Source organism: Aquarana catesbeiana, linkage group LG13, assembly GCF_042186555.1.
Source record: "Aquarana catesbeiana isolate 2022-GZ linkage group LG13, ASM4218655v1, whole genome shotgun sequence".
In the NCBI taxonomy this organism is placed as follows: Eukaryota; Metazoa; Chordata; class Amphibia; order Anura; family Ranidae; genus Aquarana; species Aquarana catesbeiana.
The window spans coordinates 55,543,613-55,687,791 of record NC_133336.1 but is presented as its reverse complement, the minus strand read 5'-3'; the positions used below and the strand labels follow the sequence as shown (position 1 = coordinate 55,687,791).

The 144,179-nt window shown below is 44.7% G+C and overlaps 2 protein-coding genes across 2 annotated transcripts; one reads left to right on the top strand and one right to left on the bottom strand.

The window, feature by feature from the left end:
* The first annotated feature begins 46,223 nt into the window (after positions 1–46,223).
* On the top strand, positions 46,224–69,879 carry LOC141116489 (SERTA domain-containing protein 2-like). The gene is made up of 2 exons (XM_073608848.1): positions 46,224–46,580; positions 58,433–69,879. The coding sequence occupies exon 2, from the start codon at positions 58,437–58,439 to the stop codon at positions 59,265–59,267; it is 831 nt and encodes a 276-aa protein (XP_073464949.1). The 5' UTR covers positions 46,224–46,580; positions 58,433–58,436; the 3' UTR covers positions 59,268–69,879.
* A 4,301-nt stretch (positions 69,880–74,180) lies between these two features.
* CLBA1 (clathrin binding box of aftiphilin containing 1) lies at positions 74,181–120,223 on the bottom strand. Its single transcript, XM_073608847.1, has 6 exons — positions 120,022–120,223; positions 93,755–94,209; positions 81,738–81,886; positions 81,532–81,652; positions 80,034–80,138; positions 74,181–79,003 (listed from the first exon to the last, which is right to left on the bottom strand). Exons 2-6 carry the CDS (start codon positions 94,097–94,099, stop codon positions 78,854–78,856), a joined length of 870 nt encoding a protein of 289 aa, XP_073464948.1. The 5' UTR covers positions 94,100–94,209; positions 120,022–120,223; the 3' UTR covers positions 74,181–78,853.
* Positions 120,224–144,179: the final 23,956 nt, after the last annotated feature.

Below are 144,179 nucleotides of genomic sequence, written 5' to 3'. Positions count from 1 at the left end.
ATAGCAGCGTTTACAAGGATAAAATCCTTTACCTGTAAAAAACGAGAATAGTCTTTTGGGGGGGTCAATCACGCTTTTAACCAAACGATCTTTCACAGTAGAGGCTCTTTTATAGATAAATCTAGGTTTCTCTGGTAATAGTTCTCCCAAGCCTTTGTCTGATTTGAGGATATGCCAGTGACGGGATATGATGTTCTCGATTTTTTTGTGTTGAAAATTGTAGTCTAGGACTAGAGGCACGTGGTCTGGTAGACAGGTAGGGTTTTTATCCTCAAGCAATTCCTGTCTAGGCAACTGTCCTACTTCCATTATTTTTTTATCTATAAAATCCTGGTCATATCCTTTATCTATGAACCTCATTCCCATAAATTTGGCCTGCGTTTGGAAGTCTTCCTCTAAGGTACAATTACGCCGTAAACGCATCATCTGGCCTTTAGGAATGTTAAATAGCCAGTTCCTATGGTGACAACTGCTTACAGGCAGATAACTGTTACGATCAACATTCTTAAAGAAGGTTTTGGTGATGTATTGATGGTTAATGCGTGAGATCTCTAGATCTAAGAATGCGATGGACCGTTCTTCAATTTGCCAGGATAAAACAATGTTGCTGGTATTATTGTTAAGTTTAAGAAAAAAAGTGGTTAAAAGGTCCTTATCGCCCTCCCATAAGATAAAGATATCGTCAATGTATCTTTTATACATAAGAAGCTCTTTTGGGGGTTCTAAAAACACTGTTTCTTCTTCCCATTGGGACATAAACAGTCCTGCTACACTTGGGGCGAATTTCGCTCCCATTGCAACTCCTGTTTTTTGATGATAGAATTGTTTAGAATACCAGAAATGGCTATGTTTCAAACAAAAATCTAAGCATTTAACCAAAAATTTTTCTTTGGTACCTAGGAAGTATAGTGAATTTTCTCAAAAAAGAAAGGATCTTGTCATCAGGCCTTCAGATAAAGGTGGTGGGATTGTAATTTTAACTACCGAACAATATCATAATGGCATGCTCAAGCTTTTAAAGGATCAGAATACATATGCCACACTTCCCAACAATCCTACATTCAAATGGAAGAAAGAACTAGAACAACTTGTTCAACTAGGCCTTGAGAAAAATATTCTGAATAAAAAGGAAGCTAAATATCTGGTCCCTGAAGCATGTAGAACACCAGTTATTTATGCCTTGCCGAAAATCCATAAGGACAAATTTGATCCTCCCTTTAGACCAATTGTTAACGGTATAGAATCAATTACTGCAAGAGTGGGAGAGTATATTGACAGATACCTCCAGCCTGCAGTACAGAGTACAAAAGCCTACCTGAGAGATACGAAACAAATGCTTCAGATATTAAATGGGAGAAATGATACAGGCACCATCTGGATGTGTCATCATTATATACCATCATACCCCACTTCGCGGCTTGTGAAGCCGCGAAGTGGGGTTTGAGAAAATTCACTATACTTCCTAGGTACCAAAGAAAATTTTTGGTTAAATGCTTAGATTTTTGTTTGAAACATAGCCATTTCTGGTATTCTAAACAATTCTATCATCAAAAAACAGGAGTTGCAATGGGAGCGAAATTCGCCCCAAGTGTAGCAGGACTGTTTATGTCCCAATGGGAAGAAGAAACAGTGTTTTTAGAACCCCCAAAAGAGCTTCTTATGTATAAAAGATACATTGACGATATCTTTATCTTATGGGAGGGCGATAAGGACCTTTTAACCACTTTTTTTCTTAAACTTAACAATAATACCAGCAACATTGTTTTATCCTGGCAAATTGAAGAACGGTCCATCGCATTCTTAGATCTAGAGATCTCACGCATTAACCATCAATACATCACCAAAACCTTCTTTAAGAATGTTGATCGTAACAGTTATCTGCCTGTAAGCAGTTGTCACCATAGGAACTGGCTATTTAACATTCCTAAAGGCCAGATGATGCGTTTACGGCGTAATTGTACCTTAGAGGAAGACTTCCAAACGCAGGCCAAATTTATGGGAATGAGGTTCATAGATAAAGGATATGACCAGGATTTTATAGATAAACAAATAATGGAAGTAGGACAGTTGCCTAGACAGGAATTGCTTGAGGATAAAACCCCTACCTGTCTACCAGACCAAGTGCCTCTAGTCCTAGACTACAATTTTCAACACAAAAAAATCGAGAACATCATATCCCGTCACTGGCATATCCTCAAATCAGACAAAGGCTTGGGAGAACTATTACCAGAGAAACCTAGATTTATCTATAAAAGAGCCTCTACTCTGAAAGATCGTTTGGTTAAAAGCGTGATTGACCCCCCCAAAAGACTATTCTCGTTTTTTACAGGTAAAGGATTTTATCCTTGTAAACGCTGCTATGCTTGTACTCGAACTAAACATCCGAATGAAAAGGTTTTTTCATTCCAGTCCAATAGTAATGGTGCCACGTTCGACATTGGTGAATTTATTGGATGTAACACTGAGGGGGCTGTATACGTTTTGGAGTGCAGTTGCGGCCTCCAATACGTAGGCCGCACCAAAAGATTACTAAGAATCCGTATTAAAGAGCACGTTCAAAACATTATAAAGGGCTTCGACAAACATAATGTTTCTAGGCACTTCGATAAACATCATAACAGAGATCCTAGACATCTGAAATTTTGGGATATTGAACCCTATACTAAACCTTGGCGAGGAGGGCACAAAGTGAGGATCCTCAGCAAACTGGAGTCCAAATGGATATTCTCTTTGGACACCATGGCCCCAAAGGGACTCAATATAGAGTTCGACATTAACTGCTTTATAAGCGATTTTTAGCCATCTTCTCCCCCCCCCCCTTTTTCTGCTCAAAATATATTTTTTTTTCCCATACTTATTCTGTTTTCGTTCTCTATACCTACTAGATAGTATTATTGAAAAGTAATACCATATAATGTATACCACAGACTTATATATTTGCTGATTTTTTGTAAAAATGATGTGGCCTTCTGGTGCGTTTCTATATATTTTTATATATATTTTTTATATTTTAGTGCATATTTTTTTATATGATTTTTTTATATGATTATTGCTTTAGATGGTGTGTGACACCTCCCGAGCTCCTGTTTTTATTTTAATAATTTTTTTTATTATATCATTTTTTGTATTTTTTATGGGTTTTTCTATGGGTTAAAATTCCTTACACTTCATGCGTTTTTTGGGACACTCCAGAGGCCTCTGTTGGTATGGGAATAATGTGGCTTTCCCATGCCAACAGTAGGTTCTTATGGCTTATGCAGCATTTAGTTTGTCCCCAAAAAAGGAATTAACATGTCTGAATTACCTCTTAATTACATTTTTAATATGAACAGTCCTTTTAGCTTCCCCATCCTCCTTTTTCATATTGCATTATTTGAGGCCCTTACAGCGGTGTGGCTGCTGGCATTTGGGTTCCACTGTCCTCTGCCAGTGATGTTGACCCGTTGCAATATGTTGTCTTTATGGCTGCATTCACGACCAATATGTCATTCTGCCCGTTTTTATATATTTTTTTTATATAGTTTCTACATTCTGTTTTGATATATATGACCCTGGGAAAATGGCCGTCAGGCATTGTACCACCTTTTACTATCAGCGTCCTCCGGGAAAATGGCCGCCGTGTATTCATTACGCAGGGACCATTTAAAAGCATTTGCTTTCTATCCCGTGTTATCCTCTGAAGAAGTCACGTGACGTGACGACACGCGTTAGGAGCACGGGACGCTGCCACACAACAGCTGATGTTACGAGCACGGCGCTCGCGGAGTTTTACCCCCCAGCTGTCTGTTTTTTGTAAGTGTACCACTGTTTTTTACATAAATAAAGTGTGTTTACTGTACTGGATTACGCTATATGCGGTCTTCTTGTCTTGCTACCACATTATCTTTATGACGGATGACGGGTGGAGAGCCACAGGAGATATGAGATGCTAGAGGGGTCTACGGCCAGCAGTGTGGACTATACGAGTTCGGCACTCGTGGAATGAGGCTTGCGCTCATCTGCCACAAAGTGATACCACTGCATTCACAAGCCTACCGGCAGCCGCAACCATTCTGGATTCCATATTCCACTGAGTGTCTTTTATGCTGTATACCTTACAGCTGTAAGGTAAGGGGCCTGTGTTCACTGAGGTGCCCCCATCAAAGACCACCCCCCTCCCTTCACCTGTCAATTTGTTTGGATGTCTACTTGAATTGTGACCCAGCATTATTACACTTGGTGGTGGGACTGTCGTCTATATTCAACACCATCATTATATTTTTATATATACATTTTGAGATCCACGGTTTCTATATTTTTCTGGAATTATATTTCCTTTTGCCATCACTATTTATCATTATTTATTGATGTATTTTATTGGTCAAGCGTTTCTGATTTATGTTTAAGATCATTCGCTATTCTTTACTCACTAGCTCTTTTGTGCACCTAGTGAGATATGCATTATATGTCATCAGTGTGATTGCCCTTATTATCATGTGCATTGCTCATTTTTATGTGATTCATTACCACTTTGCTTTTATACCTACACTATTTAGTGCTTTCTATCCATTCGTTTATTATATGCACTAGTCACTTTTTTAGTCATTTATTATACACTAGTGTGCTGTGTTTTGTTTTATATATTTTACCTTCAGGTCACTTGGCATATTTGCCAGATACACTCTAGTGTAGATTCCCCCCCCCTTTTTCCCATCCCCTTCCCCATCACAGCGCAACCACCACCCCCCTCTATTTTTTATGCGTTTTTGTCTGTGTGGAGCAGTTTTTAGGTGTTGCAGCAGTGCCCCCCTGTTAGTTTAGGAGTCCGCGAGCAGCGCAGGAGTCTCTTGCTCTATCTTTTTTGGGAATATTACATTCACAGCTAAGAGGAAGGAACTCAAAGACCGGCTTGAAACAAAAGATATCATTGTGAAAAAACAGTAAATTCAATAAGGACAAATTTGCCTTTACTAAAGGTTACACGTATAGATGGTCTACAAGGAATAACGGTAGAAGGGATTTCTCTAGAGGTAATCGTACCCAAAACCCCACTTCCAAAGTCGAATCGGACTCATCTTTGTCATCAGCGTTTTCCTAACAAAGTAACATTCGCACTTTGACTACCCCCGCAACTAATTCCTCACGTAAAAGATTTCGATACGCCGGAGTTACTCCTGCCAACCCAAAAAAAGATAAAAAAGGCCCCAAATTTTTTAAAACTGCACGTACACCTTCTACTCACTCCACAATGGATACTACAGCCGCTACTGAAAGAGCTGCAGGTAATTCTACTTTACACGGCACTATACCTAAAATTTTGAATTCAGCACTTTTGAATCGACCATCAAGTACACTAAAGTTAGTGAAGATCACATTTTTTTAGATCTCAAGAAACAACAAGGGAGTCTGGACGCATATGTCCTCAAACCAAACCACCACCCAACACGATACCCACTTGAACATTATAAACCTGACATTCTATCAGCTGACCGAGGATGAATTCTCGATACTGCAGTTAGGTTTAGGGTTTTGTCCTTCGGATGCACTTAAAGTCACTGAAACCAGTTATATTTGTTTGCTCGTAACCTCACTTTTAAATTTATTTTTGATAAAGTTCAAACAAAACTGAACCTGGAGCGTGAGCTTGCGGAGCTAACAAAGCACTTTAGCATGGAGGAGTTTCGGGCGCTCCGCAACCTCATGCTCTTGTATGATGAGGGAGCCATGAATGAGTCCGTGCCCCCTTCTGCCCCCATCCCCCCCACGCTATCCCAGGCCTCCAACTCAGTCCCTCTACAAGCACGTCCATCTAAACCCTTCCAAATACGTTTTTGGGAGGTTCCCAGACCTTATGACCTGCCCAGCTATATGGGCCTTTTTACAGGCCACCATCAGAGATCTCAAACCACAACACTGGCAGGATATTCCACCAAATTTAAATAATGGCCAAATCAGAGCACAAATCCCTACAAAAATGCTCGGATATCATTATTAAACAATCAGATAAATATTGTTTTGATGAATCATATGCAGTATCAATCCATGTGTCTAAAGATTCTTGATAACCGTAACTGGTATAGGCCTATTTCTCAATTCCAATTGTCCACCTTTGCCTCTGAACTCCAGGTCCTTTGCACTGAGGCCTTTTTTTCATGCCTCATTGACAAGGACACCCTGGAGTTCTTGGTCCCCAAATTTCCTCGTACTCCCACCCACTATTGCCTTCCCAAAACCCATAAAAGTGTTCAGCTGCCTCCGGGAAGACCTATTGTCTCCGGGAAGACCTATTGGCTCTGTCACGGATAACACTAGTAAATTTGTGGACGCATTTTTAATGCCCCACGTACGTAGTCTTCCTTCTTATATCCAGGATACCACAGACCTTTTGAAGCATCTTGAGGGGATCCAGGTCCCTCCGGATGCCTTGCTTGTGGCTATCGATATTGAAGCCTTGTACTCGAGTATCCCCCATGAGAAGGGCGTCCGGATAGCTGGATCCTTTCTAAGAGAACAGGATAGAATCACCTGGCCCTTAATTGGCTTTGTCCTTCAATTACTTCAATTTATTTTGACCAAAAATGTATTTACGTTCAATAACCAGTTGTTTCTCCAGACCCAAGGAGTCGCTATGGGGACATCTTGTGCCCTGGCATATGTAAACTTATATTTAGGTGGCTGGGAGAGATTTATACAGACAGATGAACGTTACACGGAGTTTCTTGATTATGTGTTACTTTGGTTTAGGTTTTTGGATGATCTTTTTCTGGTATGCACAGGGACCAAAAAAAATCTATTGAAATTTATACAAAGCTGGGGCGTGGCCTGCTACAGCATGGAGTAGGACGTGGAAGACCCGAGCTCCGTCCAATACTCCTGAATCCGCATTAATCATGCCCATCAGTAGTCTCCTGCAGCAACCTGGCATACCTCCTGAGGTCCCTACCCATATACAGACCTGTTTCAGTGGTCCTCTGGTCGTACGGGAGTTCCGAGCGACACGGTGCTCCTCCGCGGCCGCAGCCGCAACTACAGGCCGCGGCTTCGGCCTAGTCGGTGCCGGCGGCCATCTTGCTCCACTCGGCCGTCTCATCTATACTCCTCCCCGGCCTCCCTGGCACCTGGAACTCCTGCCGTTCGTGGTCCCTGCCCAGCGGGCTTCCGATTAGGGGTCCAGGCAGAACGGTACCCTTTTGTGCGGCGGCGCTCTTAAATCTAGGCCGCGGCTTCGGCCTGGTCCGGAGCTCCGGCGGCCATCTTGCTCCTCCCTGCCTCTCTGGAAGCGCTGTGTTCTGGCCCATCTGATGCCTGGTTCCTCCACCAAAAACCCATCCTACTGTGCCTGATCCTGACTGGGAGCCTGAACTGAACAGGACCCCCCCACACAGTGACAACCCCGGATCCGGCCGTGGTCTCGGCGGCCATCTTGGTACTCCCTGCCTCTTTGCCAGCACCACATCCTCCCTTCCTGGAATCTGCACCCAATACAGTGGATCTTTTAACCCACCTACCTCCCCCTGCAACTCCTCCAGGGACATCACAGTACTCAGATCTACAGAGGACCTCTGCATGCTCCAGGTGAGTGGCATCCACTTTGCTACTCTATATTGGACACTCCTGACCCCCCCATCTATCCTCTGCCTGATCTGAACCCCGACTGATAATTCTAGTGCCCTTGCCCGCCAAAGCATTGTTCCTACCCAAACCTGCTGGGGGTACTCGGGCCCATTGGAGGTGAACGGGGACTCAAGACCTATCCTAGACAAATTGTGTGGTGACTATCCTGCTGATCTTGACCTCCAAACTGCCACAGCTCACCCTTTATACCAACCCCGCAACCGCTCAGCGAGCTGCATCTGCAGCCTCCTACTAACAGTCATGGCCCCGATGAAACCCAAGACTGACGCAGCTGCCAAACTTGATAAGTACCGCCGACAGAATAAAGACAGCCTGGGGGAAGATGGCGACACCGCGTCAGGGGGGAGGGAGGTGGCGGGCGCAGACACGGATAGAGTGCTGGAAGCCATCTCTGCACTCCAGGCCGCCCTCACGACCAAGATTGAGGAGGTGAAGGTAGATGTCTCCCTGGTCCGACAAGACCTGCATAAGCTTAAGGAGCGAGTTAAGACATCTGAGACCAGACTAGGAGAGGTGGAGGATGCGATCCCGCCATTACAGACTACCTCTGAACGCATGCAATACCAGATTAATCAACTCCTGGCAAAGCAGGACGACATGGAGAACAGGCTTCGTAGGTGCAACCTCCGCTTCATTGGCCTACCGGAGGGGACAGAGGGGAAAGACCCCACCACATTCCTGGAACAATTACTAATTACAACGTATGGCAGGGAGGCCTTTTCGCCCACGTTTGCTGTCGAAAGAGCACATCGTATGCCCGCTAGGCCACCACCACAGGGTGCTCCACCTCGAACATTTATCGCCAAATTGCTAAATTACAAAGACCGCGACGCAACGCTGCGCATGGCAAGGTTGAAGGGTAATATACCCATTGACAATGTCAAGGTAGCCATCTTCCCTGATTTCTCCACTGAAGTACAGAAGCGCAGACAAAACTTCACCGAAGCCAAGAGGCGCTTACGCATCAAAAATCTTAAATACTCAATGTTATTTCCCGCACGCCTTCGTGTGGAGGATGATGGCCGAGCCGTTTTCTTTGACACCCCTGAAGATACCATCGCCTGGCTGGAGCGCCGAGATAACAGGAAAGAGAATGAATAACCCAATACATACAGCACATACCCATGGATTGCGGCAGGGGACCGCATGCCTCTTTTCTTACAACATGGGAGACTTTGCTTTAAATACCTCAGGAGAAACTACATACTATCATTTATTATTTTGATGACCGGAGCCTCGGGTCAGTAATAGTCCTACAGAACATATGTATGGTGCAGCGTGACTTTGCCCCACGCACCTTTAGGGAAATCAGTCACCGAACCTGGAATGAAGCCGTTCAACTACAATTACATTCATTTATCCATCCCAGAGAATACACGCCACTATTTTCTTTACGTATGATTTTGTGGGATATGTTTACCCCGGGTTCTAAAACCAAACGGCTACTCTGGTTTTTTCTTTTTTTTCAGATGAAGCTGACTGTTTTTTCCCGGATTTCAATTTCAGTTTTGTTTGGGAAGTATGCCCGCACAGGTTGGGGTCAGTGCAGGGCTGGGAGGGAGAGGGGAGGGAAAATGTTTAAGTTACTTTTTAAAATGCAAGAAGTACTATGTTTACACTTTTCAATTCAATATAGTTTTTTGAATAATATTGAAAATTTGCCTCGGCTGCTATATTTTGTAGTACTGTACATACACGTGCATAATTCTTGTATAAAGTTACTGGTGAGACTCAGGATACACACCTTAATACTGAAAATGATCTGTGAGAACTCCATGTGGCGTCTATAAAATTCCTTACTTGGAATGTGAGGGGCTTGCGTGAACCGCTTAAGAGGTCGGCAACCTTCACATTCCTTAAAAAACAGAGGGCTGATGTAATAGCATTGGTGAAGACCCATATGGACGGCAAGCTACAGATGGCCCTACGCCGCCCCTGGGTAGGATGGGCATTCCATTCGACGTTTACATCCCATTCAAGAGGTGTATCTATTTTAATTGCAAAATCCATACACTTTGAGCTAGGAGAGATATGCATAGACCCTCAGGGCAGATATGTTTTTATATCTGCTAAACTATACGGAGAACCCTTCCTAATTTTAGCTTTCTATGTCCCCCCTCCATTCTCTATTACTATAATACTAGAGGGTGTTTCCTTCATGGCAAGATACCCTACAGTGCAAGCAGTGTGGATGGGGGATTTTAATTCCACAATGAATGATGCCCTAGACAGACTTCGCCCACTGACACTAGCTGCAATGAGGACAAATGACACTAAACTACATAAAATAACCTCATCCATCCATCTAATTGATACATGGAGACATAAATTTCCGCATACCAAGGCTTATTCATGTTTCTCCTCCACGCATAACTCGATGTCCCGAATAGATTTCATTCTGATATCTAAACAACTTTTACCTAGATTATTGACAGTGTCCTTCGGACCCAGGCTGTTGTCTGATCATAGCTTTTACTCAATTACTCTCAGCGTGTCCCTAGCCAAGCAGAAGCGGACCTGGCGCTTGAACCCATTTTGGTTGTCCCTGCTGCCAGAAGATGATATGCTTGAGGTGGAATGGACTCGGTTCTTTACAGACAATGAACATTCTGCTCCCGCGCCAGTAGTGTGGGATACGTTTAAGCTGCATGTCCGAGCTGTCCTGACCTCACGCATCAATCAGATTAAAACAAACTCCGCGGAAGCCTTAGATAAAGCAATCATAGAACTATCCTCTTCAGAACAAGCATATATAGCTGACCCATCCATAACAAATGCCAATACTCTTAAACTACAGACAAGAGTGGTGTCTCAGATACAATATGTAAAAGCCAAGCAGAAATTATTCTTCAATAGACAGCGGTGGTTCGAACATGGAGAAAAAGCAGGTAAATTGCTTTCATATCTTGTTCATAGTGAAGACAAACCCCCAATTGTAATTACGCTTCATGATAAGGATAGACAGCCGATCACGGATCCTTTTGTCGTGTCCTCCAAGTTTAGAGATTTTTTTACAGAACTTTACACATCGACGGTCTCGGAGGACACGACGATAATGGATCACTTCTTGAGTAACATCATACTTCCGCAACTCTCAGAGAGTCAAGTCGAACTTCTTGAGGCACCTCTCACGGTGGAGGAAATAAAGTTTGCTATTGCAGACTTTACTAGGTCCAAATCTCCGGGGTCTGATGGTTTGCCCATTGAATTTTATGCACACTTTTCTGAGATACTTATACCCAAACTGCTGTCTCTGTATAACACTATGTTCGAAACCTCAACACTACCTGCATCCATGAGAGAGGCCACGATAGTACTTATACCCAAACCAGGGAAAGATTTAGGATACCCCGAGTCGTACCGCCCCATATCTTTACTCCAAGTAGATGTCAAAATATTAGCCAAAGTACTTTCCAAACGTCTAAACCAAGTAATACTATCCCTTATACATATAGATCAGTCAGGGTTTATGCCTGGCCGTAATACTTCCTTTAATTTAAGGAAGTTATTTATCAATCTCCAGGCCAAGCATGACAATGTGGGCACAAGAGTGATAGTAACATTAGATACAGCCAAGGCATTTGATTCGGTTGAATGGAGCTATCTCTGGAGATGCATGGAGGGATACGGATTTGGGCCCAAATTTATTAGATGGGTGCAACTGTTATATCAGCAACCAACTGCCCGAGTGGTGGCTAATGGCTGCCCCTCTCGGGAATTTGGCCTAAGCAGAGGTACGAGACAGGGATGTCCGCTCTCGCCTTTGCTGTATGCTCTGGCATCGGAACCCCTCGCCGTGTCCATCCGTACTAACCAGGAGATAATAGGGTTGACATTCGGATCCCTTACCGAGAAAATTAGCCTATATGCAGATGACACTCTCCTTTACCTGGCAGACCCTGGCCTCTCTCTACACACAGCGCTTAACGTAATTGAGCAATTTGGGACATTCTCGGGCTTGAGGATTAATTGGGGTAAATCACAGATATTACCAATTGACAGTTTTCCACCTACAGAATCACAGGCTAATTTACCCCTTCAACGGGTGGATATAATAAAATACCTTGGCGTTAAAATATCCAAGAATCCAGTAGACTATATTTCCTTGAATGTTGAACCATTATTCTCCCTAATCAAATCTAAGATCCAGGTCTGGTCCCGCCTCCCTTTAGGAGTATGGGGCAGAGTCAATTTAATAAAGATGGTACTACTGCCTAAGGTACTGTACGTTCTATGGCACACTCCAGTATATCTACCCCTTAAGTATTTTAAACTATTGGAAACACTACTTAAACCATTTATATGGGGGAAATCTAGACACAAACTCTCATGGCAAACACTTAAAAACTCAACGGACATGGGTGGAACAGCACTACCTGATTTTAACCATTACTATATAGCGTCACAGCTATCCCAACTATTTCACATTGACAAAACTGACAAGGAACGTTTTCTCATTCTGCTGAGCCCCCGTTGGGTTCAGTATACTAGGGACCCAATAAACGGGATAGCGGTGGGTGTAGGGAACACACAGTCAAAAGATTATAGACATTCCTTGCTATATCATTATAGACGCATATGGGAATTAGCCTCTTCTAAACTAGAGACACCATCATTTAATGACTATACACCACTTTGGCACAATAACAAGCTGCAGGAACTTAATGGAATCCAGAACTCAGACTTATGGGCTGCCAAGGGCATATACTATTTACACCATCTGTTCACAAATGGAACTTTTAAAACGTTTGAGGCACTTAAGATGGAGTTCCAGATTCCGAATCAAATGTTTTATTGTTATCTCCAGATCCGCCATGCGATCCAAACGCAATTTTCAGGGGGTCTTCCTCAGCCCACTCCTAACCCTATTATAGCCATAGTCAAGGATACAGACTCAAAAAAACTAATTTCCTGTTTTTACAACATGCTATCCGCCCCTACCTCCGCAAAATTAGCTTACGCGTTGAAACCAAGATGGGAAAGGGAGGTTGGGAGGATGGAGGATGAGGAGTGGGAGGAGGCCCTGGAGACATGCAAGTTGGTTTCACCCAAACTTTCAGACAGACTGTCCCAAATTTATATACTTCATCGTGCATACCTCACTCCTCTTAGGGTAGCTAGATATAAAAGAAGTCAATCCATCACATGTCCAATGTGTGGAACTGAAACAGGCACATTCTTTCACCTTATATGGTCTTGTCAAAAGATACAAGATTACTGGAAACAAATAGTTGCCTTCTTGCATGACGACATGGGGTCCCCATTAACTCTTGACCCAAAGCAATGCCTACTGGGGATTTTTCCAGATGTACTAGATAAATTTACAATGATATTCCTACATGAAACTTTATTTTCGGCTAGGAAAATTATCGCCAGACAATGGATGAGATCAGAACCCCCTCAATTGGTGGACTGGAAAAGAGACATCAACACAACCCTTCCATATAAAAAATTCCTCTATATTAACAGAGGTTGTCCAAACAAGTATAACAGAATATGGGATAGATGGTTACAAGAGTCTACGACATGCACATAAATGGTGCTTATCCTGATACTTACTAAATATGAGTGTGGAAGTGTACGGATTATATATGAACCTAAAGTACTAACTACAGGATAGAAGTGTATGTGTATGTATCATGTTCCTTGAGTACGGAATATCTTCTGTAAGATGTTAAACATGTGTACCAATGCTTTTCATGTATTATGTACAATCTTGCAAATAAAAAGTTTGTTATAACGTAAAAAAAAAAAAAAAAAAGAAATTTATACAAAGCTTGAATGACAATAATTCTAACCTTAAGTTTACCTTCAACTTCGACAATGACTGGATCCCTTTTTTGGATCTGTGCATTGCCAAACAGCTGGATGGTACATTGGGAACTGATTTATATCGTAAGCCAATGGCTGGCAACACATTGCTTCATGCATCAAGCTCCCCCCATACCCTTTGGTGCGGAGTATCCCATTTGCGCAATATTTGCGCTTACGGAGGAATTGTACACTGGAATCCGACTTCAGGATCCAGGCCAATGCCCTGCATGATCGCTTGTTGCTCAGGGGGTACTCGAGCATCAATTTAAGAAAAGCTTTCAATAGGTCCTTGTCCCTCCCTAGAAATTCCCTATTGTATAAACGACCTAAACCCCCAACCAGTGACTGTCAGATTCATTACCACATTCTCTTCCCATCACAAGCAACTGAGAACAATACTTGGACACCATTGGCATCTACTCGCTGAGCACCATATTCTGGGTCGGCATGTACGTCCCACCCCGGAGATGGTGTTCTGTCGAGCCTGTTCATTACAAGACCGTTTGACCCGTAGCCACTATGTACCTTTCAATACACCCAAATTAGGACCCAATGGTCCCTTTAAATGCGGTGACTGTCCCCACTGTCCCTGGATCTTGGAATGTAGAAGATTCACTTTACCCAATGGGGAGAATTTTCTCCCACGAACTTTCTCCAACTGCGGTACTATGGGGGTAGTGTATTTAATGCTCTGTAGATGTAAAGTGATAAAAATGAGAAGTTGCACTGACCCCAATGATATTATTCTACACAATAAACACTGGTGGGGTGTATATAAATGTCCAAACAAAATGGGTTAAATATAGAAATGTCCAATAGCAATATGTTAAGCTCCACAGACTACAGTCAAAAACTGGAGTCAATGCATAAAAGGAGTCTTCTCAGACAGAGGGGGTGCTTGGACACATGATGTTGACTGGAGACTGGAAAGCACATCAATCATGGGCAGCACGACATAAACATCTAGAGCAAGGTACTCTTACCAGATCGAGTGGGACGTATCAGCCATATAGCAGTACGTCTATCGGAGCTTGTGGAGGTAGCCTCCCGTGAACTCTCCCCAAAGATTCTCCCTTCGATCACGATCTCCGATCTGCAAGGTTATCACTTGGGTCATGGTCACCGATAGCCAGGACAGTCAACGGTGGAGGTGGACAGCTCTCTCGCACGCTCTCAGGTTCCAGGCAGGTTCAAAGGGACCAATCATGGATGAAGTCATGGAGAGAAAAAAGAAAGAAGGGGCTCCACATGGCGTAGGTCAAAAATAAAGGGATTTATTGAATAAAAAACCTTACAGAGTAAAAAGTGATCACTAGATAAAAATTGGTGGCAATGTGGAAAGCTGAACGCCCTACGCGTTTCGACTAAAGAGCCTTCAACTGGGGCATGTCCCAGATCTGGTAAGAGTACCTTGCTCTAGATGTTTATGTCGTGCTACCCATGATTAATGTGCTTTACAATCTCCAGTCAACATCATGTGTCCAAGCACCCCCTCTGTCTGAGAAGACTCCTTTTATGCATTGACTCCAGTTTTTGACTGTAGTCTGTGGAGCTTAACATATTGCTATTGGACATTTCTATATTTAACCCATTTTGTTTGGACATTTATATACACCCCACCAGTGTTTATTGTGTAGAATAATATCATTTTATATTTGGTTTTAAGTTGCCAATCTTTTTTATTTAGGTTTGATGCACTCACTTTTTAGCGCTGCACGTATTCTTTATATATCTGTAGATGTATAAAGGCAAAACCATCAGAGAATTTTCGCCAGAGAATAGGTGATCATCTATACTGTTCCGGTAGTGGCAAGCTCACTATGGTGGGCAGACACATCGGTTTACATCACCGTTACGATGTGTCAGTGGTCCAATTTTTCATCCTTGAAGTGGTTCAAAAAAATCCCAGGGGAGGTGACTGGGACAAGGCAATCCTACAGGAAGAGACTCTGTGGATTGAATGTTTGAACGCCACTGTCCCCCCAGGACTTAATAAGATGGTATCCTACAAACCATTTCTGTAGGGGTTTTTTTCCTTCAATTCTTCCGCCCTCCCCTTCTCTATCTCCCCCCTCCCCCTCCCCTCTTTACCCTTGATTCCCCTTTCTTCCTCCCTCGCCCCCTCTCCCCCTCCCTCCTTCCTTTCCTTCCCTCCCCCCCATCTCTTTACCTTATATTTGGGTACCTGTTTGTTTGTTACCTCTATGGCCACATTGAATTTTAACCAATATGATTAGCCTGAGTGACTGCTATATCCTGTAGCCTAACATATTGCAAAACACTTGGGTGCTTAAACTTAGTGATGTTATGGGACAGTAATGTTCCACAGTTACCATTACCCCTATATAATTATCATATCATGTTTTTTATTTAGCATTTTTTTTGATCGGCATGATCCCAGGCTGCTTTGTTCTCCCCCACAGCGGCGGACGTGTGTTTCCCCTGGTGGATATGCCTCTTTTGGCCTCCTTCGCTTGCCTCGATCTTGTCTGGGCATTCCGCCCTTAGACAGATCGTAGCGCGCTTGCGCAGTAACGCGGGATTGTGTACCTGCACAGTGCGGGGCAACTGACCCAGTGACGTCAGAAGCCGCCCACCGGCGGCGTGCCTTGACATGCACAGGTCGGGGAGCATATTTAATGGGTCCTTCAGACCCGCTGGGTGTGCGGTACGGTCCTGATCCAGGGGTGGTGTGCTTGTTTGTGTGGAGTCCCAGGTAAGGTCCAACCTCCTCTATTTGCACTCTATTTACAGCCTTTTATTGTCTTCAATTACACTGTCTTACCTGACAGTCTGGTTACTTTCCTCACAGGTTCCATTACTTTATAGTGCCTCCTGGCTGGATAGCCATTGGCACTGCCTGTTATAGGAATTACATCTCCCTTGCTACTGTTTGGCTGTGTCCTTTCCTGAGTGCCTCCTCCGTTCAGCCTTGCTCATTACCACCCCTGGCAATGTGTTACCTTTGTAATATTTGCTGGTGCATTTTACATCCATTCAATCTTTCTGTACAATCTGGTGGACATTGGTTTCCTTACCCCCCCACACTTTTTCCCACCCCCCTCCTCTCCCTGCCCCTCCTTCCTCCCCCTTTTCCCCCCTCTCCCTCCCCTTCCTTCCCTCCCTCTCTGTCCAACCCTTCCTACCCTCACGCAGTTCTATCCCAATTGTTTCACCATTTTGTGCAGCACTTGGTGTTCCCCCACCCCCTACAGGCCCTATAAATCAATTGTATTTTTTTTTTTATATATACTACCATTATATTTATCTTTAGTTAGAAGTGGCCTTGTATAATCCCCCTCGTCCGCCGCGGGGGGAATTCTCTTAGCAGCCTGGTTACGTATCGGTGTGTGATTTTCCGGGTGAGCAGATCTCTTGACTAAAATGTTGTATAATTATGTTCAATGTTTTTGATGTTGTAATTATTGTATATTTTATTGTATTTTCTGTTTTATAGACAGTTCCTCCTGAAGAAGCGGTTTCAATCCACGAAACTAGTAGAAGATCAATTTGTCTATATCCCACATCAACAGTCATCTTTCGGGTGACCCCGTTAGTAGTTGTCTGTGGTTGAATTTTATCTCTTGTTCCCTGTATATTTTTTTATGTATTAAAATTATATTTTTATATTAAAGAATTTGTGTATCAGTACCGAGATAGTCCAGTACAACCTACTTGATGGGTATATATCCATGGTCAGCCACAGTAACTGTCCTTATAGACCTTTCTTGTCCAGTTTCTCTATATTAATATATTAGTCCTAACTTTCCCTGGTGATTGAGGGCAATTTTGGAGTAGCCCTTGTTCAATCTCCCTTCCTTCTTTTTTCTATATTAATTTGGATGATGGTACTTTATTCATTATTGTTATTTAGTTGTTGTGAGGCAATACTCATAAATGTTTTATACAAGCTGTACACTCACCACTTTACACTGTAGCAAAGTGTAATTTCTTCAGTGTTGTCACATGAAAAGATATAATAAAATATTTACAAAAATGTGAGGGGTGTACTCACTTTTGTGAGATACTGTATATTGGAATTTTTATTTATTTATTTTAAAACTACTGATTAGCAATTTATAATGGGACTGCAATAGTGTGGCAGGCAGTCTGACACTAACTGATGCTGGGGGGGAAATGACTAACTGCCACTGACATCACCAGTGTCACGGTCTAGCCTACAGATTTCTGTTCCTGAAATTCTTACCTCCTTGCTGCAGAACACTGAAGTGTTCTGTGACTCCATTTCACATGTGTTGTTTGGCTTCTCTGTTCACCTATGGATGTCACCTGCTCTACTGTGGGTTTATATGCTTTCCCTATTATTACTTCCTTGGTCGACCTCCCTGTTTGTTTCCCTTATTATGCACATGCTCAGTGCAGTGCTCCTTGCCTGAGCAACTTCACAGTTTTCTGTGCTTCCGTTTGTTTACTATTCGTGTATCCTGTCAGACTACCCATGTACCGATCCGGCTTCCTCTACTGTCTATGCTTGCCTGCTCTGACCTAAGCTTGTTTCCTGGTTTTACCTTCAGTCTCCTGTTGTACTCTGCACTTGCTAAGTGGTCTCCTCATTCTCAGCTGAGCATACCTGGGGGCCGCAACCTGGTTCCAGCTTGCTGCAACGCCATCCCCACCATCAGTGGGTGAAGAAGCAGGCTGGGGCTTATAATCCACACTGTGGGGAACCTGAGTTGGTAAACTACAAGGTATCACTATTCTGACCGTTTTCTCAGGCCATGAGCTCCTTGGAGACACCACAGCCTCTTCTGGAACAACTTTGATGTTTGGCGCAGAGTTGATGTCCAGCAGGCCTAACAAGTGTAGACCATGCAGTGTCTACAAAAACTTTCCTTTTGTTTGGACCAGCTGCAGGTTGTGTCCACTTTCTCACCCTCTGATCTGGATCCTGCTGCTCTGGCTTCCGTGGTTCCTCCTGCATCAGATAGTCCTTTGGAACTCCAGCTGCCTCTGCCACCTCACTTTTCTGGTGATCCAAAAGCTTGTAGGGGCTTCATCATTCCAAGGTGGCGTATATGATATTACTCCTTTCTAAAGAGGCTCTGGCTTGGGCCTCGCTACTGTGGGAGCCTCAAGATCCTATGATTTCCAGTCTTCCAGCCTTCCAGCAAGCTTTCTGTAAGACTTTCGTTGTGCTTGGCAGGGCCTCATCCACTGCTGAAGCACTTTTTTGGCTTTGTCAAGAAAGCATGACTGTTGGTCCGTACGCAGTTCAGTTTCGCACCTTAACCTCAGAACTAGTATGGAATAATGAGGCCCTTACCACAACCTTTTGGCATGGTTTAGCAGATCCTATTAAGGACAAACTAGCTGGCAGAACCATACCCTCCACTCACAAGAGCAATTGTGTTGCCTCAAACTAAGCCTATGCCTTTTCTGTGGAGCTGATGGTCATATATTTAAGTCCTGTCTGCCCAGGAATACTCTCTGGTCTAGGTCCCTCAGAGGGAGGTGATGTAGACCAGAACCTGAATTCCCTCATTTTCCCTTGATTTGCTTTACCTGTCTCCATTCATTGGTCCCCGAACTCATATCAAGTATCTGCATATTGTTTCAATATTACAGCGCTTACAGTACTACCAATTCCTAACATTCAATACACTGTTATTCATATATACGTGATGCATAATTTATAGTGACAAAAACATGGTTTGAAAATAAAAAGTCCAGATATGGTGAAAAAATATATATAACTAAGTCCCGGTATTATTGTGATCCGAAAATATATTTGCTGTAAAGTGCTTGGTGCTCCAAATTTATAAAAAGTGCTTCAAATAGATATGCCATGCAGTGTGCCACACTCCCCTTTTCCACTCCTACTTAGCAGAAATATTGGACCCTAAGCTTTTCAGTCTGGGGTCAGACAGGCTTGTATCTGGTGGTGCTACAGAACTTAAGGTATAATAATGTTATGAATTAGACCCCTTTTACACTGGGGCAGTTTTCAGGTGTTTTAGCGCTAGAAATAGCGCCTGTAAAGCATCTGAAAACTGCCTCCCCTGCCACCTTAGTGTGACAGCCTGAGTGCTTTTACACTGGGGAGGTGCGCTTGCAGGCCATTAGAAAAAGTCCTGCAAGCAGCATCTTTGGGGCGGTTTAGGAGCGGTGTATACACCGCTCCCGGACCGCCCCTGCCCATTGGAATGAATGTACAGCGCTTCCAAAGAGGCTGAAAACCTGGGCGCTTTTAACCCCTTTTGGAGGGTTAAAAACACCCCGCTACCGCCCGAATAGCACCGCCAAAGCGCCGCTATAACAGTGGTAAAGCGCCGCTAAAACGGCTTTACCGCTAACGCTCAGGCGGCTGCAGTGTGAAAGCAGCCTTAGTAGTGCTGTAAGCACTGTAATATTGAAACAGTAATTGGTGAGTGATATAGCACTTGGTGTACAGCAGCTGCAGAGGATTATTAATAATAATAAGAATTTTAGTCCATAGCGTATTTTATGTTTTTTGTATCTGCATATGTCCCTGGCTGCTGAATTGGACTCTTGTTCCCTTGGCGACGACCTTCTCGGTACCTGTAGGTTACTGGTGTCTGCTCCAGCCCAAGTACCTGACTTATCTTCTCCCATTCTTCATCCTCCGGTGGCAGATGTTTCTAAGAACTTACATCTGACTGCCTTAAAGTACAAAGTAGCTGCAGACCATCATTGCCATGTGAGTCCCAAATCTATACCTGGCAACAAGCTCTGGCTCTCTACTAAGAATACTCGTCTCCGAGTACCCTCTATGAAATTTGTTCCTCATATAATTGGTCCCTTTACAGTCCCCTACCAGGTTAATCCTGTCACTGTCGAGCTCCGTCTCCCTTCATATTTAAAGCGGTGTTCCAGTCCCCCAATCCATTTTTTTTTCTAAAAGCTCCCCTGTAATTGTTACTTCCACTGCAACATTAGGATAATGACAGCAATGTGGTCCTTTTTGTTTTTATTAAATTATTATAAACTAACCTGATCTCGGAAGCAGGCAGGGTCCATGGCTGTTGTGGGCATCTGAAGCCCGCTTGTCTTCATTTCCGGGATTTGGTGCAGCTGGTTACCAAGCATGCACCTCTCAATCTCGCGCATGCGCAGTATTACCACTGTGTGGCGATGTTAATTCCGAACAGGTTGCCAAAGGAATGGCACCTAACTCCTCCCGATCACGTGAGATTTTGGTATTAAGCCATTCCCATGAACTTCTGGGACAGATGACGCCGATATCCCAGGAATCCGTGGGAATCGCCTTGTGACGTAATCGCCTAGGCGGCCGAAGGCGGAAGTGCGGCATGAAGACATATAAAAAAGGTATTTAGAGAAAAAAATTATTGCAATTTAGAATAGCAGTGAGGATGTCCATGAGAATGACTGCAAATGAAAAAAATGGGTGGATCTCCGCTTTAAGGATCCCTGCTGTCTTTCATGTTTCTCTCTTGAAACTGTACTTCATCAATAGGTTTTCCCATTCTCTTCGTCATCCTTCTCCAGCGGTCAATCCCACAGATCAGCATGAAATTAAGCAAATCTTGTATCCAGGGGCGTAACTAATTCGGGGGCGTTGTTCCTAATTTTTACAGACAGTCTATTGACTGGAATGGTACCAGCTGATTGGAGAAAAGCCAATGTAGCACCAATATTTAAAAAGGGCCCAAAATACATCCCTGGGAATTACAGACCAGTTAGCCTAACATCAATAGTATGTAAAATCTTGGAGGGGATGACAAGGGACTATATACAAGATTTTAGTAATAAGAACGATATCATTAGCAGTAATCAGCATGGATTCATGAAGAATCGTTCTTGCCAAACCAATCTATTAACCTTCTATGAGGAGGTGAGTTGCCATCTAGATAAAGGAAGGCCCGTAGACGTGGTGTATCTGGATTTTGCAAAAGCATTTGACACAGTTCCCCATAAACGTTTACTGTACAAAATAAGGTCCATTGGCATGGACCATAGGGTGAGTACATGGATTGAAAACTGGCTACAAGGGCGTGTTCAGAGGGTGGTGATAAATGGGGAGTACTCAGAATGGTCAGGGGTGGGTAGTGGGGTTCCCCAGGGTTCTGTGCTGGGACCAATCCTATTTAATTTGTTTATAAACGATCTGGAGGATGGGATAAACAGTTCAATCTCTGTATTTGCAGACGATACTAAGCTAAGCAGGGCAATAATTTCTCCGCAGGATGTGGAAACCTTGCAAAAAGACCTGAACAAATTAATGGGGTGGGCGACTACATGGCAAATGAGGTTCAATGTAGAAAAATGTAAAATAATGCATTTGGGTGGCAAAAATATGAATGCAATCTATACACTGGGGGGAGAACCTCTGGGGGAATCTAGGATGGAAAAGGACCTGGGGGTCCTAGTAGATGATAGGCTCAGCAATGGCATGCAATGCCAAGCTGCTGCTAATAAGGCAAACAGAATATTGGCATGTATTAAAAGGGGGATCAACTCCAGAGATAAAACGATAATTCTCCCGCTCTACAAGACTCTGGTCCGGCCGCACCTGGAGTATGCTGTCCAGTTCTGGGCACCAGTCCTCAGGAAGGATGTACTGGAAATGGAGCGAGTACAAAGAAGGGCAACAAAGCTAATAAAGGGTCTGGAGGATCTTAGTTATGAGGAAAGGTTGCGAGCGTTGAACTTATTCTCTCTGGAGAAGAGACGCTTGAGAGGGGATATGATTTCAATTTACAAATACTGTACTGGTGACCCCACAATAGGGATAAAACTTTTTCGCAGAAGAGAGTTTAATAAGATTCGGGGCCACTCATTACAATTAGAAGAAAAGAGGTTTAACCTTAAACTACGTAGAGGGTTCTTTACTGTAAGAGCGGTAAGGATGTGGAATTCCCTTCCACAGGCGGTGGTCTCAGCGGGGAGCATTGATAGCTTCAAGAAACTATTAGATAATCACCTGAATGACCGCAACATACAGGGATATGTAAGGTAATACTGACACATAATCACACACATAGGTTGGACTTGATGGACGTGTGTCTTTTTTCAACCTCACCTACTATGTAACTATGTAACTAGAAATAGCAGGACCCCATAGCAAAATGTTGTATGGGGCCCCCCTGCAAACAGCCCCCCCCCCACAGCTGCCCTAGTGTCAATGCAGCGTGACCTGTGTCACATATAGCGTGACCTGTGCCCAATCCAGCATGACCTGTGCACAATGCAGCGTGACCTGTGCCCCATACAGCATGACCTGTGCCCCATATAGCGTGACCTGTGCCCCATACAGCATGACCTGTGCCCAATGCAGCGTGACCTGTGCCCAATGCAGCGTGACCTGTGCCCCATATAGCGTGACCTGTGCCCCATATAGCGTAACCTGTGCCTCATACAGCGTGACCTGTGCCCAATGCATCATGACCTGTGCCCAATGCATCATGACCTGTGCCCAATGCAGCATGACCTGTGCCCCATACAGCGTGACCTGTGCCCAATGCAGCGTGACCTGTGCCCCATGCAGCGTGACCTGTGCCCCATGCAGCGTGACCTGTGCCCCATACAGCGTGACCTGTGCCCAATGCAGCGTGACCTGTGCCCAATGCAGCGTGACCTGTGCCCCATACAGCGTGACCTGTGCCCCATACAGCGTGACCTGTGCCCCATGCAGCGTGACCTGTGCCCAATGCAGCGTGACCTGTGCCCAATGCAGCGTGACCTGTGCCCCATACAGCGTGACCTGTGCCCAATGCAGCGTAACCTGTGCCAAATACAGCATTGCCTGTGCCCAATACAGCCTGGTCTGCCTGTGCCCCATACAGCCTCACCTGTGCAGAGGAAGAGGCAAGCTACCCGGATCAGCAGAGAACGGGATTGCCCGCTGTAATAGCTTTCATTTGAATTTCCCGTCTTCCCGGGGCTCATCGTCACATAGCCCCACCTCTTGGCCTGACGCCTTTGATAACGTCACACGTCCCACATTGAATTGGCGTTCTGTCTATCAAAGGCGCCGGGCCAAGAGGTGGAGCTATGTGACGTGAGCCCCGGGAACACTGGAAGTTCTAATGAAAGCTATTACATCGGGCAATTCAGCTCTCTGCTGATCCGGGTGGCTTGCTTCTTCCTCTGCACAGGTGAGGCTGTATGGGGCACAGGCAGACCAGGCTGTATTGGGCACAGGCAACACTGTATTGGGCACAGGTCACGCTGCATTGGGCACGGGTCACAGCTTGCCTCTTCCTCGCCTCTCTCTTCCCCTGGCTGGGACACTGTGCCGGCGGTGCTCTCATCCTCACTGGGCCCCACTTGGCTGTGGGCCCCATAGCGCCCGCATGGGTCGCTATGGTGGTAGTTACGCCCCTGCTTGTATCCTAAATACTCCAGGGGGAGGCTTTTATATCTAATTGACTGGAAGGGATTTGGTCCTGAGGGAAGATATTGGATTCCTTCTACAGATGTTTCTTCCCCCTATTTGGTGAAACTCTTTCATCAGAAGTTTCCGCTCAAGCCTGGCCCTAAACGGGTGGGGAGGCCTCATAAGAGGGGGAGTACTGTCATGGTCTAGCTTGCAGATTTCTGTTTCTGAAATTCTTACCTCCTTGCAGCAGTGTTCTGCTAGATCTGTGACTCCATTTCATATGTGTTGTTTGGCTTCTCTGTTCAGCTATGGGTGTCGCCTGATCTACTGTGGGTTTATATCCTTTTCCCTCCTATCTCTTCCTGGGTCACCTCTTTGTTTGCTTCCCTCTATATACACATTCTCAGTGCAGCGCTCCTTCCCTGAGGAACTTCACAGTACTCTGAGCTCCCGTCTGCTTACTACTCGTGTATCCTTTCTGACTACCTGGGTACTACCAGCTTCCTCCACTGTCTATGCTTGTCTGCCGCCCACCCTGACCTTGGATTGTTTCCTGGTTTTCCCTTCAGTCTCCTGTCTCCCTTTTGCAGCCTCCCTTCTGCACTCCCTAAGTGGTCTCCGCATTCTCAGCTAGGTGTACCTGGGGGCCGTGACCTGGTTCCAGCTTGCTGCAAGGCCATCCCCACCATCAGGGGCCCTGGTGAAGAAACAGGCTGGGGCTTAGACTCCGCACCCTGGAAAACCCAGAGTTGGCAAACTACAAGGGCTCATTATCACAGACTCCTGACAACCAGTGACACTAATACAGTGATCAGTGCTAATAAATACACTGAATAAAAATTATTGAAAAAAAAATTGATATTTGTTGATGTATTGTCAAAAATGGAAAAACCCTTTGAATGAAGAATTTGAAAGAAAATTTGAAAGAAAAAAAAAAAAGAAAAAAAATTCCTGCCCAATAAATACACTGTCACTGTACTAATAACATATAAAACTAAAAATCTGCGCTTATGTATAAATATAGCTGCAGCCTCCCCAATAAAGACTCCACAGAGTGGTGTCCCAAGAAATGTGTAATAAGAAACGGGGATGTTGGCGCTGCTAATAATGATTGCAATTGAATATCCCCCAAACACGGTGAGGGTATAAGGCAAGGAAGTAAATAAATCTTGCACCACTATGAAACGATGAAACTCTAATGAGTTGGTAATAGTAATGTATCTAATTTATAAAATATATAAGGTGCATATTTGGAACAGTATGATGAAACCTAATGGTAAGTGAAAAACCACTCTCTCACCACATCAGATATGATGCATATACATATGGTATACAATGACCAATATTGATAATATAAAGTGGATCCTAAGTTGCAAGATAAAGTGACAAGTGTGAATAATTAATAATAAAAATCTGTGAGCAATTCAGACTAAAAAATAAGTATATATGTATCACTGTGTATAAATGACAAAAGTCCATAAACCAATATATAATAAGAAATTGTTTAGTGTCCCATATTCATATTTTCATGAAAGTGACTTGTGCTGATTTCCAGGTGTTGCGACTTAATGTCCTCTTCTGTGCATCAAATAAAGTGACTTCTTGTGCATAAAATAAAGTGATCAAGTGCATCAAAATAAGGTGACTTCTTGTACTCCCCCTCGGGTATGTGCACTCACCAGAGGCCCCCACCCCTGCAGGGGTAAAGAGCGTGTAGTAAACTGTATCTCCAATCAGGATATTCCCAGGAAATGGTAAGTACTCCTACTCCGGAACAGAATGTGTGTAAAAACGGCATCCATTTCCTGGTCGGAGCTCCAGTTATGGCCAAACTTGTAAGTACAGCATTATTTTAAGCTTTTCACATATCTGTGCAAGGCATATTTGTAAAGATGCTTGTCCCTGTGGTGGGAACAGCTGTACAGGATCAGCTAATGGGCCCTTATTTAGTTTTCTCCCAAACACAAATACATAAATTGTTTTCTAATGTGTGATTTGAAGTCAAACTGGATTTTGTGCTCTGTGGTATCAAAAAATAGCGCATCTCATGCGCTTGACATAATGTAAGTAAAGTAAGTAAGAAAAAAACAAGGTCCATCTAACCACATGTTATACTTGAGTATGTCAGGCCCATTGGCTCTATGTGTGTTTATGATCATAAGATATTTTAGGTTGCTTCAGCATTTACAGTAACCGAGCCTTACATTTTCTCTGCCACACATTCCACATACCATTACACAAGACCTCACGCACATACAGTACAGTAGTTAAAATTATTTAGCTTTTTTTATTATTTGATTTCCAGATATACACCGATCAGCCATATCCTTATGATCTCCCACCGAATAATTGAATAAAAATCACCCTTTTGCCACTAAACCAGCCTTGATCCATTGAGGCATGGACACCACTAGACCTCTGAAGGTATGCTGTGGTATCTGGCACCAAGCCGTCAGTAGCAGATCCTTTAAGTCCTGTAAGTTATGAAGTGGGGCCTCCATGAATTGGACATGTTTTTCCAGCACATCTTACAGATGCTCAATTGGATTGCGATCTGGAGAATTTGGAGACCAAGTTAACACCTGAGCTTGTGTTCTTCAAACCATTCTTGAACCATTTTCCCAGCACAACATTTCCAAAAGCATCACACTGTCTATATACAGTATAAGAGAGAAGAGCCAGCAACTCCAAAGTTCTTGATGCAAAAATGTATTGCCTACATTTGCGCATTAATAAGCAAACAGCTGTCTGTGTTGGCTTGCTTTCTACCCATAGTGCATCCTTGGGCCATCTCTTCCCAAAGTAAGTGATGCATACGCACCATCCACATGGTGTAAAAAAATATGATTCATCAGACCAGGCCACCTTTTTCCATTGGGAAAAAATAAGTGCGCTTGCAATAAAGTGACATAAATAAGTGATCATAAATAATACCATAAAAATTACATATGACAAATGATGATCAAAAAATATGTGATTAAACTTCATAACCTCCTTAGAAAATATATAGTGAAGTCCATTCATAAACAAAGCAGGGAAAACTTGATGAAAGCAAGCAGATCCAGTGGAAGAGGGTCACACATCCAGAGTTCATCCACCTTTACCCACATGAGAAGAGAGGGAAAGAGGGAGGTGTGAAGAAAACATCCAGGCTGGAGGTGAATCCAAGTGGTAATAAGACTGTGCCCTTACCGGAACCGATGCACCTCCTTTAGAGCAAGGTCTTACACACAGGCAGATACAGCCCTCTGCAGGGACAGATGGACTTCCTACGTCTGGATCCTCGGACGTCTGTGGTGTTCCAGTGGCAAGCAGACCTGGAGTGTCAATCTAGAAAGAAGCACTCATTGGTTCATAGGGCCGTGAGTACAAAAATCGGAAAGGACTCCAATAGTGTAGTATGGATAAGATAAGCCTTTATTGCTCAAGGGGGCAGGGAACACTTCTTTACCATAAAAAACATATATAAAAGCCGGCAAGTTGAAAATAGTAATGCACACTCGTGTACTAAGAAAACATGGGGCGTAAAAACGTGATGACGTGTAGTCACGCCCTACATGTTTCGTCATAAATTACATCTTCAAAGGGGCACGGGTGACGCACTGAACCATCACCTTTATAGTATTAGACGGCAACCAGACCTCGTTTTCGTCTGGGCACTGTTACGTAATTAACAATAATACTGCGCAGGAGAACACCAAGCCTCGATCTGATGTACATCACGCTAAAGGGATTCTGCACAAGAAAGAAGCAAGGAAAAAGAGGGAATCTGAGTTGTTAAAACCAAAAAAAGGACACTAAGGATGTGTATAAAGTGACACTACTGGGTAAACATCCGATGTGTGTAAATCCAAGGGAGGATAGCAAAAAATGCCCAAATACATACTACGACCAAGAGGTGTAGAGCATAGATGCATTCCAGATAAAAAAATAATAATATTGTTAGAAACAGGTCTACAACTGCAAACCACAAGAGCAACAAAAAACAAAAATATGAATACATGGAAAAAAAAAATATATAAAAAGATGAATAAAAAAAATATATATATATATCTATCTATCTATATATCTATAGATAGATAGATATATACATATATGTATATATCTATATCTATAGATATATAGATATATATCTATATATATATATAGATATATATATGTAGCACTAACTCTGGAGCTGCTGGTTTAAGCGGGTCTGTTACCTTCACTTTGCTTCCCTCTGTTTCACCGGCACCGGGTCTAGGGGTTCCGTTGAGTTTACTGCTGGACGACACACGCACCAACACTGGAGTACGTTTTCAATGCTTTATTAAACAGTCAAACTTTAGGAAGTAGCAGGAAAGAGACGGAAAAGGAAACCTTCAGGAGAAACTCAAATATCTTCTTACAAGATCTTAGCAACAAATGTCCCGGTAGAATTCAGATAATTATGTGGAATGCATTCCCCTCATGAGATACACTCTTTGCTCGTCTGGATAGGCCTCTCTCACCGATCTAGCAGCCAGTACGCAGCACGGATCTAAAGTCTCTGCCACAGACTTGTTTGGGGAGGGGTAAATCTGCACGATCCTCTGCCACAGGATGTATCAGATCTTCTGCGGTGAACAGTCAGTCACGGTGCCTGAACCTTTAAGCCGAACCGACGACACCATGCTGTATAATTACTTCTTTTGGATACGTCCTGCAACCGAGTCACGAGGCCCCTCTATAGACCAGCACGCTGCGTGATCTCTCCAAGATGGGTCCTCCCCTGGGATCTCCTCGGCTGTCCAGCTTCCTCACACAGGACCGAAAGCTCAGGACCATTCCTCGGCTGCGGTGGTAGGCCCCAGAGAAGCCTCTGGACCCACCCCTGCGCCTCAGCATCATGGGCCTCCCGATCGGAAGACCACGAGGTAGCTCCTTAATGCATACCTTTCGGCTAGGAGGGCCAGCAGGTGGCTGCAAAACTACATTAGAACATGGCGTCTGTCCCATAAATACCCTCGCCCAGAATGCAACTCGGAGGACCACCTCCACCGAGCTTGTCTCAGAGACAGAGGAGCATCTATACACTTCGACACGTTGCCCTTCCAACACTGACTAATGGTAACAGCGACACCCACCGGTCAGCACGGAAGCACACACAACATCAGCCAAGCTGGAACAGAGGCGAACTTTTAACCTTCCTAACACACAATTTACTAAATTTACCTAATCTGCGGTAGATTGTAAATCTACCAGCGCTACATATATATAGCACATAATGCACCATATTGACCATGGTAAAAAGTAGAACGTTTGTTTGATGGATGATATCATATCACCCTGGTGTTCTCCTCGCATCATTAGAAACAGTACAGGGAACAAAAATTAAAAATATATTATAAGCATATTAAACATAATATAGAAAAAAAAAGGAGGAAAAATTCAAAAATTAATCATGTCTTAGGCACTATCAATAAACGCATTTATTTCAATATCTACGTTTAACCCAAGAGGTCTAAGGCATCTAACCTTATAGATCCACTCCATTTCTAACTTGGAGATGGCACGTCGTTTAGGTTCCCCTCTCCGTGGTAGTTTTAATTTGTCGATACCAACAAACGAGGTTCCCTTGGGGTCCTGCCTATGTACCTCTAAATAATGTTTAGAGACTAGATGGCCTTTGAAGCCTCTCCTATTGTTCCCAATATGCTCATTGAGTCTGACTTGCAGGGGTCGCAGAGCATGTCCCACGTACTGCAGCCCACAAGGGCAAGTCAGAAGATACACAACGTTAGCAGTAGAGCAAGTAATAAAAGATTTTATTGGAAAATCATGGGAAGTGCTAGTGGAATGAAAATGACTGACCTTCCTTTCTTTAATGGCATTAATAGAGCAAACCGCACATTTTTTGCATCTATAGTAACCCACTAGATTTTGGAAAAGCATGGGTTTAATAGTGGGAGGGTCACAGACACTAGGGGCCACAAATGATTTAATTGAGGGAACCCCTCTAAAAACAACCTGTGGTTTATCAGGGAGGACAGGTCCCAATAGGCCATCATTTTTAACAATATACCAGTGCTTACATAGTAATTTCTTAATTGAAAAATGTTGGTGGGAGTATCCTGTTATGAAAGGGCAGGAAAAATCGTTATCCCTTTCCCTCCCATCCATCTTAATTTTATCCGTAAGCAAATGTTCCCGATCAAGCTGTTCCACCTCATCCAGTTTTTCTTTGAAAAAGGGAACCTTATACCCTTCCTCTATGAATCTGTCCGTAAGTACCTTCGACTGGGCCTTGAAATCAGCTGTTGTGGAACAGTTCTGTCTCATTCTTATGTATTGACTCTTGGGAACTGAGTCAAGCCAGGCCTTATGAAGGCAACTATCATGGGGTATGAACGAATTACGGTCTGTGGCCTTGAAATAGGTGGAAGTACATAGAGAGTCACCCTCACCCCAAATCTTAAGGTCCAGAAAGTTGACAGTGTGTTGACTGGCCTCATATTTAAATTCAATACCCCTGTCATTATTATTCAAACTCTCCATGAAAGAACAGAGAGATTTGTGGGTACCATTCCATAGGAGGAGGACATCATCTATATATCTGTCCCACAAGACCAATTCTGGTCTTGGCTGGGCATAGATGATGTCCTCCTCCCACTTACCCATAAATAAATTGGCCAAACTGGGGGCAAACTTTGCCCCCATGGCCACACCCTTTGTTTGAAGGAAGAACTGGTTGTCATGCCAGAAAAAGTTATGCGTAGTGGCATACTCTAGGAGATCCATTATAAAGCGCTTTTGTCTCCTTGGTAGTGAAAGATCTTTATTCAGAAGTAGAGTAGAGTATCACTCTACTACTGCATACATACCAATTGGACTGTACCAATCAGTACAAAATCAGCCCAATCAGCCCAAAAAAACCTGGTCAGAGTCTATTCCAATATACAAGTACATATATGGAATAGACCCTGACCAGGTTTTTTTGGGCTGGAGCACCCCTCCCCCTCCTCATTACCTCTTATTTAGTGGCCACCAGTGTATAGGATGTAAGTGGGCTTAGCACTATATGACCATATAGTATGACCAAACCCCCGTATTTTTTGAACATGTTCAGGTGTTTTTAACTAGCCTTGCAGGAAATGTCATTCTTGTATGTGTGCGCTGTAAAATATTTTGTACTGGTTGTAGGTCTTATAGCAGCACCATCTTGAATTTAAACGCATTGTAGGGTGTGCCCACCAAATATGTACTTGTATATTGGAATAGACCCTGACCAGGTTTTTTTGGGCTGGAGCACCCCTCCCCCTCCTCATTACCTCTTATTTAGTGGCCACCAGTGTATAGGATGTATCCCCTTCAGTTCTCCCACGTAGAGGAGTTTAGCTCCCATGGTTGAGACAAAGGATCTTCCATTCTATTACTGGAGTAGGACCCACTAATTCGGGGTACTTTGTCGCAGTAAGTGGGCTTAGCACTATATGACCATATAGTGTGACCAAACCCCCGTATTTTTTGAATATGTTCAGGTGTTTTTAACTAGCCTTGCACGAAATGTAATTCTTGTATGTGTGCGCTGTAAAATATTTTGTACTGGTTGTAGGTCTTATAGCAGCACCATCTTGAATTTAAACGCATTGTAGGGTGTGCCCTCCAAATATGTACTTGTATATTGGAATAGACCCTGACCAGGTTTTTTTGGGCTGGAGCACCCCTCCCCCTCCTCATTACCTCTTATTTAGTGGCCACCAGTGTATAGGATGTATCCCCTTCAGTTCTCCCACATAGAGGAGTTTAGCTCCCGTGGTTGAGACAAAGGATCTTCCATTCTATTACTAGAGTAGGACCCACTAATTCGGGGTACTTTGTCGCAGTAAGTGGGCTTAGCACTATATGACCATATAGTGTGACCAAACCCCCGTATTTTTTGAATATGTTCAGGTGTTTTTAACTAGCCTTGCAGGAAATGTCATTCTTGTATGTGTGCGCTGTAAAATATTTTGTACAAATCGCCGGGGCTTCCCCCAACAGCTTGTAGAATCCCGACTTAGATGGGGGAGAGAGCCTGCTTGAAGTGTAATAATTTGTAAGCAGTGAAGTGGAGGGATAAGAATGTTTTCGTTCTGTCCTCCCTTCATGCAGATACGACTGTCCAAATTCCTACGGCGACGGGTATTGTGGAGAAACCCCCTCTGTGTCCACGAATACAACCTTAATATGGGAGGGGTGGACCTCAACGACCAGTTGTTGGCGCCATACCTAATTGCCCGTAAGGCCAGACACTGGTACAAAAAAGTGTCTGTATATTTATTCCAATTGGCTCTGCTGAATGCTTATGTGCTATACAAAGCTTCAGGACAGACTGGATCCTTCCTTAAATTCCAGGGAGAAATCATCACAGCCCTTCTGTTTCTAGTCGGTGCTATACCCCACCTTCCCAACACAAATGCAGTGAGCCGGCGTTTTCTGTATGTCCTCCCTGGTACCCCTGCCCACAGAACACCCCAAAGAAGATGTTGTGTCTGCAAAAATGCGAATTTAGGCGTGACACCCGCTTTTATTGTCCCTCCTGTCCTGACCAACCTGGTTTCTGCATTGGTGACTGTTCCAAACTCTACCACACACTAGTGGAGTAGCGTAGGGTACAGCATTGCACAGTTCTAGGGCACACTTACACAGGGTCTCGAAAGATGAGATGGCCATCACATTTTGAGAGACCCTAATCTGGAACATTTACAGTTTATATAAAAGCGCAAAAAAAAAAACATAAAAAAATTAAAAAGCCAAAAATAGTCGTTTTATTTTTCTTCTCTCTCTATTGTTCGCTCTCTTATGTTCGCTCTCTATTGTCCACTCTATTGTTCGCTCTCTATTGTTCTATATCTACTGTTCTCTCTCTGTTACTGTATTTTAGAACTGTGATGTTTTATTTTTAATAAGTTTTATTGTATTTGCTTTGCAGGTATGGTGTGTTTTACTGTTATACTGTAATGTTACTTTGTTTTATTGTTAACCATTATTTGCTTAGCAGGTACGCCATTCAGCTGCAGCACGGGTTTATTTATTCTGGCAACAACAGTGTTTGCTCCCACAATATGTAAAGCCATAATTCCAGTGCTGTAGGAGGTGATTTCCCCACCACAGTTAAAAGAAAGAGCATATATGCCAAAGCATGGGGGCAGGGGTGGGGGGCAATTTGCTCCTAACATTAGGGGCAGATTGCCCCCCATGCTTCGACATATATTTTTTAGGCACAGACTTCGTTAAAAAATCAAGTTGTTTTATTGAGTTAATGTTTTATCGTTACCATTGTTTGCTTTTCAGGTACACCATTCAGCTGCAGCACTGATCTATTTATCTTGACAGCAACAGCATTTGCTCTCACGATACGTAAATCAGCGACTCCAACACCGTAGGAGGTGATTTCACCACTACAGTTAAAAAAAATGGTGCATGTATGCCCATCATTAGAAGTGGGTGGATAAAGGGCGGTATTCTAATGGTGGGCATACCCACCGATCAATCTCTTTTTTCATGCAGCCCACAGTGTCAGGTCACCTTGAGGCTAGGTGACATATGCACACCATTGGGATCAGGAGTGCACCGCAAGGTAATGGACCCTATGGCTGACTGCTGCGGATGGGAGTCCGGGTGTAAGGAAGGCAGGGCCGCTGGAACACCAACACGGATCCCACCAGGGTTAGAGTGTAGGATTCCCTGGGGCGCGGAGTCTAAGAGCCAGCAGGTGTTCACCAGAGCCTCTAGTAGTGAGGATGGACTGGGCTGCAACTGGCTCCAGGTTGCGACCCCCAGGGTCCCCCAGCTCACACCCACAGTAGGCAACTGGAGGATAGGGATAGTAAAGGAATAAGCCAAGGTCAGGGCCACAAGCAGACAAGGACAATAGAGTACACGCCAAGGTTCAGGGTCACAGGCAAACAGGGATAGTCGGGGACACGCCAAAGGTCAGGGTCACGAGCAGACAGGAATAGTAGAGAACACGCCAATGTCGGTAACAGAAACAAACGTAGAGCACACAGCAGGCAGGAACAGGAAGCCAAGCACACAAAGGTTGTGGCTGGCCTGCAGTGCAGAGGTTAATATAGAGTTCTCTGATAGGAGCTGGGGTGGAGCCATGCTAGAGGAGAGTTAATAAAAGCAGTCAGGTGAGAGACAGCTGGTCTTTAGAGATGAACACATGGAGACAGGTAAGCTGACAGACAACCTCTATTGCATAACCATGACAGTACCCCCCTCTTACGAGGCCTCCCCCTTCCCCGCCCGGGACCAGGTTTAGAGGGGAACTTCAAATTAAACTTCCTCAACAGATGAGGTGCAAAGACCTCTGAAGCCTTGTTCCACGACCTCTCCTCAGGACCAAACCCCTTCCAATGCATGAGGTACTGGAGAATGCCTCTGCAGAGTCGGGAATCCAAAATTTGGCTAACCTCGTACTCCTGATTATCCTCATAGACCAGCGCTGCGGTAGAGAGAGGACGAGAGAACTTATTGAGGACTAAAGGCTTCAGAAGGGCAACATGGAAGGAGTTAGAGATTTTGAGGCTTTTGGGAATCTGGAGCTTGAAACCAACCAGATTCAGTTTAGAAGTTATGGTGTATGGACCTATGAATCTTGGGGCAAATTTGAGAGCAGGAACCCGGAGTTTGATGTTCCTGGTGGAGAGCCAGACTTTGTCTCCTGGCTGAAGAGAAGGCGGCTTACGCCTGCGACGGTCAGCAAAACTCTTGAACTCGTTGGCAGCTTTCAGGAGGGAATCATGAACGTCAGCCCACATGGAATTGAATGATTCCTGATCAGTAGCCAAGGCTGGAATGTCGGAAGAACAGGTCATAGGAAGAGGGAGTTGAGGATGTCTTCCATAAACAGTGATAAAGGGTGTTTTCTGAGAACTGACGTTGACATGATTATTGTGGGAGAACTCTGCCCACGGGAGTAGTGATGCCCAATCATCGTGATGAGCCGAGACCAAGGTACGGAGAAAGACCTCCAACTCCTGATTAACCCTCTCAGTCTGGCCATTGGATTGGGGATGGTAAGAAGAGGTAAAATCCAAGGTAATGTTGAGGGATTTGCAAAAGGCTCTCCAAAAACGGGACGTAAACTGAACACCCCTGTCCGAAACGACATGGGAAGGAACACCATGAAGGCGGAAAATCTCTCGTACAAAAGTGGGAACCAAGGCAGAGGCAGAAGGGAGACCAGGAAGAGGAACAAAATAAGCCATCTTGGAGAACCGATCGATTACCACCCAAATGGCTGTATTATTCTCCGACAGTGGAAGATCGGTGATAAAATCCATGGTGATGTGAGACCAGGGCTCCTTAGGAATGGGCAAGGGCATGAGAAAACCAGCAGGGGCTTGTGTGGAAGATTTAGACTGAGCACAGACATGACAAGCCTTAACGTAATCTTTAACATCCGAGCGGAGGTTAGGCCACCAGTAGGGACGATTGATGAGCAGGAAGGATTGGAGGAACCCAGCATGACTTGCCACCTTGGAATCATGTCCCCAACGAAGGATCTTAGCTCTTAGCTCCGTGGGAACAAAGGTCTTGCCAGGAGGAATTTTTGATTCCAGGGTGGTAGAATGGGCAACAATGCATGAGGTCGGAATGATCGGCTCAGGATCAGGGGTGGACTCCTCGAATAAAGTGTCAAATGACCTAGAGAGCGCATCAGCCCAACCATTGGAGGAACCAGGTTTGTACGTAATCGAGAAAAGAAGAGACTCCACCTGGCCTGTCTAGGGTTCAGACATTTAGCATTCTGTAGATATTGTAGATTCTTGTGATCAGTAAAGATCGTAATGGAGTGAGGGGAACCTTCCAAGAGATGACGCCACTCTTCCAAAGCCAATTTAATTGCGAGAAGTTCCCGATCACCAATGGCATAATTTCTCTCTGCCTGAGAAATTTTTTTGGAGAAGAACGCACATGGTTGACGTCTCTTCTCAAAGAACTGAAGAAGCACAGCTCCCACCCCCATCGAAGAAGCGTCTACTTCAATAAAAAATGGGTCCCCAGGATTTGGTCTCCTCAAGAGAGGTCCAGAAACAAAGGCCTGTTTCAGATTGTGAAATGCAGAGACAGCCTCGGAAGGCCAATCTTTGGCATTCGCACCCTTCTTGGAAAGCGCTGTGTGGCCTTCAGGCTAGCAGGAAGGGGTCAGTTGGTAATGGCCGAGACCTTTCTGGGATCCATGCAAAGACCCAAACTAGAAACAAAACATCCCAGAAACAGGACCTCAGGACATTCAAAGGAACATTTCTCCAGCTTGGCATAGAGATTATTCTCTCTAAGGCGCTGAAGCAGTTTTGCAGTGTGCCCCCCACCGTAAGTCCATGTCCCCTTGGTCACCCCCTTGTCTCGGTTTCCGGGAGCTGCGACGCAGGTTGGGGTCCCTCCCCCTTCCCCTCCTCTCTCCGTCATCCTTGCGGATGACGGGGGATCGGGGCGGGTTCCCCTCCCTGCGTTGGCGTCATTCCTCCACGCCGTGCACGTGACCTCGGGCGCACTGTCGGCGTTGTGTTTACATTCTGTGCGGACACGTGGACAGCGGCGTCCCCAGCAGCTGTGGGCGGCGAGTGCCGCTGCGCTGGGAGAGGCCTCGGTTCGCCTGGTGCCCGCACTGTCTGACGCTGGGGGGAGTTTCCCTGCTGGGGGGGAGGGGTGGCTGGGTGTACATAAGGGGCCCCCATTTTTCTGATAGCTTACCACCAGGCAGTATATCCATTACTGGGCAGATTATATACGGCCATTATCTACTACCTAGGTAAGAGGGTAGTATATGCCAATACTTTTTTCACAATTATTTTGGGATTGGGGGCCGTGCTAGCCCTAGAGCATACTTTATATATGTATCACTCTCTATCACCACCACAGATTTACTCCTCTCATCTCAACACCAGTGTGGATACATTACTCTATGAGGATTCCTCTTGTGTGTGCCTGGCTTAGTCTCTCTCTCCCCTTGTCTTGGGTGCTCCCACCTCAGCTCCCGGATCTGACTCAGTCGGTGGCCTGTGACTATGGAACCCATGGTGGTCACACTCTTTGGTCAAGTGAGTATACATCTGGGATTTGTGGCTTTTTAGCCTCTCCTATATGCATACCCCATTTTTTCCTCATGCACTATATTTTTTACTATTTGGATTTTTTGTTTTTTCTTGCCTTTAGATGTTGGTGCTTTATTGCCCCTGAAGAGTGTTTGATACACGAAACGCGTCGGGATTACTGCATGCACCATATCTTTCATTGAGTGTTATATAGCAATATTGTGACCCTGTGCATTTTATGGATGTTGTCAACTTTTTAACCATTTCTTGTCCTGCATCATTGGGGTTTTGTTATTTATTATTTTTACCATGTATATATGCAAGCACCTATGATGGTTTTATGTACATTTTGGAACTACACTGTGCCACCTGACTATTGTCAATCAATAAATGGTTTGTTATACAGTGACTGATCCTTTGGCCTTTTTTGCACACCTCACTCAAAGTCCCACTTCTCCCGTTTCTAATATACATAGGGATGGAGACTCATGTCTCATTTAAAGTCCCAACCTGTTCCAGTAAACCTGATATAGGGATGGAGGTGTGCGTTGAGACCTTGGACCAGTTCACTTACATGGACATTCATCCACAGGACACTTGCCCTGAACCGTTGGCCTCCCATTGGGGGTTGTTTAGTATGACACGTGTTCCTGTCATTTTTCCCTCTCTTTGAGGTGCATGCATTGTTCTATTGGTGGTTTCATTTCCATCTTCACAGCAATATTTTTGCATTCTGTTCCAGCTCTACCCCTTTAATGCACTTTTGCAGTGTTCCCCCCACCATAAGTCCATGTCCCCTTGGTCACCCCCTTGTCTCGGTTTCCGGGAGCTGCGACGCAGGTTGGGGTCCCTCCCCCTTCCCCTCCTCTCTCCGTCATCCTTGCGGATGATGGGGGATCGGGGCGGGTTCCCCTCCCTGCATTGGCGTCATTCCTCCACGCCGTGCACGTGACCTCGGTCGCACTGTCGGCGTTGTGTTTACATTCTGTGTGGACACGTGGACGGCAGCGTCCCCAGCAGCTGTGGGCGGCGAGTGTCGCTGCGCTGGGAGAGGCCTCGGTTCGCCTGGTGCCCGCACTGTCTGACGCTGGGGGGAGTTTCCCTGCTGGGGGGAGGGGCGGCTGGGTGTACATAAGGGGCCCCCATTTCTCTGCTAGCTTACCACCAGGCAGCATATCCATTACTGGGCAGATTATATACGGCCATTATCTACTACCTAGGTAAGAGGGTAGTATATGCCAATATTTTTTTCACAATTATTTTGGGATTGGGGGCCCGTGCTAGCCCTAGAGCATACTTTATATATGTATCACTCTCTATCACCACCACAGATTTACTCCTCTCATCTCAACACCAGTGTGGATACATTACTCTATGGGGATTCCTCTTGTGTGCGCCTGGCTTAGTCTCTCTCTCCCCTTGTCTTGGGTGCTCCCCCCTCAGCTCCCGGATCTGACTCAGTCGGTGGCCTGTGACTATGGAACCCATGGTGGTCACACTCTTTGGTCAAGTGAGTATACATCTGGGATTTGTGGCTTTTTAGCCTCTCCTATATACATACCCCATTTTTTCCTCATGCACTATATTTTTTACTATTTGGATTTTTTGTTTTTTCTTGCCTTTAGATGTTGGTGCTTTATTGCCCCTGAAGAGTGTTTGATACACGAAACGGGTCGGGATTACTACATGCACCATATCTTTCATTGAGTGTTATATAGCAATATTGTGACCCTGTGCATTTTATGGATGTTGTCAACTTTTTAACCATTTCTTGTCCTGCATCATTGGGGTTTTGTTATTTATTATTTTTACCATGTATATATCCAAGCACCTATGATGGTTTTATGTACATTTTGGAACTACACTGTGCCACCTGACTATTGTCAATCAATAAATGGTTTGTTATACAGTGACTGATCCTTTGGCCTTTTTTGCACACATCACTCAAAGTCCCACTTCTCCCGTTTCTAGTATACATAGGGATGGAGACTCATGTCTCATTTAAAGTCCCAACCTGTTCCAGTAAACCTGAAGAACGGTGTGAACATGGTTTCTGTGAGCAAGCAGATTTTCGGCAAAAGATGTGAATGTCATCCAGATAGATGACAACAAACTGATACAGTAGATCCCTGAAGATTTCATTGACAAAGTTCTGGAACACAGCTGGAGCATTACACAAACCAAAAGGCATAACCAGGTATTCGTAATGCCTGTCCCTAGTGTTAAACACAGTCTTCCATTCGTCACCTTCCTGTATTCTTTTTTTTTTAACAGCAAAAACCTTCCTGTATTCTAATGAGATTGTATGCACCTCTGAGATCCAACTTGGTGAAAATGGAAGCCCCCTTCAACCTGTCGAATAGCTGAGATATTATAGGTAAGGGGTATCGGTTTTTGATGGTCACTGCGTTTAACCCTCGATAGTCGATGCAGGGTCTGAGGGTACCATCCTTTTTAGGAGGCGACGAGGATTTCCAGATGAAACCTCTCTCCAGATTCTCGGCGACATACTCAGACATGGCCTAGGTCTCTGGAATGGACAGAGGGTAGGTACGACCCCTGGGCAGAATTGCTCCACGGATAAGGTCAATGGCGCAGTCAAAAGATCTGTGGGGAGGAAGCACCTCAGCAGACTTCTTACAGAACACATCCCGGTAATCGCTCTATGCCGCAGGAAAATCAGAAGATACGGATGTGGTAGCAATGGGAAGTCTCTCCTTGGGGACCACCTTGAGAAGACAGGACGAGAAACACGAAGAACCCCAAGCCAGGATCTGCCCAGAGACCCAGTCCACATGTGGAGGGTGGAGCTGTAGCCAAGGAAAGCCCAATACAATGGGGGTAGAGGCCTTGGGTAGAATGAGGAAGGAAATCCACTCCTGGTGAAGTATCCCTACTGACATCCTAATAGGTAGCGTCTGGAAACGTATAGGGCCCTGGGAGCACAGTGCCATCAATTGCCAAGACTACCAGTGGTGTAGCGAGAGGAGAAAGGGTAAGCTTCATAGAAGAAGCAGTTCTCCAGTCCAAAAAATTGCCGGCAGCCCCGGAGTCCAGATATGCTAGGATCAATTGGGGAGAAGGGCCTACATGGAGGAACACCGGAAGAAGAAGCCGAGAAGGTGATGTTTCTGGGTCCAATGCTCCACCTTCCAAATGTATTAGACCCGAGTGTTTCGAAAATGACCCTTGCCCCCACAATAAAGACACAAGCCCAGAGTTCTGCTTCTAGCACATTCTTCGGGGGTTAGTCTGGATTGGCCCAGCTGTATAGGTTCCTCAGCAGGCAGAGGATGCTCCACAGAGCGACGGGGGAAGAGTTCTGGCTGACTAGGACCTAGGGGGACCTCTCCTGGAAACGAATGTCAATCTGATTGCACAAGGAAATTACATCGTCCAGACCGGCGGGGATGGCTCTTCCTGCTAATTCATCCTTCACTCGGTCAGAGAGACCATGTAAAAAGGTTGAGATCAGGGCCTCATTGTTCCAGCTCAATTCAGCTGTGAGGATACGGAACTGAAGCGCATATTGTCCCTAGTCACTAGACGCTGAAGAAACCCGAGCTGGCTCCTCGAAGATATTACGAAAAAACATCAAGAAGTCGGACAGGCTGGAAACCACCAGGTCATTCTTCTCCCACAGGAGGGCAGCCCAAGCTAAAGCTTCACCAGAGAGGAGGGAAATAATATAGGCTACCTTAGCCCGATCAGACAGAAAGTTTTGAGGCTGGAGCTCAAAATGAATGGTGCATTGGCTGAGGAAGCCCCTGCAGGCCTTGGAGTCCCCAGAGAAACGGGACGGAGCTGGCAGTAAATATGAATGTGTGGCTGCGACTGGTGCAATAGGTGCAGCTGCTGATTGTACTTGAGGCTACAGGTTCGGGTCTCCCAAGGAGGCCTGGAGCTGCTCAAAGCGGGAAGCCAGATCCTTAAGGAATAGCATCACCTGAGTCTGGATAGATTCCTGAGTCTCAAGTCTGCGAACTATGCCCTTCAATGGATTGGCTGCAGGAAGTGGCACGTCAGCCGGGTCCATGGCTGATCAAACTGTCAGGTCACCTTGAGGCTAGGTGACAGATGCACACCGTTGGGATCAGGAGTGCACCGCAAGGTAGTGGACCCTACGGCTGACTGCTGCGGATGGGAGTCCGGGTGTAAGAAAGGCAGGGCCGCTGCAACACCAACACGGATCCCACCGGGGTTAGAGCGTAGGATTCCCTGGGGCGCGGAGTCTAAGAGCCAGCAGGTGTTCACCAGAGCCTCTATTGGTGAGGATGGACTGGGCTGCAACTGGCTCCAGGTCGCGACCCCCAGGGTCCCCCAGCTCGCCCCCACAGTAGTCAACAGGAGGATAGAGATAGTAAAGGAATAAGCCAAGGTCAGGGCCACAAGCAGACAAGGACAACAGAGTACACGCCAAGGTTCAGGGTCACAGGCAAACAGGGATAGTCGGGGACACGCCAAAGGTCAGGGTCACGAGCAGACAGGAATAGTAGAGAACACGCCAAGGTCGGTAACAGAAACAAACGTAGAGCACACGGCAGGCAGGAACAGGAAGCCAAACACACAAAGGTTGATCAGCAGGGCTGGCGGCAGTGCAGAGGTTAATATAGAGTTCTCTGATAGGAGCTGGGGTGGAGCCATGCTAGAGGAGAGTTTATAAAAGCAGTCAGGTGAGAGACAGCTGGTCTTTAGAGACTTCAAGATATTTGCTGAGAGGCATGTTGAGTCCATGGAATTACAATTTTATTTTTTTTTTAAACAAAGTTGTCACTAAATGATATATTGTTCAAACATGGCATGGTTATATATGGAATTACACCCCAAAATACATTCTGCTGCTTCACCTGAGTACGGGGATACCACATGTGTGAGACTTTTTGGGAGCCTAGCCGCGTACAGGACCCCAAAAAGCAAGCACCACCTTCAGGCTCTCTAAGGGTGTAAAATTGTGATTTTACTCCTCACTGCCTATCAGAGTTATGGAGGCCCTGAAATGTCCAGATAGCACCCCCCCCCCCAAATGAACCGATTTTGGAAAGTAGACACCCCAAGTTATTTGCTAAGAGGTGGGGTGAGTATTTTGCAGCTCTCATTTGTTTTGGAAAATGAAGAAAGAAAAGAAAAAAACATTTTTTTTATTTCAATTTTCAAAACTTTGTGACAAAAAGAGATCTGCAAAATACTCAACATGCCTCTCAGCAAATACCTTGGGGTGTCTACTTTCCAGATGGGGTCATTTGGGGGGGGGAGGGGGGGTTGTGCTATCTTGGCATTTCATGGCCTCCAAAACTGTGATAGGCAGTGAGGAGTGAAATCAAACATTTACGCCCTTAGAAAGCCTGAAGGCGGTGATTGGTTTTCGGGGTCCTGTACGCGGTTAGACTATAAAAAAACTCCCACACATGTGGTATCCCTGTACTCAGGAGAAGCAACAGAATGTATTTTGGGGTGTAATTCCACATATAACCATGTCATGTGTGAGCAATATATCATTTAGTGACAACTTTGTGCAAAAAAAATAAATAAAAAAAAAAAGTTTGTAATTTTCCCGCAACTTGTGGCAAAATATAAAATATTCCATGAACTCGACATGCCTATCAGCAAATAGCTTGGGGTGTCTACTTTCCAAAATGGGGTCATTTAGGGGGGTTTGTGCTATCTTGGCATTTCATGGCCTCCGAAACTGTGATAGGTAGTGAGGAAGTGAAATCAAAAATTTATACCCTTAGAATTCCTGAAGGTTTTCGGGCCCCGTATGCGGCTAGGCTCCCAAAAAGTCCCACACATGTGGTATCCCCGTAGCATAGCAGCAGAATGTATTCTTGGGTGTAATTCCATATATAACCATGGCATGTGAGAACAATATATCATTTAGTGACAACTTTGTGTTAATTTTTTTTTTTTTGTCATTTTTCAATCACTTGTGACAAACAAATAAAATATTCAATGGGCTCATTGAAGGCTTCAACCTGGCTCCTCTGTTTGGCTGTGCTGGTGTCCAAGGATTTTAATTGTCCTAATGGAGAAGTTGGAGTTTTATTTTCCTCTAATGCACCTCCATTTCTTACACCAAGAGCAGACATCTCAAGTCTCCCGGAAGGTGCAGGAGACTCCCGCATTTCTGCGGCGGCTCCCGCACACCCGCAAGCGCTTCCTGATCTCCCGGGAATGATTGGTGCGGCGGGGATCAGCTGTGATCACCGATCTCCTTTGTATAGATTTTTAGCTGTCAGCCGCTTCTCCTTCTCTCCCTCCCGAGGCTGTCAGCTAAAAAGCTATACAGAGAGATCAGTGATCACAGCTGTCCCTCCAGCCGCCCCGATCATCCCCAGCTGCTCTGTGTGCTCCTCCCGGGCCCCCTCCATGTCCTTCTCTGCCCCGTTCTCCTCCGGCCCCCTCCATGTCTTTCTCCACCCCCGTTCTCCTCCGGTCCCCTCCATGTCCTTCTCCGTCCCCATTCTCCTCCGGCCCCCTCCATGTCCTTCTCCGCCCCCCTCCATGTCCTTCTCTGCCCTCGTTCTCCTCCGGTCCCCTCCATGTCCTTCTCCGTCCCTATTCTCCTCCCGGGCCCCCTTCATGTCCTTCTCCGTCCCCGTTCTCCTCCAGCCCCCTCCATGTTCTTCTCCGCCCCCGTTCTCCTCCAGCCCCCTCCATGTCCTTCTCCGCCCCCGTTCTCCTCCCGGGCCCCCTTCATGTCCTTCTCCGTCCCTGTTCTCCTCCCGGGCCCCCTTCATGTCCTTCTCTGTCCCCGTTCTCCTCCAGCCCCCTCCATGTCCTTCTCCGTCCCCGTTCTCCTCCGGCCCCCTCCATGTTCTTCTCCGCCCCCGTTCTCCTCCAGCCCCCTCCATGTCCTTCTCTGCCCCCGTTCTCCTCCCGGGCCCCCTTCATGTCCTTCTCCGTCCCCGTTCTCCTCCCGGGCCCCCTTCATGTCCTTCTCTGTCCCCGTTCTCCTCCAGCCCCCTCCATGTCCTTCTCCGCCCCCGTTCTCCTCCGGCCCCTTCCATGGCCTTCTCTGCCCCCGTTCTCCTCCGGTCCCCTCCATGGCCTTCTCCGCCCCCATTCTCCTCCGGCCCCCTCCATGGCCTTCTTTGCCCCGTTCTCCTACGGCCCCCTCCATGTCCTGCTCCGCCCCCGTTCTCCTCCCGGGCCCCCTTCATGTCCTTCTCCGCCCCCGTTCTCCTCCCGGGCCCCCTTCAGTCCTTCTCCGCCCCCGTTCTCCTCCCGGGCCGCCTTCATGTCCTTCTCCATCCCCGTTCTCCTCCAGCCCCCTCCATGTCCTTCTCCGCCCCCGTTCTCCTCCCGGGCCCCCTTCATGTCCTTCTCCGCCCCCGTTCTCCTCCCGGGCTCCCTTCATGTCCTTCTACGTCCCCGTTCTCCTCCCGGGCCCCCTTCATGTCCTTCTCCGTCCCCGTTCTCCTCCAGCCCCCTCCATGTCCTTCTCCGCCCCGTTCTCCTCCGGCCCCCTCCATGGCCTTCTCTGCCCCCGTTCTCCTCCGGTCCCCTCCATGGCCTTCTCCGCCCCCATTCTCCTCCGGCCCCCTCCATGGCCTTCTCTGCCCCCGTTCTCCTCCGGCCCCCTCCATGTCCTTCTCCGCCCCCGTTCTCCTCCCGGGCCCCCTTCATGTCCTTCTCCGCCCCCGTTCTCCTCCCGGGCCCCCTTCATGTCCTTCTCCGCCCCTGTTCTCCTCCCGGGCCCCCTTCATGTCCTTCTCCGCCCCCGTTCTCCTCCATGTCCTTTTCCGTTCCCGTTCTCCTCCGGCCCCCTCCATGTCCTTTTCCGTTCCCGTTCTCCTCCGGCCCCCTCCATGTCCTTCTCCGTCCCTGTCCTCTGGCCCCCTCTGTGTCCTTCTCCACCCCCATTCTCCTCCGGCCCCCTCCATGTCCTTTCTCCGCACCCCCCTGCTCAGTTTATGAATGGACAGGAGGCTCTGTCTCCTGTTCATTCATCTTTAGTGCCGAGAAAGGGACTGGAGAATGTGTGTCCTCAGTCCCTTTGTCTGTTTCAAAGGGGAGATGTCAGGGGTCTGTTAAGACCTCTGAAATCTCACCAAAGCCCCCAAAAAATATAAAAAAAAATTGTAAAAAAGTCGTAAAAAAATTAAAAAGTGTAAAAAAAAAAATGAAAAAACTACTGACACCACTCTTCCCTGCCCTACCAACACTGTCCACTGCCCCACTGCCCCAAAAAGCATTGTGAAAAAAAATTAAAAACAAATTAGATTGTAAAAAAAAATCAATTATTAAACATAAAAAAAACTACTAACACCGTCCACATACCACCCACCCCCACCCCCAGAAGAACTGTGAAAAAATATTAAAAAAGTGATTTAAATAATATTTTGCCGCGGGGGGTGGGTGGGGGTCGTTTGCGGGTGCGAAGCACCAACTCCCTGAAATGAGTTTCTGCAGGTTGGGATGTCTGCAAGAGGGTGAGGGGAGATCCCAGATTTTAGAGTTCTCCCCAGAACACGAGGTGAGAGGAAATCCTCCAGTAAGGACACCTGATAATGGGGACAACTAGGAGGGGAATTGCCCTCATTTTGGGAACTTTCCTTTCTAACTTATTGTTGTGTCTCCAGGACCGGAAGTCAGGGGAAATTTCCTAATGGTGCACAGAGAACACAAACAAAATAACCGGTGTTCTGCCGAGAAAGTTCCGCTCGGCGTATAAGTTCCCCCCTCTACTGCGCGTGCGCAGTAGGTATCGGCGGAAATAGCCGAAGCAGAACAGCTGAAAATCAGCTGTACACGGTGCCTGTAAGAGGGCCCCTCGCGGGCTCGCCTCGCTTCGGGCACGGCCTCGCTGCGCTCGGCACTTTTAGATTCCCCCTCTAGGTCCACTTGGATGGTGGGGAAGGAACCTGGACCCAGAGCGCAGGCGCCGTTTACAGCTGATTGAAGCGTTTGAGCTTCGGCTATCTCCGGCGGCTGAGAGTAGTATGTACTGCGCAGGCGCTGCGCCTGCGCAGTACAGGGGGGAACTTATCCGCCAAGGGAACATTCTCGGCAAGACACCGGCCCGCTGTTATCACCCTTCCAAACTCTAAACAAGTTTTGGTTATTGATACACTTCATCATTTCAGAAAGAGAAGTCGGCAGTGGCTGCCTCCAAACCTCCTCAGCACAGCTTTCTTACAAAAATCAAAGCATATATATATTTTTTATTACACCACTATCAGGGCAGGCGTGCTTCATGCCAAGCACGGTGACAGTTCTATTTCACACATGTCCTCATCCTCCACCAGAAGCGCTCATTGTACACTTGTCAGGAGGAGCTCTCTGAGGTACACGGCGCCCTGCGTCACCCTGACGCTAGCGAACCCGCCCTGCTCTCCCATTGGCCGCCCGACATGCGCAAAGTGCCTGTCATCCCATGCCCACCCCTCCAGCCAATCAGAAAATAGTTGCTGTGCTGCTCTGTTCACCATTGGCCAATCAGCGGCGGCGCACTTGATAAGGGCCGTCAATCAGCTGGGGATCCTTCACGCACTTTCTATGCCTGGTGCAGCTGGCGACGGCCGCCTCGGATGCGCAGTGTAGCGGAGAGGCAGCGTGCCTTGAGCCCGGCGGCCTGGGGGGGTTCCGGGGCCCGGAGGTGATGTGAGGCGGGGGGCCGCTGTGTGCAAGTTGTGCTCACCTAAGGCGAGGAGAGCGGAGCCCGGGGAGAGAGGAGAGCGGAGCCCGGGGAGAGAGGAGAGGAGAGCGGAGCCCGGGGAGAGAGAGGAGAGCGGAGCCCGGGGAGAGAGACCGACAGAAAGAGGGTCATCAGTGCTGACGGAGAGGTGAGTGACCGCACATCATGTCCCATACAGGGAGCTTCCAATACACCCCAAGTACACCTACCTGACTACACACCCTCCACAGCTACACCTACCTGACTGTACACCCTCCACAGCTACACCTACCTGACTGCACACCCTCCACAGCTACACCTACCTGACTGTACACCCTCCACAGCTACACCTACCTGACTGCACACCCTCCACAGCTACACCTACCTGACTGCACACCCTCCACAGCTACACCTACCTGACTGCACACCCTCCACAGCTACACCTACCTGACTGCACACCCTCCACAGCTACACCTACCTGACTGCACACCCTCCACAGCTACACCTACCTGACTGCACACCCTCCACAGCTACACCTACCTGACTGCACACCCTCCACAGCTACACCTACCTGACTGCACACCCTCCACAGCTACACCTACCTGACTGCACACCCTCCACAGCTACACCTACCTGACTGCACACCCTCCACAGCTACGCCTACCTGACTGCACACCCTCCACAGCTACGCCTACCTGACTGTACACCCTCCACGGCTACACCTACCTGACTGTACACCCTCCACAGCTACGCCTACCTGACTGCACACCCTCCACGGCTACACCTACCTGACTGTACACCCTCCACAGCTACGCCTACCTGACTGTACACCCTCCACGGCTACGCCTACCTGACTGTACACCCTCCACGGCTACGCCTACCTGACTGTACACCCTCCACAGCTACGCCTACCTGACTGTACACCCTCCACGGCTACACCTACCTGACTACACCACCATGACTGTACACCCTCCACGGCTACACCTACCTGACTACACCACCATGACTGTACACCCTCCACGGCTACGCCTACCTGACTGTACACCCTCCACGGCTACGCCTACCTGACTGTACACCCTCCACGGCTACGCCTACCTGACTGTACACCCTCCACGGCTACGCCTACCTGACTGTACACCCTCCACGGCTACGCCTACCTGACTGTACACCCTCCACGGCTACGCCTACCTGACTGTACACCCTCCACGGCTACGCCTACCTGACTGTACACCCTCCACGGCTACCCCTACCTGACTGTACACCCTCCCCGGCTGCGCCTGCCTGACTACACCACCATGACTGTACACCCTCCACGGCTGCGCCTGCCTGACTACACCACCATGACTGTACACCCTCCACGGCTGCGCCTGATCTGATCACCAGCCCTCTGGAGGGAGGTGCAGGGACTGGAGGGTCCAGGGAAGGGCAGTAGTTTATAAAGGGCCTGGAGGACCTCACTTACGAGGAACGACTACTAAACTTATTCTCTCTAGAGAAGAGACGCTTTAGAGGAGATATGATGGTGATATATAAATCTCTCAATGGTGATACTTGCGTAAGGAATAAACTATTCAGTCACGGAGCGTAAGACACAGCGCCACTTGAGGAAACTGGAGGAGTGCTTTAACCTTAAAGCAGTTGTATACCTGCACTTTTTTTTTTTTTTTAATACAAAAGACCTGCAAGGCAAAGGCATAATGAGCTAGTATTAGTAGCTCATTATGAAATACTCACCTTAGAACGAGGCCTCGACATCTGATCGTGGTTCACGCCAAGGGAGCTGACAGGTTCCCTTGGCGTTTCTACTGGGTATCGCGGCTCCGGCGCTGAGTGGCCGAAGCCACGATTACGCATGCGCGGGAGTCTTTTTCCCGGCAAGGTCCGGCAGCATCTGACGGGCCACCACAGCGCATGCGCCGCTGACTTTAGCGGCTGCATGGAAAGTAAATATCTCCTAAACATACAGTTTTAGGAGATATTAATTTTACCTACAGGTAAGCCTTATAGGCTTACCTGTAGGTAAAAGTTAAAAAAGGGTATAAAACTGCTTTAAGCTGCGTAGGTTTTCCACTGTCAGGGGTGGTAAGGATGTGGAATTCACTTCCACAATGGGTGTCAACAGGAAGTATTGATAGATTTTATTTTTTATTTTTTTAATCTCTTCGTCATGTATCTTAGCTAGCACAGTATACAGGGATGCAGGAAATTATTATGAACACGCACATCTACACAGGTTGAACTGGTTGGACTGGTGTCTTTATTCAACCTTAACAACTATTTAACTGTACCACCAGGACTACACCTCTCCACCACCCTGACTACACCACCTTACCCCACTGCCAAAACCAAACCACCCTGACTAGACCACCCCATTATCCAACGTTATTGCTCCAGTACAGCACTTTACCCTGATTACATCTCTCCACCACCATGACTAACACCGTCTAACCTCACCACCTTACCCTGACTACACCTATCCACTACCGCAACTACATCGCCTTACCTCAACTACACAACTCCACCACCTTGCCCTGACCGCCACAGCTACCCCACTCCATCTCTGTAGTGACCTACAGTGATGATGCTGTCACCAGAACTGCGGGTTCCCACACCCAAATGATTTTCCGGGCATTGGAGCAAGTTCCGGGCCTTCTGTTACCGTCTGCCAGCTATATTTTGCACTCCAACCCCAAACCTATTTCTCTGGAGGCCACAAAGGATGGGTTCATCATCGCTCTCCTGCAAGGGGGAGCCTCAGTCATGGGCCCACCAGTTACTGGAGAAGGATGATCCACAGGTGCGGGAGATGTCCTCCTTTTTCAACGCAATGGCATGGCTATACGACGACCCCCCACGTACCGTTACTGCTGAAACAGCCCTCCATGCACTGCAGCAGGGTTGGTGACCAGCCGAGTATTATGTCTCAGATTTCAGACTTGGAGTGGGCACACCCAATGGAATGACGCAGCCCTGTGACACCAATTCCAGCTGGGCCTTTCTGAGAACCCCAAGGACTAGCTCGCCTGGGTCGGTGTACCCAGTACCCTGGAGGCCTTGATTACCTTGGCAATTCAAATCGATGGTGGCTCCGTGAGCGCCGAGCAAAGAGGTTCACTCCATCCAACCGGCCTGTCTGGATGACACCAAGAGCCCCAATTCTGACTTATCATGCCCAGCCCAACCCAGCCATGACGCATACAAGTTCTGCCAGCTCAGCTCTCAATGAGTCTGAACCCATGCAAATTGGATTACTACGCCCTGCTTTAGCTCCTGCTTTAGCTTCCCATCATTCTGGGCCTTCCCTGGCTCAATTCCCATAACCCTCAGATCGATTGGATCACTGGAGAAGTTTCAGTCCCATTACTGCTAGAAACACTGCCTCTCTAGGGCCTCCAAGGCCACAACCAGCTTACTGTGTATGGATTCAAAACCAGAAACATTTCAGCCTGTACCCAAGGCCTATGAGGAATACCAAGATATTTTCAGTAAACAGGGTGCAGACACACTGCCTCCCCATAGACCATATGATTGCCCCATAGAGTTACTCCCTGGGGCTGAGATTCCCTCTGTCCGAGAAGGAACAAGGAGCACTAAGGGAGTACTTGGACAAGAATCTCAAGAAGGGATTCATCCACCCGTCCACATCCCCCCGCAGGGGCTGGAATCTTTTTTGTGACCAAGAAGGACCAATCCTTACGGCCATGTGTTGATTAGAGAACTGAATAAGATCACGATTAAGAACTGCTACCCTCTCCCCTTGATGTCTGCGCTAATCCAAAAACTGAGAGCAGCAACCATCTTCACCAAACTGGACCTCAGAGGAGCGTACAACTTGGTCCACATCAGAGAAGGGGATGAGTGGAAGACAGCTTTTCGCACCAGGTTTGGCTATTATGAATATTTGGTGATGGCCTATGCAGTTCGCCAGCCACCTTCCAACACTTTTCCGGGACTTTCTAGACATCTTTTTCATCGTCTATCTGGATGATATCCTAATCTCTTCCTTATCCCTGAATGCCCACCAAGGGCATGTCAAGAGTGCCCTGCTCCAAATTCGTTAACACAAACTCTACGCCAAACTGGAGAAATGTGAGTTTGAGTGCCAGAACATTCAGTTTTTGGAGTTGATCTCTCCAGCAGGAATCAAGATGTACCCCCAAAAAGTTTCTGCCATCTTGGATTGACCGGCACCCACAGACAAGAAGGGGGTGTAGCGATTCATAGGATTTGCCAACTTCTACAGGAGATTCATCAAGGGGTTTTTCAGCTATTATAACCTCCGTTAACCAAGTCACACCTGCAATTCAACTGGAGCACAGAAGCCCAAGAAGCGTTCCAAACCTTAAAGAAATTGTTCACTTCCTCCCCGTTCCTAAGTTACCTTACATCTTGGAGGTAGATGCCTCAGTCGGCAATAGGAGCAGTGTTGTCGCAACGCCAAGGACTGAAAGACCTGATACACCCCGTAGCATTCTTCTCCCGCCAACTCTCCCCAGCGGAGAGAAATTATGTGGGTGACTGAGAATTACTTGCCATTAAGGTGGCAATAGAAGAATGGAGATGCCTACTCAAGGGCGCAACACCCCATACTGATCTACACGGATCACAAAAACCTCGAATATCTACGATCTGCCTGATGGCTGAGGCCACGCCAAGCTCGGTGGGTGCTGTTCTTCACAAGATTTACCTTCCATATCACAGTCCCGGATCCAAGAACATTAAACCAGACGCATTGTCAAGGATGTACGACGACCCAAGGGAACAGGCCATACCAGATACGATCTTACCTGCAGGTAACTTTCTGCTATTACAACCTGATCTATTGTCACAGATTAAACAGGCTTCCACTAATATCGGTAGTCCCCCTGGGGTAACCTTGGTAGCAAGTGATAGGTTACAATAGCGGGAGAGTCATATATTTTTAGTACCAGGCCCAATTACAGGTGCTAAAGCTTCTTCACGTTCACCCACGGGCAGGCCATTTCAGCGTCACAAAGAAAATAGACTTGGTACGTCGTATCTTCTGGTGGCCAGATCTAGAGGGGTTCTTCAAGAGTTATGTGAACTCTTGTCCCATCTGTACCCGAAGCAAGACTGCAAGGAGCCGACCTTGGGGTTTACTGAAACCACTACTTGTCCCCGATAGACCATGGAAAATGATCGCAATGGACTTTATCATAGAGCTCCCACCATCAGAGGAATGCACGACAATCTTTGTGGTAGTAGACAAGCAATCAAAGATGGCCCACTTCCTACCATTGAAGAATACCCCATCTGCCATGGAGACGGCCAGAGTCTTAAGGAGATTGTGCGATTGCATGGGGTTCCGGTGAACATTGTATCTGACAGGGAGGTGCAGTTCACCTCACGGTTTTGGAGAGCATTATGTGAGGTCCTGAAGATTGAGCTATCCTTATCCTCTGCATACCACCCCCAAGCTAATGGACAAACGTAGAACAAATCAGACCCTGGAGCAGTACATCCAGTGTTTTACATCGTTTGTGCAAAATGATTGGGTGTCATTGTTGCCCTGGCCGAGTTTGCATACAATAATGCTAGCCATTCCGCCACAGGGGAGTCCCCGTTTTTTGCAAACTATGGTTTCCATGTATCTCTTCTACCTGATTTTGTTTGAGTCCTAAGTTCCAGCAGTACAGAATACAATGGAGTTCCTCAGTCAACAAGATCCTACAGGAAGCAGTGACAAATGCACAGATGGATAACAAGCGGGCATTCGACAGAAGAGGGGAGCTGAATCTTCAAACAGGAGATCAAGTATGGCTATCCACAGCAAACCTCAGACTGGCATGCCTATCGAAGCTGGCGCCCAAGTTCGTAGGTACTTTTCTGGTAAAACTGAGATTGAACAAGGTATCTTATGAACTGTCTTTGCTGGAATCATTATTTAGAATCCACTCAGTATTCCACATATCACCTTCCCTGACCGTTGGGTCCACCCGAACCAGTGTTGGTCAATGCGGATGAGGAATATGAGGTGAAGGCCATTCTGAACTGCAGGAAAAGGAGAAACCAGCTGTAATATCTCATAAAATGGAGGGGTTATGGACAACTCCTGGGAACCTGAGGGGAATATCCATGCAAAAGAGTTGATACAAGCTTTTTTCCATAAGCAACCACAGAGAGGGCCAAATGGGCATTCGGGGGCTGCCTGTAAAGGGGGGGGGGGGGGTGCAGGGCAATGTCAGGGACTCGCTGGCCAGAGCAGATGTGCAGAGACAGAGGCCATTGCGCATGCGTGGACACAATTCCAATGATGTCCCTTTTGACAGGCATGTCTGCCGGCTCCGGCGAAGGACTGTGCGTGCACGCCCATTAGCATTGGCACCCATTGTAGTATATAAGAATGGCAGATGTACTAGGACCTTTGCTGTCTGATCTGCAGTTTCCCCCTGTATCCTGTTTCCAGTGCCTATCCTTGATCTGATCATTACCTGGCTTCCTCGACTGCTCTGATTCTCTCCATTCCTGACCTCGGCTTGCTTGACTTTTCTTCAGTCTTACCTCTGCCTGAACTTGACCATTAAGTGTTACCTCTGATGTACCTTGATTCCTCTGTATCTGACCTGGCTTGTCTCACTCTGCACCTTGCTTCAGCCTCCACGTACCTGTATCCGCAGTACTTGGCACCAGCAACCTACCTGCATCCACAAATGCCTGCATCCACAGCCACCAACTGCAGCTCTACTACTGCTGCTACAAGTGTCCCCCTGCTATGGAGAACACCACAGGCACTCCTACCCCACCGTGCTCTCGCGGCCGCTGTTGCAAACTCAGTGGCTCTTGAACCGGAGCTGTATGAGAGGCCTTCCTTGCTCGTCCAGCTCTACCTTAAGGTATGTGACACAAATACTAAAGTGTGGTGTGTTTTTTTTTTTTTTTTTTTTTGGCCTATTTTTAGTTTTGTTTAGCAAAAAATAAAACCCAGCATTGAATACTACCAAAAGAAAGCTCTGTCTCCAAAAAATTATAAAAATTTCATATGGGTACAGTGCTGCATGGCCACTCAATTGTCATTTAAAGTGACAGCGCTGAAAGCTAAAAATTGGCCTGGGCAGGAAGGGGGAAGAAAGGCACATTTATAGAGCACAGTGAATTGTATGATTTTACAAAAAGTGGGGTTCAGCTAGATGAGATGGCTGCGCATGCGTGCAATGTCAGGGAGTGGCCTAAGCTCAGCTGGAGCCAGGAGAGGATGCACTGAGTTTGAACAGCCTGGAGTGACTGCTCATTGAAGCATCATTACAATATTCAGCTTGTCCTTCAAATGACAGGACAGAGGTGAATGAGAGGCCAGCATTTTTCTGCAGAGGCCCCCCACTCACACATCTACCTTTTGTAGTGGGAGGATGTTCACTATGTGCAGTGCATTCTCATCCTGTTCCACTTGAACTTAGCCATACTCCGCTAGAAAAGGAGAATTCATACTCAGTAATGGCTGTTTCTGGACAGTTCAAATCAAGCTTGGCTGGAGCTGAGCAAGGTGCATTGTGCATTTGCACAGTTTATACAGCCCAGAGTGGCTACTAGGGGGTGCATTATTGTGATAATTGGCCTGTCCTGTAAACAGCTGCACTTTTTTTTTTTTTTTTCTTCTTCTTCTCTAGAGGCCCCTCAAACACCCGTATCTGTAATGGCAGGGTGTTCATCTACATGAGGGGCTCTGGTATGTACTGTTTATTGGAAATTGAATCGCAATTTTTTTTTTTTGTTTAGAATAAAGATCACGATTCTCGCACCGTAACATCTTTCACATTTGTACAAAAAAATTGGGCTGACTTTACTGTTTTTAGTTTGTTTTTTGTTTGTTTTTTTTTTTTTTTTCTTTGTATTATTAACCACTTGCTTACTGGGCACTTAAACCCCCCTCCTGCCCTGACCAATTTTCAGCTTTCACTTTGGCAATTGCGCGGTCATACAACACTGTACCCAAATTAAATTTTTATCTTTTTTTTTCACACAAATGGAGCTTTCTTTTGGTGGTATTTAATCACCGTTGGGGGTTTCATTTTTTGCTAAACAAACAAAAAAAGATGAGAAATTTTGAGAAAAAAAAAAATCAGGTTTCATAGTTTGTTATAAAATTTTGCAAATAGGTAATTTTTCTCCTTTGTTGGTGGGCACTGATGGGTGGCACTGGTAGGTGACACTGATGGGCAGCACTGTTGATGAGGCACTGATTGGTGACACTGATGGGTGGCGCTGGTGGACACTGGTAGGCGGCACAGTTGTGTACTGCTAGGTGGCACTGACAGGTGGGCACAGATGAGGCAGAGGCTGCTCTCCTTGATCGGGACTGATGTCCCTCCTGAGAGCTGCCGGTGATGGGCTTTTTTTTTTTTCTCCTCGTGCTATCAGCGCGAGGAGAAAAAATAGCAGATTACTGGCCCTGTTTACATCACGTGATCAGCTGTGATTGGCCGACAGCTGATCACGTGGTAAGGGGTCTGGATCGTCCCCTTACTCCGATCTGTGATCAGCCGAGTCTCATAGACTCGTTGATCAGAGCGCTCCCTGCGGCCGCTCTGGCATGGGAGGACCTCAATAGACCCGCTCCCGGCAAAGTTGGTCTGCGCTGTAGCTGTCATTCGGCTATAGTGTGGATCCGAAGAAGTTGGTGTATTTTTACAAAAATATTGCGTTTTTGAAAGACTGCACAAATACAGTGTGACATAAAACGTCATTTTATTCTCTAGGGTCTCTGCTAAAAAATATATATGTTTAGGGTTCAAAGTAATTTTCTAGCAAAAAATACTGTTTTTACTTGTAAGCAACAAGTGTCTGAAAAGTTTAGTCTTTAAGAGGTTAAACTGCCCTAATCTACAGACAGAAGTTTATTCCTTTGATCTAAAAGAAGGAAATTACAAGGTTTCTCTTATCTTGCCTGAGTGATGTGATAAACTTGGCAGTCTAATTTTTTTTTTTTTTTTTTTTGACCTCTGTGCTTGAGCAGAGAACTCTCTGCACTGCATTGAGGAAATTCTGTGTTAAGATCGTGAGGGGTGTTGAATCGCAATATCTATTCTTTAATGGATAATCCTGCAGCTCTAATGGGAACAAATGGAAGCCCAGCCTGCAAAGAAAAAAAGCAGTTCTTGCACCACTGACCTTCGCTCTTCTGAAGCGCTACAGATGCTATAGAATCCTCAGCATCTGACACTTTGTGCTGTGGGTCCCTCAATGCCTGTGTTGCTAAGAGGATTGTGATGGGCTGACAAAGCTACATTATGCAGTAGGGACTAGGCATCAGAGAAAAGTGTATTACAGTGGTTGCCCTATTTGATCCAGCAGCTCTCTACCTCCTCACAAGGCAGATTGATGGCAGCAGGAGTCGTTTGTCATCCTGTCTTTGTATTAGGCAATCGGGGGTCGTCGGACATAGAGTCCGCCCGACCTGCGGGCAAGCTCCCGCAGTGTGCACGAGAGTGCGCCACCGGCACCCAACTGCACAATCCGACATACAATGATGGCGATTCGCGCAGGGGAGCCAGCCTGCTGCAGTACAACTGTGGCAGGCGGTCCTTAAGCAGTTAGGAATAAAAGTGATACAGTTTTTTTTTTTTTTTTTTTTTTTCTTATTACAGAAAATGTAAACATCCCCTAGTGTTTGACGTCAAAGTACTGACTTTTAACGACGGCAGTCCGGAATTGGTTAATATCACTTTAAATGCGATCATTTGCCCAATGTAAGAAGGAAAATTGGCAGTGTGTTAAGGGAATCTTGCTTTGGCTGCTCAGACACCCAGTGCAGTTATCGGGGTGGGGAAGGAGAGTCTTCAGTTCTAAGTTACTGTTAAAAGGAGCCCGTTCCCCATCCACCTGCAAGTCAAACTGGTGTCCTTGACTTTAAACTCAACCAGGATGGAACCTGCATGGCGTTTGCATATTCTCCCTGTGCTTGCGTGAGTTTCTTCCAGGTACTCCTGTTTATTCCCACACTCCAAAGACTTGCTGTAGAACCTTTAGCTTCTGTCTAAAGTTTTCCCTATTATGTATGTATTTAAGGACCTTAGAGGACAAGGACTGCTGTGAATGTGCTGTGTAAACTGTCAGCTCCACGTAAATGGCCACTCCCCCTGATGTCCGCTGTGACGAAACATGTCAGTGGGGGCCAATGTAGGTGACGTGAACATGCAGGCTGGGACCCAGAAGCGGTCTGTAGCGCAGAATGAGGAAGGAATTGGATATTTGTTCCCAGATGCACATTTAGATTATGCTGATTTTACTTTGTTGTTTTGTGAATATTTTTAACCCTTTTTAAATTGGTGTGTGTATATACTTGCTACACCATGAGTTTATTTTACTCCTTTATGATTCCCGGTGGATACCTTTTCGAGTGATATGCATATGGAAGGTTCCGTGGAGAGTCCATGATCTAGCATTGATCACACTAAAAGCGTGTCTTGACCATCTGTTAAAGGTGGTCTCTGCCATCTGGTAAGGTGGACTCTTATACAGTAAGTGGATTTGGGTGAAGTGTCTTATCTCTCTTGGTGAATGGAACAATTATTTACGAGGACTTATCACATCACTGGATTATTATCGCTATACACATTTGTTGTGGTGGATGGGTTTTATACTTCTTTTGGTTTTTTTTTTTTTTGGTTTTTTTTATATGGACTTTTCATTTGTCTTATGCACATTTTAATGAAGCTCCACATAAATGCCTGTAATAAAAATTCTTACATTTTTTCCCTTTTCTCTCTTTGGGCAACTCTGAGATCAGCTGTTCATTCTGTACCCACAGCATGCAAAGAAGTTTTTTGTAGTAATCTGTAGGGGAACTCCAAATGCGGACTGAATAAAATTCCTATCTCCACATATATAGCTCACATATTGCCAATAACTCAGTAGTCTATTAAACACTGTATGGCTGGTGTAGCCATGATCAGTGTCCCAAATGATTGATGACTCACCATAGCTTGACGGTGCGATCAAAGTGACCCAAAAACAGGCATAGAGAATTTGGGGGGAAAGGACCCCAGATAAGGAAGTAACAGTAGGACCGTGCAGCCTATCATAGGATAATTTTATTCAGAAATTAGAAATACAAAAAACACTGGGTTAAAAGCTCCACCAGAACCCGCACCTAGGTGAAGAGTTAAAGACCACGTGCTCTTGGATGGATGCAGCTGCGCTCACACAGTGCACACAGTGTCACACAATCGGCTAGTATATCATCCTAAAGCTGTCAGCAAGAGGGAATGTGGCGGTTGTCATACACTTTTAGGTAGTAAGGTATTCTAGCCCCTTCAAGTTTTGCAGCAATTTTTAGATTCTCCGGATGCATCACCAGATAGGGCAGAGGCTAAACAGTCACTTATATTAAGTGTATTCAATCCTAATCTGGATAGATAGAAAGTAAAGGGATTGGATGAAATGTAGCCCTGGACTCAGCTAGAGTAAATGGTCTCTTCAGACCTGTTAGTGTCAGTAATGATACAGACGGTGAACACTGATCAGAGTCTAAAGGTACATGACACTCAGGCAGCAGAGAGTGGCACTGCTAGCAAAGTAGAAGACTGTTGGATCCGCTCACCCAACCTGTATACAAATGTATCCTCTTCATAGATCAGACAGAGGGAAGTGCAGTCCTCAGGAGTGTGTAGCTCACAGGGGACCAGGCTGGCATCCAAGATCGGTATCTGATTGCTCTGGTCTCTTGGGGTGGGAGTGATCTGTGATCATCTGGTCAGTATGCTAGGATTCAGCATCAGATGCCTGAGTAAAGATGGCGTTCGCTGTCTCAGTAGGTGTAGCCTGTGTGTGCAGCAGCATCATCCATGACATCAGAACGTCACTCATGTGGTGTAGGGAACCTCCTACATGTTTCGCCCAATGAACTTGAGCTTCGTCAGGGTCTTGCTGTGACTTCCTTAGCTGGGTGTCCTTCCCCCAAATTCGCTATGCATTTCAAGCTATCCCTGTGTAGGAAAGAAATTGTATCTACTTCCATTTTTCTGCTCAGCATAACATAACACTCTCACCATTTTGTCTCTGCAGACCCATGCTTGGTAGAGGACGTAAACGAAAGTTTAATGATTGTGAAGAAACCATGACTGACTTTACTTGTGCCTCAGATTGTAACCGAAGTATGCCATACAGTCATCAAAGGCAACTAGTGCTCAACATGTGCCTCAACAAACTGCAAGGCTATAAAATGCTGGCAGAACCTAATCTGCACCGCTCCGTTCTCATAGCCAATACAGTCCGTCAGATTCAGGAGGAAACACGGCAAGAGGCCACCCAACTGCCAGAAATTGTGGATAATGAGATTACCCCCAACAGTTTAATGTACACAGGAAATGATTTCCTGGAGACCTCCTCCTCCTTAAGTCTGCATTTTGGAATCCACACCGACTTCACAAGGGATTCCTGGCCCAGTGAGAATCCAGTGGAAAATTTGATGGAAGTCACAGATGACGACATGTCTTCTGCCATTTCATCCATTCTCAAGGATCTTGATTTTGTTGAGGACATCAGCCCTATTCCCTCCCTGGGCCCTATTGCAGATGAGCCTCCAAAGCCTGTGGAAAATGGATTCAAAGCCGAAAAGCAAGACCCAAGAGGAGGAGAATGTGTCTTTGGTTCGTTTGAACTTACAAGTTCTACCAGTTACCTAAAAGATTTATCTGTGGATGACATTTTTGATGATATAGATACATCAATGTACGACTCCGATGTTGGCTTTTCTTTCTTGGTTTCCCCAAGGATGCAGCCTACATTAGAAGAACCGCTAAAACGATATACACTGTGCAATAATTCTTCAAACATGCAAGTATGCAGGACAGATCTAAACGATTTGGACCACATTATGGAAATTTTAGTTGGATCCTGACCACTTCATCTCCTGACCTTCTTATTTTTAAAGCCAGATAATTGGGTCTTGAAGGTGAAGTACTACCTTCTAAAATCATTCAGCACTTAATAGCTACCATTACAGTTGCACAAAGAAATCCAGGCTTTATCTTTGACTTTGATATACAGCAAGATATACGACCGAAGTTTTTTAAATTGCCTATGAAATCGCTGACTTCTTGCCAACAAATTCTTACAGTATTATGTACATCCTTCAGTTGAAGAAATTGTGTGATAAAATGGCTATTTTTTTAACCATTTCAGTCTTTCTAAACTTTCGATTAAAAAAATGACCTATCAGAGCCAATATGGGATGTCACTACTTGTACATAGCGGACACTACCTCCTTTATGATGAAGTGCTAAATACCTGCTCTTGTGCAGTACATGTTAAGTTTTATTTTGCAGTTTTTCTGTTTGTGTTTTTTGGTAGACTTTTAACAAACCAATATTGTAAATTCTAGATTATGTTCTGTTTAATTTATAAGTGGATTGTTTAATTATTTCTCAGTTTTGTAATTGGATCATGTGATTTTGATTTTCAGTTTAATATAACGAGCGCTGTCGTCCACACAGACCAGTGGAAACCCATTTTGGGGTTAGATTGAGTGTGAGGATGCATTTAGAACAAAAGATCAATGTGGAGGTGTGTCCCTCAGTAGCCCAATAGGAATCCAAAACCATTTGCTGTTGTAGATTGAAATGAAAAGCGAAATTCTGATGGGGTGCTGTAGGCAACGCCTTTCACCTTCGTTTTTATTTTTAATATATAGAATGCCTGTTGGACATCACGGGGCTAATTTTGTAAAGTCTTACTGATTTGTTTGCAATATTTGTATGTTTTTTGGAATGCCAAATGTTTGCAGCTTAAGTTGCAACTACTCTGCTTAAGAGTCTATACAACATTCAAGCCTCAGGCAGCTGCTTATCACAGTTGGTTAAATCTGTTTATTCTCTGGGAAAAAAATTTTCAATTGTAATGAAATTCTCTAATTTGTTTGTGCCCCCTTCTACTCTGTATATTGAACATGTAACCTTTTTGATCTATTTGGTATCTGCTCACCTAATCTGATAGTAAAGCAGAGCTCCACCCAAAAGGGGACTGTTTGCTTTCCCCTCCGTTGCCACATTTGGCACCTTAGAGGGGGAGGGGGTACCTGGTATTGACTGGTACCCTCTTCTCCTCCTTTCCCGCGTAGCCCGCTCTCAGCTGTAGGGAGCTGGCTGTGAAGCCACAAGGGTTCACTGGCAGTTTCCCTTACAATAGGTGCTGTTGCCATTTGAGAGCTGATTGAAAAATCATCTGGGGCTAAGACCCCACTGCATTCCAGGACAGGTAAGTGTCCTATTAAAAGTCAGCAGATACAGTATTTGTAGCTGCTGACTCTTACCTTTTTTCTGAAGGGGCCTGAAGCTCTTCTTTAAAGTGGATCTTTACTGCATCTGATCACCACAAACGAGACACAATATTTAATTCCTTTTAACTACCCAAAGCAAACTTCCCCATCCATCTATGGCTCAGTGCTTTTTGTTGAAAAATCATTTTGTAACGCCGCACCCCCCCAGCATTTCTGGCAGTGGCCATCTTGAGTAAGGGCAAATGATTCATGTTCCATTCCTGAAATCCATCTGCCCCTAGCTCAGGCATGCAGGAGCGTGTGCTTAGCTGAGAAAACCCCTTCTCCCCTTAATAAAAGATATACTTTCCTATTTTCCATTGCTAGCAGCATGAGGATTAAAAAAAATCAATGTTGATTGAGAGAGAAGTTTCATTATAATGTGATAGAGTAGAGGTGGAGTTTTAGTCAGTTTTCAAATGGTCACATGACCGCTTTCGGTTCTCATTGCTAATGGTTAGCCTATATAGCAGTGATGGCGACCCTCCGCACCCTAGATGTTTTGGAACTACATTTCCCTTGATGCTAATGCACTCTGCAGTGTAGTTGAGCATCATGGGAAATGTAGTTCCAAAACATCTGGGGTGTCAAGGTTCCCCATCACTGCTATATATACCATTTGGCAGTGAGTGTAGTTGGTTGTTTTTGTGTATTTGGTCATCTTCCTGGAGTTCAGATTTGGGAAATACTGCAATAACAGCTGACCCTGACTACTCCTTACAGTCTGTGCACAATATGACCACTATGGGCCTTGGTGTTTCTTTCTGTTCTTCCCATTCTCTGCACCAGGCAGATGGGACTCTTCTGAGCATTAAACAGATGAGATCTACTTTTCCAATGTCCAGACTTTCTTCTCCAATACAGGTGGAGGCCATAGTGTTATTTTCACCTTCCCAGAACTCTTTTACCACCTGAGAAAACAACTTCTCTCCCTGGTTGTGATAAATGCTTCATATAAGCTGAACATTGGCAACGCTAACAGAAATTGGTCATGTGACTGCTTTTAAAATTAAATAAAATTACTTCATAGCAGAAAGAAACCATCTGTTGCAGGGGCCAAACAGGCTAGTCCTTCGTCAGGGCCCAGGAATTTTTTACTGTTAAGTGGACTCAGGTAAGCAGATTGCAAATGGATCAGAACATTATACTTCTGCTACAGACTAGGTCAATATATGTTTAACATGTAAACCACCAATTCTGGCTGGTCACTGCCTTGGCTCCTGTAAATAACCTCTTTGCAAAAATATGTGCTGCACAAATCTGATGAAGTGGCTGGCGCTGTAGTACATGTGGTGCTGCATACCAGTTCCAATGCTGAACCGATCTAAATTTTTAGTTTTTTTTGCAGGTTTAGTATTGTAGCTATTTTATTTTATTTGTTTGGATCTTTTTTCCCTCATTTTTGCAAAGGCATTTTTTTTTTTATGCAGTGTTTGAGATTGAAACCAGGCACTGACCACCCAGCACTAGTGGAAGATCTCTTAAGTGTATATTGACCTCTTCTGTATCGAAGGTCCAACATTCTGACCTATTTGGTTTACCTAAGTCCATTAAAGCGACTTTACTCAAAAATTGAAGTCCTGTTGGTTCAACACCCCCACCCCCCCGCGACCAGCTTTTAATTGGTATCCACTCCCACTCCAATCCTGGCATGGGTGAGGATGATGTTCCTTGCCTTGCTGCGACACGTTGCATGTCCAGGACAATTCACAAAGCAATGCAGAGGTGTTCACATGAGCAGTGGGGAGCCTGCTGTGGTTCCTCAGGAAGGACTTTATCCCTGGTTCACACCTGTGTGGTTTTTAAATTGTGCTACTTCAGTGTGATTTCAAAGCCACTGAATAGTGCGATTTTGATGTGACATTTCATTGTGGCTTGTGAATTCATTTAATAGAAGTCAATGCAGGTCCCAATAAAATTGCAAAAAAGTAGCACAGGAACCATTTTCAAAGTCACAATGATTTGAATGGTTCCATTGCTGGCAATGGGATGCAATTTTTTTTTTTTTTTTTTTTTTCATGCAATTTTTGATTTGTCAAATCGCAGTGGGGTGAACCAGGGCTAAGAGGCTGATATCAAGTCAGATTTAGGTACATTTTTTTTTTTTTTTTTTTCATGTGAGCAAATTTTTCAGCTTTAAGAATAAAGTGGCATAAACCTGCATGTATTGATATTTTCTATTTATTTGTAATTGACCCCCCCTTTTATTTTTATTTTGTGAGCCTAGCTGTGATTCAGTAATGCTGCTGCTCAGTACTGGCAGCATCCTCACTTTAAATCTGCCCTAAAAATTGTTTCCCCAGCTGTGTAGACAATGTGTACTTTCTGAAGGTATGCTGGCACTTTACTTCCGAGGCAGTCCTTGGCTTCTCTTAGAGCTGATGTTTTCACTTTTTCTACCTCAGAAACGTTGCTTAATTGTGGCAGGTTTCTAAACTTCTGGTTCGCAGTTAAGCCTGTAGATTTTTGGCTGGTGTATATTTATTGTGCTTTTTAATACATCAATTGACAAGCTATGCATTTTGTAGGTGTTACAACTGTGCTGTGAGCATGTATGCAAGTAGTGCAGAAATTCTCCAACTTCATAAAGCAATTTTTTAATTTTTTTTTTAATTACCAGTTCTGTTTTTAGCCTATAAAATGGTTATCAATTCTCAGTTTTAGAGCCTGGGATGAAATTACTGGAAAAGTGTATCCTTTGTGAAGTTGGGTGTCTGTGTTCCCTGTCTTGAAGTAAAAAAAAAAAAAAACAAAGTACTTTTAGGTCCTCAGCTTTCCTATGCTGCTCTATAACAGTGCTCCTATCTCCCACACCGAATCTACCGCCTCACTGCAGCCAGTCCTCTGAATAGTAGAGAATTGGTCAGAGTGGGGGGGGGGTGCCATGAACAGGGTCAGACTCGGAGGTAAACCACTCCAGGTGGCAGGTAAGTATAGGAAGGCTGTTTAGGAGCATTAGTGAGAAGGCTGACAGACCTCAAAGCATTTTTATACTTTAGGTCCTCTTCGATATTTTCTTCATGTATTTTGCAGATCTTAGTTAATGTGCCCAGGCATACAATATGCAGTTCTCCACACATTATTTTGGACTTGCACTGAAAGATAAAGCTTTCCATATGCTACTAGTTGTATAACATAACCATGTTATAATTTCAAAAACTCTTTAGCCTTTTCTAGAAAAGGGGAAATCCTATATTCTAATGGTGTCCTCATATTGGTGAACTTTAGTTTATTTATTTTTTTGTGGCCATGTGTCCCAAGCATTTTACAGCAGAGTAGGGCTGAACAGGAAAGCACTGTTTCTCATATAAGAAGGCTTTTAATGCTTTGCTAAGGGTGAGCTGTACTGGCGGCCAGTATGATGTAGCAAAAGGATTAAGCACCAACAAGATTTAGGTTGGCCATATGTGGGAGCAGAATTTCCTTTGTATGTTTGTAAATGTCTGAAAAAAAAAAAGTTAAAGCATCCACCAGTACCAGCACTGATTTAAAAAATGTTTTTTTTTTCTTTTCTTTGAAATCCCCTAAAATGTTCATTGCCATGCCAGTGGTTCAGATTTTAACATTTTGATTTCAGGATGTAGGGAAGTGATTAAATGTTTTTGCCTCTTCCATTTACTATATAAAATGAACAAATGTTCATGACCACAAACTTTGCTTCCTGATCACTTGCACATGTGCATTACAGTAAGCACAGTTTTATCCAAAATAGAAACCACATTCATACTTTTATTCTTTCAAAGACGAAATGGGAAAATTCTGTCCTTCCCCTTTATTGTTATCTTCAAATTGAAGATTAACCATTAGAAAATGTAATATGTTTTGAAAAGGGCTATAGGGCTATCTCCAGTGTCGTGTAATCAGGCTGCAGATTCAAGAGGGAGTTGTGATGGGATTTTATTTTTGGCAGCCCCTGGTTCTTGGTAATTTGAGTTCTTTAAAATGGTCACTGTGTGTATAAAAATAATAAATCTCTCTCGATATATCTCACCATTATGCAGTGGACAGTTGCATCCAAGTCAAACAACCAAAATGTGTATCAGAGGCTGGTGCAGGTTCATGTTTTTTGCTTTGACGCAAGTAATAGCAATTTTCTGTTCTGAGTTTTTTTTTTTTTATTTATATCTTTTTCTGTGAAGTTCTTTAAAATGTTCCTTTTTTTTTTTTCTGGAAGGGGATATAAAATTATCGGACTGAATTATGCACCACAGTGTGCCAGGTCCTACCTTCACTTGGGGAATAATTATTCTCTGCCTTGTGTAATGTTCTGTAATCAAATCCCATCTTTAATGGTTGATTCACATATACAACTCCTTGATCTTATGTCCAATAATGCAGTACAGGCACTGCAACCAGAAACTTGGGGTGGTAGGCCTAAACCAGAAGCTTAGATATTTTCATACTGACCTTAACCTGAGCTTAGAACCTCAATTTTCAGCTAAAGGTATGTTGAAATTTGGTTGGAGTAGTGAAATGCACAATGTTTTGCAGGGAACATTTAATAAGATTTGTAGAAAGATGAAGAAGATAAACAATATAAGGCATTATATATAATCATTTTTCAGCACTAGTGTGTTGTAATATGATTTTATTTTTTGCTATTGTCCTTTTATTTGAAGTGGGCACCTGAAAGCTCTCATTACTTTGTAGTAAAATTTATTGCTAAAGTGGGTTAAGTATCTGAAGCTGGAACTAAAGGAGAGGAATATGACAGCCTAAAATTACACTTTGTATTTTTTTTTTTTTTTTTTGCTGGGAATTGAAGTGACACCAAGGAGGGGGAAAAAAAAAAAAACTGAATTACAAAGTCCTAATGCTCGATACCGACCCTCCTCAATGAATCCCCCTATCACTCTGTGTTCAGTTTGCTGGGCTTCGTATTAAAGTGAATATGTTTGGCTGCAGTCCTGTTAATAATTCTTTCCCAGAAGTGTTCCTGAAGTTAAGACCCCATGTCTTTTTTTTTTTTTTTTAACTTAGTGCTGTATACCTTTTACAGCCAGGTTGTGTTAGTATCCTTAGAATTGACTGCCATTAGATATCCGCAAGGTGCACTTTTAAAATGTGGAGAATATGTAATATGTTAATACTCATGTGTTCTGCTATGTAAGTATCACTAGCATGATTCAAGTACAATTTGTTAATTTTTGTCCTCTTAACCATGGCTTTGTAACTACCAGCAAAGTACAGTGCCTTGAAAAAGTAGTCATAGCTCTACATTTTCCATATTTTGTCATGTTACAACCAAAAACATAAAAGTGTTTTATTGGGATTTTAGGTGATAGACCAACACAAAGTAGCACATAATTGTGAAGTGGAAGGAAAATGATGAATGGACTTTTACATATTTTACAAATATGTGAAAAGTGTGGTGTGCATTTGTATTTAGCCTCCTTTACTCTGATACTGCTAACTGAAATCTAGTAAAACCAATTACCTTCAGAAGTCACCTAATTGGTAAATAGAGTCCACCTGTGTCTAATTTAATCTCAGTATAAATACAGCTGTTCTGGGAAGGTTTATTAGAGAACCTTAGTGGCCAAACAGCATGATGAAGGGCAAGGAACACTCCAGACCGGTCAGGGATAAAGTTGTGGAGAAGTTTAAAGCTGGGTTAGGTTAGAGTGGAAAAAAAAAATTCCAAGCTTTGAACATCTCACGGAGTACTGTTCAATCCATCATCCAAAAATGGGAAGAATATGGCACAACTGCAAACCTACCAAGACATGGTCGTCCACCTAAACTGGCAGGCATGGTAACTCTGGAGGAGATGCAGAGATCCACAGCTCAGGTGGGAGAATCTGTCCAGGACAACTATTAATTGTGCCCTTCACAAATCTGGCCTTTATGGAAGAGTGGCAAGAAGAAAGCCATAAAAAGTCCCGTTTGCAGTTTGCGAGAAGCCATGTGGGGGACACAGCAAATATGTGGAAGAAGGTGCTCTGGTCAGATGAGACCAAAATCAAACTTTTTGGCCTAAAAGCAAAACACTAACACTGCACATCACCCTGAACACACCATCCCCACCATGAAACATGGTTGTGGCAGCATATGTTGTGGGAATGCTTTTCTTCAGCAGGAACAGGGAAGATGGATGAATCCAAATACAGGGCTATCTTAATCTTAGAAGAAAACCTGTTAGTCTGCAAAAGACTTGAGACTGGGGCGGAGGATCACTTTCCAGCAGGACAATGACCCTAAACATACAGTCAAAGCTACGATGGAATGGTTTAGATCAAAGCATATTCATGTGTTAGATTTAGGTCTGGACTTTGACTGGGCTAGTCTACTTGAGAATCTGTGGCAAGACAAGAAAATTGCTGTTCAGATGCTCTCCATCCAATCTGATCAATCAAATGCACCCCACACTTTTCACATATTTATTTGTAAACGATTGAAAATCATTTTCTTCCACTTCACAATTATGTGCCATTTTGTGTTGGTCCATCACATAAAATCCCAATGAAATACATTTACCTTTTTGGTTGTAACATGAGAAAATGTGGAAAATTTCAAGGGGTATGAATACTTTTTCAAGGCACTGTAAATAGACATTTCATAAGTAGAGTGTACTGAAAGAGTCTCTAGATATGGGAAGGTACAAAAAAGATGATATAAGAAGAAGAAATAATGCAGAGTGTGGCCATAATTTGATCGATGTCAATCCTGGCTGTTCGGTGCTATCCTAGTGAACAAGTCAAAGACTTGACCGATGTAAATCCCAGCTCTGCACCTCTCCTAATACACCCCCATAAAATACTTGCTATTGGGTGAAACCTAGAGGACCCGTTTTTGGCTTTTGTTCAGAAGTCCTATTGTATTCTTTGACATCCTTGCAATTTCAAAACGTTTTTAATGTGATGCATGCTAGCAATACACAAATCTTTCTACTTCTGTATACCTGACTTAAAGCATGTTAGAAGAAACCTGTGCATCTTTATGCAAAGACCTCCTAAATAAGATGTGCACAGGATATGCTTCATTTTGTCTGGCCGAGCTGCACTCAATGGTGACTAACATATTACTGTAACAGATAATAGTTTCCATGTTGTGTAGATGATGCTTGTGCCTTCAAATGACACTGCCTGCAATTTTAAATATTAAAAACTGGGCCTCTAGCTAGGGATGTTTACACAATACCCCAACCCCAGATTTGTACTACAATAGTATCTACTGCCTCGTGCTGACCCTGCTATCCCTGCCAACCTCAGTAACTTTTGCCACCTAATCTACAAGAGTTGATGAGCAGCCTTTAACGTGTTTTAATATCCATTTCAGTTACACACAACCTACCAAAGAATTTGCCTTCCTGTCCTTCGGCTTTTGAGATTTACACAGCCCAGCCCTGTGTGGCAGGACAAGAGACCTGATTTTTCTCGGCTGCAGTTTAACATTTGAACATTTGCTAGGTATGTCACTTCTACAGCCTGTGCCTGGAAAGTAAAGATCCATTTACATCTGGGCTGTCTTTGTGTATGTGTGTGTGTGCCAAAGCGTGAGCATATCACCAACACACCATGGATCTCCAGAATGGGTCCAAAGCTTTATTCAGCTATCCCATTATTACAACAGGCTCTGAAATGTTGCTTCTGATGTAATGTGATTGCTGAATAAAGCTTTGGACCCACTCTGGAGATCCACATGGGGCTGCTGCTGTTCTCTCGCTTTGTCTGCAACTGGTTCCAGCTGATGGTCACTGCAGCACCCTAATGTTGCATTGGGGTGCCATTTTAAAATGAATAGCTCTAATGCATTACCACAATAATGTGAATCCAGCCCAGACACAGCAGACGACCAATGAGCTACTCTTTCCTACTCAACAGGCACGTAAGCACAACTTACAACTGATTAGCTCCTGGTGTTGCTTCTCCTCTACCATTCTGAGCTCTACTGTACAGTAAACTGCAAGAGGCTAATGCCAAGAAAGTCTGATACTATTTTGTTCCTAAAGGCAAGCAATGATGTGCTCTTAAGTACAGAGCTGCATTAATGGTTTTTATATCTACCTGGAGACTGACTTTAAAAGCTCACTGAAAATCCATGTTTTCTGTCCATACTAAACATAAAGAGAAGGTACCCTTAATGACTTTGCTGAGACTACAGATGTGGGGCAAAAGTTGCAGTCATATAATTAGTCTGTACTGACAGATGAGTTAACTTTTCATTCATCATATGCAGGATCTAAGCAGACACTCAGACAGGAAGTTTTATTGCAGTCATACTCAGCTGAAGGCCAAGAGATTTTTGTACTACTTTTATTGGCATTAAAAAAATGAATATGCCCCCCATTGATTTTGTTTTATTTACCATGTTCAGACAACAGCTGAAAATGTCAATGGTTACAATGTAAGAAATCAAGATTTCAAATGATTTACTGGGGTTGATATACTAAAGGCAAATAGACTGTGCACTTGCACAAATTTTTCCCCAGAGCTTAGTAAATGTGGTGTAGCTTCACTTTAGCAATATCCAATCAGGTGCAAGGAAAATAAACAGCATTTTTGCTCGCACATGATTGGATGATGGAAATCAGGAGAGCTTCACCACATTCACTAAGCTCTGGGAAAATGAGTGCCACTGCACTTGCAAAGTCCACTCTATTTGCCTTTATTAAATCGCCCCCCACTTTGTAGCCCCAGAGCAAGAACCACCCAGAACAAAATGTCATTCAAAATAAATGTGGGCTGGGTATAAGCCATAGCTGGTCTACAGAGAACATGCACTTGAAGGCTAAAATTGATGCATATTTTATAGCTATACCAACTGAACTTGCAGGGAATCCTACAAACACCTATATCAGATTTTTTTTTTTCCCAGGCTTTTTTGTGGTCTGATGCATTGTAAGCTCACATATATACACCCAGCATTGTCCAAAGGTGGAGAATTAAATGCATTTTACCCAGCTCGGATAACTGGGTTTCATTAGATTTTTTTTTTTTCATGGACTGTACCTACCTATTTCATATTGCTTTGTATAAACTTGCTTTTCTTCTATTTCTAGAACACTTGGATGTCAATTTTCAATAAAAATCCAGGCTAAATTTTGTGCAGAGCGCTGGTGAAAACTTTATGTATGCGTGCTGGTAATAACATTTGTAAATCAGAGGTTTCCTATGGAAATAATGCTGCTAAAATTCTGAATTTCAACAGATTGTTGCTGACTGTTAAATAAAGCTATATGAGTAAACCTGCAGAATGGCTGTCTTTTTATTTTTGGTAACATTGGAATTAATGACTGTGCTGTTTACAACAGATGTTACTGACAAACGGGATTTCCAAGTCAAATGTAAATTCACTGATGCTGTTTTTAGTAACATGGGAAGACTCCCACCACCTATACCCCTGTTGTACACTAAGCATATAACAATGTTAGGTTGAACCAGAGTTGAAATTAAATTGCAGCCAATCAGGTTGTACTCCAGTCAAACACCTAAACCTGCAAAGGTGATATAATGTGGGAACTGCTTTACCTGCCAAAAGATTGGCAATTATTTCTAGCCTGTTTATCAGACATACCCAGTGATGAGCATAACCAGATCAAGCACCTCCTGTGCAGCAGAGTGAAGTGGTCAAAACACATCCCCAATGTGCTGATTGGACAGTGAAGGAGCAGCAGCACAGGAATAAGGCCATCCCTTCAATCAGCACATGGGTATGCAACATAGCCTAAATAGGCCCCTGATCTTAAAACTAGCCATAGATGGTTTGAATCATGGCCGGTTCAGCAGGGACCAGCTAAGATTTGAACAGTCTATGGGCAGACTGATTGTAGATAAGTCGATCCATCAATTGACTTGGGCACAACCAGCATGTTGGATTTCTAGCATGTGATTATTGCTAGCAGCTATAGCCACTAGCAATAATCATTATGTTCTTTTGGAAGGGACCGTTCCCCATGCCCCCCTTCCCTTGCTGGGAGAACACAATGGCTCTATGGGAGAGATTATCTCATCAACACTGACTGTGTTGATGGAGTCTAGCAATTTTCTTTCCTGCAACCCATGGTTGTCTTCGGCCTGCCTAACTCTGAGGCTGGCTATAGCCAGAGCGATTTATTTTTTATTGAATTAATTTTTTTAGTGCAACCATGTCAAATCCGACAAGCTGGTTGTACCAAAGTTGATCAATCAACTTGGGTACATTAAGCCTGCCCATACATGGTTCAAATCTCAGCCGTTTCCCGCTGAACCAGACAAAATTCAAACCGTCTATGGCTGGCTTAAGTCCTTCTGTCTAGTGGATAACAAGATGTTGTTGTTAGCTAGTTGCATTTAAACATTGATTTGGTACCATAATTTACATCAAAATGATCTCCTTAACATGTATGTATAAAATCAATTCTTATACTACATGTGACGGGAGTCCCTTTTGGGCGCAGGGTGACCAAGAAAAGAATGAACCCTGAGAATATGATTGGATAACGTCAAATGGGACAGTAATATTCATTAACAATATCTCAAAAAATATGTAAAGACTATTTCTGGTTTGTTTGATTCTGAACTGAACATGTTAGTTGAGAGAGCTGATCACATTGGCCTCTAGAACTGGGTAGGAGCCGGACAGTCTACTCATACTATAGTTTATTGCCTCCTAGGCTGAGGAGGGGGGAGATCACTGTTTGTATTGTTAACTGTAATTGGCTCCTGCTATTGTGAGAAGGTGTCCTATGTTTATACTAATGTGTGAAGGTCGGTGACCACAAGTCTGTCCTAAAGGTCATGTCTGAGTCACCTAGTCTGGGTAAATGATTTAAACTAGCTCATGTTAATTAGGTTTCTGGTTACAGTTGTATTGTTAGAGTAATATGAGCTGGAGGGGGAACCTCCTCTTTAACTGGATATAAAGACTTGTAGTTTTGGTTCTAATAAAACAGTCTGATTCCTGTTTGACCCTCCGTACAGAGCCTCATCTCGTACTTGGGGGGGGATTATTCGTATGGGTTTCTTGTTCGGCTGATTGGAGTGTTCGGTAGCTGCCTTTGTGTTCGGAAATGGAATGTCCTAAACGGCTTTAACCCCTTTCATACTTGGGGTGTCGTTACAGTACACATCCTTCTATGGATGCTTATAGAAAGTAGATGCCATTGTCTATTACTTCAAAAAGGCCACTGCTCCTAATGCCATGCTGTTTGGTCCCTTTAACAAAGTATGAGTTACTTGGTGCTCTGTGATAATGCTGCATTCCCAGACACAAAAAGCTCTGGTTCACAAAGAAGGTGTTCTCTATGCTAAAGATGGTCGTAGACGAAAGATGTTGGTTGCACTTCACCACCATATTTTTTTTTTAATGATCTGTTCATGAATATTAATGATTTTGTCGCAGAAGTTGGGCTATCCATGCACAAGGGGTGTTCAGTGTCTATGGTTTGTTCCTCTAATGGGACAAGAGCTGAACTCTGGTTGATTTACTAAAACTGGAGAGTGCAAAATCTGGTACAACTGCATAGAAGCCAACCACCTTCTGGGTATTTTTGTCAAAGCTTAATTGAACAAGCTGATGTTGGCTACCATGCAGAGCTGCACCAGATTTTACACTCCCCAGTTTTAGTAAATCAATCCCACTGTTTAGCAACATGTAATCCTCCCTGGTCCAAAAGTGATCAACAATGTGTAGCAGAGTTTCTCAAAGGGAGCCTGGAAAGGTCCTGTTTGGGGGGTATATATACACATACATACATACACACAATTGGTATAGAAAAGAATTGCCCCCCCCCCCCCCCCCCCTTAAAATTTTGATTCGTTGCTTTGCAACCTGCAATGAAAACAGACACATTTTTTGGTTTATTTACTCAGTACAACTTATAACATCCAAGTAAAAGAAAATTCAAAAACAGAATCACTGAGTTGGTAAGGGGATCACCTCCCTCCCTTAAAAGTGACTTGTAAACTGAATCAGGTGTAGCTAATCACCTTCTCAACGGCACACAAAGTCATTTAACATTTAACTGTAATCGGCTGTGGTCATTTTAATTAGCTCAGCATGAAAAGAGCTTTCCTGGAGCATTTCAGTCCATGGTGGTGGACTGAAGCAAATAATCACCTATGGGTGGCAAGGGACTGTCATAACATCTCTGGGATAAAGTTGTGGACAGGCACAAGTCAGGAACTCTGAAGCAGCTGTAGGAATTTATGACAAAGAGTGGTCATTGTATGCATGTAACAACAATATAACAAATGTGGCTTGTATGGGAGGGTTACAAGAAAAAAGCCACTCCTCAAGAAAGGCCACATGCAGTCATGACTGAGCTTTGCCAAAATGCACCTTGAAGATTCTACGGTCACGTGGAAAAAGGTGTTATGATCGGATGAGACTAAAATGTAATTGGCCCTTAACACCAAATGATATGTCTGGCGGAAGTCCAATACAGCTCACCATCCAAATAACACCAACACAGTAAAGCATGGAGATGCTTCTCTGGAGCACTTGTCAGGATAGAAAGAAAAACGAATGGGGCTAAATACCGTCAAATACTTGAGGAAAATCTGCTGCACTCTGCCAGAAAGTTGTCAATGGGAAGAAGGTTTACTTTCCAACATGACAATGACCCAAACCACACAGCAAAAATGACCACACAGTGGTCGAAGGAGAGAAAGGTGAATGTCCTCGCATGGCCTAGTTAGAGCCCAGACTTAAAACCCATTGAAAATCTGTGGAATGACTTGAAGACTGCAGTCCACAAACAATCCCCATCAAATTTAACTGAACTTGAGCAGCTCTGCAAAGAACAGTGGGCAAAGTTAGTAGAGACAAATTCCAACAGACTAAAGGCTGTAATTAAAGCAAAAGGTGGTTCAACAAAATACTGTCATAAGGGGTGATCTTTTTCCAACTCAGCAATTCTGTTTTTGAGAAATTTTTTGCACTGAGTTGCTATGAGTAAATACAGCTGGATAAAACAAAAACTGTGTCTGTTTTCATTTCAGGCTGCAAAGCAACAAAATGTGATTATTTTAAAGAGGGGTGATTCTTTTATATACCCACTGTAACTCCCAGGCTCCTATCCTACACCTTTTGGGACCTTTGATAACCCTTCTACACCGGGTTTTGTACCTCTCCTTTGCAGGTTTTTTAGAATCACCTGAAACTCAGTCAGTGCTCTACAGCCTGGATAGCAGACAAGTCATGTCTGAAGCTCAGGATTGGTTAAAGCTATAAAACCGTGTATGAGGAAGCTGAGAATCGTTAGGCTTGGACAACCCGATACTTATGACTATAATTGTGCAGTTAGGGCTAGGATTTTGTATTGGAAGTTTTTAAACAATTTTTTTTTTTTTTGAAGCACTGTACAGCATTTGTATATAGCCTTGTAAATAGCACAGATAAACACACCGCTGGTTGTTACTATAGCACTAGATAGGTAGCATTATACCCAATACCTATCCCCAGCTCAGTATACAAATGGTATCTGTGGCTGCCCCTAGACGTAATGGTATTCAATAGATCTGGTTGCAGTGCTACCAAAAACGTTTCACGAAGATCTTGAAAACAGTGACACAGTTGTGAGAATAACATGTGACTGTATTATAAAACCTAGAACACACATTCCATCACAGCTCTTTAAAAATGAAAATTGCAGGTTTTGTACCTGTAAACATTGAAGTTCATGTACTTTTCAAGACAAAATACCCATTTAGAGCTACATTGCTATGAATTGCCAGATGTCCCATACCAGTCCTCCGATAGGTCAGTTTAATCCCTGGCATGAAAAGTAAAGCCATGAGAGAAATAGACTGTTAATTGCAGCATTTCTTAACATGCTAGTTGCCTGGCTGCCATCCTGATCCTCTTGCTTAAAGCGTAACTCCACTTTTGTTGAGAAAAAAAACATTTCCCCGGGTGATCTATGTACATTGCAAGGATTATAACAACCTTTGCTGCAGATTCCTACCTTTTGTTATTCTGAAGAAATCCTGGTGTGTTCGTCTGTGCCTCTGTACTGAGTGGGTCTAATGGGAGTGGTTTCATAATTATTAGTCAGGTGTGCAGCTGCAGAGCACTAATGAGGAAAGCTTGTGGGTCTGCATCCCTTAGATGTGTTCCTATTGGAGATATCTCACCAAGAATGACATTTTTGTTGCAGGGGATGCGTGAAATCTGACTTGTATCTTAGTGCAGACTTCTGGGAAAATTGGTGAGCCAATCACACAAGCAGGAAATATGTTTCTGGGTAGTGGTCATTACACAATCTGTGTACTGAACACCTCCAGGTAGCCATATTGCACTGCATTTATAGAAAATTACAGCGGCTGCAGATTGAAAAGGAAAGGTAATTTTTAATAACATTCAAATACAATATGACTTGTATCGTATTTGTACACGCTATATTATTTTTTCTTTATCTGCTATTTTTTTTCCCCACGAAAGTGGAGTTACCCTTTAAATCACTAACCTGTGACAAGTATTCTGATCTGCATACTTAGCCTGAAGGTCAATATAACCAATCAATTAGAACCTAAAGAAGGACAGGAATTGGAGCCCCCATCTTTCTATCATTAAAGTTTTTTCTATCATGAAAGTATGCATTGTTTAACCGTCATTTTTTATTGCACCCTCTCTATTTGTCTTGCTGACCCAGGTTTCTGAACAGAAAGTTATGAGAGAATTCAAATGTTTTACAGCTGTCATCAGAATGGGGTGGGAGGAAATCTTACAGTGGTGACATTTGTTCTAGTGACACATGTTTAAAGGATAAGCTCACCTTTTAAAAAGAAAATAATAAATGCATGTTTTTGCAGGTAAAAAGAAGTGAATTTATTAATTTTTTTCTAAGGAGCCTGTAAAGCATTGCACTCACGATCAACAGATCACGGATGCAATCTCAGGTGCATGCAGACTCTCATGCCCTGTACACACGATCGGTTTTTCCATCGGAATAAACTCTGAAGGTTTTTCCGACGGAATTCCGCTCAAGCTGTCTTGCATACACACGATCACACCAAATTCTGACCGTCCAGAACGCGGTGACGTACAACACTTACGACAGGACTAGAAAATGGAAGTTCAATATCCAGTAGCCAATAGCTTCCGTCTCGTACTTGCTTCAGAGCATGCGTCGTTTTTGGTACGTCGGAACAGCATACAGACGAGCGATTTTCCCGATAGGAATTGGTTCCGTCGAAAAAATTTAGAACATGTTCTCTTTCTAGGTCCGTTAGAATTTTCAACGTAAAAAGTCCGATCAGGCCTACACACGATCGGAATATACGATGAACAGCTCCCGTCTGACTTTTTCTGTCGGACATTCCGCTCGTGTGTACACGGCATCGGGATAGCTCTCTGCTTACACCTTGTACAGCCAGACAGTTACTAGAGAGCAGGAAGAAGAATGAATGGACTACGAGAGCGCTCACCAGCACCCTCGCAGTTCATTGAGAACTACAATCCGCCCTTGTGGTTTACAAATTGTGACAGCGGATGCAGGGAGAAGATCCCTGGCCCACTGTCACAGGGCGGGGGGGGGGGGGTTTGGGTGAGGGGGCAGAGACTGGAATATGTTACATGTTCCACCCTAAAAACAGGTGGAACATGTAACATGTTCCAAAGTTGAACTTATCCTTTAAAGCTGGCCATAGTTGGATTGAAATTCATCCAGTTCAACATGGACTGAACAGTGTGTGGCCATCCCTGCTCTACAGAAGTTTGATCAGCTTGCCAGCTTAACAGGGGAATTACCCTCACTGTAGAGAGATTTCCTTTTACTTCCTGTTGTATCTCCAGGGTAAAAAGTGAAGGGGAAGAGAGATACACACATACATACATATACACACAGTATATATGTATTTTAGGTTCTGACATGTCACAAACAGTTGTTAAATAGCAATGGTAAAACTCTAAAAATATTACATAGTCTCAACATTGTTGATGGACTGTTTAAAAGTATAGATTACTAGATTGTAAACTCTAACAAGCAGGGCCCTCTGATCCCTCCTGTATTGATTTGTATTGTAAGTGTACTGTCTGCCCTCATGTTGTAAAGCGCTGCGCAAACTGTTGGCACTATATAAATCCTGTATAATAATAATTAATGAGTGGCTTAATTCACTAATCAACAAAAAAAAATTAAGCAAAGGCCACCCCAACCCCCTGCAGTTGTTAAGTGATAGGTTTCAGGGATCTCAAACTGGCGGCCCTCCAGCTGTTGCAAAACTATGAGTCCCATCATGCCTCTGCCTGTGGGAGTCATGCTTGTAACTGTAAGCCTTGCAATACCTCATGGGATTTGTAGTTTTGCAACAGCTGGAGGGCTGCTAGTTTGAGACCCCTAGGTTAAAGACTAAGTCTAGGTTCATACTATTGTGTCTCTGCGTGGGCACAGCAGCCTATTGATTTGAATAAGATGCAGTTCCTACGGGAAAAACGCAGTGAAAAAGGTCCCCAAACTTTTTTTCTAAAACACAGCCGCATAGAATTGCGTCACCATGTGACACAAAAAAGCATTGCGCTTTCAGATGCATGGGGGTGCCATTAGGAATCACTTTAAATAATTTTTTTGGGCCAAGCTGGCCCAGCGAAGGATTTCCTTTACTAATACATGTGGCTACTGTTAACGCTGTACAAACCTTATATAGCATCAGATGCATAAATATACAGTGATACAGAGACTTCCCACAATAAAATCAAGATGGCTTGAGATAGTGACATCATCTGCTTGACTCTCCACCACAGCCAATCAGAAGAAGCTTTGTATTCTTTCATCAAATACAAAGCTTCCTGTGAATGAGTGAGCAGCACTCAGCCTGACTCAATTTTGTTCCAGGAATGGGATGGAAAGTCCCATACTGCTGATGGAACACAGCGCTGTATACAACACTGACCGTAGCCACATGCATTATTGAAGGAGATTAGTTTGTTTGGGCCAGCTTGGCCAAATGAATTATTTAAAGTGAAATAAAACCTGGAGTTAGGCTTTAAGAGATTGACCTGCTATGCTATGTCAGACTAGCATCTTTGGGAGGGCAGATTATTAGCGAACATACAAAGATTTCTATGAACTGGCCAACACCAGGCTGGTTTTGAGGCAACTTGTGTCTAATCATAATTTTTATTGGCGTATTCTAATAGTGAACGTACTGGACTCTACAGTGTCCATGCCCTGACTGGTGGACTCTTCAGAAGTGCAGACCAGTACACGGAAAAACTTGTCCACTTTGCTAAGCTCCAGATTTGGTGCTGTGAAGTGCAATGTGTTGAACATGCTTGTTCAATGATTTTCATCACGTACTGTATTATTATCAGACCCTGACAATTAGTGGAATGTGCAAAGTGTTTATTCAACTACCTGATAATTTCAGACCAGCTGAAAAAATGTGAAAGTCTATATAGCAAAAAAGACAGAAGTGATATGTGTTCTTTTCTAGAACAGCAGTGCTCAACTTGGAAGTAATAGTGCCCTGTCATTGGTAATAGTGGAAGGAATCGTGCCCAATCATTTATATCCGTGGGAGAAATTATGCACCATCATCTGTGGCAATGGAAGGAATAGTGCCCCATTATCGGTGTCTAAGCAAGTAATAGTGCCCCGTTGTTGTCAGTGGAATGAATGGTCAGATATAGGCCAACAAAGAGCCACATCCGGCCCACAGGCCGCAGTTTGGAGACCACTGATCAAAACATACAGTATGGCCTGTGGTAGGGGCGCTACAGGTGAAATCTGAGATGTTGCTGCATGGAGAGGTTTCTTTAGTGTGCCTATCTTTACTTCAAAATGGAAATTTCTGTTTTAAAGAATTACACCCAAAACCAACATTACATTTGGAATGAACGCTGATCGCTACAATCAGCCACTGTGCTTTCTGTTCTTCTAGTAGACTGCAAAGTGATAATTCTCCAGCTTTGTCCTACATTGCTTATTGAAAAATGAACATGGATAACGAGACCCTCTCATGAAAGCTGTAGAAACTAGTCATCAGATTTAATCCCTGGTGCCCTTGAGAAATGAAAGAAGCCACTGGGTGATTTAACCCACCGGTGATTCCTCAGATGTTTCTCCATCACCCCCATGTTGTTGTGTTCAGTGTGCTCTAAAAGATCATTAGTGAAAAGTTTGGATATATACAGTGCAATAAGTTACATTTCATAGTTCTAAAGCTCTGTTAAAAACATCATAATATAAATATTATTCATACACAAAACATTTCAATAAAACAAAGGGCAGGCTTGCCTTAGGCAATTTAAAAATTAAAACGCATCTGGTTTGTACTGAAAAAACTCTTCTTTCCAGAAAAAGTGAGGAAGGACAACGGGACATCAGCTGAGGGCTTCTTCAAAAATAGCTGATAGGAAAATATTTGGCCTTGTTTGGATCCTGGAGCCACATCCAACTGAAAGAGAAAATAATATTGTAATAATGCACATTATATTCATCAACCATTCTGGCCTTTAATTGTATACTGAAGTAGCAAAGCAACCCTTCAGGGTTTGCTACAGTGTAATAAGGTCATGACCATTAGACAAACCCAACCAATTTCCCCTCTCACAGGCCAGCCTGTAATCAGCAGGGTGCCAAGATCCTGGAGTATGTCCTTGTGCCACTATAGTAAAAATAACATGTCATACATCAAAGACGCTCAACTCCAGCCAAGGTTTATTTACAAGGACCAAACCACTCACCCCCACCCAAAGCCATGCCTCCAACATGTTTCACCCACAGCAGGGCTTAATCATGGGAATCCCCATGATTAAGCCCTGCTTTGGATGAAACAAATTGAGGGCATGACTTTGGGTGGGAGTGAGTGGTGTTTTCATTGCAATAAACCTTGGCTAGAGTTGAACGTCTATGGTGTGTGGCATGTTATATGGATGGAGGACTACAAGGCCATGACCATACTTAGTCCAGTCCAAAGATTTTGACAGATCTGGCAACTAGATCAAAATTGCAGCAAGTTCCTGAGAGGAAATATTTTAAACAAAACCTGCTGTGCTGCCCTGCATGATGCTGGTTAGAGACCCAGAAGGAACTCTAGAACATTGACATCACAGTGGTCTGGTGGGCCAGAAAGTTGCAGCAGATATTGGAGGAGTTCTAAAGTGGACAGTCTGTCACTACGGGACAGGTCAATCAGGTGACAGCAGTCAGGGAACAAGACATGCCAGAAAGAAAAGAAGCCAGAGATTGTGAAACAATAGTAGGACCACAGAAGAAGAGAGGAACCAGATAGCTACGAGAAGGAGGAAGAGGAAGGGGCTGCACTTTAATCATAGGAGGAGATGGTTTCTTGGGAGAAATTCTGCATGGGACAGAGACCCAAAGGATCCAAAACTAAATTATGTAATGAATATGGAAAAATGGAAATGCCTTGGGGGGGGGGGGGGGAGACATTTTGGAGAAAATAACAAAAATAACATACGTACCTTAGTTTGAATTAGAGCTTTATTAGCAATCGGGTGCAAAGTTTCATTAAAGTGCAATTGTTCCGCATCAAAATCTGTTAAAACTTCATCTTTTTTGACAGACGTCTATAGCAGAAAAAAAAGCAAACTAATTAAGTGTTCTCAGCTATAAAAAAAAGCTATAGTTCAGAGCTTTTTAGATCCTCTGCCATGGAGATATATCACAAGGTCCTAGCAGTATTTAGCCTGCTGGACCCCCCCACCCCACTCCTCAGAAGGTGTGCACTACAGATTTCTATCAGTTATATAAAGCTGTGGCAGTAGTGTATATTATACCCTATTTTAATATATGACCCTTTTGTTTGGTTTTTAAGAGAACCTTTAAAGTGTTATTAAACCTTCAAATGCAAAAAAAAAGTGCTGCAAACTTCAGAACTTACTATGTTTGCTGTGTATCATCCTTCACATGCCTGTGGTTTTTGGTTTCCCTCTGCAAAGATGCTGCCTTCTCAAGTCTTTTTCTTAGATGGTACCTTCCCCTTACTGGGTTATATGGAGCCACCTTTGCATATACAATCCTGGTTGGCCTCTCCTTACCCTACTTGTGTCACCTGCTCCCCCCTCCTCCAAGCTGGCGATTTTCCAACTGGACAAGGTGGAGAGGAGAGGCAGATGAAGTCACAAACTCCATCTCATCCAATCAGAGAAAGCCTTGTCTTTGTTGAACAAAAAAAAAAAAAAGACACAAGGCCTCTCTGAATGGCAGCAGTGCTGAGCAAGAGACCTCTCATCAGAGCCAGATTTATACCTTGGGGAACCCGGGGGACTTCAGGATCAGGGGGCCCCTTTTTTACACAGAGTCACACAACATGTTTTAAAATGCATCACACAACGTCATTCTGAGGTCACACATGTCCACACAAACACACGCAGTCATAGTGCTCTATGTGTGTGGTTTGCTTGAGCCGCCAAAACTCATTTTTGAAAAATGATATAACATACCAGTCCAGAGTTTTATAGTGTTGGCCAGCGAAAGATTACTTCCCAATATACATTTAATAAAAGAAAATATATTTTTTTTGTATACGTTTTATATTATTTTTTCATTATTTTAAATATTTTTATATCGTTTTGTATCATTTTTGTATAGAGGGGGGCCCCTTCTGTCAGGGGGCCCCGGGGCAATTTCCCCCTTTGCCCCCTTATAAACATGCCACTGCCCCCTATGGTCATTGTGCAGAGGGGAAAGCCCCTGGAGCAAGACTCGAAAGATTGTGGCTCTTATTGTATATACTGTAGCTCCGACTACTACAGTGATTTTCAGCATTCCCAGGGGCTCTTCCGGGTATTAGATACGGATACTTACATTGCGCCAAGCTGGACCAATGTAGGTATGCAACACAGATAATTCCTGGAGTTCAGTTTTAAAGAATATATAACTGAACTCAGTTTTTTTTAATCTGTCTGAAGTGCGGCTTTTAATAATACAAGTTTACAATGTATGCCAGATAGAGCTTACATTTTCAGCAGAGATGCAGAGCAGGGACATGAGATCTTGGCACGCCTTGGCTTTCTGCCAGTCCAACCCAGGATTACAAGGCAGGACGTCTCCAGCTTTCTCTGGCTGCTCACAATCAAGCCTAGAAAACAGATTAAACATTTTTTTCCGAGTACAAAGCAACACATCACTGAGGATGAAACACAACGTTTAATTCTCTATTTTACCATAAGCGAGATTTTAGTAACTGGGACACATTTTCTCCATTAGATGTAGACGCTAAAAGTGCATCCAGGCTCTTCACATCCTCACTTGTCTCCTCTACAGATGGGGCTGGAAAGCTCAGTGCAAAGATTTGTTCACAGTCCTGGGTGTGCTGCAGAGAGAAGGATGACAGAGTCTCTATTAACCAGCACCTTGCCAACTGGTAAAAAAATAACAAATGGAAGTGCCACACCGTTGCTAAGAGGTCCAGATACAACTTTATTCCAATAAAAGTCAGAGGGACAAATCAAAAAAAAAGTAGCCACTCGCTGGCTACTTTTACCCCCCCCCCCCCGAGTTTAGGAGCCCCAAAATTCCTACCAAAGTAATCAGCTGTGTCCTGTCCGAGTTCTGAGATGCTCCAAATATTGGACACTTGCTCTAAGCATTACAGGATCGATCACACTTCAATGTTACAAACCCACGCAATCTCCCTATACCTCAGATTACAAGCATAATCCATTCCAGGAGAATGCTTGTAATCCAAAGCACTTGCATATCAAAGCAAGTTTCCCCAAAGAAGTCAATGGAAACGAAGATAATTTGTTCCGCATTGACTTCTATTGCATGCAATACCGCATGTGGCCAGAGGAGGAGGGGGCGCTGGAGAGCCTTGGAATTACTCGGGGACAGCTCGGCTTAACTCGGAAACACTCGGGAACGGAGTATTTCCAAGTATTTCTGAGTGCCTCCGAGTATTTCCGAACGGCTCCAAACCGTTCCGAGTGTCACCGGCGCCCCCGCACCTCTGGCCAAATGCGGTACTGCACACCACATTAGTTTATATTCTGCTCGTTTTGCGAGACAACACTCACAAACCGAGTCAGGATTTAAAAGAAAAAAAAGTTGCTTGTCTTTCAAAATGCTTGTTAATCGCATTACTCGTGAACCAAGGTTCCACTGTATCAGCATCGGCTGAGGAATAGTGCACTGTGCATGCACAGGATTGAAACACGGAAGCAAGCTCACTCCTGTGATGAGAGTGAGCGTCTAACATCTGGGGCATCCCAAAACTTGGGCAGGATGTGGCAGATCACTTTTTTGGGTGTTTTTGTGGATGACTTTGGGAATGTTGGTCATGGCCCACTGGTAAGTCATTAAAACGAAGGACACTCTTTGAAAACTGAAGAGCATTGTCTTGCACATTCGGGTCCCTAGTGTATTCACAGCACAGTGTATTTTAGTGAAAAGGTTAACTTTAAGTCAAATAAAGAAACCAGCTAAGTGGTTAGCACTCCTGCTCAGCAACACTAGGGTCTTTGGTTCAAAACCCAACACAGCACTACCTGCACTGAGCTTGCATGTTCTCTCTGTGTCTTTATGGGTTTCCTCCCATACTTCAAAGACATGCTGGTAGGTTAATTGGCACCTTTCTAAATTGGCCCTAGTATGTATGTGAGTTAGGGACTTTAGATTGTAAGCTCCTTAAAGAAGTTAAAGCGCTTGTATACCCCTTTAGCACATTTATACCTACAGGTAAGCCTATAATAAGGCTTACCTGTAGGTAAAATGAATATCTGCTAAACCTGTACGGTTTAGGAGATGTTCACCTGGCATGCAGCCGCTGACGTCAGTGGCGCATGCGCAGTGAAGGTCTGGCAACAGAGGGCGCATGCGCGGGAGTGACGTCATCGCGGCTCCGGCGCCGGAGCCGCGAAACCGAAAGAATAGCAGAGGAAAAATGTCAGCTCTCTCAGCGGTGACCAGGAGACAGTGCGGGGGCTTTGTTCTAAGGTAAGTATTTTATAATGAGCCAGTATGCGGTGCAGTGCATACTAGCTCATTATGCCAGTGCCTTATAGGTTTTTTGTTTTTTGTTCTGGGTATACAACCGCTTTAAGACACAAGTTGATATCACTGGCATCCTCTGTTTCAGACATCAATAAAGCACTGTAAATGTTTTAAAGATTATATTCCTAAATACCTTTTTCCACAGCTCCAATGTACGGTCACGTGATCCCCCTCTGCTCTCTTTCCCCGATCTCAGGAAAGTACCGTGAGGGTCTGAGATTCCCCTCTGACATCAGCTGGCCAGCAGAAGGAGACCACGTGACCACAGAGCAGAGCTGTGCAAGAAGGAATTTAGGAATATCATTTTAAAAAAATAGACACACAGTGCATTATGCATACCTCCCAACTTTGAGATTAGCAAAAGGTATGTAGGCATAGAACCCCCCCCCCCCCCCGCCACACCTTAATGGAGAATTATACAAAAAAAAAAAAACTATTAAACTCAAAAGTGCTTTTTTTTCCCCTCTATTATTCCTTTATACTGGCTTTTGAAATTTACAAATGCAGCAATTTAGAAATTGGATGAATGGTTTAGAATTGGAAAACACTTTCTGAAAGATAAAAAGTGCATTTTATATACAACTATATAGATCAGACTAAATGAGGAACAAATTAGGAGAAAAGAGCGACAGAGGGACATTGCTCCGAATCAGGGGCAGTCCCTCGAAATCAGGGACAGTTGGGAGCCATGTGTTTAAAGCGTTATGTTGCACATGAACGTTGAATTAAGGCAGCCCATTCAAAATCACACATTACCTTCTTTTTGTAACACAATGTAAGGCAATGGCATTGAAGCACGCAAGTGCATTGCTTTAGTGGGTTGAGGGAGGCATTCAAGATAATTGGCCCTGCAACGCATGTTATAAGGAAATGTAAATCCAGCCTAAAGCCCACTTGAAGCCTCTCAACTTTCCATTTTTTTTACAGTTCTCTACCCCCGCATGTTATGATTTGTGACAGGAAATGCCTTAAAATACCCTTTTCTTAGTGAAATTATGCTTCCTTCCCGGCGATTGTAAAGGGAAAATATAAAGAAAAACAAAAAAACACAACAAACATGGTATAATTACAATAGTTTTGCACAGAAAAGCTCTGATCCTCTGCTTTTTGGGTCCACCATCGGCGATCCCGGCCCCTCCCTCCTCCGAGTGTCCCCATAGTAAGCTGCTTGCTATGGGGACACTCGTGCGTGCTTGCTGCCAAGCAATGCTCTGTGTTTCCATAAGACACACACAATGTGTCCATTGATACACATAGTGCGGCTAGGTCCCACCTCCCGCTCTCTTCTCACTGGCTGTGATTAACAGCAGCAGGAGCCAATGGTTAATGCTGTTGTGTCTGAGCCAGTAAGGAGAGAGAAAGAGCAGTGATCCTGCTCTTGCGCACATCGCTGGATTGAGATCGGGCTCAGGTAAGTATAAATGGGGGCTGGGGGGTGCTGCACACAGAAGATTTTTTATTTTATTGCATACAATGCATTAAGGTAAAAAAAACCTTCTGACTTTAGAACCACTTTAAGGTGGCCAGATGGATCAAAATTTGTTCAGCAGTGGCCAGATGGATCAAAATTTGTTCAGCAGGGACTGGCCAAATTTCGATCCATCTATGGCGATTCCCGCTCGACAGAAGTCGATCTAGTTATCAACTTCTAATGAACAGGACTGCTGGAAAACTTTCATGTGAGCAGCCAATGGGCAGAGAAATTTCTACTGTCAGAATACAATAGCACAACGTGAAGGATTTGTCCATCCACCTCACTTCTCTAATGCATTTGTTTTTGACAAATTGAAATAAAATGAATCTTCTATGATCAGCCTTAAAGCGGCGTTCCGCCCTAAAAAAAAATTTAATTAAAAAGTCAGCAGCTACAAATACTGCAGCTGCTGACTTTTAAAATAAGGACACCTACCTGTCCTTGTGGCTTCACAGCCTAGTTCCCTACTGAGCATGCGCAAGTCGTGCTGCGCATTCTGAGTCATTCCCTGCTGTATTCTGGGACCTGTGTTTCTCCCAGAAGAAAGCAGGGGGGACGGAGGAGGGGCCAGACATGGCGTAGATCACCGCTGATACTGCGGCGATCATTCGCTGGAAGTGGGAGCAAATGCCTGTATTAGACAGGTATCTGCTCCCCCCTGAAAAGGTGCCAAAATGTGACACCGGAGGGAGGGAGGAATCCGAACAACGAAAGTTCCATTTTTTGGGTGGAACTCCGCTTTAAGCCAGCCAAACATAGATACAAATTTGGCTAGTTCAGCAGGGACAGGCCGAACTTCAATCGATGTATAGGAAGGCTGGTTGATTCTTTACAATCTACTGATTAACTTCTGTACAACTGCCCAGTCAGATTTTTCCCAATCGATCAGCACTGCAAGCTTGCAACACTTAGTTACATAGTAGGTAAGGTTAAAAAAAGACACAAGTCCAGTCTATGTGTGTGATTATAATGTCAATATTACAGTATTCAGTATCAGGGCCTCTAAATTGTAATAATGTTAGCGAAGTTTACTACCGCTTTATTTTCACAGGATCCCAGTAGCCTTGTCATGGTTATGCAGTAATCTTTGTCTGTCAGCTTACCTCTCCTCCATGTGTTCACCTTTAGAGGCCAGCCACTCTCACCGGACTGCTTATATAATCTTCCCTAAGCATAGCTCCACCTCAGCCTCTAATTAGGAACACTATATTAACCTGTGCATTGCAAGCCAACCTTGCTGATCAACCATTGGGTGTTTAGCTTTCGTATGCTACTTGCTGTGTCTCCTACGTCTGATTCCAGTTACCGATCTTGGCCTGTTCTCCAATATCCCTGTCTGCTTGTGACCCTGACCTTTGGCGTGTTCTGTGTTTATCCTTATCTGCTAGTGACCCCGACCTTGGCTTATCCCTTTACTATCCTTGTTGTTCCAGCCTGCTGCTTCCTTCCTCTTTCTCCTGTAGTCTACCGTGAGCGTGAGCTGTGAGACCCTGGGGGCCACGACCCTTGAGCCAGGTTGCAGTGCAGTCCATCCTGACCACTAGAGGCTCTGGCGAACACCTGTTGGCTCTTAGACTCCGCGCCCTGGGGAATCTATGCTCTAGCTTCCAGTGGGATCTCTGTTGATGCTCCAGTAGACCTGCTTCCTGAACCTCCCAGAGTTCAATCCACAGCAGTCATTCCTGGGGTCCACTCCTGACTCCTACGGAGTGTATTTGTCACCTGGACTCAGGTGACCTGACAGTATGATCAGCCATGGACCCGGCTGATGTGCTACCCGCAGATGATCCGTTGCAGGGCCTAGTTTGCAGACTTGAGACCCAGGAATCTAATCAGACCCAGGTGATGTGATTCCTTCAGGATCTGGCCTCCCGTTTTGAACAGGTTCAGGTCTCCTTAGGACCCCCGGTTCAACAACCTCAATCGCTATCTGCTACCGCACCTATTCCGGTCACAGCAACATCCACAAATTCTTCGCATTTACCTACTCCGTCCCGTTACTCTGGGGACCTGAAGGCCTGCAGGGGGTTCCTTAGCCAGTGCACAATTAATTTTGAGCTTCAGCCTCAAAACTTCCTGTCCCATCGGGCAAAGGTAGCCTATATTGTATCCCTCCTGTCCGGCGAGGCGTTAGCCTGGGCTGCCCCTCTGTGGGAACTGAATGATCCAGTGGTATCTAGCCTGTCTGACTTCCTGAAACTTTTTCGGAATATCTTCGAGAAACCGGGTCGTGTCTCCTCAGCAGCCAGTGCCCTATTACATCTCCGTCAAGAGTCTGCTTCTGTGGGACAGTATGCTCTTCATTTTCATATTTTGACTGCTGAACTGAGCTGGAATAATGAGGCCTTAGTTGCAACCTTTTTACATGGCCTCTCTGATAGAGTGAAGGATAAATTAGTGGGAAGAGCCATTCCTGCTGATCTGGATGGTGTCATCACCTTTTGTAACCAGATCGCTTTCAAGAGAGGACTCTGGGGGAAAAAAAAAAAAAAAAAAAGACGCCAGCACTCCCCGTTCTTTAGGCAGCCTGAGCTCCCTGTCCCCTTGCTTCGTCCCGGGGAGCACCTCCTGCCTGCTGAGGAACCTATGCAGCTGGGCCGGACCAAGTTATCTCCCGAAGAACAGGCTAGACGCAGAACTCTGGGCCTGTGCCTCTATTGTGGGTCATTTTCGTGACACTTGCTCTCTTCGCCCGGAAAAACGCTCGGGGCTAATACATCTGGAAAGTGGAGTATTGGACCCTAAACTTACACCTTCACCTTCTCATCTTCTCCTTTCTGCGTTCCTTCATGTCGGTGCTTCCTCTCATTCGGTCTCGGCTTATCTGGATTCCAGAGCCGCTGGCAATTTCATGGACTGGGTACTCCATCTTCCATGAGGCTTACCCTATTGCCCCTCACAACGCCATTGGTGGTCTTGGCGATTGATAGCACTGTTCTCCCAGGGGGCCCTATCCGCTTCCAGACTCTCCCTGTTAAGATGTCGGTAGGGACACTCTACCAGGAGTAGATATCCTTCCTTGTCTTACCTAAGGCTTCATCTCCCATCATTTTAGGTCTTCCTTGGTTACGGCTCCATTTTCCACACGTTGACTGGACTGCTGGACAGATCCTGGCTTGGGGTTCCTCCTGTTCCTCTTCCTGCCTACTCAAGGTTGCCTCAAAAGGGAAACTTCCTGTTGCCACCATTCCAGTATCTTCTGCTCCTCCCACTGTATATAGTGATTTCTGGGATGTGTCCTGCAATAGTTGGGCCGAGGCACTCTCTAGGTGGCACTCTGGATGAGGAGCCCACCTGTGAACCTCCGTGCCCTGGGGAATCTATGCTCTAGCTCTAAGTGGGATCTGTGTTGATGCTCCAGTAGACCTGCTTCCTGAACCTCCCAGAGTTCAATCCGCAGCAGTCAGTCCTAGGGTCCACTACCTTAGCTGTGCACTCCTGACTCCTACGGAGTGCATCTGTCACCTAGACTCAGGCAACCTGACAAGCATCTCATGGGGCCCCCTACTGACCCGGTGGCCCTTGGCCAGTGCCCAAGTGCAAAGTTGCCATTTCAAAAATATTTTCAGGGACACTTTTTTACCAGTTGTAGATTTAGAGCAGCTGACATCCCCTATGTTCCTCTATACATCACAGTAGTAATCACAAAATGAAAGTAGTACTAATAATGGGCAGAACAAATATGAGGACTGGGAAGAATTCCTTTAATTGAACTAACAAAAGTGTGCCCATTCTAGAGCTGGTAACATTGAGGATATTAAGTATAATTTTACAGAACTGTTTTTGTGGGCAAGAGACATAGGGGAGGAGTATGGATGGTATAAAAGTGGGAAGTATGTGCAAATGAGGGAGAGGAATGTGGAGGGCATAACAGTGGGCAGTATGTACAGGAGAGGAGTGTGGAGGGTATGATGGGGGCAGTATGTACAGGAGAGGAGTTTGGAAGGTATTATGGGGGCAGTATGTACAGGAGAGGAATGTGGAGAGAAATATAGTTAGCAGTATGTACAGGAGAGGAGTGTGGAGGGTATGACATTGGGTGGTATGTACAGGAGAGGAGTGTGGAGGATATGACATTGGGTGGTATGTACAGGAGAGGAGCATAGATGATATGACAGTGGGCAGTATGTACAGGAGAGGAGTGTGGAGGGTATGACAGTTGGCAGTATGTACAGGAGAGGGGTGTGGAGGGTATAACAGTGGGCAGTATGCACAGGAGAGGAGTGTGGAGGGTATGACAATGGGCACTACATACAATACAGGAGTTTATGAAAGTGGGCAGTATGTACAGGAGAGGAGTGTGGGGGTATGACAGTGGGCAGTATGTATAGGAGAGGAGTGTGGAGGGTATGACAGCTGGAACTACTTACAGGAGAGAAGTGTATGACAGTGGGCAGTACAGGAGAGGAGTGTAGAGGGTATGGCAGTGCGCAGTATGTACAGGAGAGGAATGTGGAGGGTATGACAGCGGGCACTATGTACAGGTGAGGAGGATTAAGTAATCTGGGAAGGAAAAATGTAAAGGTTTGTGGAAGGTTTAGGGACTGCGCAGTGGTTAAGCAGGCCATACATACATAAAATCGGGCTAACTTTAGTGTTTTTTGTTTTTTTTATGCATGAAAAAGTTTCTTTCCAAAAAAAAACACGTTTGAAAAATTGCTGCACAAATACCGTGTGACATAAAAAGTTGGAACGACCGCCATTTTATACCCTAGGGTGTCTGCTAAAACAATATATATATTATATATATATAATTTTAATTTTTTAGGAGAGAAGTGTTAGAATTGGCTTGGGTGGCAAGGGGTTAACTACCATAAGTAAGTAATTTACAAATAATTATTATAGGCACTGTGAGCTCATCCTCTCAGTCTACTGCAAACAGAGTGTGCCAGCTTGTATTTAAACTAGACGCTCTATATTTAGCTTCTGACAGGGTGCGCAAGGAACCCCGTATCTCCGGAGCTATAAATGATAGGAGCCCCTAAATTTTGGTGTCTGCGACCCCTGGTCGTCGAGCTACGATCCTCAAAGTTGATTGTTTTTTATTTTATTTTATTTTTTGGGCAAATGGGCCTATCTTAAAAGGTAAGGGGCCTAGAGCTGCAGCTCCAATAGCCCCTATGTTAATCCAGCCCTGGTCTTATTAAATTCCCTTTCGTGGAAAAGTTTTATCTCTATTGTGGGGTCACCAGTATGATATTTGTACATTGAAATCATATCCCCTCTCAAGCATCTCTTCTCCAGAGAGAACAAGTTCAGTGCTCGTAACCTTTCCTCATAACTAATATCCTCCAGTCCCTTTATGAGCTTTGTTGCCCTTCTCTGGACTCTCTCCAGTTCCAGTACATCCTTCCTGAGGACTGGTGCCCAGAACTAGACAGCATACTCCAGGTGCGGCCGGACCAAAGTCTTGTAGAGTGGGAGAATTATCGTTTCATCTCTGGAGTTAATCCCCTTTTCAATGCATGTTCTGTTTGCTTTGCTTGCAGCAGCTTGGCATTGCATGCCAATACTGAGCCTGTCATTTACTAGGACCCCCAGGTCCTTTTCCGTCCTAGATTCCTCCAGAGGTTCTTCCCCTAGTGAGTAGTTTGCATTCATATTTTTGCCACCCAAACGCATCATTTTACATTTTTCTACATTAAACCTCATTTGCCATGTAGTTGCCCACCCCATTCATTTGTGCAGATCTTCTTGCAAGGTTTCCACATCCTGCGGAGAAGTTATTGCCCTGCTTAGCTTAGTATCGTCTGCAAATACAGAGATTGAACTGTTTATCCCATCCTCCAGGTCATTTTTTGAATAAATTAAATAGAATTGGTCCCAGGAAAGAACCCTGGGGGACCCCACTTTCCACTCTAGACCATTCCGAATACTCCCCATTTATCACCACCCTCTAAACTCGCCCATGCAGCCAGTTTTCAATCCATGTACTCACCCTATGGTCCATGCCAATGGACCCAACTTTGTACAGTAAATGTTTATGAGGAACTGTATAAAATGCTTTTGCAAAATCCAGATACACCACGTCTACAGGCCTTCCTTTATCTAGCTGGCAACTCACCTTCTCATAGAAGGTTACTAGATTGGTTTGGCAAGAACAATTCTTTATGAATTCATGCTGATTACTGCTAATGAGACCATTGTCATTACTAAAATCTTGTATATAGTACCTTATCCCCTCCAAGAGCTTGCATACTATTGACGTTAGGCCAGCGTGGTCTGTAATTCCCAGGGATGTATCTAGGCCTTTTTTTAAATATTGGTGCTACATTGGCTTTTCTCCAATCAGCTGGTACCATTCCAGTCAGTAGACTGTTCGTAAAAATTAGGAACAATGGTTTGGCAATTACTTGACGGAGTTCCTTAAAGATCCTCAGGTGCAATCCATCTGGTCCCGGTGACTTATTGATGTTAAGTTTTTCAAGTCTAATTCTAATTCTGTCTTCTGTTAGCCATGAGGGTGCTTCCTGTGACATGTCATGAGGATAAACATTGCAGTTTTGGTTAATGAAGCCCCCGATTCCCACGTGAAGACCAAGGAGAAGAATAAATTCAATACCTTTGCCATCTCTCAATCCTTAGTAACCAGATTCCCTGCATCATTCTTTATGGGACCAATATGATCTGACCTCCCTTTTTTCCTATTTATATACTTAAAGAATTTCTTGGGATTTTTTTTACTCCCCTCCGCTATGTGCCTTTTGTGTTTTATCTTAGCCACCCTAATTGCACCCCTACATTTCTTGTTGCATTCTTTGTACAGTTGAAATGCTGATTATGATCCCTCAGCCTTGTATTTTTTGAAAGCCTTCTCCTTTGCTTTTATATGCATATTTACATTGGAGTTAAGCCACCCAGGACTTTTATTAGCTCTTTTAAATTTATTTCCCATTGGAATGCACTGGCTAATGCCCTTATTTAATATGCTCTTAATGCATATCAATTTTTCCTCTGTGTTCTTTGTTCCTAAGATTTTATCCCAATTATCTTCTAGCAAGTATCGTAGTTTAGGGAAGTTGGCTCTTTTGAAATTCAGTGTCCTTGTATTCCCCTTACGTTTCCTATTTGTGTGATTTATACTAAAACAAATTGACCTGTGATCGCTGTTTCCTAAATTGCCCCGTATTTCCACATCCGTGATCAGGTCTGTATTATTGCTGACGGAATACATGATACAGTGGGGAGAATCCCCCCATTCACCTCAAATGTGTGGATGGGGGAAATCAGGCCAGTCTTCTTTGGGTTGAATAATAAAAAAAAAGGGCCTTAGTAAATGCAAAGGGCATATACTAAGGCCTGGCTGAGCCAGTGTCAGGCCTAAACTTCAGTGCTAGCTGGTCCGGAATAAGCAGTAATCAAGTGATGTGCTGAAGCTGGAAGTGAGGAGGTGTATATACAAAGAGTGTATATAGTTGAAGTCCCAATTCTTTATCTTTTTCTTTAATCAAATGGGCATCCCATATCTCCCTTATCCCCATCCAAGTTTATTGCCCTCAATAAAACATAAAAACAAAGTATAAGGACTGCTTCTTGATTACGGAGTGTCTGAAGATTGTGTGCCTGGCTGTGCAGGGTGAGAGACAGACCACAACAACCAGCAGCCCCTACAGAGTTACCGCTATGCATCTATGGGTTGCTTTACCCTGCAGTGATCTATGCTGTCATAGCTGAGTGGTTGCTACACCTTTCATCACAAGTTTCCTTATGCTGACTTTTATTGAAGAGAACTGGAGAGATGTGTCTGACCAGTTCCGTTACATTACACAGGGAAATGAGTCCAACTCATAGTATTGATTTGTATAGGCACACCGTGCTCAGCTGCTAAAAGAGGCAAGTGGAGGACAGATAATGAAAATGGAGGTAATAAGTGTATTGTCTATTTGTCAGCATAACTATGTCTATGATTTCAATTTGGCTTCATGCAGAAGAGCTGCTTTCTATAATCCCAGAAAACTGCCAAACCTGTGTAGCAAGAGAGATCAGATTACACGGAAGAAGTCAGCAGGAGGGAACCTCATTCCCCTGCTTCCCAAGCAAAGAGAGAACCATCTTGTTTATTTAATTTACATGGGCTGCCAACAGGCACACAGGTAATCCTAGCATGCTTTGCAAATGGGGTGTCATAGATGCACCCTGTATTAAATGTTAATTTACCCAACAAGAAAATATAATTATAAGGATATTCACTTTATAGACTTGAAAGCTTCAAGCAGAGCTTGCACTAAACAGAAAGGTCTACTTGTTACATTAGGGCCCCCATCCTCATTATAAATTGCTGGGGGAAAAACTAAAAATATAAAGTACCTAACAAGCCCTTGGCTTCAGCCCATGGTGCCTAGATGAGGGCAACATCCCTCTGTCGTCAAGATCCTTGAGAATACTGAGTCTCCCAAAATCTCACAAGAAGACACTCCTGGTACTGTGATGAAACATCTTCTAATGAGTATTGGCCTACTCAACATTCTTTGGGAGCTCTCAGGATGGTTGTTGACATCACCTTCTACTCTATGGAAGCTAGGTTTAAGGTATGTTATAATGAAACATTTTTTTCCCCACAGGGAATTTATTAAGTGGGTGGAGGGCTCTGATAATAAATTGTAATGAGCCAACCTAATTTTTTTTTTAAATACATTGGTTAAACATGGATATACCCCCTGCTTTCAACAGAGTGCTTTGTAAGACTAGAGCTCTTTAGTTTTTACAAGTACCTACCCCATCTTCTTCTTTATTAAATGCATTCCATTCATCTTGGACTTCGGTTTGCTCAGTGTAACAATCTCCATTGGAGGTAAAATTAGTAAAAGAGTTCAACTGCAAGGCTTCATCTGCATAGTAAAATTGTTCAGACTGTGGAGTTAACTCATCAAACCCCTCAAAGTCTCCCCATGTGTTAGAGACCTCCGGTAATGCTCGGCTTGTGTCACACTCTTCACAATGTGAGGTAGATCCTACAGGCTTCTCTTCTGGGCAAACATTGTCCAGACAAGGCAAAACAGGCAAGGTTTTATTCTCTGCATCATCTGTGAACCCGATATTACTGTCACTGACATCCTTCATGGTCCTTCATGGATTTTACAGGAACAGGTCCGAAGCCAGGTACTGATGTGGACATAGAATATTTTCCTTGTCGTTGTATCAGAAATGTCCTTTAGTATGAACTTCATTCACTAATGGAAAAACAAAATAATCAGATTTAAAGTAGATCGAAACCCAATGGTTTAGATTTCATATAAGCTTTAATTTGTTAATTTCATCTTGAAAATGCTTTTCAATTCGATTTAAACTATTGTGTTCTTTAAAAGGATACCTTGTAATCCTGCCATGGAGGTCCTTGAGCAGGGACTTCCTGTTATAGGGTGAAAACTGTCTACCCAACTGTGCATTGTCACCCTATCACACCCTACTGGAGCATACAGATGGCTATGCTGACATACATTGTGCAGACAGGGTCCGCTGTTTTTACTATCGGGATGCTAGTCCCAAGCAACGCTGTGCAGCCAGAGTGAGTGCATGCAGGCAAGAAGTGGCTGAAAGAGGCTGGAGAAGATCAGCAGTACCAAGATGTAAAGAGAAAGGGTAAAACAGTATTTTATTCTGTGGTCTACTTGTGAGCCACTCCTGAAAACTACATCCCTACCTTCCTCACAGAATGGGAAAAAGACTTGGCTCTTCATTTGACACACGAGAATTCATCTCTTTTTAGCTTTCTAACTTGTTGGTATTGAGTTCCAATGAAACTGCATTAAATGTACCCTGCCACCAGCCCTGATTGTTGGAGATGCAGTACTGCCAGGGGCTCCATGTTCCACATCTCTTGGTGATGTCCATGGATCCGGCCTTTCTGGCACAATGTGTGTGCCGTAATTCACAATCTCACCCTCTATCTTCAAACCAGAATCTGGCTGCATGCCTCCTACACCTCAGCTTCTTATCCAAAAAGAGGTACAAAAATTACCTTAGACATTTTGTCAATGTGGCCAAGGGGTATCTACCGCAAGGCAAACAAGGCGTTTTCCTTGGACCGTATTTTTCAGGGGAGCGGCGCCACCCCCAGTCACCTGCAGGCATCTCCCCGGTATTGTATTTTAGAGCCAGTGGTCAGCTATCTTGTAATAGCAATAGCTGCTTCTCCAAAGCAGCGGGAGGAGATGCGCGCGCGCCCCCCCCTCCACTCCTGCTGCCTTCCGCGGCTCTCTCAGCCTATCCCGTCCCACCGGGCGGACAGCCAAGCAAAGCCAGGATAAGACATCACTTCCGATTTACTTGGAAACCATCGGTGCCAGTTTCTAAAAATCTAAGGAATTCAAAAACACTGATCTTGGTGTTTAAAATGCTCTTAAGTGCAGAGGAGGGATTTGGGGGTCTTATAGACCCCGGATCTTTCCATAAATGCACCTGTCACATGCCGATTGCTGTCACGAGGATGTTTACATTCCTTGTGACGGCAATAAAAGTGATCAGTGTAAAAAAAAAAAGAAAGTTACTTTTTTTTTTAAAATAGTAAGTGCCCCCATCCTCCCATACTCGTACGCAAAGGCAAAACGCACGTGTCAGTCCCGCATGCACGCCAACAGCAATCTTCCCACACATGTGAGGTATCAACGCGAACGTCAGAACATGGGCAGAAAATCTATACATGGCACATGCACAAATCACTTCTCAGGGTCTGATAAAGAAGCTGCAGCAGTTCACTGTGAATGGCTGCAGCTTCCCCATCAGACCCTGAGACAAGAACGGTACACCACAGCTGGGGTTTTAGTCTTGCCTAGGGCAGCACAACGCCAAAATACATCACTGACCAGGGCATGTATCCCAGCACAATGGAAGTCCCCAACACCACCCATGGTACAACAGTGGATAAAATCTGTAAATGATATAAGACACAGGGAGGATCTCACCTCTTCTCTGAAGAGTCAAGAGAACAAAACAACCACTCCAGCGCTCAAAAGGACAGTCACCAGACAAAGACAATGTGTGGAATCTATGTTTCCGCCGGAGCAATGCTTTAATGGTGCAGCCCAACCATATACTGCAAACACCTAGGGCATTACCCAAGTTTTATTAAAAGAAACCAAATGACTAATAGAATACTCACAAAGGACAGAAGTGACCCGCATGAGAGCAGACTGATGGTTGACCAGTGTGGCAACGAATGACCAGACTGTGGAGATGTTGGCAAGCTGATGTTTTTCAGGGATGCATCCCGGAAACGTGTCAACATCGCCACAGTCCGGTCAGTCGTTGCCACACTGGTCTCTTTCTCTTTCGTGCATGTCACTTCGGTCCTTTGCGAGTATTCGATTAGCTATTTCTTTTCTTTAAATAAATTTGGGTAATGTACTAGGTGTTTGCATCCCCTGTGTGTGCGCTTTTGTAGTATGAGTCAAGAGGCCCACTATCGCATGACGTGATGATCATACGGGACCCAGTTCACCTATACGTAAAGATACCGTGAACTCCTTACGACCAATTAGAGACCTAGAAAGAAACAACTGAATCCCCTTCCCCCTCCCTATATTGACGGTCACATGACCAGGGGAGTTGCTAGGTGGCAAAAAGATCAGGGGCTTCAGCCCGAAGTCCAAGGCCGGCACGGGGGGGGGGGGGGGGGCTTACCAGTGCCCTTACACACGCTGACCTACCTACCTGACATACTCTGACCTACCTACCTGACATGCACTGGCCTACCTACCTGACCAGGAGACCGACTTCACCTTTCCTGCAGCAGCAGCTCAGCCGTGGTGTGCGAGGCAGCCAGAGAAGAGGAGGAGAGCCGCCCGCCCAAGTGCCGAACGGGGATCGTTGTGGTGCGGCGGCCGCGTTGTAATTTCCACCTTCTGGAGCCTGCAGCACTTACGATGGACGTCACACGTCCTGTGGTCCCGCCATTGGACCAGTGGGACGTCCATCATAGGCGCTGCAGGCTCCAGAAGGCGGGACCTGCTATGTGAATCGGCGGCGCTCAGGATCAGATCAGTCTCCGCTCGGCGGCAGGCGGCGGCTCTCGGGGCTAGTAATAGAACAGTGCCCACCCAAGACCCAGGGCTTTTAGGGGTCCCACTCAGGGCTTCAGCCACTGTCGCCCCCCTGCCGACGCCACTGCATATTAGAGCTGCACGATACTAGGAAAAATGAGAATCGCGATTCTTTTGCTTAGAATACACATCACGATTCTCTCACGATTCTTTAAAATGGTTAAATTTAAAAGAAAAAAAATCAGCTGTAGACGGCGCATGCACAATCAACACACCGCTCGCTCCCGATGCTCGGGGCTTGTTATTCATTTATTACAGCAAGGGGCGGATGCTTTTCTCAAAGGGGCGGATGCTTTTCTCAAAGGGGCGGATGTATAGTTAACCATACATCCGCCCCTTGCTGTCTTTATAACCATATATACATCTGCCTCTTTGAGAAAAGTATCCGCCCCTTGCTGTATTAAATAACCAGCCCGGGCATTGGGAACGAGCGGCGTGTTGATTGCGCTTGCGCAGTCCAGGCCGGCACTATGCTCTATGCTGACTGACGTCAGTTCCAGTTGCTGACGTCAGTTCCGATATCAGCGCCATTTGCGTTCCACGCTGGTTCCGTGCCCCCGACTGGGAGATCCGGAAAATCGAGCTAATCCAGCTTGCAGATCGCGCGGGGGGGGGGGGGGGTGAATCGAAATTGCGATCTTATATACGATTAATCGTGCAGCTCTACTGCATATGACTATTTAAAAGATAAATAACTTAAAGCGGACTTCCACCCAAAAGTGAAATTTCTGCTTATACGCTCTCCCCCCCCCGCCGCATTTGGCAACTTTTAGGAGGGGGGTGGGGACCTGTTCTTGACAGGTCCCCTTTCCCACTTCCGGGGGCGGTCCGCAGCCTGATCTCCCGGAAGTTCGGCCCCCCCTCCTCCTTCCCCCGTCACCTGGCCAATTAGAAAGCGCAGCGTGCTTTGCGCATGCGCAATAGGGAACCAGCTGTGAAGCCGAAAGGCTTTACTGCTGGATTCCCTTACCAGGAATGGCGGCGACAGCACCCAGGAGTCGATCCGTAGATCGGCTGGGGTACTCACATCTCAGGCTCCCTGGACAGGCAAGTGCCCTAATAATAGTCAGCAGCTACAGTGTTTGTACCTGCTGACTTTTATTTATTTTTTAATTCTTTTTTAGTATTAAGCAATATTTACTACAAAAAAAACCCTCCAAATAGAGCTCATCATATAGGACTACATTATATGTGTGTCATATGTGAGTCACATGTGTGTTAGGGTAGGTTTGCCTTATACTTGAAAGATTTTTTGTTCTGACAGAAAGAGCAGAAGCTCGGATGACATGGCACATTCTTCTTGAAACACCACCACAGCACGTGTCACTTCCTGTGTTAGTGGGCGTATGTTAAGTCAAAAATTGTTTCCTATTCTTGCACTATTCTCAACAGCAACATAACAGAACAATGTAGAAGATACGAGTGGAAAAAAAAAAAAAAAATTGCAGAAAGCAATATGGTCAACACAATTCAGAATTTTTTTTTTTTTTTTTTTTTTTTAAGCTGAACTCAGGTAGGCTGGTATAAAAGGCATTAACTAATATAGCTCTGTATTCATTGATTCCATTTTTTCAGTGAAAGAAGGGAAATGCAAAAGGATATTTGCCTCTTGCCATACACTATATAACATAGCTCAGCCTAGAGAGGGAGAAGCAGCACAAGGAGCCAATCATTTGTGCTGCAGTGCTTATGTGCCAACAAGCAACATGCTGATAGAAGGAGAAATCAAAGTGCCTGTGATGTTAGCTCATCAATCTGCTGCTTCTCCTTTCATAGTGTTACTCAAATACAGAAAAATATTATATCTTCGGTATGGATGAGCTTACAGTGGTTCTAAACCTCAGATATGAAATATGAACAAAGCATATCCCTCTATAGCGTGTACTTGTCTCACTCAATTAAAAGCATTTCTGCCTACTGCTTCATTCATTTAGCATGAATCATTTATGACAAGTTTTCCTGATACCCAGAGTAAAATGATAACAGAGGAGGGGCCTCCAGCTAATTGACATCCTCAGCTCTGTGCCTGTGTGCTGTGTGAAGGGGGTGTGTTCCTTCTCTCCAATCAGCTCTCAGAGCTCTCCTCACTGAGCGCTGCAGAGTGTAACTTCAGCTCTCCACCCTTTCTATTGACCTCTCAGACAAGCTTATAAATTCAGCACTTTGAATGGATGTAAAGAAAAGAAGACTGCAGATAAACAGGAACAACTTATGTAGGAGGATTTGTTTCATCTCTGTGTATCACCTGAGAATTGCCTCTTCACTGGGTTTACAACCACTTTAAGGGCTCTTTCACACGGGGCGGATCAGTGATGATCCGCCCCGTGAACACCCGCTGGCTCAGCGGGGATCGCTCCGCCGATCCCCGCTGAGCAGAAAGATGACAGGTCCATCGCTGCACGCTGTGCAGCTACGGACCTGTCAGAGCGCCGCTCTCCCCTATGGGGGATCGGATGATGACGGACCGTAGTGTCCGTCGTCACCCGATCCGATCCGAAAACGGATGGAAAAGTAGGTTTTTCCTCCGTTACACTTTTCGGATCGGAGCGGCGTCGGATGTCAGCGGACATGTCACCGCTGACATCCGACGCTCCATAGGGATACATGTATGTCCGTTTTTCATCCGAAAACGGAAGGATGAAAAACGGACATACGGATCCCCCGTGTGAAAGAGCCCTAAGGTTCGATCCACTTTAAGGTTAGGTTCGGCAGGGGAAGCCGAGGCAGAGGCCCTTGTCCTCATCAACTTGAGTCATCAACATAGGGACAAGGAGACACTGCACCACACACTGCCGCCTTCTGCACCTGAACTGACAGAGGCCCAAATGCTAAAACTAAATGCTTAACTAAGCAGTGCCATCTGAACCCTACAGGTAAAATACAGCCCCCATATATGGATTTCATTTCCACTCCACTGAAATTAACTGGACCCTCTCCCCTTTTAAAAATCACGTAGGGCCATTCTCACGTGCAGCAGCCCATACTGCCCTCTGAAAAGTGATCCATGATAGATCACTTTTCAGATAGCATTTGACGGGCAGTGAGGTGGTGATAGGTCACCTCCTCACATTTTGTTTTAACCATAAAAAGGTTGAACCACCATGCTGCAACAACATGCATTGTACGTGGTTACAGGGTGGTTGCTGTGCTACTCCTGAATGCGACATGTGGTTTAATTTTTGGAAAGCATCGTGGCTCCAGCATGCCTGGGCAGCTGCATGCCTTTCTTTAGGGGGTCAGAGGGAGTAAAACTACGGCTCACTCGCCCGCTTTTACTGGCCTCTGGCTGTCCTTACAACAAGGTCCCCTTTAAACTAACTTAATTTAAAAAGGTATATTTAATGGACACATACTGTAACTTCATTGATTGGTGTTTTTTATCTCAACCTGGAGTTCAGCTTGAAATATTTCAAGACTGTAATTTAGTTTAAAAAGGACAGTTATTGTTTAATTAAGGAAGACATCACAAGGAAGAAGTCAAGTATTGGATGTTCATCTACCAACAAAGGATATAGTGTATTACAGCTAGATCTGACAATGATCTGAAAATGTTGCAATGTGTGTATTCAAAGGTTCATATTCCCATCATCATGTGTTCAATTGTCATGTTAAAAAAATAATACACTACAGTCTGATAATCGACTGTATGACAGTTTGGAAATTTAGACGTTTTCAATAAAAAAACACAAGGAGATTTGATTTTTCCTTTATATACACTAAAGGGGAACTCCACAAATCAATATTTTCATCAACGTTGACTATATGACCAATGTGCCCTCTAAGGCAGTGGTTCTCAAAGGCCATGGCCTTCAGATAGCTGCAGATCTAACCTCCCACAGTGCCACCCAACCTCCCATAGTGCCACCCAGGCTCCCATAGTGGTCCACGGTGCCCCTCAATTTATAACTTTCCCTTAGACCCCTTAGGAGCCCTCAGTACCCACAGTGCCCGCCACCTCCCACAATGCCTTTCCAAGCCCCTCAGTACCTCCATGTTTGCTACAGAGCCTCCAACCTCCCATGGTGCCCCAAACAGTGTCCCACAGTACCAAACCTCCAGTCTCCTAGAGGAACCACCAGCCCCCTCCACAGACTCCATCCCCCCAGCTCTCTCCAGGAACCTCACCCCTGAAAGGGCCATCAAGTCTGCTGCAGAGTTCCCTAACCCCTCCAGAATGTTCATCCCCCCACAGCAACATCCACAGCTTTCCAGAATTTCAGTACATAGTATGTATTCCCATACTTTTATTGTGTAAAAGAAACTTTTTTACCAGGCTCTGGTCTCAATGAGGTTGAGAACCATTGCTCTAAGTTGTCTGCTTATTCACAAAGAAAAAAGTTTCCAGGGTAGTACACAGGCACTGCTGGGACAAGGTCATTCAGTGCCCAGGGCAAAGATGCCAAACTACCCAGCCTTGGAATAGAATCAAGATGCCCCCATCCCTACAGTAAACCATTGCGCCCGGGGCGGCCTCCCCTCCTGCCCACACCTTGTCCTGGCCCTGGAAGGTGTGCTGGCCACGGTATATTTAGCAATCATCCTCTCAAAAGGACAGACCATTTTAGAAGGCTCCATCCTCTTTTGATGGTTATTTATTATGATTATATTAGTAAAATATGCTACTGGAAACGGGCTCTTGTTTGCTTCCAATGCAGAGCACACAGTTTACAGTCTTTAGCCTACATAGAACAAGATGGTTACGTGATGCATTTTTTACAAAGAGCCTTATGACTCTTAAGTATGACTTTTCTTTGTTGCCCTTATAACCCTGTTATACTGGATTCTCAACAGAGAACTCACCTGCCTAGCAAATCCAGTGTTGTCCTGCTGTGATCTATTGATCCACTTCCACAGTCCCGGTGTTGCACCACCATCTTGTTCTTTGATGTCACCTGTGTTCTGCAGTCAGCCCCTATGGTGCACCTCCAGGCCTACCCAAAGGATGCTTTTAGTCCCTGCTCCTAAAGCCCTCTGAGATATGTGATGAAAATATACCATAAAGTTGCTGAAGCAGGGACTACATATTCATGCCCAAACTTGAATGGGGGTAGGGCGGGGCAGAACTAGACAAAAACAAAAATGTAAAAAACAAAAACATTGCCATTTTATATTGGGTGGAGTGCAGGAAGCTGAAGTAATTTTGGAAAGTGAAAGTCCCTTTTAACCACTTGAGCTCTGGAAGATTTCTTCTTGCCGCCTCAACCTCTGCAACATCTCTAAAATACGCCCCTTTCTAACCAACTACACAACAAAGCTCTTAATTCACTCCCTAGTCATCTCTCGCCTCGACTACTGCATCTCCCTCCTTATTAGCTTACCTCTACATAGTCTATCACCCCTTCAGTCCATCATGAATGCTGCTGCCAGACTCATCCACCTCACCAAACCGCTGGATTCCGCTCACCCAACAAATTCAATTCAAGATACCAACAACTTACAAAGCCATCCACAATTTAGCCCCCAGCTACATCACTAGCCTTGTCTCAAAATACCAACCTAATTTTTCTCTGTTCCTTTCAAGACCTCCTGCTTTCTAGTTCCCTCATCACCTCTTCCTTTGCTCGCCTCCAGGACTTTTCCAGAGCCTTTCCAATCCTATGGAACTCCTTACCCCACCTGTCCGATTATCTCCTACTTTATTAGCTTTTAGACGATCAATGAAAACCCTCCTCTTCAGAGAAGCCTATCCTACCCACACCTAACAACTGCATTTTCTCCATCAGTTCATCCCCCACAGTTATTACCTTCCGTTTGACTTGACCCTCCCTTCTAGATTGTAAGCTCTAATGAGCAGGGCCCTCTGATCCCTCCTGTATTGAATTGTAACTGTACTGTCTGCCCTCATGTTGTAAAGCGCTGTGCAAACTGTTGGCGCTATATAAAATCTTGTATAATAATAATAATAATTTTACCCCCTTCATGAACAGACCATTTTTTGCTATTTGGCACTGTGTTACTTTAACTGGCAATTGTGCGGTCATACAACACTGTGCTCAAATGAAATTTAGAGCTTTTTTTCACACTAATAGAGCTTTTATTTAGTGGCATTTGATCACTACTGGGTTTTTTTTTTGCAATATAAAATAATAATAATTTTTTTTTTTTACTTTCTGCTATAAAACATTCAATAAAAAAAAAAAACAAACAAACAAAAAAAACACATGTATACTGATTGGTTTGCGTGAAAGTTATAGCTTCTACAAATGATGGTATACTGTATGTATATATATTATATATATATATTTTTTTTAAATACCACCAATTGTGCTGTAGCAAATAAAAGTATAGCTGTAGAGAGGGGAGTACGCACCCCCTACCCGGAAATATCAAATCACGTACATGTACGAGATTTGGCTCAGCGGAGCAGCCCTGCCACAGTATAAGTGTGGTGGGAGATCCTGAGGCAGTTATGAGAAAAGGCTACACACATTAAGATTCTTTTCCTAGAGAAATTAGAGATCTAAATTCTAGCATAGGGAGGAAACTATTTAGTCTCAGGTCGCTCAAGAGGACACGTGGTCAGTCAATGAAGTTGGACGTGAAGCAGTTTAACCATAAACTGCATAAGGGGTTCTTTACTGTTAGAACAGTAAGGATGTGGAACTCCCTTCTACAATCAGTGGTGTCGGTGGGAAGTCCCCCCCTTTCTATTCGTGTTTATAACACTGGTCTACAAATTTTGGGAAATGATCAACCTCTGAGATAAAATGTACTAATTCTTGCATATTGTGATTAGATGAATTAGGTGATAAAGGTGCTGGTTGGCTAAAGTTTTCAAGATATTTCACAATAAAGATTTATAGACAGGCGAGTATATTTGTCTACAAGGGAGGGAGGTGCCTGATGATCATGATGTCTCGTAACTTCTCGACAAAGTACGGTAGAACAATGAAAATGGTACCACATGGAAGTGTATAAATTTATCTTTACTTTGAGACTAAAGATCTTTACCCAACTGTAATTATTTGTCCTTTCATTGCAAGGTACCTTTTTCTTTTTGAGATCTTACAGTTACATCTGGTGACTTGTCAAGGTGTCATTGCCTAACATTTCCAAGGAACAGTTGCGTGATATTTTCCCTCAGAAGCCAAGATGCCTTGAAACTGTGTAACCAACACAGATAACTTCTGCTACATTCATAGTGAGGTTACATTTGCATCTCAAAAGTCCAGTATGACGGCAGTGGTAGAAAAGGGCATACGATCTATATTTTGGATGCAAAATAGGGGGATCAGGACAAGAGTTGGGCCTCTTATTATTGTTGCATTACATGTGCAACTTATCTGCATCATTGGCTAAACTATAAGAAAAAAGTTCATGCCTTTCGCAGTCTCAATGGTGTGGAGGGAGCATGGAAATGTTACATGAAAAACCAATAAATGAATGTAAAGTTATGATATTGGTATCAACAAAAAGATACATTTATAATGATTGGTGTGACACCATTGTCATTGCTATAGCACATTTTCCAGAAAAGTTATGGAGCATAACCGAATATCCCCCTCGTAATTTTGAATTATTTTGACCTGAAGCTGTATCTTGGAAACTGGAGCCAATTAATACTCAAGACTTAATTTTTCTTTATTAGTGACCCAATTCTGGTAAAAAATTAGCTACTTTCATGTCTGAGGCTTTCTCCTTGTAGACCAGTGTCATTTCTAGAAACCTTTAGATGGGCATCTACGGACACAATATACAGGGATATGGGAAGTGGTAGAGACATAATTGAATACACACACCCACTGTCAGAGAACTGTTTGCAGAAGAACTGGCCCACCTGCTAGTGTCCAGTGGAATCGCAGATTGGCACATAGAAATTCGCCAATGCAAATGCGCATGCGCTCATTGGCAGGCGCCCAGTGTCCTATTTAAAGCCAGCAGCATGAGCCATTAGTTGCTGGATGATCTTCAGCTCCCTCCGTGTGTTCCTTTGTTCTGGTTCTTGATATTATTGGATTTTCTGTTACAGACCCAGCTTGCCTTTGACCCGTCTTGTCACCATTGACCGCGATTCTGCCTGTTGATCCGTGTTTGACCTTTGACTTGCTCCGCTGCTGCCTGATTACCAGTGATTGACCTCGGCTTACTCCTAACTCTGCTTGCTGCCTTATTCCTGGCTGACATTCGATGTATGACTACTGGCCTGGCGTCTGACCCCGCTTCTGGCTCTCCCTTCTGCCAAGTCTTATCTGGTGCATCTGAGGGACTCCTGCCCAGCAGTACATCCCGCTTGTCCAGTCCCATTTAGCAGACATCTCCTCATCACTCAACCTGTTGCAGCTGGCAGCCCCTGTTTTTTTGGGGGGCATAGCACTCCCTGTTACCACCTTCAGGGGTGCGCTGCACTCAGCTGTAAGTGAGGCCCTCTCAGCACTTCGGCCTCTGACCAGGTACATGACATCCACACAGGCTGAACTGGATGAACTGATCTCTTTATTCAACCTTACCAACTATGTAACTATAAAGAATTTTAAAGGGAGTGGGGTGGGCAGGGTAGCATAAAGTGATATTTTTCATGTACATTAAGTTCAGCCTTATCTGACTCTCAGCTATTCCATGGGCCTGTATTTGGGCACCATGTCTCATATTCTTGAAGTGGTTCTAAAGCCTCAAGGCTTTTTACCTCTATGCATTAAGGTAAAACACCATCTGTGCTGCAGGATCCCCCCAGCCCCCCTCTTATCTGAGCCTGAACCAATCCAGCGAAGTGCACAAGTGCAGTGTCTCTGTATTCTTCCTCATTGGGCAGATTGATAGCAGTGGGAGCCATTGGATTCCACTGCTGTCAATCAAATGCTATGAAGAGGGAGCGGGGGACAGGGCTGAGTCGCTCAGTCTGTGTTAATAGACACAGACAGGGTGACCGCACAGATACCCCCCATTGAAATGTAGAAAAAATGATCCGCACTCTGGTTGTTGCTCTTAAAATGTCTTCATTTTATTATATAGCCACAGTGAACAAAATGCAGATTAAGTCAGTTGACGCGTTTCAGACTATAAGGCCTTAGTCATAACCACATTACATAAAACTTTGAAATAAATAGTAACTCTAAAGATCACAGGCTCCACCCATTGATTGTCTTAATTGAACGCAGGCAATTATCCAAAAAAGAGAATCAGCTGCAATACATATAGGGTGATCCATGTGTATGCTACTAATTTTCAGACACACCTTGTAGTGATAATATGCACATGCATGTGCTCATACACGTATAGACATATGCATAAGAGAGCACACCATAAAATTAAAAAAACATAAAGAAAAAAAAAAAAAAGAAAAGAATAATCCTGGTATGTGAAAAAGAACCCAGAAGAGAGAAAGGAAAAGAGAGAGAGGAGGCTCTGAGGAGAGGCATTCTTAACCTCTTGCCCACCAGCGCACGATGATGTATGCCGGCACAATGTCACAGTTGCGCAAATGGGCGTACCTGTACGTCCCCTTTAAGACGCGACATTGTGGGCGTGCGCCCACCGTGTAATCCGTGAGCGTGTCCAAGGGTCCTGTGGACTCGATGTCCGCTGGGGGCCCACGATCATGTCACGGAGCAAGATTAATAATAAAAATGCCATAAATCTATCCCCTATTATGTAGACTCTATAACTGTTGCGCAAACCAATCAATATTCACTTATTGCGATTTTTTTACCAAAAATATGAAGAAGAATACATATCGGCCTAAACTGAGAAAGAAATTTGTTTTTTTATATATTTTTTGGGGATATTTATTATAGCAAAAAGAAAAATATTGCGTTTTTTTCAAAATTGTTGCTCTTTTTTTGTTTATAGCGCAAAAAATAAAAACCACAGAGGTGATCAAATACCACCAAAAGAAAGCTCTATTTGTGGGGAAAAAAAGGACATAAACTTTGTTTGGGTGCAACTTCGCACGACCACGCAATTGTCAGTTAAACCTATGCAGTGCCGAATCGCAAAAAGTGCTCTGGTCAGGAAGGGGGTAAATTCTTCCGGGGCTGAAGTGGTTAATTTAAGTGCAAGTCCAGATCCCACATCAGGTTTAACCCCTGAGGCGATCTAGTTTTTAAATCTAAAAATCCACCATGCTTCTCTCCCCAGTAGCCTTCTCTCCCTGTCACCTCCTCTGGGCGAGTGAGACAACCGTTCTATTCCTCTGAAGCGAAATGAGGAAAGATCGCCCTGATGACATTGTCTAAGTGACGTGTTGTATTCGAAATATTTCTAGCATTTGGGTTATTTGTGTCACAGTTATGTGCCCCGATACGGGCTCTCAAAGGATGTGTGGTACAACCTACATATTGGAGGCTGCATGAAATACAGGTGATCAGGTAAATTACATAGTTTGTGCCACAGTTGATGTATTGCTGTATAATGAACCCTTCATCTGTGGCAACAAATGTTTTACCCAAAAGACACAAAATTACAGTACCTACAGATTTTTGTATTACAAGGGTAACTTCCAGGATAGGAGAGCCAGGTGGGTTGGCATTGTTTGGATGAGAAAAGACTAGGTGATCGTGCAGTACCTAATGTGGGCGCACGTCGGCTAGAAAAATGGCAACCTGCTTGCAATATCCCATTTAAATCTTTATCTGTATACAGTATTAGCAGATTCTTTTTTATTATTCTGACTATTTGACGATATTCTTGATAAAATGTAGTTACAAACGTGATAGGTTTGCCCGTTCTTCTATTTCTAGAGTTGTAAGGTTTATCAGATTTATTCTTATACTCTCTCTTGGTTTTAGGCTTATCTGACAGTAATTCCTCTCTGTCCATTATAAAAACCCTTTCCAGTCCTTGGTGTATAACAGATTTGTTGTAACCTTGGACCAATAAGCGCTGATGAATGACCTTGCATTCCAGCTCAAAGGCTGAGTCTGTTGAACAGTTTCGTTCGACTGGAATAAACTCCCCAGAAGGGATGGCATTGATGGTGTGGGATGGATGACAACTGGCTGCAAAAAGTGTAGTGTTACCAGGAGCATGGTTTCCTATAAGTGTATGTTGAAACATCACCTGTAGTTGGATCACCCATTAGTGTGATGTCTAAAAAGTTGATACTGAAAACATCATGCTCAATTGAAAAATGCAAATTTAACTGATTGTCATTAAGGCATTTCCAAAATTCTTGCAATCCTATAGTGTCACCATCCCACACTATCATGAGGTCATCAATATAGCGACCATTCCATACAATCTGCCTGTCAAAGAGGTTGCTGGGAGAGAACAAAAAGTGTTCCTCCCACCAACCCATGTAGAGGTTCGCCATGGACGGTGAGAATCTAGCACCCATCGATGCCCCACAGCGCTGGACATAATACATGCCATCAAATAAAAAAAGAATTGTGCTTTAATAAGAGCTCAACGCTTACCAAAATAAACTCCTGTAGCTCCTGAGAATAGGAGCTATAGCGTAAAGATGATATTGGATTGCCTGCAATCCAGCGCTGTGGGGGATTGACGAATAAAAGTGCCCTCACATCCAGTGTAGCCCACACATAGGTAGATGTCCATTTGATAGATGTAATATGGGATAGGACTGTGCTCGTATCTCTAATTTAGCCAGGCAATCTGTGTACTAAAGGCTGTAGGTGCCGGTCTACCCATTCTCCCATCCGATCCAATAAGGAACCAATTCCAGCCACGATTGGTCATCCCTGTAAAGGCCAATCAATTTTGTGAATTTTGGGCAGATGATGGAAGACCAGCACCATAGGTTTATCCACATAGAGATACTCAGCAGTTTTGGATGACAAAACTCTCATACTAATGTAAATGTTTTAAAAGAGTTGATTGAAACGGCATAGTGGGATTGTTGGACAGGGGACGATATGTATCACTGTCACTAAGCTGTCTGATAGCTTCAGATCTATATTGTTCCCTAGTCATCACCACCACTGCTCCTCCCTTATCAGCTGCCTTTATCACTAACCCCTTATTGTCTTTTAAAGAGGAAGTAAACCCTGATGGGTTTTACTTCCTCTTTATTTCCCTGCAAAGGTAAAGCATAATGGGCTACTATGCATCACATAATAGCCCATTATGTGTCACTTACCTGAAACCAAAGCCTGCAACGTCACCGCTGTCCCCACTAGCTGCAAGCGTCCATCTTCACTCCTCTTCCTTCCGGGGCCGCGAACTCCAGCTCTGTGACTGGCCCGAGTCGCGTGAAGTCACTCTGCTCGGGAGCCGTCACGGCATGACCTCCTTTAGAAACGGCATGTTCTGCCCTTTTACGGTGCGCATGCGCTGTAGACATTGGTGCACGGCTTTATTGTAAATATCTCCTAAACCGCGGAGGTTTAGGAGGTATTTCCAGCACCTACAGGTAAGCCTTAATATAGGCTTACCTGTAAGTAAAAGTGGTTGTACAGGGTGTACAACCACTTTAACTGCTGTAAAGCCTGTCTCTCTTCCTTAGAGATGTTAGTTTTCCTCGATGTTAAGCTAGATTGTTCCGATTGTATCAATTACCCCTCCATTACAGCCTGAAAAGTATCTATAGTGGAATTTCTTGCATTTACAGGGTAGAAAAACTTGCCCCCATATTGTGATGTACTACATGAAACTCCATAGGAGCCCATATGCAATTCAGAGTACAGCTGTTCTAAAGTTAATGATGCAGATAAGTCCTGAAACATAAAACCCCCATTGAAAGCAGCTCTTACTGAAGAGGAGGGGCCTTTAGCGCCGGTGGGGGACCCCAGAAGAGGAGGTTCGGGGCTGCTCTGTGCAAAACCATTGCACAGACCAGGCAAGTATAACGTGTTTGTTATTTTATTGTAAAAAAATTATGTATAATGTTTTGTTAAATCCAATAACTTTTTTTATTGATTTTTTTTTTTTTTTTTTTACACGCTCATATGTACAATATATTTCGTACATACATTCCAGATACAAGCGAATAAACAAAAGAAACAAACAAAAAAAAAAAAAAAAAAATAGTTCAACATCAAATCTCCCTCTCCCCTCTAAAGCCTTGCTTATTATGATCCACCTTCCCTATCCAGGCCAAAATCAACTAGCCACCTTCCCCATATAGTCTCGAACTTCCCTGAACAGCCTCAATGCAAACACACATACTTCTCTTTTAACAAACTTTCCCTAATTTGTGTTCTCCAATCCTCCACTGATGGGGGGTATATCGAGATCAATTTCTGAGCTATTAACTTACGCGCCTGAAACAGGCTTCCTAATACTGTAATAAAATCGCCATTCAAGATCCAAGATTGTTCCATCATGTTTAGCGGGCACAAACCCGCATCCAGTGGCAAATCTATTCCTTTTCTTCAGCTGTTCCTGCCTGTAGGATCCACTGAATCTGAGCCTGCAAGACCCCCGTAATAGGGGTCCCACGCATCTGCTTTTTTCCGTCTATGGCATAACCACTCTGCTGAGAGTTTGACGTCCCGCAATTCTGAACCAACCCATCCTATACCAAGGCCCCTGATGTTCCATCCCAGTGCCAACGTTCGGTCTTTCGGTGGTGGTCCGGAGCAATTAGATCGAACAGCTTACTCAGACACTCTGTAGTGGGGGGGGTCCTGAGTTTCTGGTAAGCGGCTAGTCACTCTATATGTGGTGGTGGACCAAGCACCTTGTCCTTATCCAGCAGGACCTCAAGTGAATTTTAACAAACACCTTGGTGATTCATCTTGTTGTTTTCACATGGACTTACATATGTATTCTCTTCACTGTTGCACATGAAGATTGCACTTTTGATGGTTTACTCATTTGTTATTTATAATTTTATATTTATTGGTGGTTCAATATAATTCATATGCTTTACACACCTAATTTGGTATTCACTTCAAAAGGAGGACTGTTTGTCACTTGTATGGACACCAGTTTCCCCATTAGCACAATTCCAATTTTTCTAAATCTATTCCTAACAAGCTATTAATGGTCTCTATTGGAGTTTGGGACAATTCCATAGCATATGAATGAGATTCGCGGGTCCGCCCTTACATCGAGGACAGAGAGGGGAGTCCCTTCGTTTCCATTTGAGTAATTTCTCAGGAGTATAAAAACACCCTATGCAAGATAAATAATTGTGTTAACTTGTGCGTGGTAGATAAAGATACGTCAGGAATTGAAGTTAAGGGCATTGACCATTGATCATCTGATATTGGACCCACATCCTGTACCCAATGAGCCCTTGCTAGAATGACAACTAATTCTTGAAATTTGTTAAACAATACCCCATATAATTGGGATATAAGTCCTTTTTTATGTATCTTAGGATCTAATAACTAAATTGTTATTGACTTATTTAATTTTAATTCACAGGAGCGGGACTGTGCGTTTATAGCATGCCTAAGCTGGAGGTATTTATTGTTACTTTAAAAGCCTTTTTTCCATAGAATCATCATGGCAAATTTTTACAAGGTAGGTTGCTGGGTCTTTCCTCAACCCCTTCTAATTACTTGTCTTGGGACTGGCATGCAGAACGTGATAAGACATGTGCATACAGTACTAGGGCTAATTTAGACAGGAGTCATATTAACCTACCATCATGCCTTTGGAGTGTGGGAGGAAACAGGAGTACCTGGAGGAAACCTAGGCAAGCATGGGAAGAACATGCAAACTCCATACAGATATTGTCCTGGCCAGTATTTGGACCAAGGAACACAGGGGGCTTTTCTAGTTCTCTTCACTTTAATTACGCTTTGACTGTATTGTTTTCTCCTAATTACTTAGTATGTCCATACAAAAAAAAAAAAAATATATATATCATGATAAAGAACCAAGGATCCCAGTGCTGCAAGGCTTAAGTGCTAACCACCAAGCCACTGTGGGGACCCATGGCGCCGCTTAAAATCAGAAGAGATGTGTTGGCCTCTAATACATAACAAACATAACATATAAAAAGCTATTAAAAAATATAAAGACACTACCTCTGCAGAATGGATTTTCCCTCTTGATGCAAATAAGGATTTTTTTGTGTTTACATATTTGGCAGAGATATGAAAACTATGCACCAATGCAGGTGGTTCTATCTTTCCTAGAATTCTTCACAGTAGCTCATCCAGCAACATGACTATGCTCTTTCCTATAAAAGAACAGAACAGTGCTCTGTCAATGTTGGCAGAAGCCAGAGAATTGCTTGGCAACCTGCAAGCAGCTCTACGGCACAGGAGAGTCTCCCACCGGGGCGGGGAGTTGTCTGCAGCTAAGCGTAAGCCGGGTCACTGCTACATGGCTCCTCGGTCTAAACCAGACCCATTATTGTTCTCAGAGCTCCAGACACAATTCTATAGACTTCTCTCTTTTTTGTCCCATCTTTTGAAAGTCATGACGCAGTTCATTATGCTCATCTTATCCCTTAGGCTGGCAGTTTTTAAATTTAACCCCAACAGCAGCAGAAAATATAATAGCTTTAAGAGCTCAGTTCACAACAAAAATAACCATAAAATGTTACACCAGTATGGTAAAATTACCAAAATTCACAGCAATTTCTATGAAAAAATAAATAAATAAATAATAAAAAAAAAAGACTAATGTGGCATCCAGTTTCTCAAACTGTACATAAAATAAATATAAACACAATAATAATAATAATATGGGGGACGTCTAGCTCAAGTGATAGATGCATTTTTTGTGTAGCGAGTCCACGTCAGACAGGCGTTATAGTTAAGGGCCTGGTAGCCCACGTTTATTAAAATGGAAAAAACAAAAACACAAAGTAATTCAGGATTCCCACGCAGAAGTTCAAACTTCATTTAGCACTCAAACGAAAAACATACCAAGCCACCTGGCTCTCTCTTGTCAGCAGTTCATCTGCTTGCTCCCAACAGACTGGCCAGCCTTTCCCAGTCCCTGGGCAAAGAGTCCCCCTTACATGGACTACAGTCTCCGACAGGGCAGACAGCTTTGTTGACGCAGGTCTGTCTGCAAGCTGCTCACACTCCACCTTCCACCTCTTCTGCTCTCACCAGCCCCTCGTTATATGAGCTGTGTGCACCTGGGCACACAACCTGCTGGCTATCCACAAGACCCGGACACAGGGTTGGAGATCCCGTCCCAACCAAGACTCCTAGGGATCTCCAAACTACAGAGCCCCATCCGGAATGAACAAAATCTGGAGAAAGCTGCCATAGCAGTTTTCTCTGTTTTAAAGCTATGCTCTGTAGCTCTTGATATGCAGACTCTGGGGTTGATTTACTAAAGGCAAATAAACTGTGCACTTTGCAGAGTGCAGTTGCCCTCTGCAAGTGCAATTGCTCCAAAGCTTAGTAAATGAGGTAAGGCTTCACTTTGCAAGGAGTACCCAATCCCGTGCAAGGAAAATTTAAAAAACTGCATTTTTGCTTGCACATGATTGGATGATGGAAGTCAGCAGAGCTTCTGCTCATTTACCAAGCTCTGGAGCAACTGCACTTTGCAAAGTGCACAGTCTTTTTTCCCTTTAGTAAATCAACCCCTCTGCATCCATTTTAACCCCATTTTCCCAGAGACAGGGACTCTCACTATTACAATAATAATATATCTCAACAAAACACACACAAACACACATAAATACAGTGCCGTGAAAAAGTATGCATACCCCTTGAAATTTTCCACATTTTGTCATGTTACACCCAAAAACATAAATGTATTTTATTGGGATTTTATATGATAGACCAACACAAAGTGGTACATAATTGTGAAGTGGAAGGAACATGATAAATGGTTTTCAATTTTTTTTTTTACAAATAAATATCTGAAAAGTGTGGTGTGCATTTGTATTCAGCCCCCTTTACTCTGATACCCCCAACTAAAATCTAGTGGAACCAATAGCCTTCAGAAGTCACAAGTAAATAGAGTCCACCTGTGTGCATTTTATTCTCAGTATAAATACAGCTGTTCTGTGAAGCCCTCAGAGGATTGTTCATGAAGGCCAAGGAACACACCAGAGAGGTCAGGGAGTTGTGGAGAAGTTTAAAGCAGGGTTAGGTTATAATAAAATATTCCAAGCTTTGAACATCTCATGGAGCACTGTTCAATCCATCATCCAAAAATAGAAAGAGTATGGCACAACTGCAAACCTACCAAGACACGGCCGTCCACCTAAACTGACAGGCCCGGGCAAGGAGAGCATTATTTAGAGAAGCAGCCAAGAAGCCCATGGTAATTCTGGAGGAGCTGCAGAGATCCACAGCTCAAGTGGGAGAATCTGTCCACAGGACAAATATTAGTCGTGAACTCTACAAATCTGACCTTTATGGAAGAGTGGCAAGAAGAAAGTCATTGTTGAAAGAAAGGCGTATGAAGTCCTGTTTGCATGTGGGGGTCACAGCAAACATGTGGAAGAAGGTGCTCTGGTCAGATGAGACCAAAATGTAACTTTTTGTCCCAAAAGCAAAACACTATGTGTGATGGAAAACTAACACTGCACATCACCCCAAACACACCATTCCCAATGTGAAACATGGTGGTGGCAGCATCATGTTGTGGGGATGCTTTTCTTCAGCAAGGACAGGGAAACTGGTCAGAGTTGATGGAAAGATCAATGGAATCGTTTCGATCAAAGCATATTCATGTGTTAGAATGGCCCAGTCAAAGTCCAGATTAAGAATCTGTGGCCAGACTTGAAAATTGCTGTTCCCAGATACTCTCCATACAGTATGACAGAGCTTGAGCTATTTTGCAAAGAAGAATGTGCAAAAATTTCTCTAGATGTTATGAGGTTTGGGGGTTGTTTAGCTTCAGTGTAGAGCTTACCAGTGAGCTGAGTCTATGCCAGATATGCAGTTTAAGGGCTTTTTTGGCCCATGTTTATTGAAGTAAAAGAAAAACAGTCCATCCAGGATTCCCACGCAGGGGTTTCTTCCACAAAGCAATAATGAAAAAAATGGAAAATACCGAGCCACCTGGCTCTCTGGTCAGCACTGCTGTTCAGGCGTTGATCTCGGTCCTCTTGACCCTGTAACTGTGTCCCTGTTTGGTACCCACACTGTACCTCTGGTGACACTCTCTTAGACCCCTTTCACACTGGGGCGGTTTGCAGGCGTTTTTGCACTAAAAATAGCGCCTGAAAACCGTCCCTAAACAGCCTCCGCTGTTTGTTCAGCGTGAAAGCCCGAAGGCTTTCACACTGAAGCGGTGCGCTGGCAGGAGAAGAAAAAATCTCCTGTCAGCCGCTTCTTTGGAGCGGTGAAGGAGCGGTGTATTCACCGCTCCTAAACCGCTCCTGCCCATTGAAATCAATGGGACAGCGCGGCTATACCGCGGTAATACCGCGGCTATAGCCGCGCTATACAAGGGGTTTTAACCCGTTTTCGGCCGCCAGCGGGGGGTTAAAACTGCACCACTAGCGGACGAATACAGCGGTAAAACAGCGCTAAATATAGCGCTGTTTTACCGCCGACGCCCCCTACCGCCCCAGTGTGAAAGGGGCCTTACAGCTTCCTGGCTTACGTTATTGCCACACGGCTGCTTCAGGCCTGTAGCCTAGGCCTTAGGTCTGCTCCTTAGAACAAAAGGGTTTCCTTGAGTTAAGCTCTCTCCTAGCTTACTCCTGATCAGCGCCTTGCTGCTCTGTCACAAAGTACATCTGCCTCCTGCAGACATGCATGCTCTGGCTGAACCCATGCAATCTTTGACTCCTGCAGAGGGATAGGAGTCCACCTGACTCCCATGCACAGACTTCGTGTCTGTCGGGTGGGGCCCTGAGCCATAGCCAGGTCACAACTAAATAGCCCAGCACACAGCTGTGCAATCAGCATACCTTTCTCTCCAAAATCTGGTGTAAACCAGCAATATTCCAGGTAGCACAGGGTCCCAATGCCCCAATGTGCAAAGCTGGTAGAGAGATACCCAAAAAGACTTGCAGCTGTAATTGCAGCAAAAGGTGGTTCTACAAAGTATACAAACCCTAAAATAAAAAATACAATTCTCTTCTCTTTCAATTGCTAGGTCAATGTTTTCAATTCAGCATCCAATTTCAGGATGCACAGGACATTAGAATATGTACAATTTTTCCTGAACGAAAACCACATTCTCAGAATTTCATTCATTCAAGAAAAACTTGCCGTTCCTTTCCTTTGATTTAATGTACCACTATGGTCAATGGGCAGGTCATTGGGCAAGGGCGCTTTAAGGGGGGTGTATACACCGCTCCTAATGCGCCTCAAAGAAGCTGCTTGCAGGACTTTTTTTGACATCCTGCCAGCGCACTCGGGCTTTCACACTGGGATTGCAGATCAGGCTTTTTTCAGGCGCTTTACAGGCGCTATTTTTAGCACTAAAGCGCCTGAAAAATGCCTCCAGTGTGAAAGGGGTCTAACACCAAGAATTGAGCAATAAAAGACCAAAGGACCAGTGTAAATGGGGCGTTAGCGTGATAACACTGCTCCTCCACTTATACAGTACACTGAGTGAACCTTGTCACCCTAATGCTGGCCATACACTATACAGAAAATCGGCCGAACACATTTTCGAAAAACAAACGTTCGACCGTGGCCGCAAACGATCGTGCCATCATGTAATGACCGATAAATTGTTCAGTGGACATGAATAAATAATTTTTTGTTAGTTTTTTTACATATACCTGGTGCAGACAGTTCGGACGGGAAACACATTAACCTTGCAATTTATCGTACGTTCGGCATTAATTTTCCAAACTTCCCGTTCGTTTTTTTCCCACAAAAACGTCACAAACGATTATCGATTTGTGCCCATTAACTTGCCGAAAAACGAATGAAGTGTCTATACGAACGATTTTTCGGCCGATTTTTCGTATAGTGTATGGCCAGCATTAGTGTGCTGACAGTATCACCAGCAACATAAGGATGAAAAAAAACCAAAAGTGAACTAAAGCCTGGTACACACCACAGTTTTTTTCGTGCAACCCGCAAAAAAATCCCCGCCCGCTGAGCTGTTGTGTTCTGACAGAAGGACGCCCCACGCCAGAATACTCCAATCAGCACTCTCTACTATTGGCTGAGAGTTGGGTTGGAGTGGGTCGGCTGCTGGTTTTCCAGACGGCTTCTGTTGGACAGACCAACATACACATGGGCAGAATGTCGGCTGGTATTTCTTGTACCAGCAAATGTCTCCCGACATTCTGCATGTGCGTACGGGGGCTTAAGGCAGCCATCAGACTTTAATTACTTACATATGGCTAATTATATCACTGCGCATGTATAACCTTTTAAACATAGATGCATCAGTTGTAAAAGCAATGATAAAAAGTGGTCATAGACAAGAAGGTCATCTAATGTTGTGGATTTCAGCTAGGTGTCGGATAAATTTCGTATCCGAGAGCAGTGGTGTATTTTGGTTTTGTGCTGCCCTAGGCAGGACTAAAATTGGGGGCGCCTCCCCCATGTGAATTTGCCACACCCCTTCCTTTGTAAGACCCACCCCTTCATCTGTAAACTCCACCTCTTCCTATTAGAGCTCCACCTCAGGAGTTGGTAAGAGACTGCAGACATACTATAGGAGCTGGTCAGAGACTGCAGACATACTATAGGAGCTGGTCAGAGACTGCAGACATAATACAAGAGGCGGTCAGAGACTGCGGACATGATACAGGAGATGGTCAGAGACTGGAGGATCGGATGGAAATTGACAGGCGGTCTGTTTCCATCTGATTTCCCCATACAGGAGAGCAGGACTGTGCAGAGTGGACACGGAGCTGTCGTCCGCCTGCTCAACGGGGATCAGCAGAGCGATCCACTGCTGAGCAAGCGGAATCTGCTACACGGAGGTGCCCGCGTGAAAGGACCCTTTAGCTGGCCATTCACTACGCAAATCTTGGTTCCAAATATACCTACTGAAATGTAATCAGTGGGTGGCTCTGTTGGCACCACTCAACCCAACATCCATTTAAAAGTTAAATGGACACAGGTGGAAAACGGTCAGCTGAACAGTACCTGTTAGGGATGAGCTCAGACGTGTTCGGATCCTAGTCCCAACCCACCTCAGCAATCCCACCAGGAAGCCGTCACTGCACATTGCCAATCATGAGCAGCGTGTGTATGTGCAGCTGTGGGCCGGGAAATGCCTCACTGCCTATGATTGAAATCAGATGGAAACAGATTTGTGCAGTGACGGCTTTCTGGCGGGATTGCTCAGGTGAGTTGGGACTAAGATCCGAACACGCCTGTGCCCATCCCTAGCACCTGTATCCAATCAGATGCCGGCACTGTTTGGATACTATGACAGCCAATGACGCTGGGTGTTAAGGCCTGTACACACGATAAGAAGATTGGAAGAAAAATTTCGTACAACGGACAATTGGCCGATTATCTGATAGTTCGTATTGTGCTTTCAGCCGATTCCCACTTTTCGGAAGACAAAACCTGAAGGTGCAAGCTAAAAAAATTTTATCGTAAATGAACACAACTTCCGATTTTCATCTAACCACTTGCCTACAGGGCACTTTCACCCCCTTCCTGCCCAGGCCAATTTTCAGCTTTCAGCGCTGTCACACTTTGAATGACATGCTGCACTGTAAACATGTGAAAATTTTTAATTTTCTTCACACCAATAGAGCTTTCCTTTGGTGGTATTTAATCACATAATCACTGCTGGATTTTTTATTTTTTACAAAAAGAAGAAGAAGAAGAAGAAGAAGAAGAAGGAGGAAGGATCAAGGAGGAGGAAGGAGGAGGTTTTCTTAGTTGGTGGGCATTGATCGGCATTGATGGGTGGCATTAATGAGCATTGATAGGCGGAACTGATAGCCAGCACTGACTGGCATCACTAATGGGAACTAATTGGTGGCACTTGTGGGCACTGATTGCTGGCACTGGTGACACTTTATTGTAATCAGGGCACTGATAATCAGTCTCGATGTCCCCTGTAAGGAGATGCCGCTGATCTCCTCACCACACTCTCCGTCAATGTGAGGAGATGAGAGCCGATTAACGGCATCTCCGTGTTTACATGTGACCGGCTGTGAGTGGACACAGCCGATCACATGGTTAAAGAGCCGTGGCCACGGCCTTTTACAGAGATCGGGGTCGCACCGTGTCCTAGCAACACGGCGCGGACGCGATCGCCGCACGTATGTTCTGGGGCGCCATCATATCACGTCCTCCCAGAACGAGAGCCGTACTGTCCCTCCATTAAGGATGAGCTCCGGCGTGTTCGCATGCTGCACGTGCCGAGCCCGCTAGGAAGTCGGCACGGCGCAGCGCTAATCACAGGCAGTGAGACATTTCCCGATCTCTGCAGCCGCACATCGGGAAATGTCTCACTGCTTGTGATTAGCGCTGCGCCGTGCCGACTTTCTGGCGGGCCCTGCACGTGCAGCATGCGAACACGCCGGAGCTCATCCTTACCCTCTATCATTTGATGGTGGGCGGGCGGCAAGCAGTTAATTAGTACAGTTTTCGTCCGTAAAAAAATTGTAACAGCAAGACTACTGTACACATGCTCAGAAACAAAAGAATACATTAAAAACAGTTCAACACATTACATCACTTCCGAAGTTGTATTTTGTCGTACGAGAAATTTCGTAAGTTGACTAACCTCTTCATTTTCCATATGGGACTAGCATGCAAAAAAAAAAAAAACTGACAATTATTCGGCTGATAATCTCTTCACAGGTACCAGGCTTTAGACATAGCCTAGCAGAGGGAATGGTCATGGATGGGGGGGGGGTCCATTTCATTTGCTCGGCCCATAGGCTGAATGTAAGAAATCTATGGGTGTATGGCCAGCCTTAGAACTTTGTCTAATCAGTAATTAAGCTAACAGCCAACTACCACAGCACAAACATGATTGCTTGACGCCCCCCAGAGTGCCTGCAGATCCGATCGTCATCTCTGCTGCACAACACCGCTCATCTTTCTACAAGCTTGCTATGCAAACCTGTTAAATATTTATTTTTATACGCTATGAATATCTAATATTAGCTGACATCACAAACTATGAGCAATACGCAAGATTTACTGTACTGAGCTTCTTGATTTCCTGCTGCATTGTTCGATCGATTCTATTGTCCCCCACATAGAATAAAGTGGAATTTCTCACCTTGATGTGCGGTTGTGCCAGGCAGCCTCTGTATATGAAGCTCGTTGCTAAGACAGGCAGCTCTGAGTTGACTTCCTCTTGGTTTCCTGAACTCTCCTGTGCAGGTCAGAGAGGTGTGACTGTGTCTCCAGGCAGGTGGAGTCTTTCTTTGACTTCACAGAGGAATACCTCCCATGCAATGTAGGTTAATGACTACACGCCCAGGGATTTTTTTTTTCTTCTCTTGCTTCCGCTAAGCCTGTTTTTAACCTGCAGTAAGCCAGAGAGAAAATGTGAAGAGAGAGAGAGAGAACAGATGCTTTGGCGACATTACGAGATCTTGTAGAAGTGTAATCCCCTCTAAAAAGATAAGGATTTGTTTGAAAGATCAGGAATAAAAATCTAAGAGCCCGCAGAGATGTACGTGTGACGCTGCCCGCAGACATTAGAGCAGCCTTTCTCAACCTTTTTATCACGGAGGAACCCTTAAAATAACTTTCAAGTCTTGGGGAACCCCTATTAATGATATACAGCGATACCTCGGTTTGCGAGTAACGCGCTATAGGAGCGTTTCGCAAGATGTGCTGAACTTTTTTTTTTCATCCTGACTTGATTTGCGAGCGCTGTTTCACAAGATGAGCAGGACTCAAGCCCCTGGCGTATGTATTACGGTATGTGGCTAGAGGTGCGGGGGTGCTGGAGAACTCGGAGACGCTCGGAGATGCTCCCAGCTTGATGGGTCGGGCGTAATGTGCGTTGGAGCACCCAAAAGTGTCAACAGTTCCCGAGTGTCTCCGAGCGTCACCAGTGCCCCCGCACCTCTGGCCACATACAGTACTGCATACACCAGTGCCCCCGCACCTCTGGCCACATACGGTACTGCATACACCAGTGCCCCCACACCTCTGGCCACATACCTAACTGCATACACCAGTGCCCCCACACCTCTGGCCACATACAGTACTGCATACACCAGTGCCCCCGCACCTCTGGCCACATACAGTACTGCATACACCAGTGCCCCCACACCTCTGGCCACATACAGTACTGCATACACCAGGGCCCCCACACCTCTGGCCACATACAGTACTGCATACACCAGTGCCCCCACACCTCTGGCCACATACAGTACTGCATACACCAGTGCCCCCACACCTCTGGCCACATACCTAACTGCATACACCAGTGCCCCCACACCTGTGGCCACATACAGTACTGCATACACCAGTGCCCCCACACCTCTGGCCACATACAGTACTGCATACACCAGTGCCCCCACACCTCTGGCCACATACAGTACTGCATACACCAGTGCCCCCACACCTCTGGCCACATACAGTACTGCATACACCAGTGCCCCCACACCTCTGGCCACATACCTAACTGCATACACCAGTGCCCCCACACCTCTGGCCACATACAGTACTGCATACACCAGTGCCCCGCACCTCTGGCCACATACAGTACTGCATACACCAGTGCCCCCACACCTCTGGCCACATACAGTACTGCATACACCAGTGCCCCGCACCTCTGGCCACATACAGTACTGCATACACCAGTGCCCCCACACCTCTGGCCACATACAGTACTGCCTACACCAGTGCCCCCACACCTCTGGCCACATACAGTACTGCATACACCAGTGCCCCCACACCTCTGGCCACATACAGTACTGCATACACCAGTGCCCCCACACCTCTGGCCACATACAGTACTGCCTACACCAGTGCCCCCACACCTCTGGCCACATACAGTACTGCATACACCAGTGCCCCCACACCTCTGGCCACATACAGTACTGCATACACCAGTGCCCCCGCACCTCTGGCCACATACAGTACTGCATACACCAGTGCCCCCGCACCTCTGGCCACATACAGTACTGCATACACCAGTGCCCCGCACCTCTGGCCACATACAGTACTGCATACACCAGTGCCCCCACACCTCTGGCCACATACAGTACTGCATACACCAGTGCCCCCACACCTCTGGCCACATACAGTACTGCATACACCAGTGCCCCCACACTTCTGGCCACGTATAGTACTGCATACACCAGTGCCCCCGCACCTCTGGCCACATACAGTACTGCATACACCAGTGCCCCCACACTTCTGGCCACGTATAGTACTGCATACACCAACAGTGGTTGTGGAACGAATCATCTGAGTTTCCATTATTTCTTATGGGGAAACTTGCTTTGATATACGAGTGCTTTAAATTACAAGCATGCTTCTGGAATGAATTTTGCCCATAATCCAAGGTACTACTGTACTTATATCTTATGGACCTGGTACCTGTAGCCTGGGAAACAATCATGCGGCAATTTTGTATTTATCGTTAGGCCCTCAGGGCCCAGGTACTTGTTGAAATCAGTCAGGGGTTGCAAACCCTCAAGGTTTTTCACCTTAATGCATTCTATGCATTAAGGTGAAAAGCTTCCTGTGCTACAGCTGCCCCCCAGAGCCCCCTTTTCATAGCTCCCAACTGTCCCTGATTTGGAGGGATTGTCCCTGATTTGGAGCAATGTCCCTCTGTCCCTCTTTGCCCCTCATTTGTCCCTCATTTTGGTCTGATCCATATAGTTGCATCTAAAATGCATCTTTTATCCTTCAAAATTGTTTCCCAATGCTAAACCTTTCATCCAATTTCTAAATTGCTGCATTTGTAAATTTAAATGCCAATATAAAGTAATAGAAGTGGTAAAAAAAAAGTCCTTGTGGATTTAATTAACCTTTTTTTGGTTAGTTCTCCTGTAAGGGGGTGTGTCAGAGGGTGTGTCCTATGCCCACATACATTTGCAAGTAGGTGTCCCTCATTCCCATCTCAAAATGTTGGGAGGTATGCCGTTTACTTACCTGAACCGGGTCTTTCCAGCGACGGGGACGAGCACACCAGCCGGTGTCTCGGGTCCTGATTGGATAGATTGATAGCAGCGCAGCCATTGGCTCCCGCTGCTGTCAATCAAATCCAATGATGTGGGAGCCGGTGGGTGGGGCCGAGTCCTGCTATCCGTGTCAATAGACGCAGCAGCAGGACACAGGAGCACGCCCGCAGGAGTGCCCCGAGGGAGAGCGGCTCTCCAAAGGGGCACTCGAGAACAGGAGAAGCCAGGAGCGCCGCTGAGGGACCCCAGAAGAGGAGGATCGGGGCCACTCTGTGGAAAACCATCTGCACATAGGAGGTAAGTATAACATGTTTGTTTTAAAAATAAAACTAATAAAAACGAACCTTTAGTTACCCTTTAATAAATAAAGTGGAACGAAACCGATCAAATTAAAATTTCCAAAAAGCAGTTATATTCCCAGCATGCCGGGCATGGTAACTGTCACGGTCACTGGTGTCATAACTGATCACATGTGCAGCTCCATAGTAGTTGCAGATCAAAGTTTCCTTGGCTGAAAAAGATAGGAAGGTTTAGTTCTGCTTTAAATTGATATTAAGGCTGGCCATACACTATACAATTTTCTTGTTCAACTTTACTTTAGATTTACCAAAATCATTAAATATGAGGTCAAATCTAAACACTTTCAATTTGTATGCAATCAGGTAGGCCCTTACACTACATAGTCGAAAGTAAATCTAAAGGAATTGAATAAGAAAATTGTATAGTGTATGGCCAGCCCAAGGCTTCCTTTACAGCTGAGCATTCCTGACCCCAATCACGACACAATTTTGCAGCGTGTTAAATCACGCTGCAACCGTGGCAAATCGCAATGCGCGCCGCTGTCACTCAAAAGAAGCTCCTGCTCCTTTTTGAGCGACAAGCATTGTGAGTTGTGATTCACCGCGATTGCAGCATGCCAAAATCGCAGCGCGATTGGAGTGCCATTTAGAAGTAACAAGCATCTCGCAATTTGCCACAATACATTGCTTTTTGCATTTTTTAACGCAATTTGTGTTTTTTATGTTTTTTTGTTTTTTTTTTAAACTGCAAAACGCAAATAGCGGTAAAAACGCATTACATCCTTTTCTGCAGCTTCTCCTTTGAAGTCTATTGAACCAAAAAAGCAAAAAAAAAGTCCCTGACCCTTTCCAAAAACACAGAGGCACAAAAATGCAGTGATGTGAACGTGTTCCATAGGAACCCATGTTAAAAATAATGTCCTGTATTTTTTGCAAAAAGCATGTTATATTTACCTGCTCTGTGTAGTGGTTTTGCACAGAACAGCCCCGATCCTCCTCTTCTCGGGTCCCCCGCCGGCGCTCGTGGCCCCTCCCTCTTGCTGACAGCCCCCATAGCAAGCAGCTTGCTATAGGGGCACCCAAGCAGGCTCGCTCCAGAGCCCCTGCTCTGTGTGTTCATTCACACATGGAGAGTGGCTTGGCCCCACATCCGCTCTCTCTTCATTGCCTTACTGGCAGTGATTGACAGTAGCAGGAGCCAGTGGCTCCTTCTGCTGTCTAAGCCAATGAAGAGGAAGAGACACGGGCAGGGGCGGCCCGTCCATTAGGGGCGCCCGGGCTCCGCCCCCTCTCTCCATGCCACCCGATATGCATGATGGATAGAGTCATGCATAGCATGACTCTATCCATGGCCGCCGCAGACACGCCCTATTCATGCGTCCGGCCCCTTTCAGGTTAACCGGGCCCATGAATTACAGCGGCGGGGGTGTTTTTTTTAAGCACCTGTTTAGAGCCATAGGCTCTAATAGGCTTCAAAATAGGGTGGGCTCGGGACGCTAAGGATGCGTCCGGAGCCCACCCAGGTGTGTTGCAACAGCGAATGAATATTCGCTGTTGCAACACTGATCCTCATCCTGGCCAATCGGGAAGCGGGTCTGACACCCATCACCCGATTGGCTAAAAAGCACAGGCGATCCTGTTGGACACCTAGGAGGAGGGGAGGAGACGCACAGCGGAAGCATATTGAAATCACTGCCAACTTTATTCACCATCTTTATGTCCCCCCCCTTCTCTTCTTGCCTACAGACTGTACATATTAACCACTTCAGCACTGGGCCATAGACAAATGACGTCCACAGATGGGATCTCCCATCCTGGGTGGACGTCATATGACGGCCTGGGATTCCCGGCCGTCTAGGGGGCGCGCGCGCGTGCCCCCCGCGTTGCTCGGGACCCGGTGCGTGTGCCCGGCGGCCGCGATGTCCGCCAGACACCCGCGATTGACTGTTAACCGGGCCGGACCATGGATCTGTGTGTGTAAACACACAGATCCATGTCCTGTCAGTTCAGAGGAGAGCGATCTGGTTTCCCAGTACAGCGGAACACTGATCGGTCTCCTCCCCTTGTACGTCCCCGCCCCCTACAGTTAGAATCATTCCCTAGGAAACATACTTAACCCCTTGTGTCCCCCTAGTGGTTAACCCCTTCACTGCCTGTCACATTTACACAGTAATCAATGCAATTGTATAGCATTGATCGCTGTATAAATGTGAATGGTCCCAAAAATGTGTCAAAAATGTCCGATGTGTCCGCCATAATGTCGCAGAAAAAAAATCGCGATCGCCGCTATTACTAGTAGAAAAAATAAATAAATAAATTTTTTTTAAAAATGCCATAAATCTATCCCGTATTTTGTAGACACTATAACTTTTGCGCAAACCAATCAATATACGCTTATTGCGATTTTTTTTTACCAAAAATATGTAGAAGAATACATATCGGCCGAAACTGAGGAAAAAATGTGTTTTTTTAAAATAAAATTGGGATATTTATTATAGCAAAAAGTAAAAAATATTGTGTTTTTTTTCAAAATTGTCGCTCTTCTTTTGTTTATAGCGCAAAAAATAAAAACCGCAGAGGTGATCAAATACCACCAAAAGAAAGCTCTATTTGTGGGAAAAAAAGGACGTCAATTTTTTTTGGGTACAACGTCGCACGACCGCGCAGTTGTCGTTTAAAGTGCGACAGCGCTGAAAACTAAAAATTGGCCTGGGAAGGAAGGGGGTGAAAATGCCCTGTATTGAACCGGTTAAAAGAGAAGTTTTTTTGTTTTGTTTTTATTACACTTACCTAGGTGGATGCTGTATCTGTCCTCTGCTGGCTCTAAGACTGACAACCATCGTTCGGTTCTCAGGGCTCCTTGAGCAGAGAGCTGGTGACAGTCACCACTGTTTGCTCTGCCCCCTCCCCCCGCCCACTGGAGTGCTGGGCTGTGGAGGGGGTGGGAGTGGCTGGCTCAGGCTCTCAGTGGATCGCTGAGAGGCTGAGCCAGGTGCCGGTCCAATAGTCACAACCTTTCCCCAGCCTGGACCTGCTCTGTGACATCAGCCGGCAGCGAGCTTCAGCCCGCTGTCAGCTGAAAACAGGTAACAGGAGTGCAGAGCGAACTTTGGCTGTACTTCTCCTTTAATTTCCTGAAATCTCTCCTGATATGTTTTATTCCAAAGGCTGGGTTCACACAGGTCCGAATTGAGGCTCCATATTCACTGTGAATACAAAAAGAAGTTTTTCAGCGGTTCCGGTGCATTTTAGCTGTGAATCTGATGCGTTCCTATTTAAGTTTATGTGCCTCGAATTTGCTCCATAGTGTGAAGTAAATGCACAGGATCCTTTTTGAAATCTGGAGTGTGGATGCACTGCACATATGTGAACAGCATCCAATAAAACCAATACGATTTCAAACGTTATGCTGCACGTATACAATGGGCAGGGAACGCCTAGGCTGCTTATGATTGGCTAGTACAATGACAGCTTCCTGGGCGGCTCACTCAGGTGGGTTCAGACTAGGATCCGAACTTGCTTGAGCTGATTCTCAATCTGAAGTCTCATAGGGTCTTTCACATGGGTGGCCGGCCGGTTTATATCGCCTCCCCCCGACACTTTAAAGTGGTGTTAGGTTCAACTTTTAAACAAGTTGCTTATAGTTTATATTGCTTTGCCAAATTATTGCTTCTATAAGAAACATGACACGGAGTCAGGTATGTCTGTATCACAGTTCTGAGCCTCCCAAAAAAAGGACTGCTCCCTTTACTTCTTTTACAGGCAGTTCCAAAAGCAGTAATCTTATCGGCATTACCAAATGAGGTTAAGGTACAAAGAGTTTCTCATCAGCGAACATGTAATGATTATTCAGCAGTTCCAAATTCCATCTAGATACAGATTGATAGAACAATTGATACGTACACAGGTAAGAAAGGAGCACAAACAATATAAATAGAACAATTGATACGTACACAGGTAAGAAAAAACAGAAACAATTAAAGTGGAACTCTAAGTCATTATTTCAACCCTATCAATTTCCCCCTTTGACATCATCCTCTCCTTCCCCCTGGGTCCTCATGAATAAGTTCTAGTCAGTTTTTCCCCAGAGTCCTTTCCCTGACCGCGAGTTGTCAGAGGGGTAGAACCCATCCCCCTAGGTATTACCAACATCTTAAAATTCAAGAAGAGGAGTTTTATAGGAGTAGGGTGATGTCAATACACACTTATCAGTATACCCTGTCTATTCTCCTAATTTTCCTATTTATTTTCCTGTATACACATATATTCGTGATTGTAAGTGATATTAATATTAGAATAATAATTACCATTGGACTTAACAACCAGTGAAAGGTATTGGTTGCTGTAGAAGACATTCCACTAAATATATCCCACCAATGTGGTGCAGTATCCTGTTGTATCTGTGAGGAAAGATGTACTAGTCTACCTTTGTCAATAATAATTTGCTACTTTAGGATCATCTATAGCCCATTCGAAAGTTGTTGTTTCCTCTACTTCAAGTACATTAATACCAGGAGTCCATGCATATATTTGTAAAACAACAATCTTCAACAAAAAATACGTAAGTAGATATTTCATCATGTTGTTTTCTCGGGTTGTTTCTTGCAATGTGATGCGTGTATCCAGGTAGGTTTTCCTTCCAGCTTTACTGAGGTGGCTGTGGTCAAGAGTACTTGGTAAGGACCTTCAAACCTGGGTTCCAATGTCTTTCTGGTGTGTTTCTTCACATATACATAATCCCCTGGTAGCAGAGTATGTGTACCTGTTATTGAATTAGGGTCTGGAAGAGAAGAATACACACTTTTGTGGATCTTAGTTAGACGTTGTTGTAATTGTATCACATATGCAGTCAAACTATCACATTGCAATTGCATACTCTGTGGAAAGTATAAACCCAATCTAGGTGCATTCCCAAAAAGTATCTCATATGGGGATAATCCTGTCTTTCCTGTTGGAGTGTACCTTATAGAGAACAAAGCCAAAGGCAGGCATTCTGGCCAAGGCTTGTTTAACTCTTGCATGGCTTTTTGTATTTTTAACTTTATTGTCCCATTTACTCTCTCCACTGATCCTGAACTCTGTGGGTGGTAAGGGGTGTGAAAACTTTGTTGAACCCCTAACATGGTCATCACATTCTGCATGATTTCTCCTGTAAAGTGTGTCCCCCTATCTGATTCTATGGTTTCAGGAAGACCAAACCTAGGTATTAACTCAGTGATCAGTTTCTTAGCTGTGGCTTTAGCTGTAGCCGATTTTACTGGATAACTTTCGGGCCAACCTGAGAATAAATCGATACACATGAGGACAAATTCAAAAGGGCCACTCTTAGGCATTTGTATGTAATCAATTTGCAGTCTCTGGAAGGGGTATTGGGCCCGGACCTGGTGTTTACGTGGGGTTTTTACTCTCTGTCCTGGGTTATTCAGGAGACAGATTTGGCAGGCTGCACAGTAGTTTCTTGCAGTGCTACTGAATCCAGGGGCGAGCCATCCTTGGTTCACAATCCTATACATGGAATTGGAACTGACGTGTGTGGGTAGGTGAACTGCCGCTGCCATTTCTGGGTACAGAGAGGCAGGCAGGCATATTTTGCCTCCTTCCCTCCATACATTGTCAAGGTCTGGTGCTGCTCCCATCCTGACCCACTTATCTTTCTCGCTCTCCCCTGCTTGCTCCTGTAATTTACTCAGCTGCTGTCATGTTGGTTCTGGGATACTCACCTCTACCGCTGCTAAGGTCTCAGGGCTTCCTTCCCCTAGAGCTGCCTGTTTTGCAGTCAAATCTGCAAATGCATTTCCTTTTGCCTCAATTGTTTTTGCGCTCGTGTGTGCCGCTATCTTCATAATGGCTACTCGTTTAACCTTTTGAAGATTGTTCAGGACTCTCTTAATCCCTTCTCCATGTTTTACAGGTGTACCTGCTGCTGTCAGATAACCTCTAGCCCTCCATATGTGGCCATAATCGTGCGCTACACCATAAGCGTAGGCAGAGTCAGTGTAAATATTCCCTTCTCGTTCTTTTAAGTATTCTAGGGCTTGTTCTAAAGCTTTTAATTCTGCTTCCTGTGCTGACATGTGGGCTGGTAAGGCCTGTGCTTCAATTACCTGCGTATCAGTCACTACAGCATACCCTGTGTGATATTTACCCTTGTCATCAGCAAACCTACTACCATCTATATACAAGGTGTGCTCAGCATTTAAAATCGGTGTATCTGTAACATGTGGGAATCCCATTGTCTCCTGTTCCATGAGCTGAAAACAATCGTGCTGATCTACTTCTTTAAACAAAAGAGTGTCAGTGTCCTCATTTCTTTTCTCACTAGTACTATTAGTACTATCATTCCCCCTTGCCAAATCTGGTGACTGAAGAGGCAAAAAGGTGGCCAAATTTAAGGTTGTACAGCGCTGAAAAGTAACATTTGGAGGTAAGAGTAAAGTACACTGTAATCTTAATTGCCTAGCCATTGAAATGTGTTTGGGCTGTACCTGAGACAAGATTGCATGTATGTCATGTGTGGTATGCACTACGACTGGATTGTCTAGAACAATCTCTGATGACTTATCTATGATAATTGACACTGCAGCTACCGCCCGTACACAAGACGGTGAACCTCTAGATACTGGATCTAATGCTGCTGAAAAGTAAGCGACTGGTCTTTGTTTTACATGTGCCTGTGTCAGAACACCTGTGGCATGTCCAGTGATCTCAGCAATGTACAGATTAAATATCTTGGTGTAATCTGGTATACCAATAGCCGGGGCAGAAATCAACAACTTTTTCAAAGTGATAAACGACTCATAAGCTACTTCTGTAAGCACATACGGTACAATTTTCAAACAATCGTATAATGGCTGCATCAAAGCGCTAGCATGTGGTATCCACTGTCTACAATATGACACGATACATAAAAACATACGCAATTGTTTGAAATTCCGTGGGGGTAACATTCCCTTTATCACTTGAACCCTCTCCTCAGTGAGATGTCTCGTACCCTGTGATATACAATGTCCCAAAAAGATAACTTTTTCCTGACACACTTGTAACTTTTTCTTATTAACCTTGCAACCTTTTTCTGCCAAAAATCGCAACAAATTAAGGGTGGTGGCCAAACAAGTTTCTTTGTCAGGGCAGCATAACAATAAATCATCCACATATTGTAACAATACACAGGAATCTGGTGGTACCCATTCTCCCAACACCGTTTGCAATGCTTGCGAATACAAGGTAGGTGAATGCGCCATACCCTGAGGTAGGCGTGTCCAGGTTAGTTGCCGATTTTTTATTGAAAATGCGAACCAAAGTTGGCATTCTTCAGCAAGCGGGACGGAAAAGAAAGCATTCGCTAAATCTATAACCGTAAAGTACATACTGGTTGATGGTATTTGTGACAGTAATGTATGTGGATTGGGTACTAAAGGTGTCATCGGGGCTAGTATTTTGTTGACCGCTCTAAGGTCCTGGACCATTCTATACTTAACCGGACTACCGGCTACTGATTTCTTTTTAACCGGGTACAAGGGAGTGTTTGCCGGTGATTTTACCTCTTTTAGAACTCCACTTTTTAAGAAGGATTGGACCTGCATTTCTATGGCCGTCTCTTGGGGTGCACTAAGTGGATACTGCTTTTGTTGGGGAAGCACTGCTCCTGGAATCAGCTGTAGGGTAACCGGAGGTATGGGCAAAAGTCCAACATCAGCTGGATGTTTTTCCCATAGTTCTCCTGGAAGGGACGACAAAATCTGATCTAAGTCTGAAGGAGGTGTGCCGGACAATTCCGATTCCTCCTCTAGGTATTGTATCAGGTTACACATCTCCATGTGTTCTTGATTATCCCCTATAGCTAAGGTGACAGTGCCATCTGGGTGATAGGTAATGTTAGCTCCTATTTTCTGCAAAATGTCAGCTCCTAACAAATTAGTGGGGGCTCCTCTGGATACCAGAAAGCGTGAAAGGAACATGTGGTTTCCTACTTTAACTTTCAGAGGTTTTGTAAGCGGGGCGTCGGCTAAAATGCCATCATATCCAGTTATTAGTAAAGTGTCAGGTGATTTTTGGCCAGGGAGTAGTTCAGAGTCAGAAAGTAACGAGCGTGAAGCTCCTGTATCGACTAAACAAGAGATTTTCTTATTACCAACCGTTATATTTGTCTTAAGCATTGTTGTTTTGGATTTTTCTAAAACCGGGGTGAGTCATGCTCGTGGACCATCTCCCTGCTGCCTGATATGACTATTTTTGTTGTCCCTGGGCTGGTTCCTTCTCTGATTAACTGGAGAATCAACACCTTCCTCTCCTTCATCCCTTATTCTTTTCTTACAGTTGCGTCTGATGTGACCAATCTTGTTACAGTAGTGACAGGTAAGGGGTTTGCGAAAGGAACCTCTACCTTGCTCTTGGGGACCCCCGAGTGCGTTGATAGCATGAGATTTCCTCCCTTTGGTTTCTGCTAAGTCCGCCTCTATGCCTTGCGCTTTTTGTAACAACATCCCTCTATCTCTAGTTGCCCTCCACTCTGGTGTGCAGGCTTTCAGTCTCTCACTTATCTGTGGAATTAATCCTTCCATAAATTGTCTATTGAAGGCTCGGATTGTGACTGGCAGGGCCAAGTCCAATCCCTCATCTGCCATCATACTTTCCATAGATAAGTAAAATTTAGATACAGTCTGTCCTGGCATTTGCTTCATGGGTGATATGGACCCCCTCTCCTGTTGTTTTGCCTGACAAAAAGCTTCTAATCTAGCAATAAAAGGGGCCCTTGAGTCTATATGTCTGACATGTCCTGTCTCTAAATTGCCATCCCCATCAACTTGTCCTGCAGGTCTGTGTGGACCTATTTCTGTCATAAACTGGTTAAACAGGGTCAGAGTCATTTTGTGTCTGCATAGATCCTCCCCATCCTGCCAGGTCGCTTCATGTGTATTCATGAACTGTGTCACAAATCTACAAAAAGCAGCTGGCTTTGCTACCGGGTCTGGGGCGCTCTGTATTAATGCCATAAGGGTGTCTGCCGACCATGGTGCCCAAGTCCTTATTTGCATTCTACGAGTGACAGTAGGCGGGGCATTTGGATGGGCTGCTTGTCCAAATTCTGGATTGTTTACCTGAACAATGCGTGTATCAGTGCGTACGGGAGCTACAGTTTCTGGATGAGGTTTTTGTGCCCCACAATGCACACATTCTACTGCCCATTCTGGGTTTTGTGCTCCACAATCCTGACAAACCCATCCTCTCCCCTCAAGTACCGGATATATCTTGTGTGGTTTGCGTTCTACGTCAGTGTATGGGGGTGGGATGGCTGAGCTGGGAGCCTCGACATTTTTTGTTCTTCTATCTTTCATATCCCAACCATCACAATCTGGATTATACTTCCACCCCTCTTCTTTCACTCTATTTGAGACCTTAATTAAGCATTGAACCTGACGCATCCATTGCTTCTCTAACACCTCTCCTTGTGTGTCCCTTTTTATTTCACTCCATACATCTGGGTCTAAGCCCGCTGCTCCTTTCACCTTAAATTTACGAAGGACATCCTTTAAGTCCTGTGCTTCGGTTTTCCCATAAATGTTCTTAATTATCTGTGGCACCGTATAGTGCGCCACAATTCCCTGACGGGGTTTTGTGTTCCTCTGGCCCATTCTAACAGTCCTGCCTAGGTAGCGTGTGGGACACTTAGTGTACAATATAATGCGGCTACAACATATACAAGAATGAATAATTACTTTATATGCTAGCCCAATAGCAAACCAGCTAAGTTACACTAGTTCCTCGTTGCCTTCCTCCTAGGGTGCTAGAATTCTAGAAACCTCTCCGGAATGAGATTTCTGAAACCGAATTACTTTATATGCTAGCCCAATAATAAATAATTACTTTATATGCTAGCCCAATAACAAACCAGAATGCGGCTACAACATATACAAAAATGCGGCTACAACATATACAAGCATTCCTTTAAGTGGCCAGGTATCCGACTAGATCTCGGGACTTTGTTGAGACCTTATTCCCTCCCCGTATCTGGGAATCCCTCTCATACACTCTTATCCCTGCTTTATGGAGCAGACAGGGCTTATACTCTCAACCCGTCTATGGTTTATGAGTTAGATGTGAGGTTAAGCATAAGCGTCAGACCCCCAAGCTCACAAGCCCTCAGGTTCCCAATCGTGTGAGGTAAGGCGCATTCCGTTGCTTAGTTCGGCAATCCCCTTCTAACTCATACCATCCTTGACAAGGCTCATTCACTTTCTCAACAAGACAGACAAGACAGACAAGACAGACAAAACAAACAAATAATTCCAGCAATATAAACTAAAATATCCAGTAATTCTAGACTCACCACTACAGAGGCTGGTGTTTTAAAACCAGGAGAACCGTAACTGACAGAACGGATAGGCACAAATCAGGGGAGCACAGAATATAAGAAAAATAAAGCTTTTTCTTACCTGCGCAGGTTTTTTGATCTGTGATTCCCGGAATGCCTATTCCTTTTTGTTCCGTCAGCCGCGTTCGTCCACCTCTTGTAGTATCATCGGTGAGTCCCTGTTCTTCGGGCGCCAAAATGTTAGGTTCAACTTTTAAACAAGTTGCTTATAGTTTATATTGCTTTGCCAAATTATTGCTTCTATAAGAAACATGACACGGAGTCAGGTATGTCTGTATCACAGTTCTGAGCCTCCCAAAAAAAGGACTGCTCCCTTTACTTCTTTTATAGGCAGTTCCAAAAGCAGTAATCTTATCGGCATTACCAAATGAGGTTAAGGTACAAAGAGTTTCTCATCAGCGAACATGTAATGATTATTCAGCAGTTCCAAATTCCATCTAGATACAGATTGATAGAACAATTGATACGTACACAGGTAAGAAAGGAGCACAAACAATATAAATAGAACAATTGATACGTACACAGGTAAGAAAAAACAGAAACAATTAAAGTGGAACTCTAAGTCATTATTTCAACCCTATCAGTGGTTGTAAACCCTCAAGGTTTCTCAGCCCAATGCATTCTATGCATTAATGTGAAAAACCTCCTGTAATGTAATGCAGCCCCCCAAGCCCCTGTTTTACTTACCTGTACCCTCTCTTTCTCGCGCAGGGGATGAGCGCACCAGCAAAAGCCGGTGTCTCGGGTCCTGATTGAATGGATTGATAGCAGCGCAGCCATTGACTCCCACTGCTGTCAATCAAATCCAATGAGGGGGGCGCCGGGGGTGGGGCTGAGTCCTGCTTTCTGTGTCGAGAAGAGGAGCAGCTACTAGTGCCCCTGAGGGACCCCAGAAGAGGAGGATCGGGGCCACTGCACAGAGGAGGTAAGTATGACATGTTTGTTATTTAAAAAAAAAACTGAAGCTTTACAACCCCTTTAATGCATTCTATGTATTAAGGTGAAAAACCTTTTGTGCTGCAGCACCCCCCCAGACCCCCCCCCCCCATTTTTCTTACCTGAACCCGATCATTCCAGCAACAGGGACAAGCCCAGCAGCTCCAGCCACTGTCTCAAGTCCTCATTGAATAGATTAATAGGCTCCCGCTGCTATCAATCAAATCCAGTGACAGGGGAGCCGCGGGGCAAGGGCCGAGTCCTGCTTTCTGTGTCAATGGATGCAGCAGCAGGACTGGGGAGAACGCCTCCATAGAAAGCGGCTCTTCATGGGGGACACTCGAGAAGAGGAGGAGCCAGGAGAACCACAGGTGGACCCCAGAAAAAGGAAGATCAGGGCCACTCTGTGCAAAACCCGTGCACAGAGGAGGTACGTATGACATGTTTGTTATTTTTTTTTTAAAAGACGAAGCTTTACAATCACTTTAAACTGATGGTTAGTGGGAGAAGAGCCCCCTTAAATTATTGGCCAGTGCCCAAACTGGTGGCCAGTTGAAAGAATGATTCTTGCGTGGCTTGGCGCGCGGCGGAGATGGCGGCTCATTGAGAGAGCTCTGAGGCACACGCGGAGGTTCTAAGCCTAACACCTGACCTACAGCATACAAATGCCGGGCAGAAAGCTCCATTGGACCCCCCGATCCAGGACCCGCCGAAACTCGGCTTCAGCCAACGCTAACATAGCTGAAATCTTCAGGCACAACTCAGCAGCTCGTAGCGGGACCACGAGAGGCAAGATGGCACCGACGCCTCAGGAGGAAGGGGAGAGCGAGGACTCTATGTCAGCTACCGAAGACACAAGCAGGGGTAAGTCCAGACCGGACCACCCGCTCACGTTCGCAGACATATCAGTGTTTGCAGCTGACATCAAAGCCACGTTTTCAGCTGCCATAACAGACCTGAAAACGAGCATGATGGTGATAAATGAAAAGATGGCGGCGGCCGAAAGTGCAGGCAGACAGAGGGACAAGGCAATTCATAAGCTGGAGATAGTAACATCAAACCACATGCAGCACTTTATTAATATGAACAGACACATTGAAGACCTCGATAATAGGGGGAGGAGATGCAACATTAGGGTCAGGGGGATACCGGAATCAGGGGATCATGATTAGATTACCCCAGCACTCCGGAGAGTCTTTAACAGCCTGCTTGAAAGACAGGAAGACACAGAAATTGAATTTGTGAGAGCTCATAGAGCTCTCAGGCCTAGAGGATCTGATACCGCACCGCCTCGTGACATAATATGCTGCTTACAGAGCTTTGCCACAAAAGAGGAGATCATGCGGAAAGCGAGACGAAATGACCAAATTATATTTAATGGCGCCACGATTATGTTGTTTCAGGATCTATCACAGATCACTCTGAAGAATAGGCGTGCACTGTGACCCCTACTGGAGAAACTAAGAGAAAAGGACTTGAGATATGCCTGGAGATTTCCCTTCGCCCTCACAGTCACATACAATGGCCATCAAGCTATACTACGCACGCCGGCTGATCTCCCGGAGTTCTGCGAGTCATTGGACTTGGACCCATTGGAATTACCAGAATGGTACGAGGAATTTTTGCAACCACCGGTGGTCAGGAGTCCTCCCTCATCTCCGCTCTCCTCAACAGACAAAAGGCTACCGAAGAGATACAAACAGAACAGGGGCAACAGTTCCCATGCAGATACCCCGAGGAGAATGGCCGGTCCATCCAGAGCCCAGGAATGTGAATAGATGCCTTATACCACTACGGCTTCGCCCTTAGCACAATCGATGTTTGCAATATAATTTTGGTCACACAGATACTTTCACCACTCGTGCCTTCACTCATAGGTTACCTACCCCAAGAGGGATGAACACTCTTGAAAGAATCAACCTAGATGGCAGTTCTGACAATATCTTACAGCCTATTGCACAGCTAATATGTTCAGGAGTCGGGTACTGGCACAAGTCTTGGAGAAGAATTGCCAATCTCGAGCCACACTCCTTGTTTGATTGATGGTGCGGCAATGATTCCAGATGTGAAAGCAGATATGCCCTGGACGTGGCTCACTGTTACACTAGCGTCCTCCCCACGACTCTTCGAGACTTCAGTTGAGAAGCACAAAAGTTTGCATAACTATGCAGGAGAGGGGGGCTGGGGGGGGGGGTTGTTTTTTTTTGTTTGTTTTTTTTTTGTTTTTGCTTGTGCTGTCCTGAACCGATCCAGACTGCTCGGCTTTGAAATGGCTGTGCACTTAGTATGGAGGTACACCTATGGGTGACAATTAATGTTTACTACTTAAGATAACAGTTTGATATCACATTTGTTATAGTATATGTTTTCACAATTAGACCCGAATTTATACATGACACATCCTGGTCGGGTGTGAACAATATACTAATACTACTTTTATTTGATTGAACCACCGTGTGTGCTCCGGTGAGATTGTTCTAATTTAGTTATCACAGTTCTCCAACTACTTGGAGTTTAGGTTACATCTAGCCGTGGTCGCCTCCCATCGACCCCACAAACTTCCCCTGATTCCTCCTGGAGAAAGGGAAGACATTTATATTACGTCTGGGGGCTCCTCTCCTTTGGGGGCGTTCTAGTTGCTTTTGGAGAGTGACCCACCATTGTACTAACCTCCTGCTAAACTTTCTTCTCATTCTTTTTTCTTTTTTCTCTCCTGTCTCCTTTACCTTTCACTAAGATACCTACCTGTTCAACAGTGGGAGGGCACCCACTCAGATAATTAGAGAGGTTTAACCCCTGAGCGGAATACCAGTTTCAAACCTCAAATAACAGTTTTGTCTTTACAGATCTCAACTCCGGCCGTCTCCTCTTTTGCCACCACCATGGTATACTCATCATTGGGGAATCGTCCCCTTGTGATTTCACATAATATCAGAGGCTTGAACATTCCCGAGCGACGCTCCACCCTTTTGAGAGAACTTAAAAAAGGTAAGCCTCAGTTTGTGTTTCTACAAGAGACCCATTTTAAGACAAACAACATTCCCAAATTGACAACCCCCCAGTTCCCGAGAGCTTTCCATGCCACAACAGCTGACTCTAAGTCGAAAGAGGTCACGATATTGGTGGGCAGGGACACACCATTTAAATTGACTGAACAATTGTGTGATCCTGAGGGAAGATTCGTGTTCCTGAAGGGCTCATACAATGATTTACCAATAACCTTGGCCAACGTGTACTTTCCTAATAAGTCTCACACCACTTTCTGCCAACACATTGTGGGGAGGTTACAGGAGTTCGCCAATGGCTGCCTTATAGTAGGGGGAGATTTTAACGTCCCCCTAAATCCACTATTGGACACGTCCAACGGTAGGACCTGCATCACCTATAAAATTCTGAAAAAAATCAAATCACTCCTGCAACAGCTGCAGCTGGTGGACTCCTGGCGCTTCCTCAACCCTGAAGGTAGAGATTACACACATTTTTCGGTACCGCACAACAGATATGCTCGTTTGGACTGCATATTTGTCTCTCAGAGAGATCTGTTGAAAATCTCTGCTGTGAGAATAGGTGCCCAAACAATATCGGACCATGCACCTATTTCATTAACTTTGGACCTACAGAACACAACTAGACAACAATCGACATGGAGACTAAACCCGTCTTTGCTGACGGACCAGACACTCCTACCCGTCCTTACGAGTAACCTCACTGATTTTTTCAAACACAATAACATTCCTGGGGTAGACCCACTAATACTGTGGGAAGCACATAAATGTACCATACGAGGAGTTCTGATAGAAATGGGGTCTAGACGTAAAAAGGAAAGAGACGCTCAGGTAAAAAAATTACTCACCCAAATTGAGTCACTGGAACTACTGCATAAACAATCTCTCTCGGAGGCCTCAGCCAAGAGCCTCCTGGAGGCTAGGAAAGAATTACAGCATCTACTTAACGCTAAGGCCAAACGGATGCTTTTCTTTAAAAGACGGCTCTATTATGAGTCAGGCGATAAAGCCGGTAGATTCTTGGCAAGGGCCCTGAGAGAACAAAATTTGATCAATAAGATCGCTGGAATCAGAACTAAAGAGGGGAAGTTAGAAGTAGCTTCAGAGGCGATAGCAAAACAGTTCCATGCTTTCTACACGAAGCTCTATAACTTGCCACCACAACATAAACATCCACAAACGATAGGGGACAGAGCGCAAATCATACAAGATTATATATCAAAAAGTGGACTCCCAGCTTTGTCTAATGTAGATGCAGATCTACTAGAAGCCCCAATCACATCAGCGGAAATTAAACAGGCCATCAAATTACTAAAAACAGGTAAGAGCCCGGGACCTGACGGGTATTCAGCTACCTATTACAAGTCCTTTATAGATGTTCTAACTGAACCCTTGAAAGACGCCCTGAACTCCTTATCCAAACCAAGAAGTGTTACCCCGGGTTTTCTCTCAGCACATATCACGGTTATACCGAAAGATGGCAAGAACCCCGAGGAGTGTGCTAGCTACCGCCCCATCTCTTTGCTGAACCTTGATGTCAAATTGTTCGCAAAGATTATATCGTTGAGGATAGGACCGTTACTTACAAAACTAATTGGTTTGGAACAGGTGGGCTTTATGCCAAACAGAGAGGCCAGAGATAATGTAACCAAGGCACTTTTGCTGACACATGCAGTCAGACAGCGGAAGATCAAGGGTTTTCTCCTCTCGACAGATGCGGAGAAGGCCTTCGATCGTGTAGCATGGGACTTCATGTTGGCGGTCTGTGGGAGGGTGGGTCTAGGCCCAAACATGCTGAATTGGATCTCGGCTCTTTACCAAGACCCGACAGCAGAACTAAAAATAAATGGCATCTTCTCAGAAAAAGTACATATTAAAAAAGGGACTAGACAGAGCTGTCCCTTATCGCCCCTATTGTTTATTCTTTCTCTAGAACCCTTTATCAGAACAGTACAAAATAACACCGCAATACAGGGTTTTCAGATTAAAGACAGAGAGTACAAAATAGCTGCATACGCAGACGACTTATTGTTTTTCTTAACGAAACCGATCACAACGCTCCCTAACCTGTTACAAGAATTCGCACATTATGGATATGTATCCAACTTGAAAATTAATTACACAAAGTCAGAGGCTCTAAACCTCTCTCTACCAGACAGACTACTCACTTTGACGCAGGCTAACTCGACGTTTAAGTGGGATAAGACCAAACTAAAATACTTGGGGATCTGGCTTACACCATCTTTAAAATCTGCCTTTGAGAGAAATTTCGTGACCTTCCTTAAAAACTGCTCGAAAGACCTGACAAAGTGGAATGAGAAGTTCTTCTCTTGGTTCGGTAGAGCGGCCATAGTAAAAATGGTTATACTGCCCAAATTCCTGTACCTAACCCGCTCATTACCGATCGAGATTCCTCAGAAATTTTTCAAAGAACTTAATTTATTGGTCACGAGATTTCTCTGGCAACATAAAAAACCCAGAATCAAACTAGCCACCCTGGTCCAACTCAAAGACCTAGGAGGAATTCATTTCCCGAATTTTCACCGTTATTATCAGGCCTCACACATAACCAGAATCATAGATTGGCACTGCCACGATTCGGTAAAAGACTGGGTCACACTGGAGACAGCGTTGGCCACGCTTCCGCTTAAATACTTACCTTGGTCCTCCTTCAAAAGACTACCTCATGCCATCCGGACACACCCGATCACTGGCACGACATTGAAGATCATTAATTTGTTAGCCAAACATAGAGAGTTGACCACAATACCTAGCCCTTTAACGCCCTTGACAGACAACCCTGACTTCATCCCAGGTCTACATAACCCGACCCTCAAAACGACCCCGGCGGGTGATCCCCTACTAGCAGGAGACTGCTATACTGAGAACAAATTTAGAGACGGGTTGTCCTTTAAGACAGAAAAAAACCTGCCTCAATTGAAGCAATGGACATACTTCCAAATAAGAAGTTACTTGGGTGACATTAAGGAACCTCAAAACTTGCTTAGACCCCTGACGGCCTTGGAGTCAGTTTGTCTGGAGGGGAATCCAATTGACAAGGCTACCTCTGTTACATATGCGTGGTTGAGTCGCTCGGGAGCGGATAAATCAGGCAGGCACAGGAGGAGATGGTCGGAGGAACTTGAAATGGAGATTACAGACAAACAATGGAGGTACTTTGCTACACTAGCGCATAAATGTTCTATAAGCACAAAACTGCAAGAGACAAATTACAAACTACTGACCCATTGGTATAATACACCTGACAAATTGCACAAATGGGACATACAAAAATCGGACACATGCTAGAGATGTCTCTCAGAGAAGGGCACACTAGCTCACATATGGTGGTACTGTTCCAAAATTGAACCCTACTGGAATGAAGTAATGACTTTAATCAAAAAAATTACAGAGACTAGAGTGGAGCTGACCCCAGCATGTTGTCTCTTACACTTGTCCAATTCCTCTTTTAAACGCTACAAACGCTCATTGACGATTCATCTCCTCAATGCAGCTAAATCCCAAATCCCTCTAGATTGGTTGTCTACCTCTACCCCCTCTGTTAAGGATTGGGTGTCGAAAGTTAGTGAAATCCATGAAATGGAAGACACATTGGCCCAAGACAAAGGCCACATTAAACGCTTCCACAAAACGTGGCAACCGTGGCTGAGTTTTAAATACTCCGCAGATTTCCCTACCTGAATTATACGTGGGGAAGGTGATGGAGCCTTGAGTGGGTGCCTTCCTTCTGTACCTTATATGTCTCCTTTATCCTGTATTTTCCTTATCTCCTCCTACTTCCACAACCCACTTTCCTCACATACTCTCTTTTTTTTCATTTTCCTCCTTGTTCCCTTCTTGCTGACCTTCAACCTCTCTTCTTCACTGGACTATATCTATTTTACAGGTACTTCTCCCTTATGCATGAGAAAGATTGCTTTAGAGAGATACAGAAACATTACTTATACACGTCATCAATATTAAGCGTTCTGAGCCCTTGGAAAGATGTTTCTGACACAATGGATAACACAGTGTATACAGAAATCATATAACTCTTATAGACGCAAAGACACCTAAGTGGAAATAACTTTAGATTCTCAGAGTCTGATAGCAATTGAGACCTTTGTACTAGTTTTACACTAACAGTTTAATATGTAACTGGCGAAAAGTACGCAGTTGCACCTGCGAAACTTGCATTGTACAGTGCATTTCTATGTTTCTTTCTTTGTTTCAATAAACCTTAAATGATAAAAAAAAAGAATGATTCTTGTATTGGTGATCAGTGGGAAGAATGCCCCCTTTATAGCAAATAACCAAAAAAATAACCTTTGGTGTAAGTGATTACGCAAAGTGCTACATAAACTTGCAATTTTTGCCAGTTTCAAAAATGAAAAAAATATTCAAGCTTAGTTGTTGTGACTGCATTAGTTTTAATCATTTTAAGCTAAGTACATTTTCTGCAAATACAGAAATATACTTATTGATCCTTTCAGAAACCCATTGTCCTTGTAACTTCCTGTACACCTAACTAAAAACTTCAAAGTAATCAGCCTTCCCAGCTGTCTTCTGTGAACTACAGACCACCACCCTATCTTGTAGAGATAAGGAAAGGTGGGAGGTATTCTGTAGTCCTTACTCCCTGTCCTAGGGTGATAACACTGCTCCTTCATAAAAACAGTACAATGAGTGAGTATTGTCATCCTAGGACAGGAAGTGTATTATTGGCAAGATCACTGGATGAAAATAAAGGGAAAAAATACCTGTAATAAAGAAAACGAATGGAGCTACCAGAGACTTAAAGTGGTTGTAAACCCACTAACTAAAAAAAATCTGCAAGGTAAAGGCATAATGAGCTAGTATGCATAGCATACTAGCTCATTATAAATTACTTAACTTAGATCGAAGCCTCCGCAGCGGTCTTTGTACACGCTCCGGCCGACAATATTGCTTCCGGGTATCGTGGGCTCCGGCGCTGTGATTGGCTGGAGCCACGATGACGTCACTCCTGCGCATGGGCACGGGAGCTGCCGGTAACGGCACACTAACTGAAGCAACGGCATGTATGTGTCATTGCTTCAGTGCGCATGTGCCAATGACGTCGGCAAATGCAGATACAGGGGGTATCTTCTAAACCACAGAGGTTTAGGAGATATCCGGGTAGCTACAGGTAAGCCTTATTATAGGCTTATCTGTAGTAAAAAGTGGTTGTTATACTTACCTGCTCTGTGTAGTGGTTTTGAACAGAGCAGCCCAGATCCTCCTCTTCTCAGGTCCCTCGCAGGCACTCCTGTCCACTCCCACAGCAAGCAACTTACTATGTGGGAACCTGAGCTGCTGCTCTGTGTTTCCATTCAGGCACGGAGCTGCAGTTCGGCCCCGCCCCCTCTCTCTCCTCATTGGCTCACTGACTTTGATTCACAGCAGCGGGAGCCAATGCTGTCTCAGCCAATGAGGAGGTTGAGTCCCGGGCAGCTGAGACTCTGGTGCAAAATCGCTGGATGGAGATGGGCTCAGGTAAGTATTAGGGGGGCGGAGGGGGGCTGCTGCACACAGAAGGGTTTTTTTTTATTTTAAGATAGCATTAACCACTTAAGGACCGCCTAACGCCGATTTACGTCGGCAAAGCGGCACGGGCAGGCAAAATCACGTACATGTACGTGATTTGCCTTCCGCGGGTGGGGGGTCCGATCGGACCCCCCCCCGCCGCCCGAGGCGGTCCCGTTCTGTTCCCCGGCGATCCGAGATGAGGGGGAGGCCATCCGTTCGTGGCCCCCCCCTCGCGATCGCCGCCGGCCAATGGGAACATTCCTTTGCTGCTGTATGCTAAACAGCAGCAAAGGAAATGATGTCATCTCCCCTCAGCTCGGTATTCCGTTCCAGCGCCGAGGGGAGAAGACATCAATGTAAGTGCACAACACACTACACACACAGTAGAACATGCCAGGCATACAAAACACCCCGATCCCCCCCCCGATCGCCCCCCGATCCCCCCCCAATCACCCCCCCCCCCCCCCGTCACAAACTGACACCAGCAGGTTTTTTTTTTTTTTTCTGATTACTGCATTGGTGTCAGTTTGTGACAGTTACAGTGTTGGGACAGTTAGTATTACCCCCCTTTAGGTCTAGGGTACCCCCCTAACCCCCCCTAATAAAGTTTTAACCCCTTGATCACCCCCTGTCACCAGTGTTGCTAAGCGATCATTTTTCTAATCGCTGTATTAGTGTCACTGGTGACGCTAGTTAGGGACGTAAATATTTAGGGTCGCCGTCAGCGTTTTATAGTGTCAGGGACCCCCATATACTATCTAATAAATGTTTTAACCCCTTGATTGCCCCCTAGTTAACCCTTTCACCACTGATCACCGTATAAACGTTACGGTTGACGCTGGTTAGTTCGTTTATTTTTTATAGTGTCAGGGCACCCGCCGTTTATTACCGAATAAAGGTTTAGCCCCCTGATCGCCCGGCGGTGATATGCGTCGCCCCAGGCAGCGTCAGATTAGCGCCAGTACCGCTAACACCCACGCACGCAGCATACGCCTCCCTTAGTGGTATAGTATCTGATCGGATCAATATCTGATCCGATCAGATCTATACTAGCGTCCCCAGCAGTTTAGGGTTCCCAAAAACGCAGTGTTAGCGGGATCAGCCCAGATACCCGCTAGCACCTGCGT

Bases quoted from the DNA above. Each gene is read 5' to 3' on its own strand.
- LOC141116489 (XM_073608848.1), top strand. From the start codon at position 58,437: ATGCTTGGTAGAGGACGTAAACGAAAGTTTAATGATTGTGAAGAAACC.
- CLBA1 (XM_073608847.1), bottom strand. From the start codon at position 94,099: ATGAAGGATGTCAGTGACAGTAATATCGGGTTCACAGATGATGCAGAG. The intron at 81,887-93,754 runs GTAGGTACTTGT...TTCTCTCTGCAG, and splicing joins TTAATAAAGAAGAAGATGGG to CACACCCAGGACTGTGAACA. The intron at 79,004-80,033 runs GTACGTATGTTA...TTTCTCTTTCAG, and splicing joins AAGCTCTAATTCAAACTAAG to TTGGATGTGGCTCCAGGATC.